This window comes from Rhinatrema bivittatum, chromosome 4, assembly GCF_901001135.1.
Source record: "Rhinatrema bivittatum chromosome 4, aRhiBiv1.1, whole genome shotgun sequence".
Lineage (NCBI taxonomy): Eukaryota > Metazoa > Chordata > Amphibia > Gymnophiona > Rhinatrematidae > Rhinatrema > Rhinatrema bivittatum.
In genome coordinates, this window is record NC_042618.1 from 178,451,072 (window position 1) to 178,595,250 (window position 144,179).

Here is a 144,179-nt window from a genome sequence, read left to right on the forward strand (position 1 = left end):
AGCCTGGTTGAAGAAGAGAAGAACCACAAAGAGATTGGACTTTGCCTTCTCTGTATTTGTCGTACGTCCTGTTTTCCTTTTTAGGTCCTAAAGAGTTCTCCATGACCAGGAACTAAGTTTAGAACTTTGATAGGACTTTATTACAAGATAATGACCTGTCCTGCCAATGTGAGTTTGAAGACCACAAAAGACAGCAAAAGTTGGCTGTCTCTTGGAAGGAACTAAGGACTCTGAGTCTGAGGTTACTGTTTGAAGAAAAATTAAAAAAAAATCTACAAAAAAAAATTGCAAAATTTAAAAATAATGGTGTTCCTTGGATTTATTTTAAAACCAGTGTCTAAGACTGGTTTTTATTTTTTTCTATGTAGAATCCTTGTCTTCTTTCTGTGTAGGATCCACCTATCCTAATAATTTTATTTGCCTTACAGTTGTGAAGATCCTCTGGTCTCCATTCTGATGCTGCGTGGAAAAGTGTTCTAATTTGTTTACTTCCACATACTTTGTGGGAGTCAGTACCCAGAACAATGGAGGGCTATGATTCCCTAACTCAAGGAAACACAGGGGCCAATCTGAGAAGAAGGGAGATACCTCAGGGTACTTTTTGAGGAGATGAGAAAGATAATGTGCTGTAGGTTGGAGTTTTGTAATGTTGTTCTTTGAAATAAGCAGGCACTGGGCAGGCATGCCAGGGGGACCAGTGCACCTCCCTTTTGGTCCCTTCATAAGCTAGTTACCTGGTATAAGGCATAGGTTCCAGGTGAGTGTGCCCATGACCCTGTGGGGTTACCAGCTAATTCCGAAGTATATTGTGCTGAAGAGGAGAGTTGGTGATGACCAACTGGAAAAATTTCTCCCCCTAGGAGAGCAACACAAGTGGTCGAAGGTGTTTACAGAGGTGTTAAAAGAAAAGGAATGGAGAGTAATGGAAGTGTTTAATGTTTTCTAAAGAAATGTCTATAATACTGTTTTGTGTATATAATGTGGAAAAATATATTATGTCAAAGGTCTGTGCTGGACACAGACTCCATCTAGGTTTAGAGCTCCCCCAGGTGGTCATTATTGGTAATGTCATCAATTTTCCATTTATTGTTAAATGTGAAGTCCAGGCCTAATATTTTCTGTGCCAAATATCCTGTCCTAGAATGTCTTTTGTAGACAGAAAAGATCCCCTAGGTCTCCACTACTATTTGATCCTCGCTGGAGCCATGGGTTAGGATTTAGGAAGGAGAAGGGGCAGACCATTCCCGACAAGAACCTCCAGCAAGACTGCTTGGATTGCTTAGCCAGGTCTGCAAGAAAGCAGACAGAACAGGAAATCAGTGTGGGAGTTTTCATTTAGTCTTGAAGAGTAAAGAGTGTGCTGTTTGGAGTTTCTCCATTCTCCAGCATTAGGCCCCATAGAAGGGGTTGTCTCAAAAAAAAAAAAAAAAAGGGAGAGTGCAGTAGAGTCTTTTATTTCCGTGTGGATCCTGATCTTGCCTCTGGGAGGATTTTTTTTTCCCCTTGCCTGGAGGAGACCAGGGAGAAGAGCAGTGTTTCCCTGCCTGCATTACAAGGAGGACCAGCAGTGTTTTGCCAGCAGAGGAGAGAGGAACATTTCTGGAGAAGATTTAGTTCCTGTTTTCTTTTGGAAGGAACCTTTACTCACCATTCCTGCCCAGGGGGAAGGAGCAGAAGACGGTATTTGTGCATTTGGGACTCTCTACCAGAGAAGTCCCTGGAGGCAGAGGAGAGACGGGAGACCCATTAACCCCACTAGGGATCTGGTGTCCACCACCTGGGGGTAAAGGCTTTCTCCTAGAGCCTTGCCATCTTCAGGGGCACTCACACAGATGACTGGGACTGAGACTGCTTTTTTCACACCTGGATTTGGAAGATTTCATAAGATTCCTGTGATTATTTTTCAAAACTATGGCTGCAGTAATGACTTTTGTTAGGAATGACCCATATGAGTGACCTCGGTCAGAGACAGAGGGTGAGAAGAAGTCAGAAAACAATGACTATAGCTGAGAGCGAAAGGCAGGGAGAGGGTGTAATCAAGGCCCTTGCTTACACCTAGGGCAGTGGATTTTTAGCCCCACCCTGATCGGGAAAACCCCTGTCACAAGATAAAAAGATTGGTGCTTGCTGAACCGGAACTGAGCCCTGGGCCTGAGTGTGTCTTCTGCACAGATTCAGTCAGGTGCAACAAATTCTGAGGCTGCATCATCATCACTATTATTATTATTATTTCTGGCAAGCTTCTTCTTGAGATACCTTTTGCCCCCACATCCACCAGCTGGAAACAGCCAAGGAAAAGACAACATGGAGCAAAATGAAGACAGCTACGGAGGGCACTTTCTATTAGTGATCCTTATTGGATCAAGCATAGTTTACAAAGGTCAACTTGCAGAAGCCCCTGTGAGCCTTGCAGAGTTGACAAACTGGCTCCTACGGTTTGGGATATGTGCAGTATTCGCTTTAGGCCTTTGCTCTGTAGAATGATACAGGGAAGCAAATCTCTGAAGATGGTGCTCATTAACCCCTCACTCAGGCCAAGAAAAAAAAATATCACAAACCAAATATCTCCAGATGTTCAGTCTTTAAGAACAGTGGCCATAGTGATTTGGAGGGAGACACTGATTTTCAGTTGAGCATTTGCATTTGACACTGCTATTCACTTGATGGGTTTTCAGTTTAGGAGGGAGCTTCTTTTTATTGGCTCATCATACGAATAATCAAAAGATGCTATAATACTTAACCTTCTTTCCGCGTTCACGTAGGTCGCCTGTTCCAGATGTGACCACGAGGCTGCAGGAAGGATGCTTTTATTCTAGAGACTATAGGAAGGTGGGACTTCCCCCAGTACAGCTCAATATTTAGCAGTTAAACAAGGCTATTTCCAAGATGAAGAGAGGCTTTGCATGGAATAAAAATAGAAAGTCAGTTAACCGCTTAACCCACCTCTGAGTTTGGAATTGAAAAGAAACATGTTTTTGAGGTGCTTGCTTTATTAGAAATGAAAAGAGGTGAACTGCCAGTGCGGTTCCGGTTCCGATTCAAAATCTTAAAATTTTTATCGTCCGGTTCGATTTTTTTTTGTTATTGGCTGCGCCCGATCCGATGGCGCCATCTAGTGCTCCTACCATGTGACAGGGGCCGGCCAATGGCACGGATTCCCTGTCACATGGTAAGGGCAAAGGGCCATCGGCAGCATTTTTATTAGTGGCAGCCGATGGCCCGAGAGTGAAAGATTGCTCCCTGCGCCCCCACTGGACCATCAGGTAATTTTATAAGGTGTTGGGGGGGGGGGGGGGGTCGGGAGGGTTTTTTTTTATCGGGCCATCGGCACCATTTTTTTTAGTGGCAGCCAAAATGGCTCGAATGGCCCGAGAGCGGGAGATCGTGCCGGGACCCCCCCACTGGACCACCAGGTAATTTAAAACATTTTGGGGGGTTCGGGAGGGTGGGTGGGTTTTAGGGGTTGTTTTGGTGTGCCGGTTTTCCCGCCGTCCCCCTCCCCCGATTTTTCACGATAAATCAGGGGAATTTCTATTGTATTGTGACTCTAACGATTTTTGACGATTTAAAAAATATCTGACGATTTTTTTAAATCGTCAAAAAACGATTCACATCCCTAGTAAGCAGTAATGACATAAAATGCTAGTTCTGCATCCTTCTGGACTGCTAAACCATATGCAAAATCCAAAGTGATAGTTGCGCTCCTCAGCCACCATGTTATCGGATGAAAACACCAATGCCCCCAGGAGCATGCAAGTGTAATTCCCATTGGCTTTGTCATTATTGGTATAGGAACTAACAATGGCATGGTACTTATTCAATGTATAGTCATGGCCATGGAAGCAGCCATATTGAGGGTATGGCACATGCTCAGGACATACAAATTACAGGGGGACGATGGCTTATGGTTCTCTAAGGGGCAGGGCTACTTCAATCCTGTTGAGACTAAGACGGTGGAGGCAGCAGGCCTACGAGCAGATGGTTGCATGACTTGGGCTGTAACTGCTTTCATTCTAAATCCAGCCAGCCAAAGCACAGACATAACATGGCCAGTTGCACTTTGGAGTAGAAAAGAATTTGATTTTGAATTGAAATCAAGAGAACCATAAGTAATAAAACAAGGTCTGAGAGATGAAAAGGGAGGGTTTGCATATTTTGTTTTGACTGATAAATATTCACAGAGAAAAGCTGTATTTTGTTTGCATTCAGTTTGAAGATCATTCTGTTTTTTTGGAATGCTATATGCCAGTGGATCTAAGGGCACATTTTTTGCTATGTAAGACTGAAATACGTTTTACTTTACTTTGCTTAAGCATGCAGGCCCAGCCCCTGTTATTGAGCCCAGAATCATCCTTGCTTACTCAACTAGTAAAGGAGTAGAACTTTTGCCTTGCAGCAAAACCAAAATGTAGACAAGAAACATAACATTGTAGTGTAAAAAAGAAAAATCTGTTAAAGGAACCAACATTCAGTCCATCAGAAACACAAATGGTTAAAAAGAATGGTCTGTTTACAAAATGTAAGGCTTCTTTGCAGCATACCTACACTTTTCAAATGCAATGGGCTCTTATTAAAAAAAAAAAAATTAGTCTCTGTGATACTGGACCAACATATTTGCATGTTGTGTTATAACAATGGAATGTTAATTTCTGGTGAATAAAGAAGTAATTTCCGAAGACATCTTCACAGAGAAAACAGTGCTTACTGCTTTATCCACACAAATTGCTTACTATAAAATATAAAAGGACAGAGTATGAATGGTAATATGGCGAAAACATCAAAGTTGTCAGTAATGCAAGCTGGGAAAGGGTAAGACCTCTCTGAACGGTGGTACCCCGGTCCTCGCGATCATTCACCACAAATGGGGCTTTTTTTTTTGTTGCTTTAATCACTGGTTGTAGTTCTCTTCAGGGACTATGACTGTTTTTGATTGACATGTTTTTTAAATGCAATTGGAAGAAAAGCAATTCTTGAAAATTTCATTCAGAGAGGCCTTACCCTTTCCCAGCTTACTGTCACCCACATTAGTATCGCTCACTTTGCATTACTGACAACTTTGACGTTTTCATCATATTACCGTTGTCCTTTTACTTGAGTAGTGCTTGCATTACTAGGACAGCATACAGGAATTTTATCTTGTTGAGATTACAATAACATTTCCCATCCGGCGTGCAGGTAAACGTTTGCACATAGGTCCTGTATGCAAATAAGTTTACCTAGAATGAGCGGAGATGTCCTGGGGTTGGGATTTAGGAGGGAGGTTGCACTTAACTGCATACTTTTTGATTTTCAAGTGTGTGCATGCAAATTTCCTCAAAAGCTTCCTGCACATAAATTAGCAGGTGTAGCTGCGTGCAGATAGTTTTGGCGAAATCATTTTCAGAACGAACATGAGTGCATAAGTTCACTTTAAAAACTGGTGTAACTTAAAACACATATTTGCTGACTTTTAAGGTGAATTTTAAAAGCCAGGCACGTGCCAAAATCGGGAGATGTGAGCGCATTTGGCATTTGTGCATATCCACCCGATTTTATAAGACGCCAGTATGCATACACAAGTGTCGGCACATGCACGTCTCGTATCGGCCAGGCTGTTACAAAATTCCCCCCCCCATAATTCCCGCAGGTGTCGAGTTTTGTGCAGACAGCCTGAGTAATCAGCTGTTTTCCACAGTAAAGACAGTGATGACAGCAGTCTGCAGGGGGGAAGCCACAAGCGTGTAGTTGGCTTTCACGTTGCCACTTTTGGTTCTCTGCGGCAACTCTATGGCCTGCCACAGCTTTCCATTAAATAACCAATATCGTAGCCGCATCAAGAAGTACCATTCATGTAACCCTTATGACTAGTAAATGATTTATGAGCTTAAATGTGTTTCTCTGATAATCTGTGTGACTGCATCAAGGAGACATTTCATGTTTCCTGCATGTGATTCCTCTGAAACTTACATGGAGATAAAAGCTGAATACTGGTATTTGATAGCTGTAGAAAGGATGCACCCCAGCTTATAGAATTTGATGTTTTTTACCACCATGAAGTAAAAGGTGTGCAAAAAATTTAATTTTAAGCAGAAAAGGAAGTAAGGGCAGGCCAGAGATTAGAATTCGAGTAACCCAATAAACCTCAGTCCAGATATCATGAATGGAAGCCCTGCAGCTCGATTTTTACATCTTTTTATGGCATTTTCTTATTCCAGCACAACTGTTTTCTAGGGGTGTGCACAGATAAAACGTTCAGCTCATTTTGTTTCTTTTTCCCCCCTCTTTTGTTTTTTTTTTTTAGGTTTTCGTATGTTTTTTTTAAATTTTGTGTTTAGTACGCACTTAGGCCGATGCAATACCGTGCGCTGGCTGCAGGGCACAGCACTACACACGATTGGATGTGTGTTTTGGATGCACGTCCATAACCCCCAATGCAAAACGGGGGTTATGGACCTGACAGCACCTGACTGATATCATCAGGTACTGACAGCCATGATCCTTCATTCTTAAAACAGGAAGGCATGAGTGAAGGGATTGCGGCAGTGACAGAGGAGTGAGTGAAGCATGGAGGGGGAGTGAGAGGGGGTCGTGGCAGCACCAGGATATGATGGCCACCTGCAGTGAGTGGAGAGATTGTGGGGGGAGCATGAATACTGACTTAGTGAGGAGGTATGAGAGGGGAAACAAGACTGCTGCGTGCAGAGGAGACTGGGGAGCAAGATTTCTGGAAAGCAGAGAGTCTGGGAGGGGAAAAGGAGCTGGAGAGCAAGACTGCTGGGGAGTGGAGGGTCTGGGATGAAAGAAGGATCTGACGAGCAAGATTGCTGGAGAGTAGGGGGTCAGGGTGGGGGAGAGGGGGCCGGGGCCTGGGGAGCAAGACCGCTGGGGAGTGGGGGGTCTGGAAGGAGCAAGACTATTGGAGAGTGTGGGATCTGAGGAGGAGAGGAGCAAGACCGCTGAGGAGTGGAGGCCTAAGGGCTGAGGGGAGCAAGACTGCTGGGGAGAGCGGGAGGGAAGAGGGGCTGGGAGCAAGACTGCTGGAGAGTGGGGGTCTTGGAGGGGAGAGGGGAGCAAGACTGCTGGAGAGTGTGGGATCTGAGAGGAGAGGGGGCTGGGGAGTAGGACTGCTGAAGAATGGGGTCGAGGGGAGGGGAGGGGCTGGGAAGCAATACTGCTGGTCTGGGAGGGGAGAGGAGAGTAAAACTGCTGGGGAGTGTGGGATTTCAAATGGGAGAGGGAGCTGGGGATAAAGACTGCTGGGGAGAGGGGAGGGGAGAGGGGAGCAAGACTCCAGGGGAGTGGGGATCTGGGAGGGAAGATGGGGTTGGGGAGCAAGTCTGCTGGGGTATATGGGATCTAAGAGGGGAGAGGGGCTTGAGAGCAAGACAGCTGGGGAGTGGGGGGTCTGGGAGGGGGAGAGGGGGAGAAAGGGAGAAGGGATCAAGACTGCTGGGGAGTGAAGGTCTGGGAGGGGAGAGGGGAGCAAGAGTGTTGGGGAGTTTGGGGTCAGAGAGAGGGCTTGGGACTAAAAGTTCTGGGGAGTGGGGAATGGGATGGGAGAGGGGCCATGGGAGCAAGACTGCTGGGGAGTTGAGGGTCTGAGAGGGGAGATAGGGCTGGGGAACAAGACTGCTGGGGACTGAGGAGCAAGACTGCTGGAGTAGGGGTGTATGAGAGCCAGAGAACGTTTGTGTTTGAGTGTGTGTATATGTGTGAGAGAGAGAGAGGAGAGAGAGCCAGAGAGCTTGTGTTTGTGTGTGTATGCAGGTGAGATCCAGAGAGCCTGTGTGTGTGTGTGTGTGTGTGTGTGTGTATGAGAGCCAGAAAACCTGTGTGTGAGGGAGATAGAGGTTATGTGTGTGTGAGATACAGCCTGTGTGTGTATGTAAGAGAGAGAGAGGGTATGTATGAGAGTCTCTGTGTGAAAATATGCATGTTAGACACCGCTCTGTGTGTGTACTAATGTGTGTGTGTGTGTGTGTGTGTGTGTGTGAGAGAGAGAGAGAGAGAGAAAGGGGATATGTGTGTGAGAGAGAAAGGGGGTATGTATGAAAGAGAAAGAGAGGGAGGGTGTACTGTATGTGTGTGCGAGAGAGTATGAGAGAAAGCATGTATGTGAGAGAGAGGGGTTAAAGTTTGTGTGGCCCCCCTTCTCCCACTCCATGACAATCTCAGGGTGACTGAAAATAAAAAAATAGCCAAGAAATGGAGAACAGGAGATTTATTAATCCTTATTAGTTTCATAATTGAATTTTATTTGATATGTCTGCTGTTTTGAAATATTATATTAGTGTTTTGGAAAATATATAAACATTTTCATGAGATTTTAATTATTGGATGCTCTATTCATTAGCTGCTTTCAAATATTTATTCTTTTATTAGTATGATTTTACTATGATTGATGTTTTATTTTTTTTTAATGTTCTTGATTTTCTTGTTTGTTGGTCTTTCTGTGTTCTGTTTGTGTGACCAAGATAAGGGGCTCTGCTAGTGTATAGTTTCTGTGTAGGGCTCTATAGTTCTGTTTTCAATAGGAGATATATTGGTCTTCTAGTACCTGTTGTAATATTTGCAATGCTGCTGTTTCCTGGGTAGGGTTGCTTCTATTTGAGTCCTGGGGGGTGTTAGTGCTGAAGGAAACAGGATAAAACACAAGCATTGTCAAGTTAGGTGTAAAACATTGATAAGACAGGCAAAGAGAGAATTTGAATTGAAGATGGCCATAGAGGCAAAAACTCATAATAAAACCTTTTTTAAATATATCCAAAGCCAGAAACCTGTGTGGGAGACGGTTGGACCATTAGATGAAAGAGGGGGTTAAAGGGGCTCTTAGGGAAGATAAGGCCATTGCAGAAAGACTAAATGAATTCTTTGCTTCTGAGTTTGCTAATGAGGATGTTGGGGAGATACCAGTTCCGGAGATGGTTTTCAGGGATGATGAGTCAGACAAACTGAACAAAATCACTGTGATCCTGGAAGATGTAGTAGGCCAGATTGACAAACTAAAGAGTAGCAAATCACCTGGACCGGATGGTATGTATCCTAGGGTACTGAAGGAACTCAAAAATGAAATTTCTGATCTATTAGTTAAAATTTGTAACCTATCATTAAAATCATCCATTGTACCTGAAGACTGGAGGGTCGCCAATGTAACCCCAATATTTAAAAAAAGCTCCAGGGGTGATCCGGGTAACTATAGACCAGTGAGCCTGACTTCAGTGCCGGGAAAAATAGTGGAAACTATTCTCAAGATCAAAATCGTAGAGCATATAGAAATACATGGTTTAATGGAACACAGTCAACATGGATTTACCCAAGGGAAGTCTTGCCTAACAAATCTGCTTCATTTTTTTGAAGGGGTTAATAAATATGTGGATAAAGGTGAACCGGTAAATGTAGTGTATTTGGATTTTCAGAAGGCGTTTGACAAAGTCCCTCATGAGAGGCTTCTAAGAAAACTAAAATGTCATGGGATAGAAGGCGATGTCCTTTCATGGATTACAAACTGGTTAAAAGACAGGAAACAGAGAGTAAGATTAAATGCTCAATTTTCTCAGTGGAAAAGGGTAAACAGCAGAGTGCTTCAGGGATCTGTACTTGGACCGGTGCTTTTCAATATATATATAAATGATCTGGAAAGGAATACGACGAGTGAGGTTATCAAATTTGCGGATGATACAAAATTATTCAGAGTAGTTAACTCACAAGCGGATTGTGATACATTACAGGAGGACCTTGCAAGACTGGAAGATTGGGCATCCAAATGGCAGATGAAATTTAATGTGGACAAGTGCAAGGTGTTACATATAGGGAAAAATAACCCTTGCTGTAGTTACACGATGTTAGGTTACATTTTAGGAGCTACCACCCAGGAAAAAGATCTAGGCATCATAGTGGATAATACTTTAAAATCGTCAGCTCAGTGTGCTGCAGCAGTCAAAAAAGCAAACAGAATGTTAGGAATTATTAGGAAGGGAATGGTTAATAAAACGGAAAATGTCATAATGCTTCTATATCGCTCCATGGTGAGACCGCAGCTGGAATACGGTGTACAATTCTGGTCGCCACATCTCAAAAAAGGTTCTTGTGGCCTGGATTGGCTACTGTTGGAAACAGGATGCAGGTCTTGATGGACCCTTGGTCTGACCCAGTATGGCATGTCTTATGTTCTTATATATATACATACACACACATGCATACATGAAGAGTTGTCACTAGGCAACCACACTGCCAAAGGGGCCGATACAATACAGTACGCTCAGCCGAGTGCACTGTATAACCCACAGTCGGGCGCGAGTTGAATAGGCTCTAATCAATCCCCTAATGCAATAAGGGGATTAACGCCTATTCAATGTGCGTCCAATGCAAATGCATGTGAATGAGTCTATTAGGCATCCATTCCAATGCAAAAAAAAAAAAAAATGTGCATCTCAAACACATTTAGTGATCAGCTATTAATGCCTGCCTGCTTTTTCCTGCAGGCAGATTTTGTCTGGTACGTAACACGTGTAGCCTTGTAAATACGATCTATGCATGCGGTTTCCCCTCCCAACTCCCCCCCCCCCCCCCCCAACACCAAAAAACTGTGCTCTCGAGAACAGCTCCTCTGAAAGTGGCTACAATTACCCATTAGAAGCGAAACGGCACGTGCATTTCTACCCAGGCTGAGCCGGGCAATTTTCAGACAGGAGACTCTGTGCACATTCATCCCTTTTCATGAGCCTCAGATTGCTTTGAAAATCGTTTTGTATGAAGGGAGATTTCGAAAGCATTTTTACCCCGGCACAAAGGCGCGATTGAAAATGCGGCTAAAAATGCAGGTGGTGCTTCCATAGTGCATGTGCTTTTAGCATCATTTAAAACGTGGCGCACCTGTGTGCGTGTTTAGGTCAGGCTGCAAAAATAAATAGCACGTGGATGTGCGATTTCAAAGTGGGGGGGGGGGAGGGTGGAAGCACCAGCTGCAAAGTTTGCGGATGCTTTCAGGGTACGGGCTTTGCACATTGCTCAGACATTTTCACGGGGAAACAATGCAGGTTGCCCCCCATTGAGAAACTGGTGCAATGTGCCTGGGCTGAAATAGCACACGTACTTTGCACAAGTCAAGCTATTGAACATATCTTAAATGCCTAGAAAATATATAACGCAAAGTCAAAGGAACAACCGACCTTTTTGCTAGAGCATCAGCTCACAAAACTATTTTCAGCTTAACAGTTGGCTTCCTATAACGCTAAATACAGCTACAATCAGTAGGTGGCATTGGACCAAAGTGGCTTAAGGACTATGAGGTGTTCTTACTGAGGAAGGTGCTCTTTGCAGCCAGAGCACAGTTGGCAACTGACTTCAGATCTTGGAACCAGCCCTGGGTTTTTAATCGCCCTGCTTTAAGTGCTTGCATTGGCAGAAGTCCCGGGATGCCTGAAGAAGGGAGGTTACCAAACCTGGACTGGCTCACAGCATCCCTCGTGGCTGGGATGTTTTTTGGGAGCACTGCCCAGAAGCACTGCACCCACATGCATCCATAACTCTTAACACTTTCAGCGTGAATAAAATGTTGGTCGGCTTCTGTAAAACGATCCACGAGTTACAGGGTGAAACTTGCAACCAGCCTCAAAGCGCATTTTTTAAACTAAATTTAACAAATGGGATGCAAAGCTTGTTAGTGGCTTTACTGGAGAATAAGTACAAGCCATGCAAACATTAAACTGTAGGTGTTAACCACCAGTGACACTAGCTATGGAAGCCAATTATTATCCAATACCATAACTTACGGTGATGAAGGTGCAAACACTACACTAGATTTATAACAACTCAAATGAGTTTTTTCTTTCTTCCATCAGTTTAACTTACTTGTAGCCACAGTTTACAGAAGGACCTACAACCCCTCAATTGTCAGATAAACAAGATAGGTCAAGTAAACTAAATATCAAAATGCATTGATAAATCATATCAAATAACTAAAACTCTTTGATGGATTTTTAAGTAGTAATATAGTAGAGAGGCAGTAGCCCACCTCAAATACAATTAGCTAGAAAAAGATCAACAGGAAGTATGATAATACCTTCCTGTGTCTAATGCATGTTTAACCATTGCAAAATTTCAAGACTACAGTAGTTCCCATAACTAAATTCATCAATAAATTTGGCAAACCAATTCTATAAATCTTTGAAATATTTTCAGGTTGCATTTTGGGGCCTGGCCTGAGGAAGAGTCCCAAATACTTGCAACCTCCAAAATCCACAAACTATGGAAAGGTATCATCTTTTAAACCTATTAAAGTGGAGGCATATATAGAAAGCTCAGTGATAGGATAACAATGGTATCAAGAAATTGCCCAATTAAATAGTCAAAGAATGGCTATCCTGTATGCTTTTACCAGGCAATGCCATAATGACTCTAATATGCAATCAGGCAATCATTTACCAAAGGTGTTCAAATATCCATTTATTTTTTACTGCACATAAAAAAGTAGAAAGTATGTACTTGGCTTATAACACAATGCTATATGTGCAACATGGAATTTTAAAACCCAGAAACACTCTCTGATGCTGTTGCTGCTTGCTGGTATAGAAAAAAAACGGGACACAGTGGTGAAATCCCGCAAATATGACCTTTTCTTTGTCGGGCTACTGGTTCTTTTTCTTCAGCTCAGATTCATGGGCTGATCAGAAGGGAAGAGGCTGGGTAATCAGGAAGCGGGGCTGAGGATGGAAGTGACGTCACACCCAGATCCATGTTAAAGTTTGTCAAGTCAGTGTCCTGTACCACATCATACTTCCTTTTCACTAGTTCTGTTATTGGTGGTGGGGGAGCTCGGGGGTTGTGGTCTAGCAGTTTTTTCCTGATCCTTTTGGGTTTCTAGCTCAATCAGAACTGGGCTCCAGTGAGCTAAAATGCCAAGAGCAACTGCAACATCCAAGGTTTTTCCCCTTCATTTTTGAGTTATCACTCCCCGACCACACATACACACCTTTTACAAGGGGGCCACACTTCAGAGACTGCAGAGCAATTTTCAACGCGGTACAGTATCCGGAAACCCAAGTTAAGACAGGCTAACCTGCAAGGCCCAGGAATGACACTTAGTTGCTTGAAAATAAAAACCTTCATACACTATGGGGCAGATTTTCAAAGGCCACGCGCATAACATACGCACGTAACCTGAGAAAATCTGCCCCTGCGCGTGCCAAGCCTATTTTGCATAGGCTCGGTGGTGCACACAAGCCCCAGAATGCGCATATGTCCTGGGGCTTGCAAAAAGGGATGGTTCGGGGGCGTGGCCGGGGCGTGACGGCGGTTCAGGTGCATGGCTGGGTGTGGCGGCGGTCCAAGACCGGTATGGGGAGGGGTCGAGTGCTCCTGCACAGCAGTCTGGGCGGGGGCATGGCGTGCCAGCAGCCTGCAGGCGCGCGCATCTTACGCCTGCCTCGGGCAGGCGTAACTTTTGGAGTAAAGGTAGGGGGGGGATTTAGTTAGGGATGGGGGAGGTTAGATAGGGGAAGGGAGGGGAAGGTGGGGGGGGCTGGAAATAAGTTCACTCCAAGGCCGCTCCGATTTCGGAGAGGCCTTGGAAGGAACGGGGAAAGCCATCGGGGCTCCCCTCGGGCTCGGCATGTGCACCCCCTTGCACGTGCTGACCCCGGATTTTATAACATGCGTGCAGCAGCGCACGCATGTTATAAAATCAGGCGTAGATTTGTTCGCGCCAACAAATCTACGCCCGCGCATAAGTTTAAAAATCTGGCCCTATGGGTTGAGATCCAAAACAATAAGTAGTTTTCTAAAAGACAAAAGTTTAAAGGCAAATTTTAAAAGCCCTGCATGCACCAAAACCAGGAGATACGCGCACAAGTCGGACTGGCAGACAGCGAGCAGATTTTAAAAGCCTCCCGAGGGCATGTGTATCTCCCACTGTGCACACAAGGAAAAAAAGTTTGGAAAAAGGGGCGAGGCGTGGGCATGGTCTGGGTTGGGTGGGAGCGTGTTGAGGAAAGGCCAAGAGATGTGCTCATAATTACTTACACACACAGGCGAACACTGGGGTCCCCTGCCACGTAACTTTACTACTGCTATGGATGGCGTGTAAGTAATAAAACAAAAAAAATCTAGGCTAGTCAGCGAGGTTTTAAGGGTTGGGGCTAACAGGGGGAAAGGGAGGCTATTAAATTAGGGGGGGGGGGGGGGGTTAGGAAGTCCTATCCCTTAACTGGGTAAACTGGGAACGAACTGGGAAAACTGGTAATGGCGTCGGCACGCGTCCCTTATAAAATTCCCCTACTTATGCGGTAGAAGCGGCATTTGCGCGCTCAAGCACGCGTTCATTTAAAATTGTGCGCTCGTGTACATGCATCCAGGCTACTTTATAACATGCACGTCTATACACTCGCATATTATAAAATGGATACGTCTCTGGGCACGAGCCAGCAAATGTGCACACATGAGCGCCAGCAGTAAAGTTACCGTCCCTGCATTATGTAAAGTTTTAAAAAATCCAGGAAAAAAAAATGTACCTATTAGTTTATTACATTTAACAATTTATTACATTTGATTCTCTGCCTTTCATCTGTGCTCTCAGGGTGGATTACAAAAAAATGGCACAAAAGTTAAAACCAACCACAACCACACAATCCCCTGACCTCTCATAACAACACTTTCCATCCACACATCGACACCCTACATAAATATGATAATAAATAAAATATCACCCCCTTCCCACCCCATGCTAAACCTATACCTCTTTGACTTCAATTCCTTGGTCATAGATACCAGGATCTGCACCAAATTATATCTTCTCAACTTACTTCAATACTTGAGCAATACTCTGGGGACCTCTCCTATTTCTCCAAAAGATGTTTTCTCTCTCAAAAATCTCCTTGAAGCCAGGAAAATCCACTTCTCGCACTCAAGCATCACACTTCCTGGTTGGTGACCCAGTCTTTTGGACGAACTCCTCTATTCCTTAGACCTTGGAATGAATAGGAAACCCTCCTGAGCTGAGATGCAACAGACCCACTTGGAGAAAAGAGGCAAATCCCCCTCTCCTTTCCTGGAGCCCAGAGTAACACAGTCTTCTTCTGTCTCTCCTCAGCTCCTTTGTCAACAACTCCCTTTAGTGACTCACCGAGGCGTCCATATTGCCTGCAAGAACTGACCCACCCTTTGGGGGATGGACCCTCAACATCATTCAATCTAGCCAATAGGCCTGCTTCAACCTCCTATTGCTGGAAACTTACTTTGTGTACTATAGCAAAGTCTAGACAGTCTTACATTTGTTCTTATAAACCACCAACTAGTCCAGCCTCCATAGCTGAGTATGCATGCACCCTAAAAAGTGAATTTTCAAAATGTTATGTGTATAAAAATTAGAGTATACATGCGTTAAGTAACCTCTACCTGCAAATTCCATATTTTATAAAAGTCCAAAATATGCACATATTTTCACTGTCACACACACATATATGTGTATAAAATGGGGGCAGTCCAGGGGCGTTCCCAGGCAGTGCCAACAGTCACACAAGTAAGTTGCTATTTTGAAAGGCACATGCATACATTTTCTAACTTATTCAGTATTTTTGCACCTGCTAATCATCTGTTGTAGTGTTTGTTGTGTAGTACTGACTGGATGGGAGGTCTGGGTAAACTGGGTTGGTCTTGATGACTTGGAGAAGGACTGGGCAAACTGGTGGACTAATTGGTAAAACTGGTAATTTCACTCATGTGCGTATGTTTTAAAATACACCAGCTTTCGCGCATAAATCAAGATTTATACAAATAAATCCTACTTTATTTTTGTATGTAAAATATACGCACATATTAGGGATGTGAATCATTTTAGGACGATTAAAATTATCGTCCGATAATTTTAATATCGTCTTAAACCGTTATGGAACACAATACAATACAGATTCTAACGATTTATCGTTATAAATCGTTAGAATCGTGAGCCGGCACACTAAAACCCCCTAAAACCCACCCCCGCCCCTTTAAATTAAATCCCCCCCCCCCCCGAACCCCCCCCCCCAAATAACTTAAATAACCTGCGGGTCCAGCGGCGGTCCGGAACGGCAGCGGTCCGGAACGGGCTCCTGCTCTGAATCTTGTCGTCTTCAGCCGGCGCCATTTTCCAAAATGGCGCCGAAAAATGGCGGCAGCCATAGACGAAAAAGATTGGACGGCAGGAGGTCCTTCCGGACCCCCGCTGGACTTTTGGCAAGTCTCGTGGGGGTCAGGAGGCCCCCCACAAGCTGGCCAAAAGTTCCTGGAGGTCCAGCGGGGGTCAGGGAGCGATTTCCCGCCGCGAATCGTTTTCGTACGGAAAATGGCGCCGGCAGGAGATCGACTGCAGGAGGTCGTTCAGCGAGGGTTCCGGCGCCTCGCTGAACGACCTCCTGCAGTCGATCTCCTACCGGCGCCATTTTCCGTACGGAAAATGGCGCCGGCCATACGCGTATGGCCGGCGCCATTTTCCGTACGAAAACGATTCGCGGCGGGAAATCGCTCCCTGACCCCCGCTGGACCTCCAGGAACTTTTGGCCAGCATGTGGGGGGCCTCCTGACCCCCACGAGACTTGCCAAAAGTCCAGCGGGGGTCCGGAAGGACCTCCTGCCGTCCAATCTTTTTCGTCTATGGCCGCCGCCATTTTTCGGCGCCATTTTGGAAAATGGCGCAGGCTGAAGACGACAAGATTCAGAGCAGGAGCCCGTTCCGGACCGCTGCCGTTCCGGACCGCCGCTGGACCCGCAGGTTATTTAAGTTATTTGGGGGGGGGGTTCGGGAGGGTGGGGGATTTAATTTAAAGGGTCGGGGGTGGGTTTTAGGGGGTTTTAATGTGCCGGTTTTTCGATTTTTCGATTTTTCACGATTTTTAACGATTTTTCACGATATTTTACCCCCCCAAACGGCAACAATACGATTCCCTCCCCCTCCCAGCCGAAATCGATCGTTAAGACGATCGAGGACACGATTCACATCCCTAGCACATATAGGATTTAAAAACCCCTGCGCGTGTAAATCCTTCCAGATTTACGCGCGCCGGAGCGCCTATTTTGCATAGGCCGCCGGCGCGCACAGAGCCCCGGGACGCACGTAAGTCCCAGGGCTTCCTGTCGGGGGTGGTGGCGGGGGCGTGGGTGGGGGCGTGGCGGGATGACGCGGCGTTTAGGGGGCGGGGCGCAGCGTTTCGGGGGCGGTGACGTGGGTGTGGTTTCGGCCCGGGGCGTTCCGGGGCGTGGCCGCGGCCTCCGGAACAGCCCCCGGGACCAGACCACGGAGCGGGGCAGCCGGCCTACGTGCGCAAAGTTAATGGGGGGGTGGGTTAGGTAGGGGAAGGGAGGGCGAAGGAAAGTTCCCTCCGAGGCCGCTCCGAAATCGGAGCGGCCTCGGAGGGAACAGGCAGCGCGCGCTGGGCTCGGCACGCGCAGGTTGCACAAATGTGCACCCCCTTGCGTGTGCCGACCCCGGATTTTATAAGATACGCGTGGCTATGCGCATATCTTATGAAATCCAGCGTACTTTTGTTCGCACCTGTTGCGCGAACAAAAGTACGCGCTCGCGCAAGTATTTAAAATCTGCCCCATATTTTTTAAATAGGTGGGTAAAGTAAGCACATTCAAGGCATTGGAATACATGGTTTCAAAGCATTGCATGTATTCATGTGTAAGCTTACATACACATATGTTATGGGATAAACATATGCATATTTTATAATATACACATATGTGATACATGCATGTTATAACTAGAGATGTGTTTCATTTTTTGTTGTTTTTTTTTTCATTTCGTGGTTCAGTTCGGGTCCCCCATGGGTTATTTCATTTTTTCCGTGGTTTGCGCTTTATTTTTTTCGTGGTTCCCAAATTTCGTATTAATGCACGCTAACGGGAGTTAGTGCGCATTAACCATAGTGTGTACTAACATTTTAAAGTCAGTAAGTGGTAACTCCCGTTAGCGTGCACTAACACAAAATACGAATTTTTCTGAAATTTTGGAAAAATTTCTTTTGTTTTTGAGTGCTCCCGAACCATGATGAATTAAACAATTTTGTTGAAATTGTCTAATTCGTTTAAAATGAATGTACATCTCTATAAAATACTATGGTAAAACTATGCACGGGCAGTGTATTTAAACATCACCAATGAGCAATGGCTAGAGACAACCTTCATCTTCCCCTTTATGTTAGGAATATTGCACTTGCATCATGCTTTGCCCTGGCTGGCTGAAGGAACCCAGGAATTAAACCCAAGTTTTCCGCAAGATGGCTTACAGCACTGCAATTGAGCTACTGGGCCAGCTCACTGCTGTTGTTATACATTGGTAATAATTGGATCCCTTAATCTTTTCTTATTTATTTATTTAAAATCAACTTCTAGCCTGTTACTTCCAAAGTTCATAGTGGGTTTCAGGAGAAAATACACAATAAAATATTTGACATAATAAACATAGTCATAGTTTCGAATTCTGATGACAAAATAGCATGGCATAACTTTACATAATTTTAGTTAATACACATCTTCCCACTACAAGGGCCCAAGGTGAATTATAATAGTCAAGGAGCAAATAAAACATTTCATAACTACATCATAAATCAATCAAAACAGCAAAAATGTTAAAGTAAGTACATCACATAAAACAATCAAAAACCAGAAAATAGGATCACATTACAATTATTAATTAGTCAGCCAAAACTAAGATCATCAATCAATATTCAAAAGCACAACTAGTAAATACAATAATTAAAAAAATATAGGATGTAAAATCTCAACATAAAAATGCTGAATGTATTTCCAGAAGACTTTAGATTTGGATTTTGAATTGATTTACTTACCTTTCCAAATGAGTGCTGAAGGCGAGCTACAATTCAGGTGCAATAGTTATTTCCCTGCCCCACAGGATATTAACAAAAAGCATTTCAAGATCTCATTTGGCTATAAAACTGCTATATAAATCCAAACTGTCATCATGCTTTTAAATTTTTATTATTAGTATTATTATTATTAACAAAAATAAGCTTATGATAGGCTTTAGAAAGTGCATCTGTCATTGATATATTTTTATAACATGGAAAAATACATAATTTTAAAAAAATCCACCAACATTGGATTTCAAATATTATAAGTATATGACCAGGTAGCATGAGTTTGTTCCGCATAATTAGTAGCTTTTTAATAGGCATTAGGACGATGGAAGAGCAGAATATGGACGCAGAAGCATGCTGGGTTTCACTAATAATTCTGGAACCTCTCTAGGAGATGGGATGCTGGCCTAGATGGACCATTAGTCTGGCCCAGCTTGGCACTTCTTATGTTCTTATAGAAATATTTTTTTAAACATCTTCTTCATGTATCTGGTGGCACACCCTTCCCTCTGCTAAGGATTCGTGTATCTAATGGTCACTCCCTTGATTTATTCTGACCGCACGTTTGGTTAGGCAGATGAGATGCTATGGCTCGTTCCTTTCCATAACATGCAGTTATAGGTTCATTTGCATTTTATTGTATTTTTTCAAAGCAAAGAAAGAAAAAAGAATAGCAACATTCATGCCTTGAAACTGTGCAGTATTCTTCTGCTTTCAAGAGTCAAATGAATAGTAATGCTCCATTTTTTTAAATATACTTTACAATAGAAGAAAGCAGGGTTATACGATCATCATGTGTGTTTGTGTGCTTGTGTCCCTTTCCTCCCAACTCACGTGTGGGCCACAGGTTGGGCCCATCCCACTCACGGCTGAAGACTAAAGAGACCCAGTGGGGCCATGTGTGGACCCCAATCTGCCCATGGCCCAAGTAAAAGAGGATAGGCAGAGCCCAAAGAGCTGCAGGTGAAGCCCATCCAGCTCACAGAAGAAGATGGAGAGACCCAGGATCAGGAGCAAAAGAGGCAGTGTTTGTATTTGGGAAGGGAGGCGAGAGGGTGTGTGTGAGTGAAAGTGCATGTATGTATATGTGTGAATTTGTAAATGAGAGAGGAAATGTGTGCGTGAGAGAGGGGCTTGTGTCTGTGCGTGTGTGTGAGAGAGGGGGAGTCTGTGTGAGAGAATAAGGGTATGTGAGGGAGAGAGGGTGAGAGAGTGTTCATGTGTGTGTGGTAGAGTGTGCATTTGTGGGACAGCTTGTGTGTGTGTGTGTGTGTGTGTGTGTGTCCCTCTTTCCTACCCCTTCAGCTAATCCATGACAATCTCAGAGCATGTAGAAATCTAACGTTCTCAGGTGCAAACAGTGGATGATTTTTTTTTATCCTTGTTAGTTTTAATCATTGTGTGTTATTTGATGTGTCTGCTGTTTTTCAATATTTTTTTGGGCATTGGAACATTTTTTAGGAGTTTTTAAATTACTGGATGCCATTCTGTTAGCTATTTTGAAATATTATTTTTAATAGTTTGGTTTTACTATTATTTATATTTGATATTGCTTCATTTTATGGTTTAATATGTTATGAAAAATGACAATGTTTCTGTTTTTCCTTTATTGTGCTGCATACAAAATCTAGTGTTATGGTTTCCAGTTTTTGTCTGCACATTTTTAATTTATGCTGTCGTTATTCTGTTTTTGGCAAGGATTGGTCTGTGTGTCATCAAGGTGAGAGATTCTGTTAGCATCTAGTTTCTGTGTAGGGATCTATAGCAGTTAGGATTCTAATGTTTTCCTAATAGGAGGTATATTGGTGTCTTTTTTGCCTTTTAGCAGGGTTTTCTGGTTGACATACTAGGAGGTCCATATTCAACTGCAGTGTGGCTCAGCTAGTTAGCTCAATAAACTTATCTGACTACCTTAGCCTATATATACTGTGGTGTGACTGCGTCATTAAATATATCCAGTTATCTTAAAATTAGCCAGATAAGTTTATCTGGCTAACTTTAGGACAGTTCTTCAGGCCAACCAGAGTTAGCTGGATAAGTTATCCAGCTATCTCAACTCCTCACGGTTATGCCCTCTGAACTGCTAGTTATAAGGCCCTTCTAGTAGTTAGGTATTTATTTCTCTTTAGGAGGCCCACCTTGTAACTCAAGGTGAGGTTTAAATAGTAGTGTAGGGGTTAGGAGCCATTTTGACATGCAGAGTGAGATCTATGAACAGAATAGTGCACTCTTGTGAAGATTTGATGTCCTTCGGAGTGAGGAAACTCACACAACGATGAGATTTGTACAATGTTCTCTCTACCTAGCTTGATGTTACCTCTAAGTTATCCAGTTAAATCCTTTTGAATACAGATCTCAATATTTACATGCACAGCTATACAGTGTAAGTAGTATTTTTACCTCCGAAAACTGTACTTTGAATGTCCTTTTTCATGTAAAATATGTTATTATAAATGCATAATTTTTACTTGTGTGTGGGGAGGGGTGGGCTAGGAGAGGAGGTTGAGGTTAGAACCAATGGGGGAGGGGGTGGCAAGGCTGAAGGTTTGCCTAGGGTGCCTAATACCCTTGCACTGGCCCTAGCAGCAGTGCTTCATTATGAGTGCACTCAGTCATTAACAAGGATGAATGAAGGCAGATTGCAGCTTAATATACCATTTGCTGCTCTGAATGTGCTTTGCACCCATCCCAGTCCCCGGAATAAACTGGAACATTCCTCTTTCTACTGATCAGCATCTTTGACTGACTGACAGATCCCAAGGCCAACATGTGCTCACTACATTCTGATAGGATAGATCTACTCCTGGTGCTCCTCTAAAGTTAAATGTGAACAAAGCTCCTATTTAAAGCCTCCCTTTCTATTTGGGAGAGGTCAGCTTGTTTCTGGTGGGTTGACTACTGGTGGTCATATTTTTTTTGGTACATAGTTGGTTTGCAAGGTGCTATCCCAACAGTTTTTTTTTATTTCATGAAACATCTGTCATGCAGTCATTCCAGAAAACAAAACAAGAAAACAATATCTAGCCCTTGTACAGAACGCTTGAGTTCTTCGCTGTCCAAAAAAAAATCACTATTTCACTTTCTTGCCACAAGGTGGAGCACTGATGATCAAATATATTTTATGTAGCTTGCAGTTGAGACCAAACTCCTCTTCCAGGGTATATTTTTCTTAAACCCTTTATCTCAGCATTGAGGTCTAAAGACAAGCCAAGCAATATTTTTTTCTAAGCTGTCTATGAGCCAAAACACTGCTTATATCAGATCTCTAAATACATTGTCTTTTTTTTTTTTTTTTTATTGCCGTCTATGCTGCATTTGCATAAACTCGGGGACACATACAGTGGTTCATATCTAGGTCAGGCAGTGTTGTGACTGCTGCATGATTACTACAAGTGAACCTCCCTCTGCCCATGGTGACCTGGTTTCTACCGAAGGGATCGCTGCATCAGAGAATTCCTGTGTGGCGCCCTGCAGTGTGATCTCCGTCACATTGTAAACATGTCCTAAAACCTTGCAAATGCTTTCCAGTGGCTTTCAAGCTCAGCGTGCACGAAAATTCTGTTGTGCTAAACAGATCCTGGAGCTTGACAGGTTATTTTAATGGCCACATGGCATCGCATCTGGTGAGGCCTTTCATGAGCTTCACATTTTTTGGCTAACAAGGGATGTGTGTTAATCAGTCCCAGCACAGCAAGGGTGTCAGCAGAGGATAAATTCAGGTGATTATTAGGGATGTACAGCCCAAAAATGTTTGCTTCGGCTTGTTTTTTTTGTTTTGCTGGTGGGGGCAGGGGGCGGTCTGTTTATCAGTTCAGTTCATTGTCTTTTTCGGTTTGTTTCTCAAACTAAAATAAAAACACCATGAAACTAAAAAGAAACCTCAAAACAAAATGCAACCAAACCAGGCCTTTCTAAGACTCTTCAAGCTCCTTCCCACACTCAAGACATCCCCTGCGCCCAGGCCTATCCAGCTGGGCTTTGCTGGGTCCAGCCAGGACCTCCCCAGGCCCCTCTGCCCTCCTGCCTGTTAGAAAATGTAGTCTGGGGCCTAGGTCTACCTAGCTGGGCCTCCCTTGGCCCATTGCACTCCACTGAAAACATGGTTCACATCCAGGAACAGCCCTCCTTAGTACTCACTTAGCCCCCTTGCTGTGGGTCCGCATTTAAAAGGATAAAAAGAGTAGGGGCAAGCACATTGCCCCCGTCCCACACCCAGATCTTTAAAAATGCCACCAGTCGCACTTGAGACGGATGCTTGCTGACGTGATGAATGCGCATCCCTGGAGATCATCTGAGCGCTCCAGTTCATAGGGAGCAGTCTGAGCTAATTCTAGTTTTATCCCTGCCACGTCTGGGACTGACACCTAGATTTTTCCCCTCCCCCCCCCCCCCCTTACCCTACATGCTTCTTGCACCTCCACTTACTCCCAGCCTCCAACCCACTCACCGGATCTGTTCCGAAAACTGTGGGACTTTCCCCTGGGTTGGTCCCGTCTCCTTTTTTGAAAAAGAGAACCAACACCGGAGGAGAGGAGGAGGCTGCTTCCCCTACTCACTCGCTGAAATTCCTTTGCTCGGAGTAAGGGCCGCTCGGCTGCTGCTGTTGCTGCTGTAGTTCCATGAGAGCAGTGGGAGCCCTTGGCAGCCCCTGCGACAGAAAAGGGATGGTGGTCACTGCACAGGAAGGGAGGTGAGTGAGGGGTAGGACTGGAGGTGCACAGATCAAGAAGACTGGAAACACATATGGTGGGGGAGGGTGGGGGTGAGGGGAAGAAGGGCATGAAAGCAAGCGGAGAGAGGCAGAGTGGAAACATGAGAAGGGGGGGAGGGGGGGAAGAAAGGTGATCAGTGGTGATTGCTGGAAATTATATTAACAGTTTAAAGGTGCTGCCGGCAGTCAGGCTGCCTTAATTAAAAAAACCCATCTAGGCCAGCAAATGCAAACTGATGCCCTCTTGTGCAAAGTCTGCTGGTACTTTATACCTGGTTTGAAAGGAAAAGAAAGCACATCCTTTCCCTTTGAAACTTGCCATGGGTTCAAAATACACAGGGACTTTGCACCTCTTTTTGTGTGTGGATACATTTTGTAAGGCAAATGACACATTTAGATCTGAAAATACAATCCATAGGCATTCATTTTCTGGCCCTGCCCAAAGCCCCTTCCCAGAAACGCCTCCCCTAATTGTAGATAATAGTCACCCACATTGTGTGCAAAGTGCATGTACTATTAGGTAGATTGAGGGGAGGGTAATTTTCACCTGGGTCCATTTACACAGGCAAATTGCTATTTATCTGCATAAATGGGTTTTCGAATTGTCCTCCCACTGTGACTGATAAGCTTTAGCTAATCGGCTCCATATCTGCCCCGAGTTCAAATTCCATTCTAGGCAAAGGGTTTGAATTAGCCCGAGTTTGAACACTCACCAGCAGCAGCAGCCACCTATCATCAGGCCTCCCACCATGGCTACTGCCCAGTCAGGCACCTCTCATAGGCATTCACAGTTCAGCAACCTTTAAAAAATAATACAAGTTAAAATATCAGAAGTAAATCTCTCATCATTTGTAGCTCTGCTAAAAGGTCTGAATGCTCATGAGATTCAATCATGGGCTAATTCAGCCCCTTTTCATATCTGTGGCCATTGGGTCTAGTATTTGCACACTTATTTTGTGTAATCTCGTTGCATAGTTAAGTTATAACCCTTCCTTCAACCTATTTGCTTCTGCCAGAGCTGAAAAGTTAGTGTCAGTCATTGCAGAAAAGAACTGGTTTCCCAATCCAGTCAAGCTAACCACTGTCTTCCTCATCCAGCCCTTGAGATTCAAAACAAAAGAACTTTTTTTTTTTTTTTTTAAAGTTATAAATAGCGGTTTCCACTAAGTGCAGCCTACAACCACTTTGTTTTCTATTATGTCCATCAAAAATAGCCAAAGAGAGGCTCCCCACTTGCATTGCACCTGTTCCCTGTCCCTGTGCCCCTCACGCAGGGTTACTGGAAAAGATTACTTTTTTCAATGCTGCACAGATATTGTGGAAAACGGCCTCCCGCATGCTGCAATAAACAGAGAATTAAATTATGTTCCACATCTGAAAATTCTTCATAGAAAACATGCACTAAAATGATAGATGATAATATGGCATGAAATGCTAGCCAGTTAATAGATGCCTGTGGGTGGGACTTGCTTGGGACTGGAAAAATGTCTGTGCATAGAAAATGTCTGTGCTTGCTTATTTGTTTCCATGGGCCACAACCTAATCTTTCTTTCAAAGCAACATTTTAATTTCGGGTAGAAAAGAGTTTCCCTGCCTTTATAGCCGCTATTAATCTGGAACACTGTGTTTATCTTGTTCATTTTATTACCTCTTAGGATTTATAGGACATAACCCTAGACCCAGAGACAGCTTCCTTGCCCTTATTATTGCTAAAGTAGATATTCGGTGGGAATGTCCATTCATTCTATTCGCTGTTGCCGATTTGTGCTCGTAAAAATTGTGTGCGCATAAAATCGGATTTTATGCATTTTATAAGCGCAGGCTTTGATGTACTGTGCATAAAATGTAAATTTACATGCAGAAACTTCCAAAAACAAATGGATTGAATGGGTATTTTGTAACAAAAAAATGGGACATTTTTGTTTGAAATGAAAATGAATTGCTCAAAAAACATTTTATCCCATGTACACCCTTAATATTCAGCAGGCCAGTGAGAGGAAATGTTACCCAGGTAACTTTACCTGAATATTCAGCAACATGTAACTGGATAAGTCTGCCACAGAATGATTTTACACTGAGGAGGTAATTTTCAAAAGAGTTGTGTGTTGCGCGTCCCGGCCGCACTGTGCCACGACCGGGCCTGCTCACCTCGGGCTCTCCTCCACGGGCTCCGTTCCGTCCTCCCTAGCGGCAGCAGCCAGCTCTCGGCGTCCCAGTGCCTGCCCCAAATGCCTCTGACACAGGCCTCTCAGTGAAGCTCCCGCAGGGGCTCCGCGTCCTCGGCCCCGCCCCTAAAGTGCGAGCGCAGCCGGCGCTCCCTCATTTAAAGGGCCCAGGGCGGGAACCTCGTGCCGGATGCCTCCCGATGACGTCACCTAAGCACCAGATATAAGGCGAGGGCCTTCTCTCAGTTCCTCACCTTGGCAAACGGGTCGTCACACTTGTGTGAAGTTGGTGCCGTCCTGTGTTCCTGCATTCCTTGATCCTGTGCTTGTTCCAGTGTTCCTGCGTTCCCTTGGTCCTCCCTGTGTCCCAGCGTCTGTTCCTGATTCCTGTTCCACGTTCCACTACACAGGTTGTACCTTCTTGGATTGATACAGGTACTGACTTCGGCTTGCCTCTGACCACACTTGGACTGATACACGGTACTGATCTCTGCTTGCCTCTGACCACGTTTGGACCGCTGCCTGGAACTGACCCCTGCTTGCCTCTGACCACGTTTGGTCCGCTGCCTGGAACTGACCTCAGTTTGCCACTGACCACGCTCGGACTGACACCTGGAACTGACCTCAGTTTGCCACTGACCATGCTTGGACTGATACCTGGAACTGACCCTTGCTTTGGCTGACCATCCTCGGACAGATACTCTGGTTTTGACCCTTGCGCTCCATTCGGACACTCTCTTTGCTTCTCCTGTGACTGCCTGCTCTGACATTGCCCGCGGCTTCTACAAGCTAGGCCACTAGGCGTTGCCTATCCTGCCCGGAGGACCTTCAGTCCCTGTCTCATTGCAGTGGTCTCCGGTACACTCTGTTCCGGTCTAGCTCATCTGTTCTCCACTAGCCGCACACCTTTGCTCTTGGTGGGCACACCTCTCCGCAACCTCTCCGGGAGACCCTCAGAGGCCCACCTAAGCCTAGGTGGTCCAGGAATCCAAGGGCTCAACCCAAGGAACCCCCGGACTATTATTGGTGAAGCTCCAGCTAGCCTCTGTCTTCTTGTGTGCTCCGCCTCCTGGCGGCAGGTGCCCTCTGGGAACCCCCAGATGGCCATACCAATCCTGCGTCAGGCCAAGGGTCCACCTCCAGCGCAACATTATGAACATAAATGTGCATACTATCTTAGCAATTTTCAAAAGTCATTTATTCGAATAATGTGCACTTACGCAGCTAAATCTATGAACCATTCAACGGTATATATTGTAGCAATTTTCAAAAGCCCGCTTACTCGTGTCAAGTGCATTTACATGTGTAAAACACCATTTAAAGCATGTAAATGCTTTTGAAAATCAGGCCCATAGTGAGCAGATGCTTTCCTACGGGCAGTGCTGGGGAGGGATTTGCACTTACATACTTACTTTTGCATTTTCCAAAATGTCCATGTAATTCCTCCCTACAAGACTATGTACCCACATTAATAGGTGGAATTGTGTGAGGGTAGCTTTGGTGGGATAATTTTCAAAGGAAAAGTCTGTGCATGCTCACCCTTTGAGAACTGGTTTAAAATCTGCTGGTAATTGCCTCTAAAATTATGTGAGCCTTTACAGAATTGTCCCGTATTCATATCAGACAGCAATGTGTTACACTCATCTATCCCCAATACTGGGGAAAGACACAGAAATAAAGTTGTGTTCTTGCTGTGTTAGTCCACTTGAACGCACAGAAATAGGAGGATTCAACAAACAAGTTGTGAGTAATACCTTTTATTGGCTTAATAAATTCAGCGGATCTGTGACTAGATATTGAGAGCTATGGTTCCTTCACCAGGTCGATGAGAAAGCCTTCCCGGTCAGAACCTTTCATTTGAAGGTATTTAAAAAAAAAAAAAAAATGGAAATTACAAAACACATCCCCAAGCGTCATAATCAAAACAATAACATTGATAGCGCAATTCAGCACTGGCAGCAGCCACAATTCAACTATAAGTAAATAAAAGAAGTAAATGATGCAGACTAGGCGGGCCTTATGCAACTTACGTGCTATCACGTCTTCTGTTTCCATGTTTCTAAGGAAATGACCCGAGGGAGGGTACCAGAAATTAAGTCAGGTCTGCGGGGACACTCTATGTAGACAATTGGGAAGACTGGAGGTGCCAATAGGCCCTTAGCTTCTAGCAACTGCTACACTGTTATGTTGGCCACATTCATTTACATGGGAATGCCTGTAGTGTTTACTGTGTACTCGGGATATGCTCCCGTCAGTAAGCCACAATTTTTACAGCTGCTATTTCAAGGCGACCTTCTGACTCCAAACATTCTGCAGGGCAGAGGCTGTAGAGGGTAAGAAAATGTATCAATAAGAGCTTATCAGAATCAAAGGATTACGTGTCATAATCTTCTTTAACCTTTTTTATGTAGTTTACAATTCTCTTTTTTTATTTCCTTTGTACAAAAATAAACTGTGTTGTAGCTAGCAACTATGCATGCAGTTATTTTGCCTTTATCCAAGTGCATTTCCAAGTTTAACTAAAATTAATTTTTTTAAAAGCCTTTTTTCAAATGTCAGAATAATGAAAGCCTGACCCAGACCATAGTCTTATTTTGTAATGGGTTATTAGGCCTGTGACTCCTTTAACCTTCAGCTTAGGGACACAAGAGCTTGGTGATAAGATGTTTCTTGAACAGGCTGGTTGCTAAATGCTGCTATATTTTCTGTTTCTTCAATATTGCTGGTGACAGCAACAGTGTCAAATGACCTAGCTGCAGCCTGCAATTCACTGTTCCCTGCCCCTTGGTCCAGTGGGTCTTCATCTTTGCCATATGCTTGCTCATTGAGGTCCAGCTGCTTGGCACTGCAGAAGGGAGTATAGAACTCGGTCACCTCTTCAAACTCAATGCAGTAGACTTTATAGTATTTTTTCTTCACCTGTAGGATTTCATTAAACCTGTAACCCCACAGAATTTCTTGAGGCATATATGAGCTTCTAGATTGGTGTGATGTTCCAGTGGAGTCACCGGTATAGACAAACGTAACTAAAATCTCAAAGTTCTGCATGGCCAGTGCTTTCCTGTCCAGCTCATACAGTGGACTTTCACGGTTTATTTCATGTGCAACAGTCACCGGAGTCACCAGGATGATGTGCTCATTGGTTAATTTGAGGTCCTTGTACTCCATTGTAATTCTTTTTACCGTATCATTCTTGTAACGAAGAAGCTGAGCTCTCACAGTTCCTTCTACCATGTGATTTGGTCTAAAATCACCAATGCGCCACATAAGACAAAGTTTCCTGTCTCTCATGCCTACAGTGGCAAAATAACTGAAGCGTATGGTCTGCGCTCTCTTTCTAGCTTTCGCCATTTTGGCCAGTGCAGCACCAATTATGAAAGTGTCTATGATACAGCTTAAGACTGATTGGAGTGTAACCATGATTATGGCCATGGAGCATTCCTCTGTCACACACCGATTGCCGTAGCCAATGGTGGTTTGTGTTTCAAGAGAGAAGAGAAATGCTCCAGTGAAGGAATGGACATTGTCAATGCAGGGTGTCATTTCTAGATCAGTTAGGTCACCATGCTGTAGTGCTATAATCCAGAATATAAGACCAAAGAGCAACCACGAAAGAATGTATGACAGAGAAAATATAACAAACATGTGCCGCCACTTGATGTCCACAAGAGTGGTAAAGATGTCAGCCACGTAGCTCTCCCATGCTCCAGATATATGCTTGAAATACACATTGCAACTGCCATCTTTTTGAAGAAATCTGTACCGGGCTCTCCTTTTAGATACTATGCTGTCATTGTGTGGATTTCGGTTCCAATTTCTGTTTTCTTTCATGTTCCCTTGTCTGGAATCGTTGCTATTCTGATGCATGTTGATGGTAGGCATTCAGAAACACAGGACAGGATGCAATATTAATGCGCATCTGGTAGTGGGGTCTCTTTTCTTGCTTTGCTCCAAACCTTAAAAAAAAAACAAAAAACCCAATAAAGAAAACCATGAATTTATTTTAAGTAGACTTTACTTTGACTGTTGGGTAATGTGAAGGTCTTTCATGAAATAATGGTATAAACACAAAGTACTGCCCTGCTGATCTCTTCTGCATTAGAAAATGTCATTATTTCACCTTCATAATAAAAAAGAAAACGCCATCAGATTTTCAGATTCAAGTTGAGCATCTTGTGCATAAAGTCAGCATAAACGCAGTAAAACTTATCTTCATGATACTTGAAGGGGGCTCCTGCCCCCTACTTCTTTCACTTAATGTTGTTTCCTATTCAATCCCTTTTCCTCTACAGCCCCTAATAACCTATCCCCCATAACTCTAACTATATTCTGACATGCCCTCCTTCAATTTACCCATCTAAAGTAAATAGTTTGTAAACATTCTAGAATCTAAGGGGTAGATTTTAAGAGGTACGCGAGCGCGTCCATGTGCGCACGCTACCCGGCACGCACGCATGGACAGGCGATTTTATAACATGTGTGCATGTTATAAAATTGGGGTCGGCGCACGCAAGGGGGTGCACAATTGTGCACCTTGCATGCGCCAAGCTGCATTGCCTTCCCCGTTCCCCGTCCCCCGTTCTGAAATACGAGCGGCCTCGGAGGGAACTTCCCTACCCCCCCCAACCCCACCTTCCCTTCCCCTACCTCCCCCCCCCTTTCCCCCCTACCTTTTTGTGTTTTTTTCTTGTTTCAAAACTTACTTCAGCCCTGGCAAATGGGCACTGTCGGAGGCCTCTGACCCCCACCCCTGCCCCGCCCCCAGATTGCCCCTTTAGTAAAGCCCTGGGACTTAGACACATCCTGAGGCTTTATGCGCATCGCCAGGCCTTTTGAAAATTCAGCCCTAACTGTATTCAGATTATAATCTGACTTGAGATCTTCCTGGTTCAAGATGCAATTGTGTATAAATAAATATCTGTCCAATTAGATATTAAGGGCCTGATTTACACCCTTAAAATTGGGTTTTCACTCGTGTAAGTGTACTTTACCCATTAAGGGGTCTTTTGAAAATTTCTACAATATATGCCATTGAATTGTCCCTAGGATATTCATGTGTAAGTGCACTTTACGCATTTAAATGGCTTTTTAAAATTGCTACGATAGGAAGTTACATTTACATGTGTAATTCCTTTGAAAATTACCTCCTAACTGGCAGATTTTAAAAGTGCTATGCACACCAAAGCCAGAAGATAGAGGCGTGACTTGGCCCAGGATTCTAAAAACTGTGCAAGCATTGCGCGTATCTACTGGTCCACGCACAAATCAAAAAGTTCCAAAAAGGGGCGGGGCATTGGTAGGGTCTGGCAGGGCATGGGCGGGGCACGGCTGGGCCAAGTCTATAAAATGAAGTCTGCGCATAATTACTAACGCGCACAAGCGTGAGCCAGGATCCCCTGCCGTGTAACTTTACTTCCGCTATGGACAGCGTGTAAGCAATAAAATAACAAAAACTAGGCTAGTCAGCAGGGTTTTAAAGGTCGGGGCTAGCAGGGTAAAAGGGAAGCAAGTTAGCTAGGGAATTTAGGAGGTCCTCTCCTTTACTGGGGCAAACTGGGAACAAACTGGGGGAAACAGGTAATTGTGTCAGTATATGTATCCACTAAAATCCCCCCCACTTACATGCTAGAGGCGGCATTTGTGCGCGTCAATATAAAGTCATGTGCACACGTACGCACGCATAGCAAATTTTATAACATGCGCACGTATACGCGCATATACACACGTATGTTATAAAATCGCAGCGCATGTGTGCACAGGTGTGCGGGTCTTAAAATTCACCTCTATTTAGTCACTAGCTGGCTTGAAAAGCTAGCCAGTGGTGTGGCCGCAACACTGAATTATACCTGACTATGTTAAAGACAGCCGATAACTAGTCGGTTGAAACAGTGCATAACTGACTTTTAGGCTGCTTGCATTCTTTAAAATTTCCAAGGCTTATTCGAGAACTATGCAGGTGAAATCATGGGTTAAGTGGGTACAACGTCTGAATTTGCCTGTGAATTTTAAGCTGGCTAAAACTCTGTATTTACGTTCATAACGCGGGTGTTTTTTAAATACAATAAAAAGAGGTGTTCCCAGAGGGGATAACTCGGTAGGCGGAAAAACTACTCATGCACATTTAATTGTAAAGATGGGCGTTTGTATTCTATGCTCCTAAAGGAGATGATTTACAGTTTGCACATATTTTTATCCATACAGCCATCCGCTCTTCAAACACAAACTAGGGGGTCAATTTTGTAATGTTGCACATACGCTAGCCAGCAAATATTTTCAAAGCCCACTTACATGCATAAATCTGCTTTGAAAATTATCACTTCAAAACTATGCGCACAAAATGACCCCACTTTGATGCACATAGCTTTGCAGAGAGAATTTATATTGCATTCTTTAAATCAAAAAAAGGTTCTCATGGAAATCCCAACTCTGCCCAGACTGCACTCCCTGGAATGCCTCGCCCCTATTTTTCTCTTTTATGCCCTACTGTCCTTCAGTCCTAATTAAAGTCTAGTTATGTGAGGTCCAAACTCAGATGCGTTGTCAGACAACTTTCCCAGTTACCCAAACAAAACCCTTAAACGGATTATTGCCCTTCCTTTCTAACTAGCTAAATTTTACAAAGTAAGTCTGGTCATACCATTGAGGATGACTAAAATTAACCGAATATGTTTAGCCAGGAAACTTTGACTTGTTCAGCTATATTCAATGGACTTAAGCCAGAATGCTTTCTTACTGAATATACCATGTCAAGTTACCTGATTAACTTTAACTGAGTAACTTTACATCCACCAGGCTCACTAAATATAGACCTCGATATATCTCTTTTAAAATGCTTATTAAATCCTGCAGTAACAATAATAAGACACAACCTTGGTTTCACTGCTATCTGTACAATTTCTCCCCAGAGAAGAAAGCTATAGAAAGAAACATAGAAATATAGAAAAACGACAGAAGAAAAAGATGATACAGCCAGTCTAATCAGCCCATCCACAGAACTGCTCAGCTCTAACATTCTTTTATAGTTATGCTTTCATCTCTGTGAATCTCTGAGGTAAAATTTGGGATTTTTCTCTGGCGGATCTGGGGAAAATCCACAATGATTCTGAGAGATCTGAAGCAAATCTGAAAAATCGAAGTCAGCTCTTCATGTGTTTAATATCGATTTAACTTCAGAGTTTGACTTTTCCTTTGGCTAAACGCTATGCTGGCTCAAGAGTTGCTGATACTTCTCAGTGTTTGTGGTAGGGATGATATGATTTCTAAGTAAAGTATTGCAATATATCAAAATGTAACTTTTATTTTCAGGACTGGCATTTTCTTGGTTTTTTATATATTTTTTAATTTTTTTTTGTTTTTTGCCTTTTTTGTTAGATCAGATAGCAATGACAATTGAATTCCTTCTAAAGCAGCCTGGCGAGGTAGAACATGACTTGTGTGGAGAGCTTTGGACACATCTTGCAAAATTTTCTTAATGAGTATCATTGTTTTAAATCTGTTTAATAAATGAACTTGAAGTTGAGGTACTCTTTGGGATGGCATGGTTAAAAGTTAAAAACTAATATGCTGTCAGATGATTAAGACTGTGGCACACACCTGCATATTGAGACCTTGGTCATATAAGATGCAGCTGTTTGTTTTATGAGGCAATGTTCTTTTTAGTTTGAATCTAGTCTTCATATATACCTATAATTTTCTGGATAATCTATTTCTCTTTCTTCTGAATAAGATGACCACAAGGCCATATTGTACAGTACGTTCTCTTCTTAGTACATTTCTCTGTGTTGATTTACATGCATTTCTGTAGGCAAAACAAATATCTCAAGCAATTAAGTCAAAAACAAGCTTTGCATGGGCAGGTCTTTGGTTTGGGTATATGATTCTTCTGGGATTAAGATTTTTAATCCTCAGTGAAGAGAAAGAAGATATAAAATGCCAGTATGAAAGTGTTTCTATTAAAGCAGGCAAAACCAAATAGCAGTGAGCATGAGCGACAGTCACAGGAATGTAAAAGTCATGCAATGAGGCAGTAATTTGCACTTAAACAATGAACAGAAAAAACACAGTGAAATTTAATGACTCTAAGTGAAACCAGACCTTAAAATAATTGGACATAACCAATAGAAGTCAACGGTAAAACCAACAGAAGACCATTTCATTTGACAGTTCATTACTTTTTTATGTTGGGGAATCCGAGGGTTCCTGATGCAGTTTGATGAGTTGTTTTCAAATAATCTGGTAACCCTATCTCATGGCATGAGATTAGAGGGGGCCTTTTTATAACCTCGTTGATGCCATCGATGTACAGTTCAGCTGGGAGAGGCCAACCAGACACATCTGTCTTGGACCTAAAGATAAGTCCACGATATGATGAATGCAAGCAAAACTTTGTGGAGAACACACCGCAGACCTGCCAACTCTTCCACAATAGGCAGGAGTCTTCCATTTCAGGAACCCATCTCCCACTCTGCCACACAACTGCAGGAAACTCCCGCCCAGCTAGGACTCAAATGGCAGCCACTGTTATTTAAAATGCAAAGGGGCGAGGCCTGTCTCGTTGCTGCTGCCGGCACTGTGAGTAAATTTCTAATCTCACTGACTCAACAACAGGAAGTGCCATCAGCAAGAGTTGAAGTTTGCTCACAGTGCTGGCGGCTGGCATGGGACAGGCTCCTGCTGTTAGTTGCTGCAGTGGAGCAATAGTGGGGGAACTGATGCTGGGGAAGAGTGGGGCAATGGCAGGGGAGGGGAGAGGAAGCAGACGCATAAGAGACAGGGACCAGACGGTGGGGAAGAAGGAGGAATAAAGAGAGGGGAAGGCGGTAGCGGTAAGGAGCAGGAGGGAGATGCTGGGGAAGGATGTGTGTGTGTATGGGGGGGGGGAACATATACTGGGGAAATGGAGGGCAAGAGGCAGTGGGATGAATGCTATAGAAAGAGAAATGGAGGATTGGTGGAGGCAAGGGATAACAAAGGGAAATGATACGTTATAGGAATGAAGTAGAGGGACGGGAGACAAAGAACAGAAGGCTATGAGAGTGAGAACAATTAAAGAAGGGGTAGGTGGAGGAAGCAGCAGAAGATGCTGAAGAACAGAAAAGGGGAAGATACTGGAGGGAAGAGAGGTAGATGGGGCAGAGAGGGAGAAATATGGAGAACTGGTGGAGGCAAGGGGTAAGAAACGAGGAGGATGGTAAGGGATGAAATGGAGGCAGAGGGATTGGAAGACAAAGAAAAGGAATGGAAGTTCAGGAAAGAGGAAAATGGAGAGGAAAGCTGGGTGACGGAGCTGAAGAATGTGAACAAAACGCAAGGGCATGAGAAATGGCAATGAAGGGAAGAGAAATGTTAGGTGAGAAGAGAAATGGGAAGGGAAGGCAGAGCGTACCGGGGATCAGACCTAGAATGGAGGGAGAAAGGACTCGTGATGGGGGAGGGGGAAGGACAGATGATGGGAAAAGAGATAAGGAGGACCCTGGATTTGTTGGAGGGAAGGAATGCAGAGAGAAACTGGAGGAGGAAGAGAATGAGAATTGAAGGAGAAAAAAGAAGAGGAACGGAGAAAGGAAAGCCTGCAGGAAGAGACAAGGGAAGAAAGGAAAGAAGTAAAAGAAAAAATAGAAAGAGACAACGGAGGAATAGAAAAGAAAAGAGAAGGGTATCAGAAAGAATAAGGAGCCAGAGATGAAACTAAGAGAAGGCAGAGAACAAGCAGAGATACGAGGACAGAAATCAAATTGCAGACACACAGGTTAGACAATTGTGTGTATTTTAATTTCAAAGATCTCCTGCCTTTATTTTCCTGTTCTAGGTAGCAAGTCTAAAGACCAGGGGCTCAGAAAAATAGGGGAAACTGCTAGTATCTGTCTTCATTCATCCCTGTTTGGAACCGGTTTAAAGAAGGATTTTTTCAGAAAGGGGGGGGGTTGGTGGAAGAAGAAGAGCCCATGCTGCGTAGCGCTATTCCAGGCCGTGCCAGATGCTGAAAATCTCCCTCTTAAAAAATGTTCCTCCTTGGTAACTCTGACACTATGGAACTTCTGCCCAGTTCTTCAGCTTAGTGTTCCCACACACAAAAATCCCCCCGGCACATTTTTGCCACACAGTTCGCTTGCACAGTTTGTTCGGTGGATTTTTCCCCCCCTTCCAGACGTTTCAGGAAACCCCTACTCGACAGACACACTCTTTCAGGATTGTGCAGTCGAGTAGCTGCTGCCGCATTAGTCCACTTAAATGCATGAAAACAAAGATCAGCAGACAAAGAAATATAAACTCATATCTTTTCAATGGACTCGCGTCCTATAGTTTGGGGATAGGTCTGCGACATCACGTATAAATCAGGCAGCAAAATTCCACACGTAAGCTGCATCAGTTTTCAAGGCAGATTTAGAAGTCCTCTTTGAAAATCATCCCAGCAAATCTGTTCACAACAACTTACACTTGCTAAGATGTCTTGCTAAGATGTCCTGTGAGAAGTTAAGCCCATACTTTTGAAAATCCCCACAGTATGTGCGTGAATGCAAACCCATCCCCAGTTCTGTCCCGGGAACGCCTCTGCACTCGAACAGCACGCGTGCGCATAAATTCACCCATGTATTGGGCAGCCAGCTTTGTCGAAGTCCATTTCTGCGTGTAGCAAGCTCTTTTTACCCTTGGAAACGCCTTTGAAAATTACCCTCCCTGCAAATAGGTTCATGCAAGCACGTGGACCTTGCATGTCTTTTCAAGCGCGATTTTCTCGTGTCCTGCTTTTTACCTGAGATTTCAATCCAGCCCCTACCACTTTTTACATTTTTGGTATGAGCAAAAACTTGTTAGCATCAAAATAGTTGCAGCTCTATACCTCACCATCTCCTTTATGTCCAAAAAAATAAAAAAAGGATGTGCTTTCATTTGAAACAAAACAGGAAAACAACATTTCAACAAAATGTCCTGTCTTGTTCCATTTCATTTACAAAATGAAACCAGCGCTCCAAAATTTAAAAATTAAAAATAAAAGTCTTTCCCCACCTGCCATCCTTGGATCTCTTTGCAACAAAATGATGCTGGTCATTTTTAAATACCAAATCAGAAAGAATAATCCCCAGGAGTACCTGGGGATTATTCCTGTCCATTTGGATTGATAAGAGTTCATGGGTCTGGGGGTTTGGGAAAGGTCTGGAGGAGCGGATTCCGTTTTTAAATTTTGGGGTGCTAACACTGAGCACTTTTTGGCAGGGGGAGGGGGACCCTGGCCCCTGAGCTTAGCTTAGCTTTTTGCTTTGTGTAGCTACTGTCCCACTAGCACTCCGGGACAGGGGCTACCTACTGTAGTAGGGCATAGAGCGGGGATTTCCAAACTATGGCACAAGGGTTGGATGTGGGCCTTGGCTGAATTTCATCTAGCCCCCGGCAGCAATGGCAGAAAGAGCTTGAAGCAGCAGTGATGACAGCAGGAATTTGAAATGAGCATGAGCGGAGCATGCCGCTGCATGGCCACCACTGATTGGCTGCATTGTGCATTGATGGTGTTGGCGCTGCTTGTGCAAGTGAAGAGAAGGAGAGAGGCTGCAGAATAGCCATAAGGAGTTTCCAGCTGCTGTGGATGGTGGTATTGTGCCGTGGGTTCTGCAGAGCTGCCAGAGAAAGCCAGATAAGGATCGTGGTTCCTGAGGTTTCCAACCATGGCACCATCTCTTCAGAACCATGGGAAAGGTGGCTTGGACATCATTCCCTCATGATGCAGGCTTTGAAGGTGCAGAGTACCAAAATCCTTATTATTATAATCCAGACACCAAGTCCAAGTGTCTCTCTCTGGATTATGGTCTCCAGAAGGGAATTGTTTTGCTCATACCATGAGTTTGGCATGTTGCAAGAGAAGCGTGAGAAGGGGAAAAGGGAAAAAGAATGAGTGAAAGGGATGAGAAAGGGAAAGGAAGCAGAGGAGTAAGAGTGCATGAGGGTGTATAAGAGTGTACAGCACACACACATGAACACATCCCGCTATCTATTCACCTTCCATGCCCCCTACTTCTCTAGGTGGGCAAAGGTGGGAGGGGTTGTGGCAGTGGGCAAGGATGCTGGGAGTATTGCAAGGTTACCAACTTTGGTGAAATCTAGAAATATTATTATTGACCCTATCCACCATAACTTACACCCATGGAGACCCTGTCCTTTGCCTCCCACCTTCCACAGCATTTCAAATAACAGAAAGGGTCATACACAGTTTCCTCCACCCCCCACCAAACCCTTCTTAGCAAACAACTCTGAGGGGCTTCCATCTCCTTTGCTCCCCTACCTTGCCTCAGAAAAATCTCTCAGGAGGACCACCCTTACCCCATCCCGGCTCTCCCGGTGATTTGAAATGTCCTATGTGGCCTTTCTCTTAAAACGTTTGGAGACCCTTGGCTTAGAGGCTCACTTGGGAGTGCTGGGGCCAAGGTTTGACCCATTGTCCCTTTAACATGACTTTTAAAAGCCCGGCACACACCCAAATTAAGGGATGTGCGAAGAAGTTGTGCTTGCGGCGCGCTATCCGTATTTTTAAAAAGCGCCCATATGCGTATGTAAATGCCGCAGCATGCACATTTTAAAAATTTCCAAAAGGGGTGGGGTGTGGGTAGGGCATGGGCATTTTGGGGCCTGGCCGAGAGATGTGCGCATAACTACTGTTATGCTTTAGTATGGATGAACCCTGGGCCGAGGTGAGAGATGACTCCGCCCACAGGGAGGAACCCTGTGGGTCTCACCGTCGGTAGGCGCGGTCTCAGAGGCTTAAGACACTCCTGTAAGAGAGACTTTATTATAGAGAAGAAAGAGCAGAACCCATGGAGCGGGGAACTGCAGTCAAAGAATAGTTCAGGAGCAGATCCCGTGGAGCGGGTACTGCAGTTGAAATAACAGTTCTTGATAAAGGGTACACCCAATGTGATATCTCAGATGTAGATATCCGGTAGTGGACTGCAGAGCAGGGTACGCCAGGCAGCCTTCTCAGTAGTGAAGCAATTACCTCAGATGTGCAGATCCGGTAGTGGCCCGCAGCACGGGGTATGCCAAGGATGACTGTACAAAGGTGGTGATGCTGAGGTAGTCAGAGGTCTGGAAGCTCAGAAGGTTCTGATGAAGTCGAGGCAGTAATCTACAGTGCAGGGTATGGTGAAGTGAATCCTGCTGAGGAGGACGCGGTAGTGGCCCGAGGCATGGGGTACACTGCACGTAATCCCGCAAGGCTTGGTAGAGTAGAAGTACTCACAAGATGTGGTTCCAGAGGAAGTCTTGAGGAGTAGAACAAACAGGAGTTCACTACTGAGAAGGCCTCCAAGGAGCGGATAGCCTAGGAACGCGGAAGAGCCACCGAGGAGCGGGTACTCAGAGTGTTCACACAGCAAGCCAGGAACTGGAACTGGAAGTCCAATGAAGAGGATTCAGCAACGAGGAAACTCCTTGCTAACTCGTCTAAGCGTAGGGCCAGTCAGCTTAAATACAGCGAGGCGGTGACGTCATGCGGAGGGGACGCTCCCAAGGTTCCCGCCCTGACGTTATTAAAGATGACCCGTGTGCGTTGGGTAACTCCAGGAACAAGATGGCGGTCGACTTCGCCCACGCCTTCCCGGGAATGCCAGGGAGGTCAGCGTTCCCTGGTGGAGGCCGCCACTCTTCCCAGAAGTGATGGTGCAGCGAAAAAAAGAGATGAGCATGAGAGGTCACAGCTGTCTGCGACCGATGGGCGCAACAACTACTTGCGCACCCTGGTGTCACCGAGGTCCCCTGCCATGGATGGTGTGTAGGTTTTTACAGGAGTCCTTTCTGGAAAAAAATCAGAATGCATCTTGGCCATTAAAAATTGCACATAGAAGGCTCTGTCACTGGTGCTTGCCTCGCCTAGAATGTTGAATGAGCTCATAGGTCTTCAGGCCTCTGGGTGGAGAGTCCTTTTGCCCCAAAGGGAATCCATCTAATATCTATCACATTGCAAGTAAATACAGGACAAGCCTTCTGGCAGGTTGTTGAAAGAGAGAAACCTCTTCAAAAATAAAGTTCCTGTTGGGGCAGAGAGGCCTCAGCAGAGAGTGGAAAAACTACATCCTCACTGCTCTGAATTTAAATCAAAATGACTCCACAGATTATTACTTAAAATGGTTGGGCTAAACATAGTCAGGCAAATAAACACAGCCCTCCAGGTTGGCAGAGGGATGGAAGGCTCACTAATATGTAGGCTCTAAGCAGGGTCCTAGGGCCATCTAGTGCCTAACCCAAGGAGTTCCTACACATTTTTTTTTAATTTGTCCTTCTGTCTGAAACTAGGTTGGATTCAATTCGTTGGGAGAACATTTCAGTGCGTGTGTATGTGTGTGTGTGATGAGTGGGGCTGACTGGACTATGTGTGTGTGAATGTGTGTGTGTGTATCATTGGGGCTGATGGGCTGACTGGGGAAGTGTGTCAATGGGGCTAATTGTTGCTTACTAGGAGGGCAATGTCACTGGAGCTGACTACAATTCACTGAGGGGGTGTGAGTGAAAGTGAAGTGACATTCAATATAAACATGGATACTCAGGCTGCAACATGGTTTTATGGTTGCAATGTAAACCGGAGTGATAATTAACTCTGTTATTTGAACTTCGGTATAGAAAAGTTATAAATAAATAAATAAATAACATTTGAGGATGGAGAGAGAACAGAGGAGGAGGAGGAGGAGGACACCCCTAGAAAGAATGTCCAGGACCAGAGCACAGTGTTTGATCTGTCTGAGGAGCAAATCTTAACACAGATTCAGGTTCAATAAGGAAACCATTCCATACTATTCTTATGCCAGCACTAAGAGCAAGACCTGCGCCCTTCCACCCAGAGAGGCCACGCCTTGCTAGTTCACATCAAGATCACCACAGCCCTGTCAATTTTTGCCATCAGCACCTTGCAGACAACTCTAGGGATCACTGCTGGAATACGTCAGTCAGCTACCTCCACATACTGTATATAGATCAGTTTTTAGCTGAATTTCTCAGGAAAACAGTAACACATCAGTATGTAGCTTTCCCTCAGTTCAGACAGTAACAAGACCTGATTTCAAGTTTCTCCTCTGTTCTGGGGGCTATCAATTGCATTCACATCTCTACAAGGGCACCTGCAGACAACAAGGCCCACCTTCTGCAACTGTAAAGGTTTTTCACTTCCTCAATATGCAAGTGCTCGGCAATGCCAAGAGGATCATCAGCGCCCAGGTTTCCAGGATCTCATCATAAGACCTACATCCTTTCACAGTCAGGATTTCATGACTGCTTCCAGGAAGGTCTCCTCACTGGGGGGTTGGCTTCTTGATAGGTACAGTATGCTACTCTCACTACAAACACACACAGTAGGTCAAGCCTGCTCTTTTCTCTCTTCTGTCTCTAAATAGTCTTACTGCTTTGGCCCAGGATGGCCACTACCACCTCTATCAGGAGACAGATTTACTACCTACCAGCTACGGATATCTCACTCTGCGCTTGGAGGATATCCAGTCAAAGCCTGGCTCATGATTTCACTGGCACACCCTCGGAAGGCAGCAGATGTCCTCTACAATAGGATTCACCAGTAGACCAGGGACCTTGGCCTACACAAAACTAGTTTCTCCTGCCTGAATAGATTAGGGGGATATCTTCTCTACAACCCATCAAAGTCGGTGACATCTTTCTAGCTTGCTGCATGCTTTATAACCAGGCCATAAGCCAAGGTCTGTCTCCTCCACAGGGACAAGGAGGAGAAGGAGAAGGCATATAACCTGAGTGAAGAGGAATTACAGGACTTATATTGCCAGACTCACCAGCAGTCTGTAGAGGAAAGAAACATTTTGATACAATGAAATTTTCAAAGGTGAAGGTGTATTTATTTACAACAGTAAGTTACTTCTAGGCATGCCAAAAAACCTATGCTTTCCTGGGACATTCTCTCCTTTAGTAGGGTGGCTCTGTTCCCTTGGACTTCCCAAGGATTCTGGTCCCTTGGGCAGTCCAAAGGCTTCTGTGCAGTGGTGTGCGGTCACTACTCACAGTGAATTCGGAGGCCACAGACACAGAAGGGAGTAGCAGTGGGTGATAGCTGTGAGAGCTCCCAAGGTCAGATGGGATCCTGAGAGCTGGTGTTTGAGGTGCCAGAATATGAAGGCCTGGCTGCACTGGTGTGTCTCATCTTCAGATCGCATACAAGCTAAGGTCATCCCTACATCAGCAGATGAGGATGTTTCCAGCTGTGTCATCAGAAGGGGGACTCTTCCTCAGAGGCTGTTGTTGGAGGTGGCATCCTTGGAGGTGTTGTAGCTATAGGAGGATGCGGTGACATCAAAGATGGTGTTGGACACAAAGGAGGAGCTTTCCACTGGGCTGCTGGAATGTTAGCTGGCAGAGGAAAAACCTTGGTTGTGATGAAGCAAATGCAGGGGGCGGCAGTATCCAGAGGCCCTGTGGCTGCCAGGGAGCATTCTATTCTGGCTGCGGCTGGCATGGCGGCATCCACTGAAGCATCTCCCTCCAGACAAATGTATGGACTGAAATTCCTCCCATAGCATCAGTCCAAAACCTTGCATCTCCTGTCTTACACTCTGCAGCTATCCCTGCACCACTTTCCTAAGAGCCTGTATATCCTGTCTTATGCCTACAAGTAGATCTGCCATTCTATCATTTTGGCACATCATGTGACTAGAGTGCAAAGCAGCTCTTAAAGAAAAGCTTGCCTCTTCCCTTTTTGCTTTCCCCTCATCAACATTGTGTCCCAAGACAACAGAAGTAGGTTGTACAGTATAGGTGAGCAAGAGCTTGTTCTGCAACAAAGCCTGGGTGTGTTCCTCATCTCCTGCCACATCCCCTCATGCTCCTCTGAGGCCAGTACAGACTCTGCAGTTCCTTCCTTTTCTGACTCGCTTTCTCTCTTTGGATTGGGTGGTAGCACTACTGCATGCCACTTAGGCCTTTCCACCTCACTGGGTCCAAGTCCATTAGCGTAATGTATCATCTCCTTCATAAACTGTCACAACTGACCATCTGGTCTTCTTCTTTCTCACCCACTAGACTTTCCTTAAAGCCATGGAGAACAGCTACATGGTCCCCACTCTGCTGCCTCCTCCTAGTCTAGCAGTCCCTAGGATGCCAATGCTAATATTATGTACTTTAAAAAAAAATAAAACTACAAGTTTGAACAGAAAGATGAGTGACAGCAAGATGTTGCTCATGACTGCAGGCCCTATCTGCTTTTTTGACCATCGACTATTTGTATATATACATAAATGACTTATAAGAACTGAATTAACAGCGCTAGGTTAGTAGAATATCTTAAACATCAGCAGATTCCAAGGGGACTCAGGATCAATAAAGAGCCAAATGTATATTGCAAACACCCTGATATCTTGGAAAAATGGTCCACTATTTTAAACAAGTGCTCTATGGACCTGATGTTATTGATAGTGGAACAAGTGGGCAAGATGATTTCTGAGTTACATGAGCAATCACCGCTCTTGTTGATACCATCAAAAAAGATTCTGTAGTGGAGACATTTGACACTACATTTAGTGACTTTTAACAGTCGAAGGAAAAGTTTTGTGCAGATTTAAAAGTGTTTAAAGTCAAAACATTCCAGAGATGAAGCGGACTATAAACGAGGTCCGATTTATGCATGGCTAGCTGATTTGAAACCTCAGAAGAAGATCTCCTTTGATCTGCCATTGGACAGAACATCCAGAAGGAATGAGGATGTGGCAATTGACACCCCTTCTTTTTTAGGACAGCCCACCACATCGAAACAGACCCCTACGAGGATGGCGGCACTACAACCAAAACCAAGATCTCACGTGGCATCGTCCTCAGACGTGATCTCAGACACCAACAACTTAGCAACTTTGAATTCATCTATGGGTCAGAGGAGCCCTTCCATCATCATTAACCTTTCAAAAATTTCACTCACTCCTACATAGGGAAAAGTTCTTGGTCGGGGTATATCGTTCGTCCTTACACAGAGGCATGACACGTTCATGTTTAGATATGATTTCTTCAACTCCAAAGAAAAACCTACTTTGAAAAATATCCATCATATTCCTTTAACTTATCCATTGTGAAAAATCCATCTAATTGGATCCCTCCTGGGCCCATGCACCCGATGTTGTACACTTTCCAACAAAAAGTCTTGAGTGATATTACAAAAATTGAGAAACAGAAAACAAAAAATTACTTTAACATCTCGAGGGCAGAAAATAAGGTGCTTATTGAACTGCAACAGAATATAAGAACATGCCATACTGGGTCAGACCAAGCGTCCATCAAGCCCAGCATCCTGTTTACAACAGTGGCCAATCCAGGCCATAAGAACCTGGCAAGTACCCAAAACCTAAGTCTATTCCATGTTACCATTGCTAGCATGAGAATATTGTCATAAAGCTGGCAGATAAGGGCGGGGCTATTGTTGTGATGAACTGTGATGAATATGAAATATGCCAAATGGAGAATGGACATTTTTACCAAGCCCTTGATGAAGACCCTACATTTCAAATTCAAAACCTAATACGTGCATTGTGCAGCGAGGATTTGAGGCTGGATTCCTTACAGAAAAAGAGGGAATCTTTCTTATTAAGGAACATCCCAGGGTCCCTGTAATCTATGTTCAACCTAAAATACATAAAAGATTTCAGAATCCAGACCTATCAGCTCAGCAAGGGCTCCCTATTGGAACCCCTTTGTATTTTTCTGGATCGACTTTTGAAGCCCACTGTGCCTGCAACTAAATATTATGTTAAAGATGGCTTGCACATGCTGGGCTTCTTGAATACTATACAAATCGATGGCAACTTCTTGTTAGTTACTTTTGATATTGAATCGCTTTATACAGTTATCCCACAGGATGAGGCGCTCCCAGAGGGGAAGAATGTTTTAGAACAACACCCCTTACCACAAAGGATCATGGAACTTGTGCAAATGGCTCTTAAAAAGAATTATTTTGCTTTTAAGGGTCAGTTCTTCTTACAGATACAAGGAACGGCTATGGGGGCCGCCATGGCCTCTCACATTGCCAACATTTATGTCACTGCCTTTGAAACCCAATACATCTACAAAAGCACTTAGTCTACAGCTTGTATGTTGTAAATGTTACATAGACGATGTTTTCTAGGGGTGTGCATTTGTTTGCAACGTATTGACAACCCGCAACATATAGGGCCATATTTGTTGTGTCGCGAAACGTATCGCGATTCCCACGAATACAACGAATCGTCACCAAATTATTCGGTCGTCTAAAGGAGCGAATTTAAACAAAACCCCCACCCTCCTGATCCCCCCCCCTCCCAAGACTTGCCAAAAGTCCCTGATAGTCCAGCGGGGGTCCGGGAGCGATCTCCTGCACTCAAGCCGTCGTCTGCCGGTATTCAAAATGGTGCCGATAGCCTTTGCCCTTACTATGTCACAGGGGCTACCGGTGCCACTGGTCAGCCCCTGTCACATGTAGGAGCACGAGATAGTGCTGGCCATCCATTGCTCCTACCATGTGACAAGGGCCGACCAATGGCACCGGTAGCCCCTGTGATATAGTAAAGGCAAAGGCTATCAGTGACATTTTGAATACTGGCAGCCGACGGCGAGAGTGCAGTAGATGGCTCCCGGACCCCCGCTGGACCACCAGGGAGTTTTGGCAAGTCTTGGGGGGGGTCAGGAGGGTGGGGGGTTGTAGTTAATTTAATTTTAGCTGGGAAACGAATAAGAATGGAACGCATGAATGGATCGGGGGCCCCCCCCTTGCCGAAAGCAACGTATCTGCCCCCCGACGAATACGAATACCGAATGTAATGTATGCGGTCCCTCTGCACACCCCTAATGTTTTCGTCATCTGGAAATGCACCGTGGATTCACTTTTGCAATTCCAACAGTGGTTAAATGATTACAGTGTCCACTTGAATTTCACTTTGAATTTTTCGCCTAACCAGATTGCATTTCTGGATATTTTGATCATCAAGGATGGCTCTGGATTAAGAACTACTATATAAAGAAAACCAATGAGAGAAACAACTTGCTATCATTTCACAGTTTCTACCTGACTGCATTTAAGCAAAATCTTCCCATGGGACAGTTTCTGAGGATAAATTGATTTTGTTCTGAAACACAGGAGCACAAACAAGCCAAAGTGATGGCCACCAGGTTTTCAGACAGAGGATACCCCTTTGGTATGGTTAAGAGAGCTTATCATAGAGCACCCTTCAATAATCAAGAATTATTGTTGGTACTGGCCAAACGAGAAATCAATGACCAAACGTGTGTCTTAAGACACTCTGTGTCTATGTCTAGAGTTTGTAATGTTATCCGCTGATACTGGCTGATTCTCAACAATTTTTTATGCATTCAAGCAGCTGTGTGGGTTGCCTTTTCAAGAGGACGTAACATTAAGGACTAGATGGTACATTTAACTTCACCACTTGATACCTCGCTTATCTTGGAAACAGAACCAGTGACATGAAATCAATGTGCGATTTGCGAAATGCAAAATGATCACGGATACATTATGACTACAAGTGAGAAAATAGTGAGGGTTTCTCATGTCTGACCTGTAATCTAAAATTTGTGGTTTACTTTCTTCAATGCCCATGAGGTTTGCGGTATGTGGGGAAAACTACGAGGTCCCTCTGCACACGCCTGTTGGAGCACAAAAGTTGCCTCAACATCAAAAAATTATAGGCGCCAATTGTTTTGCATTTTCTGGAGAAATTAAACACTTTTAACGATATAACTTGGTCAATTTTAGAGCAAGTCGCAAGTGATTGGAGGGGTGGGAATCAGACTAAAATTTTATTGAGAGATGAACTACAGCATGAATGCTGATATTGCGTGGAGACAATTGTTTTGTCAATTTTTTTGACAGCTGTCAAATAAGTTACATGAATGATGCAATTACGTTCCAAACCCAATTTAAAATGTCAAACCACAGCTGCACAGTACAGTTTTTTCAAAAACCTTAGAAGTACCTTAGAAGTAATAAATAGCAGGTGAATATGGAATTTTGATAATCGGTAGTTATATGTTTAACAGCGATGTGTTGTCATTTTAATTATATATGTATAGTTACAAATATTACAATAGATATTATATGCAATAACCATACATGTCTTTCTTATAAAGACTGCTCACCTTGTCACCCTTGAGAGCATGAGTTGTTCAGCTCACCAACCCCTGTCACGTCAGCTTCTGTTATGATACTCAGGACCATCCATTCTCTTTGGGTGAAGGTTATCTGACTGGCAAAACCCTCTGCTCTCATTTTGACCTGTGTCTCCTTGACCTTGCATCTAAAGTACCACCACTAGTGACTGAGGTCTTGCACACTTCTGTTACTATAGAAGACAGCATATTTTCTCCCAGGCCTGTGCCTTTCTGTAGGGAGTGGGACTCACTTTCCAGGACTCCTTCTCAATCAGAATGTTCTGGACCTACATGACCTCCCTGACAAGAAGATCCACCTCCCATGGCTGGAAGTTAGGCTTCTTAAGCAGTGGTCCCTTTTTTCAGGCAAGGTGCAGATAGGAATTTAAGCTATGAGACATGTCTTTATACAATCCACTTTTGTGTGTGTAAAGGCAGTATAATGAAATGTATAAAGGAGCAGGTTTTATGCACATACAATTTGTGCATGTACTTTTATAAAATAGATAGCTTTATTTAGCATAGAATCTTTACACATGTACAGTGCCTTTATAAACAAGTATTATATGCATATTATTTTCTTACATACATGTGTGTACATGTGTATAGAGTTGGCCTATAAGCTAAATATTGCCTTTTCCTCTCTTTTATTGGCCTTAGCTCTTCATGTCTATAGCTGGTATTTAATCAGAGAGGGTGGTGAGACCCTTCAATCACCACAAAATACTCTTGTTACTGTATGGGTTTATCTATTAGAAGACATCTGAGTGTTTGTTTTTAGAGGGTCTCCTTTGTTGTATCTACCCTACAAACTCCATTTAATGTAATTTATGTCTGGATGGAAAGCAGCTGGGGAAACTCATAGTTCTTCTGAGCTTTCTTCAGGTGATTTTACTCAAACTCTGAAGGGCTGCTTTATGTGGGTTCTTCTCCTTTATAAGGGCTGCAGGTGGATAAAAGGACAAGGTAATGTTTACCTCTAAGAGCCTCTGATTGTTCACAGATAGAAGCTATAACAAGAAAGCCTTCAAATACTCCTTTTGCCTACAAGTATGGTATAGACAGGGGCCCAGTGGGAACCTCTAGACTGATCTCTGTTGGCATAAGGAACTCCAGAGATGTTAGTGTTGGCAAGGTGATGAAGAGATCTCCATCTGGAAGCCAAGATTCTTGTGGTGATTAGCTGGCTCCTACCTGGGTGGAGAGCTGGTATAAGCACAGAAAAGATGAGGATTGGGCCTACAGGTTGGTCTTCATCACCACTGAGTAAGACTAAATGTGTGCCCTGTTACTTTCAGTGCTATAACGAACAGCTGTGGTGATGGGTCTGAAGACAGCCCCAGTGAGCCCATGTGTGAGGATGCACCATGTGCAAGCTTTTCACAGGCCCATGTGCAAAACTGCATGCAGGGTGCAAATGCAGTTTTGCACCCTGCATACATGAGGTTTTGCACATCCTCCCTGGTTGTTAACATTTTCTTTATTTGTTTTGGACCTCCTAGTTCCCTTGATGTACTTACAGCTTGGGGGGTAGGAGGCTCTATAACTGAACTCTCTGTAGAGGCCCTGCCAGCCTCCCCAATGATGTGGTTGTTCCTCTTCACTCCCTGGATGGGGAACACCAGCTCCTCATTGGCCACATCCCTGGGGATGTAATTCAGCTCTCTTGCTGAGGGGGGGGGGGGGGGGGGAATAACCTGCTCTAGCAAAACCAGAAGTGCATGCATATGCATGAAAAAGTATGCATATGTTAAAGTTTCCAAGTACGTGCATTTTAAAACCTGCATGGAGGGGTCCACACAAGTTCTAAAATACGATATCAATTCTTCGTGCACTGTTATACACAAGCATATGGGGCCACATGGAGATGAATGAAAGTTATCCTCTAAGGGTTTTCTTTTTCCACTATCCACAGTCTAGGGTAGATTTTATAAAAGTACGCCCGCGCAAACAAAAGTACGCTGGATTTTAATAGATACGTGCATAGCCGCGCATATCCTTTAAAATCAGGGGTCAGCGCGCGCAAGGCTGCCCAAAATCGGCAGCCTGTGCGCGCCAAGCCACGCAGCCTGCCTCCGTTCCCTTCGAGGCCGCTCCAAAATCGGAGCGGTCTCAGAGGGAACTTTCCTTCCACCCCCCTGCACCTTCCCCTCCCTTCCACTACCTAACCCACCCCCCCAGCCCTATCTAAACCCCCGTACCTTTGTTTAAAAGTTACGCGCGCCGGCCAGATGGCTGGCACGATTCCCCGGCCAACCGGCTGGCGTGCGATTCCCCGTACCGGGAGCTGTTTTGGAGGCCTCGGCCACGCCCCCAGGCCGGAACCACGCCCGCGGCCCTGCCCCCAAATGACGCGTCGCCGTGACACGCCCCGACACGCTCCCCCAGTAAAGCCCCGTGACTTACGCTCGTCCCGGGGCTTGCGCGCACCGCCAAGCCTATGCAAGATAGGCTCAGCGCGTGCAGGGGGGGGTTTGGAGTAGGTTTTCAGGGGTTACGCATGTAATCTACGCGCGTAACCCTTTGAAAACACTGGGCAACAATGAAAGTGTTCCTGACCTAAAAAGGTCCTACTCTGTAGTATCTTGATGTGCTGAACACGAATATGACCATGAAAAGTTTTTATTGGCTCTCGTTTTGAAGATATTTAATATAGTTCACTTTCTATGTTTAGTCATGTAAATTTATCCAGTAGGACTGTAAATAAGCCTAGAATGATGTAATATTGCATCATATTGCACAATACCATCATGCACACATCATCCAGAGTTTATTACATCATTTTCTGATGCAATGCAGTTCTACTGCCATGCTGCTGCTGAGTAAGCTGACGTCAGCAGTGTACTATATGAAGTCCAGTCAGAAAGGGTGAGCATTTGAAATATTCATGCTGGCTGACTACTGCTGGGCACTCCGCAGAGATGCTCCTGAACAGGTGTACAAGAGACAAGCAAAGAAATCTAAGTCGTAGTCTATGACTTCATTTTTCAAACGGTATTAACCGTAGGGCTCCTACTATTGTCATACAATTCAAGATGTAATTATATTATTGTATATTACAAAAAAACTAGAGCCAATTTTGCATTTTCACAGTCACATTCGTGTTTAGCACATGGAAATGTATAAGAATTGACTAATTTCATTTCCGTAACATGACTTTTGTGAAAATTTGTTGCCCAGTGAAATCTACCCCTCTATGAGGTACTCTTTGGAACAAAACAAAACAATTAAAGCATACAATCAAAAAAATTATTAACACTCTGACCCTATACTCAAAGAGGTCCATATTCAAAGCTATTTAGATGGATAACTCACAAGTTATCCATCTAAAAAGCTAGTTTTTGAATATTCCCCTTGCTTTTGCAGCTGAAAGTTAGCCAAATAAGTCATTAACCGGATAAGATTCAGCTGACTTGTCAGGATCTGAGTAAGGTGCAAACACAGAAGCCAAGCTGTCACTGTAGTTTTAATGAAGAAGAACAAAAATTAACATAACATGCATTCCTGACTTACAGCTTTCAGGAGAGCAACCAAATAACTACGAATATTTCCCTTACCGGGCAACAAGGTGTGAGATCCGCGCAGCCCAGGAATTCAGCACAGCCCTTTTCAGACTTAGCATTATGCAAGGATGAAAAAAAAAATGGTTGTCGAGTCTCAGTGCATGGAGGCCCTGCAAGTTCAGGAGAGAGGGAGCTGCCAGAACGTAGTGACATCATTGTAAGCATGCCACGGCTTAGCCATGCGTGTCTTTCGGTGGGCCAGGGTGAGAAGCTGCTTGTGCTGTGGCAGACCCGGGGAGGGGGAGCGCTCCCACTAGTGCATAACTGGAAATGGGAGCTGCCACTCTCAGGCCTCAGGAGTTCCTGTTGCTGCTGGATCCTTACACAGGAAGAGAGATCATCAGGGGAAAAGAAGTGGTGAAGGGAGGGGAATGGGCAAAGAGGCCAGAGGAAGTGAGGAGGAGGAATCAAAACATGAAGAAACAAAAAAGTTGAGCAAACTAGGAAAATACAAAAATAGAGAGAAAAATAGGAATAATTAGTAAAAATAGTAAAAAAAAAAAAAAAAGAAAGAAAGTTGGGTTGGGCAAGATTGGATGGAGTTTTTCTCCACTCCTAAAATATTTTGGCTGGCCCTTCCCATTTTGGTGTGTGGCTTGTGAGTCCGAGTATAGTATGGCGTTTGTGCCTCTACGTTTGATTTGGTGTGCTTTGGTCAATGTGTGTGGTTTACGTCTCTGTGTGATGTGGTCTGCCTGCCCGTGTCTCCCTCTGTATATGGGTTTGGTGTTTCTGCCTGTGTTGCTCTTTCTGGGTGTGTTCCGTCTGTCTTCTGACAGGGGATGCTGTGTCTATGTTTTTCTGTCTAACAGGGTCATTCATCAAGCTTTGATAGGCCGTTATCACGCGCGTTACAGCCCTAATGCACGCGATAACTACCCTATCAGGATGTTAGGATTTAAATGAGGGAAATGGGAGGGGTTAGCGCAGGGTTAGAAAAATTTTGATCCTGGTACCGCTGCGGGAGATAATGTTTTAGGTATTATCGCTGGCTAGTAGCGCCGGAAATAACACCACCGTTCCCACTGGCGGTATGGGGGGGAGACAGCGTACGCCGCGGCTGCAACAGCGATGGGAGAAAACGCACCACCGCAATGTGGTCGGGTGCACACTATCGCCCCCCATGCCCCTTTTCTGGCCGTGGCTCATCATTCCGGACCGGAATGATGAATCTAAGCCAGAGTGTGGTATTTCTGTGTTTCTGCCTGTCTTGGTGCTGGGTTTCTGTTTCTGTTTCTCTGTGGGATGTCTGTGTCTGGGTTTGGGTATAAGAACATAAGAACATAAGAAATTGCCATGCTGGGTCAGACCAAGGGTCCATCAAGCCCAGCATCCTGTTTCCAACAGAGGCCAAAAACCAGGCCACAAGAACCTGGCAATTACCCAAACACTAATTGCATCAGTAGCAGTAGGGTATGAGGTATCTGTTCCTCTTGATTTCAGTTTGGTTAGGGGATGTCTGCCTCTCTGTGCCCATGTGTGTGTGTGTATGTGTGAGCTTATTCCTTTCAGCAACTTGAAGAGAAACAAAAGGGGGCTTTGACCCACTGGTTGGCAATATGGCTGCCTGGTGAATACCCTTCACATATATTTGTGTGTGTGTGTGTATCTGTTTGTATAGATAGATAGCTATATCAACCCATCTTGTTGAGCCCCAATCAATTGTATGAATGGAAGGGAGGGCCACAGCTCAAAATGTTTGCTCACCCCTGCAACAGGGGGACGTTATGCAAGCAGAGAACTCTCTGCTGACTAGAGCTTAAGACAGGTGTGTTACAAGGGTGAGTCTATCTTTGGGCCAATGATTCTCCGAATGGGTATAACCCAATCCACAATACTTGGCAATGAACAGCACTACGGTTTCCCCAACTTTTCACCACCTCCATGGCTTAATCAAAAAGGCTTCAGCTTGTTGCTCCCACAACTGGTGGTTCAAGACCCACTGGTCCTCACAGTAATCCTCCCCACCCCTTCAAGGGAGACCTCTGGGCACCTATATGGACTACCCTATGGGATTCAAACATAACTTTTTACCATATCAGTAATGTTATTCCCAAATTTCAATTTAAAAGCAGATAAAAATTAGAATTAGTGGGAGTTTTTATTTTTTTTCAGTTTAGGCTTTGGCGGCCAAACCATGAGGGGTATGATAGCAGCCCTGCTGTCCGTATGGCACAGATGAAGTGAGGTGAGGTTGACTTCAAAAGGGTCAATGCTGATTCAGTGTCTGTACATTTCAAGTCCCCTTGAGGTATTGGTCAGACGAGTCTCATAAAGGCTCCAACTAGAAGCTCTCCTTCTCAATGTCTTTTTCTCCCTTCCAACTGGCGTAGCTCTCTGGCAGCGGCCCTTCTTATTTTAAGGATGAAAGCTCCTCCTGCAAATATGGGGCCCTGAGGGTTGTCTGCTGGTGTCCCGGCCTCTGCTGCACTCTTCTCGGGCTCTGAACGCAGCCCCTCTTGGAGGTCTTGAGTTACGGGCCAAGAAGTCTTTTTGGATGTAATGGACTGCTCCATCCATTTGGGTTATGGCAGGAGGGATTACGGCATCTATTTTGTCTGTCTTTGAGACAAGAGGCCTCACTACATCCCCTGTTTCCATAATGCAGGCCTTTCGGATCTGTTCCATTAATTCAGATCTTCTGAAAGGATACGTTTGCCAGGCCTTCACCACTTAGGATTGCCCCGCATAAGCAATCCACTCTATTCTGTCTCCTGGTCCGTTACTTCCAGGGTGCCCCCAATCTCACATGTCCTTGGTGGCTCAGGATCCCTCCACTCTGGGTAACATGTTACTTCACGGGGCGACATTGCAGTGGGGAGCACTGAGCCATAAAGTGTCCCACACCCCCATGCCACAGTCAGCGGGAGAGAGGCCATGGTTGCAGTTTTCGAACTACACCCCCTGAACCGGGACCCCAATATGGGGCAGTGGAGATTGACATAGGCTCCTGAATGTCTTGTTCATTGACCACTAGGGAAAAATTTAGGAGAGGGTGGCCTGACCATCCCAGGGCCCATCTTTTTTTTCCCCCTTGACGTTCACCCAGACATGTGTCTATCCAGTGCCTTTCATTTCCTCTTTTAGGCCCAAGCTGAATTGTTGCTACAAAGGTTTCTCGCTCCATCCCACATCTGCTTGTATTTGGCAGAAGGAGGCAACATAGGAGAGGGGATAGAGACTTGTCCTTGTTGCGGACATGTCAAGCTTCTCTCCACAGTTTGTTTATTGTTGTGGGTCAGAGAACATATTTTTAAGTTCCTGGAGAAATGTGTTCCAAGTAATACTGGGTAAAGCTTGCAGAAGCTTGCAGAAACCCTCAGTAGCTCCCCCTATTCCTATCAAATCGTTGGGGAGACAAGGGGCTGGGGCAGGATAATTTCTTTTTATTGCAGCCTCTAATTGTTGGAACCTCTGCTCACAGAGTGATGCAATAACTTGCACCTTAGGAGCCTATGCGCTGAATTTCAGGGCACAGCTTCAGCGCACAGGTTCAATATTATTTTTTAACTCCCAATGGAATAAGCTAATGCTATGGAAATGCACCTACCTGGAAACTTTTGAGTTCTGCTCACCCTGAGATTTCTCTAGATTAGCGGGGGAGGGAAGGAGGGGGGCAGGTACAGCCACACAGCACACTTTCGCTCTTCCCTCCCCCAACAAAACAGCAGGCATTCTTTCTTTCTTCATTTTTTAATTTTCTTTAATGCAAGGAAGTAAAGTGTTATGACTTTTTATTTTTTACTGATCGTATGTTGTAATGTTTTTAATTACGTATGTCTATTTCTTGTAAACTGCTTGGACCTATTCATCTTGTATAGGCAGGAAATAAAAGATCTTAAATAAATAAAATAAATCAATGCTGGAAACTTTACCTCTGACCAGGAGTAAAATTTCCGGCGTTACTAAAATGCAGGTTAGGCCAGGGCACCTCTCTGCATAGGGGAAGTACTGGTTAATGCCCTCATTTGCACGGGATTTCCATGCGAGGGCACTAAGCAGGACTCACATTTTTGAACGCATATGTTGTGAGCATAAAACTCCTTGTTGCATCAGCACTTAAAGCTTATGCTTACAAAATGTGCGTTCAAGTGCTGGTAACGCTGTGCATCCGACTGAACGAACTGTTCTGCATTGGCCTGAGAGTGTGTGTGCAGTCTCTAGCTGCCTGCATTTCTATTGCCGTAACTAGGCCATTTCTTCATGTGTCTGCACCTGCTGTAGCAGGTACTGAATCTGTTATTGTTGGCTCCCTTAGAGTAGTCATTGCCAAAAATCATGTGGAAACAACTTTATTTAAATTTTAAACAGCATTGGTCCTTTTCTTGTAGCAATTAAGGTAGAGTTCCCTGGATCAGCAAAAAAAGCAAGATTCAGGGCGTGGTCCATGCCTTGTAGCTTTACTGACTGCAGCTAACAAATAAATATATATAAACAAAAAAAAACCCACAAAAAAACACCTCCATCTAGCTCAGCAGAACTCTTGCTAAGTGAAATTATTTACTCCTTTTGTCTCAGTCAAGAATAGGTCCTTTAGCCTTTGTGAAAAATGGCAAAGAATTCAGCAGGCAGAATCAGTCAACGCAAAGAGAGGGGGGAAAAGAAAGCTGTTGGACCTCCAGGCTAAGCTGGCACAATCTGTCAGGGTCTGAGTAAGGTGGGAACACACAGAGTAGCCTCGCTTTCACTGTAGCTTTAATGGAGAAGAGCAAGCCTCAACATAACACGTATCCTGACTTATGAAGAAAATAACCAAGAGCATTTCCCTTACCGGGCAAGCAAGGCGTGAAATCCCAGCAGCTCAGGCACCCTCAGCGCAGCCCTTTCCAGCCCCAGCCTCGTGTGACAGAGAGAGACGTTGGGAACTCTCTGCTGCCTAGAGCTTGAAAACAGGTGTGTTACAAGGGTGGGTCTATCTTTGGCCCAGTAATCCAGCCCACAATATCTGGCAATCAACAGCACTATTGTTTTCCCAACTTTCCACCGCCCTTCTGGCTTACCTTGGATGCTGCTCCCAGTAACCGGCACTTGAGGACCCACTGGCTAGAGATGTGAATCGGAACTGAAATCCGACCCGATTCTGGTTCCGATTCACATCTATAGAGATGTGAATCGGAACTGAAATCAGAACCGATTCTGGTTCCGATTCACATCTCTACCACTGGCCCCCTCAGACGAATAAAAAGAGAGCACATTGAGGGCGTTCCAGGGCTTGGATGAGTTCATGCAATAACTTATCCAAACAAATCCGATATTTGGATTTAGCCAGTTAAGTTACTTGGCTAACTCAAGTTGCACCTGAGAGCAGGCCTAAAGTTTTGAACGCGTTTGAAAAAAATTTGCTTAGCCTAGAGCAGGCGGGACAGGGGAGAAGCAGCACAGGTTCTTTATATTTTTCAGGAGATGGAAGGGATATGGAGGGGAGGGTGCAGGCTCAGCCAAACATTTGGAGCACAGGTGAGAGGGGAGGATTGTGATAGGGGATGGGGGATGTGATAGGAATTTGGTGGTGGGAGGCTGCAGGTTCAGTCACACGGCGCCAAACATTTGGAGCTCAGGGGGAGAGGTGTGGCTTTGATAGGTCACTAGGCCTGCAAGGTTTTTCTTTTCTTTCTTTTTTTTTTTTTAGAAGCCTGCAACTTGCCACTTAACCGGCTATATGCTTTTGAATATAACCAGTTAAGGCTAAAGTTATCCGACTAATTGTAGCCAGATAACTTTATATCTAACTAGCAATATTCAACAATAACTGGTTAGGTTTAAAGTTATCCAGCTAAAATTAGCCAGATAACTTCAGTTGGGCATATTCAGTGGGACATTTATCCCACTGAATATCCCAGATCACTTATCCAGCTAACATTAGCCAGAGAGGTTATCCGCTTTCTAGGTATTTGAATACTGGCCTCAAATTGTCTTGATTTTTCTTGCTGTTTCACATATCTCTTCTTAAGAACATAAGAACATAAGAAAATGCCATACTGGGTCCATCAAGCCAGCATCCTGTTTCCAACAGTGGCCAATCCAGGCCATAAGAACCTGGCAAGTACCCAAACACTAAGTCTATTCCATGTAACCGTTGCTAATGGCAGTGGCTATTCTCTAAGTGAACTTAATAGCAGGTAATGGACTTCTCCTCCAAGAACTTATCCAATCCTTTTTTAAACACAGCTATACTAACTGCACTAACCACATCCTCTGGCAACAAATTCCAGAGTTTAATTGTGCGTTGAGTAAAAAAGAACTTTCTCTGATTAGTTTTAAATGTGCCCCATGCTAACTTCATGGAGTGCCCCCTTCTTGCTGCCTATTGGTCAGTGTCCCGTGAGTTACCTTTTTTTCCCTGCTGTGCAGGCCAGTACATAAAGAATTCTTTGTCATACATGGCCATGAAATTTAGTTATACAAAAGGGGCAGGCATACCACCGCACTCCTTTACCTATCCCTCAAATAAGTTTGATATGCCTTCATATTCAGGCTAAATTTAAAATGAACGTGTGTGCACCCATACACGTATCGGCGAGCAAGCAGAGAAATGCTTGAATTTCAAATCATGCACGCACTTGCCCCTGCATGATTTAAAATATGCACTTTAAATCATACGGGCGCGAAAATATGCTCCCAATTTTACGGGTGGCCTACATACTCGTGTATGTGGACAATTTTGAACGAGCAACACTTTTAAAACCAACCCCAAAGAATTGGGAGTGAATGTTTGAACTCTAGTGGAAAACATTTGAGAGAAATTTAAATAAAGACACACAGAAGTCCATATTCAGCAAGCAGGGCTGGTGCAAGAGTATTTGTCGCCCTAGGTGAACCTTCGGTCATGCATCCTCCCCTCCCCAATTTCATTATTGGTGGCAGTGCACAGCATAGTATCCTACTGGAGGCAGTGACTCCAGCACAATGTTCCCTTCTTTGGCAGTATTAGATGTGGCACAGCGTCCCTCTGTGCCTCACACTAACAGGATTTTGCTGCCCCCCAAATTTTGACGCTCTAGGCAACCACCTAGTTTGCATAATGGAAGCACTGGCCCTGTCAGCAAGCCAGAGAGTAGCAAAGTTATCTGGATTAAGTTAGACGCAGAACTTTTCACAGATATTCAGTGAGACTGAACTCAATAAGACTACCACTGAATATAAACAGATACATTTATGACAGATATTTTCCAACCGTTCACGTTATGTTAGCCAGAGAGTGCTCAATGGGGCTGATTTAATAAGGGGTGCTAATGTTAGCACAGGTTTTTACTCCTGTTTTAGTGTGCATTTTTCTGCAGTAATTTAATTCTGGTTTGTTACAGGGTTTTGACGCCAAAAAAAATGCACAGGAGTAAAAACCAGCGCTAAAAATTAGCATGGCTATATGCAAATCCTATGTAAATAAGGCATTAGCTATTCCTCAGCAATGCAGGGAGATGTGTTAAAGGTCAAACAGCTTAAAGCACATTTTCTTAATGTTGGAAATTTTACTCCTGAGTCAGCTCAGGAGTAAAACTTAATTCACATTTCTGGTGGCCATATGTGCCCAGTGTGGTAGTGTCTAACTGCTTCTACCAGACTCAGAATAATGTTGGCCACCAGAAATGTGAATTTACTCCACTTCGGACCCAGGAGTTTAATTTCCAGTGAAAGCTCTAAGTACGGGCACCTACAGCTGAATAGTACACTGGCATTGTGCATCCTGATTTTAGTGTACTGTTTAACTGTCGATACCCACCGCAGAGAGAACACTCTTGCATACAAGGCCATTTTGTCAAGGAATGGCCAGTACAATTAAAGCATAAACTCTATGGGGAGGACACCTAAAACTGAACAGGATGCCAAAATTAGATGTAAAACACCAAAGTGCATACTGTTCAGCTGAAGGTGCCTGCCCAGGAGAGCTTATGCTTTGATTTTTCTTGCCTTGCCTTGCCAAATTGGCATTGCATGTGAGATAGGTGCTGTGTATCCCAACTTGTGGGCATATTCTCAAATGCAAGACTATTTTGACAAGGAATGGCAAGTAAAATAAAAGAATAAGCTCCCTGCAGAAGGCACCTACAGCTAGATAAACAAAGCAAAGACTGTCTGGATGGGCACAAGAAGCTGAACAGTACAAACTTTAGCACTGTGTGCACGTATTGTTCAGTTGTTCAAGAAAACAAAGAAAACCTGTGACTGGTGCCTGTCTCAGACAGCATTGTCTGCTGTTGTGCCTAGTATGGTACTCCACCTCAGACCAAGGAAGGACTTACATTTCCACTGTAAGTTCATTTGGGCTGAAACCTACAAATGAACAATGTGTAAGCTCTCTGGGGCGAGCACCCATAGCTGAACAGTACTCCAGAGTTGGGATGCACAAAACAAAAGTAACTGTCGCACAGCTTATGTTTTGTTCAGCTGTGGGTGAAAGCCCTAGAGAGCTTACACTGGAAATGTAACTTTTTTAATTTGAGGTGGAATAAAGTGACATTTCTGGTGGCAATATTTATTCTACTGCTAAGCCCATGTGGTAGAAACAGCTAGACACTAACCACATAAGAAATTGCCAAACTGGGTCAGATTAAGGATCCATCAAGCCCATCATCCTGTTTCCAACAGTGGCCAATCCAGGCTACAAGTACCTGGCAAGTACCCAAACACTAAGTAAATCCCATGCTACTGATGCCAGTAATATCAGTGGCTATTCTCTAAGACAACTTGATTAATAGCAGTTAATGGACTTCTCCTCCATGAACTTATCCAAACCTTTTTTAAATCCAGCTACACTAACTGTCCTAACCACATCCTCTGGCAATAAATTCCAGAGCTTTATTGTGCGCTGAGTGAAAAAGAATTTTCTCTGATTCATTTTAAATGTGCTACTTGCTAACTTCATGGAGTGCCCCCTAGTCCTTTTATTATCTGAAAGAGTAAATAACCAATTCACATTTACCCATTCTAGACCTCTCATGATTTTACAGATTTCTATCATATCCCCCCTCAGCCATCTCTTCTCTAAGCTGAACAGCCCTAACCACTTTAGCCTTTCCTCAAAGGGAAGCTGTTCATCCCCTTTATCATTTGGTTGCCTTTCTCTGTACCTTCTCCATTGCAACTATATCTTTTCTGAGATGCAGTGACCAGAATTATACACAGTACTCAAGGTCCAGTCTCACCATGGAATGATACAGAGGCATTATGACATTTTCCGTTTTATTCACCATTCCCTTCGTAATATTTATTTATTTATTTGAAACTTTTTATATACCGACAACCGTTTGCACATCGTATCGGTTTACAGATAACTTAGAACTATGATAGTGTAACTATCATTTAGGCAAGGCCTTTACAGGGAACAGTTAACAGTTTTACAAAAGAACAAGGTAGTTTAATAATGGTATATATATTATATAAATTATGAAAGTACAGAGTAAACGGGATATTGGTTATAGCAAATAATATAAAATACTATGTACAAGGTTGAGTTAGCAGGATTAGAGGGGGTACCAAGATAAGGCATGGGGGAAGGGGAGGGAGGAAGGAGGATTCAAAATGGGAGGATCCATGAAGGCATGGGGGGAGGGGGAGGGAGGATTCAACATTATACAACAGTTTTCCAACAGGATAAATTGGATCTTGCAGGTCAGACATTGGCAATTGTTAGCCGTTGTTCAGTAAAAAATACAGCAGATGTTTAATGAATAGTCACAGAGTTGGGGTAGAGATGGACGGAAAGGCTTGTAGGAATAGCTACAGCTGCAGCTGTCAAAAAAGCTTCCTGTTTGCTTTTTTGACAGCTGCAGCACACTGAGCTAACGATTTCAAAGAATTATCCACTATGACGCCTAGATATTTTTCCTGGGAGGTAGCTCCTAATATGGAACCTAACATTGTGTAACTACAGCATGGGTTATTTTTCCTATATGCATTGCCTTGCACTTTTCCACATTAACTTTCATCTGCCATTTGGATGCCCAATATTCCAGTCTCGCAAGGTCCTCCTGCAATTTATCACAATTCGCTTGTGATATAACTACTCTGAATAATTTTGTATCATCTGCAAATTTGATTCCCTCACTCATCGTTTTCCTATCCAGATCCATGAGGCACTACACTGTTTACCCTTTTCCACTGAGAAAATTGTCCATTTAATCCTACTCTCTGTTTCCTGTCTTTCAATCAGTTTGTAATCCAGAAAAGGACATTGCTTCCTAACACATGACTTTTTAGTTTCCTTAGAAGCCTCTAATGAGGGACTTCTAAAAATCCAAATACACTACATCTACTGGCTCACCTTTACCCACAGGTTTAACCCCTTCAAAAAACTGAAGCAGATTTGTGAGGCAAGACTTGCCTTGGGTAAATCCATGCTGTGTTCCATTAAACTATGTCTTTCTATATGTTCTGTGATTTTGATCTTTAGAATAGTTTCCACTGTTTTTCCCAGCACTAAAGTCAGGCTCACTGGCCTATAGATTCCTGTATCGCCCATGGAGCCCTTTTAAAATATTGGGTTTACATTGGCCACCCTCCAGTCTTCAGGTACAATGGATAGTTTTAATGATAGGTTATAAATTTTAACTAATAGATATGAAATTTCATTTTTTTGTTCCTTCAGAACCCTGAGGTGCATACCATCCAGACCAGGTGATTTGCCACTCTTTAGCTTGTCAATCTGGCCTACTATATCTTCCAGATTCACAGTGATTTGATTTAGTTCATCTGAATCATCACCTTTGAAAACCATCTCTGGAACTGGTATTTCCCCAGCATCCTCATTAGTAAACACAGAAACAAATAATTCATTTAGTCTTTCTGCAATAGCCTTATCTTCCCTAAGAGCCTCTTTAACTCCTCAGTCATCTAATGGTCTAACCGACTCCCTCACAGGTTTCTTGCTTTGGATATATTTTTAAAAGTTTTTATTATGAGTTTTTGCCTTTATCGCCAACTTCATTTCAAATTCTCTCTTAGCCTGCCTTACCAATGTTTTACACTTAACTTAACAATACTTATGCTTTTTTCTGTTTTCTTCAGATGGATCCTTCTTCCAATTTTTTGAAGGATTTTTTTTGGATAAAACAGCCTGTTTCACCTCACCTTTTAATCATGCCGGTGATCATTTTGCCTTCCTCCCACCTTTCTTAATGCATGGAATACATCTGGACTGCGTTTCTAAAATTGTATTTTTAAACAATGTCCTTGCCTGTTGTACACTTTAACCTTTGCAGCTGCACCTTTCAGGTTTTTTTCTATTTTCCTCATTTTATCACAGCAATAGAATATCATGGCTACCAGAAATGTGAGATAACTTTTAATCTACTGCAGGTCAGGGAGTTAACCTCAAAATCCACACTTATGTTAAAGTGTTTTAAACAGGAATAAGGAGGTAATTGCTTGAAGATGGAAATAATGTAACCAAAATGGCCTTGCATGCAAGATTGTGCCCAAGTTGGCATGTCCAATGCCAATCTCGCATGCAAGGCCATTTGGGTAAGGCATGCCAAGAGAAATCAAAGGGTAAACTCTCTGGAATGTGTAACTACGGCCATTAGGGATGCACTGCACCAAAGTGCATACTGATTGGCTACAGGCATCCTCCCTAGAGAACTTATCCTTTGATTTCCCTTGGCATGTCCTGCCCAAATGTCCTTACAAGTGAGATTGTGCTCAAGTCAGGATAACTAGTGCCTATCTTGCATAAAAGTCATTTTGGTAACACTCCTTCCAACTTCAAGCTCATACCTTCTTACTCCTATTTTATAGCACTTTCTGAAGGTGTAGATTTTTCAGGTTAACTCACATTTTAGCATGCTTTTTCTACTCCTGCTCAATTTGCATGCAATTAGCTTACTGCATCCCACAGGGACCCATGTTGCTAACGCCTGTGTTAAGTAAAACCTGCGCTAACATTTAAGTCTGATTTTAGCTTGGGTTTTTTTACATCAGCCCCTATATCTGCGTTCACCAGCTAACGCAGAGGTGAGAAATTCCAGTTCTGGAGAGCCACAAACAGGTCTGTTTTTCGGATAGATTTGCTTACGGTGGAGACATTGCACACAAAAAAATGCCTCATGCATATTCATTGTGGATGGATATCCTGAAAACCCGATCTGTCTGGGGCACTCCAGGATGGGGAGTTGGCTAACCCTGGATTATTTAGTCCTGCCCCAGAACACCTCCAGCGATACCTCTTTTTGGTGGATAAACTCTGTGGGGCCGATGCAATTAGACACGCAGCCACATCCCTGTGCACCCCGATTCAATATGTAAATGAAAGGCAGCGTAAAAATGGGCCTGCTATGGGAGAATGTGCATGTCTGGCGCTCAAAAGAGGTTATTGCATCCGGCGCCCACAACTGCAATAGGTGCTCAACACGAGTGACTGTTTCGATCACGCTTGCTTTGGTTAATTTGCCGAGGTGCCGATTTCACTGCTGCAGTTTATTATATCAGGCTGCAATTGCTACAGGCGTCTAAATTGTGTAGTCATAAGAAATGTACCCTTCTTTCCTGATCAGGTCGTATACATAAGTGCGTCCTCTGTTAATCAGATCAATTATATTCCAACCCAGAGGAACTCGGCTACATTTAATGCCAAACAATAATTTTATATATGCTTTTATTTCACAATCTTATCAAAAATACATTTTAACAAAAAGTGCCAAGTGCAATAAACAGTACCCACATTAAAATATTCCCATCATACTTGCATACATACCACACATACCATCACACATCACACACCATACTATTAAAAAAACATCATATACATCAGCAATGTTAATGATACAACTTATAACCCCCCGATATTGTAACACATTGTACTTCAACAAATTCACTCGTTATACAGAGGAGACTCAGTCTCTACAACTTGTTAACATAATTTTTTCTTCTAAATTGAACAATGGTTTCCAGTGTTATACCGGATACAAAGTATCTACCATGTGTCACTAAATGATAACATAATATATTGTTTCAATGTAATACCCAATGCTACAATGTAATACAATGTTTCAATGTAATACATTGATGTAATACATTGATGTAATACAATGTAATACATTGAAACAATGTTTCAATGTAATACCCAATGCTCCAATGCCCAGGGCATTGGAGCATTGGGTATTACATTGTATAAATTGAAACAATATATTATGTTATCATTTGGTGACACATGGTAGATACTTTGTATCCGGTATAACACTGGAAACCATTGTTCAATTTAGAAGAAAAAATTATGTTAACAAGTTGTAGAGACTGAGTCTCCTCTGTATAACGAGTGAATTTGTTGAAGTACAATGTGTTACAATATCGGGGGGTTATAACTTGTATCATTAACATTGCTGATGTATATGATGTTTTTTTAATAGTATGGTGTGTGATGTGTGATGGTATGTGTGGTATGTATGCAAGTATGATGGGAATATTTTAATGTGGGTACTGTTTATTGCACTTGGCACTTTTTGTTAAAATGTATTTTTGATAAGCCCTTCTTTCCTGAGCCAGTCAATATACATTTATCTTTCACCACTGCAAGCAGTGAATTCAAGAGCTGGGATAATACTAAGGAGGAGGAGGACACATTTATCGCAACACAGAGGACCATATGTTGTAATGTTTCTCATAAGCCCTTGACTGCGAGTTGATTTTACTCCACGTCTGGGCGGTAATAATGTTCTCATCTCCATGGAATTTGCCTGCGTTGGGCTCTATCAGGTTTGGACTCGCTAATCTCCTTGCTGCACCGGGTGCTGGTCTGGCGCGTCCAAAACGTGTGCCCAACTGCCTGTAAACCTGTGGACTAGGCTGGACGTACTTTATTGCATCGGCACCTGTGCATGTAATGAGTAACCTGCATAAAATGTATGCAGTCAGTGGGGGGACATTATCAAACCTCAGCCTTCACCATGTTAGCTTCAAAAAGTACCTGGACAAAGACTTTGAATATCCACCTCCATGGAAACACTTAACATAGCACATAATTAAAAAACCTTTTTTGGAGGGAAGGGGGGAGGGCTGGGCAGTTTCTTTTTGCTACTTTTCATCTTTCAGCGTTCATCCCCAGTTTTTATTCCCTCAGCCTCATCCCTCTGTGACCCCTGGCATCACAGTTGTAGTTCTAGGAGGGTATTACAGAACGCAGGTCCCTGCAGGCCCCAGTATACATGAACCCTGAATACCACCCGTAGGTGTCACTTTTATGCCATCACTGGGGTTCCCTCCTCCCAGGTCTTTAAAAATAAATCTCTTTAAAATAAGTATATAAATAACTTTTTGTTGAATAGATCCTCTGATGTGTTAGTAAAGTCAGTGGTACACATACCAAGGGGAAGATAACATATAACATATAAAAAAAAGGTGCAATACATAAAAGTGAATAATTAATATATAGACAGAAAAGAAAGAAAGAATAACAAATAAATGCATTTGAGTAATATAAAAAAATAAGATCAGGCACAAAAAATATAGAAAAAACTGTTTCACAAAATATGTGCCTCTTCCTTTTCCTAGATCTATAGATGGTCTACTAACTTTGTCTCTTTTTGAATATAAGCAGCCAGAGAATATCTGACTATGTTCCTTTGATACCTGGTAGAAGCATTGCTAACACTTGAAAGCCACTGATATGGCATGAAATCCTGCTTCCCATACAATGGTGAACAGAAAGGGAGATTTACCACTGACTGCTGCATTCCCTTAACCAAAAGCTTTTGGCCATACTGTATTTATGTGAAAACAAAACTCTGATACCAAACAGATTCAAATTATGTCATGCAACAAATTAGGAAAATCTGAAAAATAAACTAAAATAAATTGCTGAACAGGTTGACTTCCTTTCATTTATTTTTGGGATCCCAGCAGTTTCTTCTAACGATCTGAAGTCGGCGGAACAATGTGACAAGGCGATAGCTAAAGCCAGAAGAATGCTGGGCTGCATAGAGAGAGGAATATCGAGTAAGAAAAGGGAAGTGATTATCCCCTTGTACAGGTCCTTGGTGAGGCCTCACCTGGAGTACTGTGCTCAGTTCTGGAGACCATATCTCCAAAGGGATAGAGACAGGATGGAGGCGGTCCAGAGAAGAGCGACCAAAAAGGTGGAGGGTCTTCATCGAATGACTTATGAGGAGAGATTGAAGAATCTAAACATGTACACCCTGGAGGAAAGGAGGAGCAGAGGTGATATGATACAGACTTTCGATACTTGAAAGGTTTTAATGATCCATAGATAACGACAAACCTTTTCCGTTGGAAAAAAATCAGCAGAACCAGAGGTCATGATTTAAAACTCCAGGGAGGAAGACTCAGAACTAATGTCAGGAAGTATTTCTTCACGGAGAGGGTGGTGGATGCCTGGAACGCCCTTCCGGAGGAAGTTGTGAAGACCAGAACTGTGAAGGACTTCAAAGGGGCATGGGATAAACATTGTGGATCCATAAAGTCTAGAGGATGCGAAGGAAGAGAGGGTGGCTCGCGGGAATGACGGCTACTACCTGGAGACAATACCCTTATTCAATAAATATACATACGGTTAATGTGACTCCAACATTGCTCTAAGCTACAACGGCAAGAGGAAATGTGGAAAAAAGGATTTGTTTTCACAAAATAAGTGGAGACTAGCTTGCTTGTTACGCCGGTTACTACCCCAAACCAAATAAGCCTGATACTTCACTTTCAATGCATATCCAGCATAGCTCTCTGCTTCAATGGCAGGGGAGAAAGTCTGATACTTCACGCATATCCAGCATAGCTCTCTGCTTCAATGGCAGGGGAGAAAGTCTGATACTTCACTTTCAGTGCATATCCAGCACAGCTCTCTGCTGTAATGGCAGGGGGGAATGAAGTAAAGTGGATCCATATACAGACAATAACCAACAAGGTCCAAATTACATAGTCTGGGTAAACAAATAAGCATAGATATTAGAGATGTGAATCGTGTCCTCGATCGTCTTAACGATCGATTTCGGCTGGGAGGGGGAGGGAATCGTATTGTTGCCGTTTGGGTGTGTAAACTATCGTGAAAAATCGTTAAAATCGTGAGCCAGCACACTAAACCCCCCCCTAAAACCCACCCCGACCCTTTAAATTAAATCCCCCACCCTCCCGAACCCCCCCCCAAATGCTTTAAATTACCTGGGGATCCGGCGGTGGTCTAGAACGGCGGCGGTCCGGAACGGCCCCCCTCAATAGAATCGTGTTGTCTTCAGCCGGCGCCATTTTTCAAATCGACTGCAGGAGGTCATTCAGCGGCGGTCCGGAACCCCCGCTGAACGACCTCCTGCAGTCGATCTCCTGCCGGCGCCATTTTCCGTACGAAAACGATTCACGGCAAGAAATCGCTCCCGGAACCCCGCTGGACTCCCAGGAAAATTTTGGCCAGCTTGGGGGGGCCTCCTGACCCCCAGAAGACTTGCCAAAAGTCCAGTGGGGGTCCGGAACGACCTCCTGCGTCGAATCGTTTTTGTCTATGGCCGCCGCCATTTTGCGGCGGCCATTTTGAAAAATGGCGCCGGCTGAAGACAACACGATTCTATTGAGGGGGCCGTTCCGGACCGCCGCCGTTCTGGACCACCGCCGGATCCCCAGGTAATTTAAAGCATTGGGGGGGGGGGGGGTTCGGGAGGGTGGGGGATTTAATTTAAAGGGTCGGGGGTGGGTTTTAGTGTGCCGGTTTTCCTGCCCTCCCCCTTCCCCCGATTTACGATTTTTTAACGATAAATCGGGGGAATTGGTATTGTATCGTGGCCCTAATGATTTTTTGACGATTTAAAATATATCGGACGATATTTTAAATCGTCAAAAAACGATTCACATCCCTAATATTTCACTTAGATGCAGTTCCAACACTGCTCTCTACACTAATGGTGGGGGTGGAAGGGAAATAGAACCAAAAGGTTATAAAGGGCCAAGAGTAACAGAAGTATGAGAGAGAGAAAAAAAAGTGTGAAAGCTTGCTGGGCAGACTGGATGGGCCATTTGGTCTTCTTCTGCCGTCATTTCTATGTTTCATGCTCAGTTGTTGAAACTGGGGTTAGGATCTGGTGTCATGAACCTTCATGCACGGTTACCTGGCGTTCATATTCCCCTATAATATATCCCCTCCCAGTTTACTGTAACCTAGTCTTCAGTCAGGGGCCATGCACCTGGGCACGTTCTGGAACCCTGCCGTCATGCGCTTAAATCTGGCTACTAGGTGCCGCCCCTGCATGATGACTGGGATTCCTCGGTGGCTATGAGTGCTGCCTTCGCAACATCCCCAGTGAGACTGAGGTCCAGTGAGAGAATTGAGCTCAGGCCTTCCACTGAGGCATCGGGCCGGCCCTGACCTTTTTGAGTTAGTGCGCAAAGGAATGAACTCTTTGTATAGAATAAGGTGTTACCCAAATAAGTGGCCTTCTCTTTCAGGGTTATTAATCAAATTGCATTATGGAATTTTTGCATGCGTTAACGCGTTTTCGCATGTGAAAACAGCTTAACGTATGCAAAAATGCCTTAACGCATGCAATAAGCATCATAATGCGATGCAAATTTTTAAAAAGGGAGGGATTAGGGAGGAGTCCAGAGCAGGATTTCTGAAAAAATGGGCTGGCTTCACAATGTGCAAAGCCATAACGCACAATATCGCACAGTTTTCATGCCAAAAATAACTACACCTTTTCAATTGCATTTAAGCTTTGCAATATACCCATAATGCAATTTGTGATATTTTGCAAATTCCATTATGGGGGGGAGAGGGAGAGGGAGGAGAGAGACAGAGAGAGAGAGAGAGACAGACTCTGGGGGTAGCATCATAGTAAGCAGTTATTTTATTTATGCTACTATAGGAGGCCCGCTGAATAACACGAGGTGAGTTTTACGTAGTAGTGTAGGGGTTAGGGGCCACTTTTACACATAGAGTGAGATGTATGAACAGAACAGTACATTTTTGTGAAGATTTGATGTCCTTCGGATGAGATTTGTACAATGTTCTCTCACCCTAGCTTCACAAGAGCGACTGTTCTGTTCGTACGTTTCACTCTGCATGTAAAAGTGGCCCCTAATCCCTACACTACTACCTAAACCTCACCTCGAGTTACTAGGTGGGCCACCTATAGTAGCATAAATAGCTGCTTACTATCAGGCCGATACAGAAAAACACGCGGGAGAGAGGGCGAGCGCCCGCTCTCCCGGCGCGCGCACAGGCCACTCTCCTGGGCACGCGATTCAGGAGGGTGGCCCATGCAAATTAGGGCCTGCGGTAAAAGGAGGCACTAGTGTCCTGTCTTTTTTGACAGGAGCGGCAGCTGTCAGGGGGTTTGACAGCCGACGCTCAATTTTGCCGGCGTCGGTTCTCAAACCCGCTGACAGTCACAGGTTCGGAAAACGGACGCTGGCAAAATTGAGCATCCGTCTTCCAACCTGTGGGCCGTGGGCCGAGTTTTAATTTAATTTTTTTTAAATTTTTACTTTTTTTTTACTTTTGGGGCCTCCGTCTTAATATCGCTATGATATTAAGTCGGAGGGTGTACAGAAAAGCAGTTTTTTCTGCTTTTCTGTACACTTCCCCGGCGCCGGCAGAAATTATCGCCAGCCTTTGGGCAGGCGTTAATTTCTGAAAATAAAATGTGCGACTTGGCTGCACATTTTACTTTCTGTATCGTGCGACACGAACTAATAGGCTCATCAACATGCATCGGCATGTTGCCGGCGCTATTAGTTTCGGGGGGGGGGGGGGGGGTTGGATGCGCGCTTTCAACGCACTATTGCCCCTTACTGATTAAGGGATAATAGCGAAAACGTGCGTCCAAACCTGGGCTAACAGTGGGCTGACAGTGCACTCCACCGGAGCGCACTGTACTGTATTGGCCTGTATGATGCTAACCCCAGAGTCTCTCTCTCTCTCTCTGTCTCTCTCTGTCTCTCCCTCTCCTCCCCACAGTGCATAAAGTTAACACACTTTGCAGTAATACCTATGCGAAATGCTAACATTGTGATAATTAGGAAATTACCATAAAACATGCCCCTTTTTCTACCACATGCAATATTTACAGTAATTTCATAAATCTAGTCCTTTATTTGCTGTAGATCATGTAGACACCAGTAAAAATGAAAATATCATACGACTTGTTCCTCAAAACTATTTGTTAGAATTATACGCAAAGAAGGAGGAAGAGAACTAGGGATTGACTTTTATTTGAAAAATATTTCATTTGTTTTTCTTTCATTTTCAAAATATGGTGGCCTCCCCCTCAGCCTCACTCCCCAACTTCTTACCCCATCTGTGGGTATAAGAGGCAGGAACAATTCCTACCGTAGTTGCTTCTACCTCGGCTGGCACCATCTTGTTGTATGAAGGTAGATACAGCAGCCTGAATACCAGCTGGGCCATTCTGAAATAGAGACCCAGTGGGGCAGGCACGACTGGGGATCATTTCTGCTTCTTAGAACGGCAAATGAGTTAAGTATTTTGGGAGGGGGGAGGGTCCAGGAGAGTCTGGGATGCACTATGGGGGGCTTTGGTGACAGGAGCAGGGAGGACCCAACATTTTTTCATTTTGCATTGTATTTCAGGGTTGACATTTTTTTGTTTCTTTTTAAATAGACATAGCAACAAATTAAACTAACAAAATGAAAAACAAGTTCAGTGTACACCCATGGAAAAAAAAACATGTGCAAATTACACACCACACTGATATCAAGGTTAGGTGTTATCACGTTTCCCAGGAAATGGACATTTTTTTACCTAGTTATTTGTGAAGTGCTCCTGTGATTAAGCCAATGCATATGAAATGAGTCTGTTAATGCATCTACCAAGAAATTTGGCATGTTGATACACAAATAGATGGATAAATGCCGAGATGTTAACTTAGAGGAAGCATTAATCAAGAGGTTTCTGTAGGTTATGATCAAAAATTGACTTTCTAAATTCAGAAACTACAGTAACACCTGGACTAATGCAACATTAGATTAACGACCTTTGTGCATATCAACATGCACAATTTCTTAGTAGGTGTTTTATCAGACTCATTCTGTATGCACTGGCCTAATCACAGGAGCACTCCACAAATAAACTGTGGGAAAAAATGTTCGTTTCCTGTGAAGCACAATAACACCTAATCTTGCTATCGGTGAGCTTTGCATATCATCCCCCCCCATCATGGACAATTCTAACAGATAGTTTTGAGGAATAGGACATATGACATATTTATTTTTACTGCTATCTAACCCCTAGATTCATCAAAATGCTATAAATATAGCAGAAATAGTGCCTGAGATTAAAAAAAAAATGGGCATGATTAGGACAATTTCCTGTCTACTGCATCGACAATTTCCGCAAAGTGCGATATGGTATCACAGTGCTGGTTTATGTATATTCCAGCTGCTTTTTTTTTTGGGGGGGGGGGGGGAGAGAGAGAGAGAGCACCGTAATAGGGAGACTAGGACTCTCTCTATATATAGCACTGTAGATGGGCACATTCAACAGTCAGAGGAATTAACTGCAAAATTGCAGTTACTGAAGAATTTCTATCATTTGAATCGATGAAAAGTATCTAGCTAGAGACTGCATTGTACAAACCAACTCCTCTTGTTGTAGCTTTCATTGAATCAAATGATATAATATGGGCAGCCAGGACTGACACTTCTGCCCAAGCCCGCCCCTTTACAACCAATAATTCACAGACACTGATTTGGGAGTCAACAGGCCGCAGCTTTATTAAACACCCCAGAGCCCGAGCCAGGCAAATATACATCTTGAATTCCCATTTCTCCCATCCGCCACAAGTCAGCAAGATGGGCAACCCAGGCTATCCCAGCCTGAAAACATGTAAACCCAGGCTGTCCCAGCCTGCATGAAGCGCCGCCCCTTTCTCACATCCCCACGACTCCCGCCACCATCGAGCAAGGAGCCGAATAAACCGCCCCCTGCCGCCATCCAGCAAGGAGTTGAATAAATTGACCCCCGCCACCATTCAGCAAGGAGCCGTACCAGCCACAACTGCACCCAGTTGTTTGGCTATGGACCACTGACCTGCCCCCATTCAGGTCTGCCACCAGTTACCACAACATAACCCCCCACCAATCGGCTCGGGCTACCCGCCACAGGCGCAGGTGAAATTACCTGTGACCCCCAAAGATGCGGCCAGGACTCCCCCAGAGAATGCATTCCACAGCCTCCTGCAGTGAATTCAAGAACAAATCCATGCCAATAAAGGAAAGATGCACCCCATCTCCCCAGAAGAAGCCAGGCACTAGTTCCCAAGACCAATCGTGCCGGATATGGAAATCCCCGATCGAAGTCAGCCATGAACCAATCTGCTGACTGGCCTTAGCACGACAAGGATGCCAGATCTTTTGTTTGATCACTGCAGGACGCAGAATATCGGACCAACAGATAACAGTGGATGGCAGCAGGAAAGAAGCACACCTCAGGTCCCCACATACCATGTCAATGAACCGCCGGCCCGACATCTTCCCCCTATCATTTCCCCCAAGGTGAATGATCAAAATGTCCGGAGGACTAAGACAAGCCACCCCCCGCCGCAAACACCCCAACAATTCCCCCCAACGCATCCCCCTTCGCCCAACCAACAAAAGGACACCCCACGCCCCCCCCCCCAAGTCAAGATTTGTCCCGTACGGACGCTCCTGAGCATGTGAAAAGGCCCAAGCCATGTAGGAGTGTCCCACAATCCACACGATGAGCTCACGAGGGGCCACACCTGCAAAGAGAGACATGTTAATATCATGTGCGCTTACGGAGACCCCTTACGCACATACCTAGTGAAAGCATCAGACTTCCACCGACCGATCCACTGAATCACGCCGCCCGATAGACCTGACAGTGGCGCAGAGGTCGCTGCCCCAATCCGAAATGAGTGAGTCCCAAATCTTGCAGAGTCCAGCCCTAACATGGCCAAGCAAGCCCTCAACACTGCCTCAAATTGATACTTCGTCAACGGCTTCAAGTCCTGGTGAACCAGAAAATGAACACCCCCCACAGGTCAAGTCTGCCCATATGCAATGCTGTTCGCTACGGGACAAGTACGCAGACCCAACACAGAATGAAGCACTACAGAAGACCCTCTGCCCAATTGATCAGTCTTGGATCTATGAATAAATAAAACAACTGACTCTGCACATATCCGCACGTGCTTAAATAAAAGCCCGGATGCATTGGACCCCTTGGTCGCCCGCGCCACCAACTCACTCACACGAAAAGCCCCGAAAAACGCCCAAATGAAGGCCAACTGGAACAGACAACACTCAAACTCATTGTCGCAAATATCCGACAACACATCCCACAATTGACCCAGAATATCCTGCGTAATAGGCAGGCGTCTGTCGCGTACCTGGGGAGCACCGCGCACCCAACCCTCCAGCAACCGTCGGATCAAAAACCTCCCTACCGGGAACCCCCAACCATGCGCTCTCGTAAAGAAGGAGAACCCAGCTAAATGCCTGTAAACTGCCGACCTAGAAGCGCCCAACCCCCTAGACGTCTCCACGAACCTCACCAGTAACTCATCGGAGACCGGACCCCAATGCCAACCCTGACTAGCCAAGAAGGACACCACCTTAAGAGCGGACTTCACATAGCAGTTCCAGGTGGACAGAGCTAACGATGACCGGAGCAGCATCCACTCTTCCGGGTGCCGAAGCTCCAAAGGAAAGACGGCACAGACGCTCCCTGCAGATCCGCTTCTGGTGCGAGCTCCCGGAACAAGGTCCACTTGCAACGAGAAAGAGAATCGGCAATAGAGTTAGCTATGCCCGGGACATGTCTGGCCCAGACCGTGATGTTCAATCACATACAACGCAGCACCAATTCACGCAGCAGGTCCGAAACCAAGATACACTTACAAGCCCGCCTGTTAATCACCTCTACCACCCCCAGATTATCGCACCAGAAGACCACTTTTTTGTCCCACAATCTCACACCCCAAAGAACAATGGACACCACTATCGGAAACAGTTCCAAGAAAGAAATATTCCTGGTAACACCCGACTCCTGCCAATCCCCCGGCCAAACATCTGCACACCAGGATCCCCGAAAATAGGTGCCAAAACCCGCCGACCCGGCCGCATCAGTATAGAGCTCGACGTCGTGGTTAGATACCGCCGCACCTTGCCACAGTGAACAGCCATTGAAATCAACAAAGAAACGGTCCCATATCAACAAGTCTTCCCGCAGCTGCCGCGTAATTCGAATCCTATGGCCGCTTTTGCACAAACCAGACATACTATGGCTCAACCAACGGATGAACACCCGAGCCATAGGGATCACCCGACTTGCAAAGTTGAGACTCCCCACTAACGACTGCATCTGACGCAGTGTCCACCTCTTAGCCCGCACAGCCCGGGACACCAGATCCCGTAATGCTACCACCTTGGAAGTTGGCAGACGCGAGGTCATCATGACCGAGTCCAACTCGATGCCCAGAAAGGCCAAACAAGTACAAGGGCCCTCAGTCTTGCCCTCAGCTAAAGGAATCCCAAATTCCGCCGCAGTTTCCTGGAAACACTGCAACAACTGGGAACACGTCATCAAAGACGCCTCCCCCACAAACAGGAAATCGTCCAGGTAATGAACAAGAGTAGCTATCTCGGCCTGCTCTGCCACCACCCAATGGACAAAGGAGCTGAAGGCTTCAAAATAGGCTCACACGATGGAACAACCCATTGGCAGGCACCTATCAAAATAGAATTCTTCCTGAAATCAAAAACCCAACAATGGAAAACATTCGGGATGGATCGGGAGAAGCTGGAAGGCAGACTCGATGTCCACCTTAGCCATCAAAGCCCCCACGCCACAACGACGAACCATAGCTACCGCTGCCTCGAAGGATACGTACCACACCGAACAGAGATCCTGTGGGATGTGATCATTAACGGACATACCCTCTGGGAAGGAAAGATTGTGAATCAGCCGGAACTTACCCGGCTCCTTCTTCGGTACTACAGCCAAAGGGGGGAAAACCATGCCATCCATCGGAGGGGCCGGGAAAGGACCCCCAATCCACCCCAAAGCAATCTCACTTTGCAACTTGGCCAAGACCACGTGAGCCAGTTTATGAACTGACGGACAATTGTTACCTCCACCCACCCCCACCGGACCCGCAAAGGGGATAGGAAAACCCTGTTCAAAACCTACTCGTAACAAATTAGCATCAGCCACTTTCGGGTACCTATCCAACCAGGACCACATGGCGTCCAGGCAGACAGGGGTAGGAGCCACACTCGAAACATCACTTAGGAGGGTTCTTAGGAACGACTCCCCCCCCCCCCCCGACCCCACCACCCAATCGCTTGGGACACTTGGTTGCAGGGTGCCCTTGTCCGCACCCGGAGCATGCATGCTGGAACTTGCAATCGGGAAAACTGCATCCCACCGATTGTACTTCCAGCACACATCGGGGAAGGCAACCCCTGCTTGACTGCTGCCCCCGGAGGTGGCCCCAGACTGAAAGGACCGCACACCGGAAACACTAGCGAACCTACCCGCATCTGCGGATGAAGAAAACCCTGCCTTGGAACCCATCTGGGTCAACCACAACCCGACATCCCTAGTCCCCCAAGCCATGTGCTTGTTTTCCTCCATTAAGTCGCGAAATCGCTCATCATAATTGAGCCACGACCATCCCTCGTACACACGACTGGCGTCCAAAATGGCATCAGCATAAGCGATCATGATGACCCACCACACTGGCCAGCCGAAGGAAACAGTGGATCCAATTCAACATGTTACGCGCCACTCGGCGATCTCCCCCCTGCGGCCTATCACCCCCCCCCCCCCCCCCCGCCAGCTTTTCTTCGCCTTCCTCCTGCCCCGGCGGCCCTCAAGCAGCAGGAAGATATCTATGTATTTTTGCTGCCTAATCTTCCGCCGAAGGGATCTCGGAACATCCTCCCACAGCTCTGATAAGCTGATGAGAGCAGGAGTCCCCCTTTTCAGGGCCTGTCCAGACACCCCCCTCCCTGAGTACCAACGCCCCACACCGAAATGTTGGAGGATGCCGACGAGGAAGAGGAAGAAGAAGCGGAAGAGCTGGAGCGGGATCATTTCTTCTTACGCCGGGAACGCTCACATTTCTTAGAAGCCACAGCACTAACATCCACAGGCGCCCCAACTACAACCGGAGAAGCAGTGGTCACATCACTCAAGCTGACGCTCGTCACTGTGACACCCACGCCAGACTCATGTAACTCACCAATTTGACTGCTGGTACCACTGGATTCAATCGAAGCTGCAGCCTCGGAACCCGATGCATGCTGCCCACTGGTAGGACCACTCACGCTGACCGGCACTCTCACAGGACCGGGCACGCTGGCAGGCGCAGAGAAGGGATCATTGCGCCACTCTTCCTATCACGAAGGACCCGGCCCATCGTCCAGTCCGCCAGCCGGAGGAATCTGCGGATACAGATTAGAAGCAGCAGCCATAGGCCCAGCCGACCCAGTGCCACCCGGACTCGCCCGAGGGCCCTCAAAGAAGTAAGGACAACCCCGGGGACCATCACCCGAAGAGACCGGGGCCTGCATACCCCTCCAAGGACCCGAATTAACGCCCCAAGGGGGGACTGAAGGAGCAGGAAACCACCCAGATGGACAGCCGTACCAAGACGACGAAGGGACCCCAAACCACGTAGGGTAAAAGGAGCCACAACCATCCCCAGGGCCCCAACCCTGTGGTGTGCCCTTGCTGGCGGACTACCAGTCAGTGGCTGATCTCGAAACTGGACTAAGGCCCTGGGCCCCAGAAGGACCTGCCCCGGAGAAACAAGAGGGGGCCCAACCAGAAGAACCAGCAGGAGGGTATCGGATATTGGCCCCGCCGACATCTAACCCCGGAACTGGACTCGCAACCGAAGCCCCAGGAGCCCCTACCCTGGGAAAACTGGAGGCCGTCTATCCAGGAGGCCCAACAGGGGGGGCCTGACTACTGGCACCAGCCCCCTCCGCCCCAGAAAAGCCCGCAACCAGGCTCTGCATGGGAACAAGCCCAGCACAGGGATCAGGCACAGGAGAAGGCAGAACAGCCTCATCCCCCGCAACTCTGCCTGTTGCAGCACCAGACAGCTCCATGTGCACAGGCACCGGAGCTGCCGGCTGCTGGCAAGGATCACAAGGGGAAGGAGAAGGGGCGGGAGCATGCAAAACGCCCCTGCTAGAGCCCCCCTTACTGCCCGGCAGTGCAGTCGCACCCCTCTGCGCCCGGGAACGAGAGGCCCACCCCTTAGCGGCGCCCACGCCAGCACTCACCGCCGGGCTGACCGCCTCCGCCCTCAAATCGCCGCCGTGCACATCAGGCTCCGCACCCTCCAACACGTCTGATGCCATTGCCGCTTCCTCAGATGCCATCACGCTCACGATTCGCCGCCAACGTGCCGCCACTGGAACCGCCTCCGCCGCACCTGCTCGTGAAAAAACCGCAGAAAAAGAAAAACAAACGCCCCTCCCTTTTTTTTTTTTTTGCCGACGGAACCGTGATGCAGCGCCAGAGGGATTCACCTAATCCCTCAACAGGCTCTTCCCCCCCCCCCCCCCCCCACTTCGCTAAGCCCTCAGGAGCCAATCAGCTCCCTCCACGATGTGGTTCAAAGAACCACCAAATCCCAGTGCAGCAAACTGCACGTGGGCCCGGGTGACTGTCCAGTCACCTAGAGGCTCCCCTCCCCCAGCACGGTGGCGGCCAGGCTTGCATCAGCGAGCCTGGTGCCATATTATCCTGGCCGGGCAGGCATGAAGCCTGCCCGACCTCTCAGAAATTCTTCAGTGACTGCAAATTTGCAGTTAGTTCCTCTGACTGTGTAAGTAGCAGCAGCCCCCAAACCAACCCTGAGTTGAATGTGCCCATCTACAGTGCTAGATATGGAGAGCGTCCTATTCTCCATATTAAAGTGCTCTCTCCTCTCTCTCTTTTGCGCGCACAACAAAAACATTGTAGTTATTCTGCAGTAGAAAACCCCAATTTGCATTAATTCCTCCCACTTACAAATCAAATTTTAAGTTTGCATGCTAACTTGTGTTGTGATAAATATTGCATGCATTTTGATGAATGACCCTGTTAGCAGGATAAGGGGATCATTTTCTATAGCTTTCGCCCGCGAAAAGGGACTTTTTGCGTGCGATAGTTAGATCGGAGCAGAGTCGGGGGGGAGGCGGCACCGGAAGGGGAGGAGTCGAGGCAGCACCGGGGCGGACACAGCGAAGACATCGCTGACGGCGAAAAGGTAAGGCCCCTTATCGCCGCCAGTAACGCACCCAATAGCGCCACCTTTCACGGTGGCGCTATTGGTTTGCGAAAGCCAGCAGCAATTGCACCACGGTGGTGCGATCGCTGCTGGCTTCTGCAGGCCTGCCCCCCCCCTTCTCCCCCCCTGCCCCCGGTACCGTGCGATTCACTAAGGCCTGCGATTTTAGAAAATCCAGGCCCAAGTCTTAAACAGTGTTACTTAGCTGGATAATTAGCATTTTTTTGAAATGTTTCTGTCTTTTGTCTCTACTTAGCCACATAAGTCAAAACTTATCCAGCTGTGTTGAAAATACATGCCTTGTATTTTTAGATATGCGAACATGTGTATTTGCGCCCTCAATATAAAATATATGTGCATATATGTGTGTGTCTGTATGGCTGCATATATGAGCGCAGACATGCTTGGTTTAAAGTTATCCTCCCTGGTTTTAAGTCTCATGGGCCACATGTTTGGCTATGTGATACATTTAAGATGAGATCTAGGTTTTGGAGAAGAACATTTTACAGAATAGGCTCAGAAAGCCTTTTTCAGTTTTGACGTGGCACCACAAAGACTTTCATTTTCTGAAACATCAGAAAGGACAAAGTTTTCCTGGAAGAAAATGCATGAGCATAAATTTCTGAAAAAAACAACAACACAAAACCCAAGAATGGGAACTAGAGAGCTAAATTTAAGCTTCTGGTAAAAGCTATTATGATTAAATAATAATAAAGTCTTACTTTGAAATATTTTGTTTAAGACTGACGTTTGATGCTAGAGAAACAAATGTGATCGGAGATCTGGAAAACAACTTAACGTTCTAGGGGTTCAATTCTGCTTACTGCGTACCACAAACGTCCCGATATTTTTCCTTGCCTGATATCGTAAAAGCAAGTTCATAAAGAGAGGGAAAAGGATTGCAGAAACACTGTAATAATATATGATCCACGCGTGCAGAGCAGCAGCCCAGGACGTCCACACTGGTCCATGCAGAATAACTTGGACTAGAGACGGACCCTTTCCTAGTGTGACGCTGTGTGTGCGTGCTTGCGTGCGTGTGTCTGTGAAAGCCAAGCGACTTGTTTGGAGTCTGGAAGGAATGCATGTAGCGTGCGTGCTGCTGGAATGGCATCAGAGAGGGAGTCGGCTCAGTCATGTCAGAGCTGAGAGACGGCATGTTTGAGAAGCCTTGTGCTTTCATGACTGGGTGGGGGAGCAGCATGGGAAGTGAAAGTTAGTGAAAACAGTTTCAATGGGTGGGTTTTTGTTTTTTTTTCTTTTCTTTTCTTCCCTAGTCATAAAAAAAAAAAAAGAAGAAGAAAAGTCAGTGCTGAAACTTTTAAAGCTTCTTCTGTGTGCCACCTTAATGTTATATGTTGCAAAACAGGTTTAAGCAAAGAGTATGAAATAATTACTGGATTATTAACTATTTCATGTCTACGAGAGGAATGCATGGATATTGGCTTCTCAGTGGTGGTAGCACATGTTGTCATAAGGCCATACATTGAGCTGCCAATGGTGCCTATATGGCAGATGCAGCAATGAAGCCTATATAAAACACAGCCCCATAGATATATTTACATATGATATGTAACTTATATTAAGGGTCTGTGCAAGCTCCATCAACAAAGCCATACCTTTGGCAACCTATCATATTCTACTGAGAAATGTAAAAAAAACTCTGTGATGATATTGAAACAATAAAAAGCTGCATATCAGAGGCACGGAGAATTTGTAGCAGCAGTAGCTGAGTTATCACTTCTCTCCTTCCCTGTCCCCCCTCATGTACTGGGAACGTAAAGATTAATGGCAGGATTCAATTATATTCTTTTTCTTAACACACTTATCAGGTATATTCATTAGTCTAGCACAGTCACCACGCTACTTTACTCAGCCTGTATACTTTTGGCACACTGGACTTGCCTTGGGAAAATAATGTCTGTTTTATCTGGAAGCTGCACACATTAACTGCAAACCTGTGCGAGTAGAACCCCAAGGGCACTGTTCTTTGGGAGCAGCACTGTCCACCGTTAGTTTTCAAGTTAAGGTGCACCACAGAGTGGCTGGAAAATACCAAGTGAAAGCTGAAGGTTGTCGAGGCATCAGCTGCTGCCCTTGCTTCTTACTAGCAGGTACTTGCTAACGAACCCGAGTGTGCACAAGACAAAGGAATAATTAACAGAAAAGTTGCACCCTTTCTCTCTCTCTCTTTTTTTTAATTTATTTTATTAAAAGTGAGCATTTCAAAAATACCAAAAAATCAAATATTAGCTTTCTTCAGAGTTCCCAGAATTGGATACGTTGTGCTGAAATCCTTCTCAAGGCTTGCACAATGCGTGCTGACATCCGCCTTTCTCTCCCAATGTACCAGTTTGTGGCATTGCATTTAAGGTGCACAAGGAAGTGGCTGAAATTTTGCCTTATCATTGCCCCACATCCTTCAGTGGTATGATCCTAATCGAGAAGTGCCAGCAGACCTCCTTACTGAGAAAGTAGCGGTTGCCTGGAATAGCTCAGAAGCAGAGTGGTGGAAACCAAGATGGTGACAGAATTCAAGTACGTTTAGGAGAGAGACAGAGAGCCAAGGGTGACAGGTGGATAATGACGACTGGAAATTAAATAGGGTCTGTGGTCTCCCAGTAGGCAGGGGACAGATGATGGGGCAAGAGGTCCTCATCTTCCAACCGCTGCTATGTAACTGTGTTATCTATACTTCCCTTGCTCTCTTGGAGTTGCAGATATCCTGCTTCTTAGAGGCATCCATGTTTGAGCTGCACATAAGTCAGTGGATCACTGCTTCATCCCATGACTACAACAACAGTTCTTACATGTGTGTCCAGAGCATGCCTGCTTCAAAGCTTAAGTCCTGTTCAATGCTTTCTGCAAACGAGTAGAATAAGGAGAAGAACCTCCCTAATGGTATGTTATGCACTTTGAGCTTTGGTTTTATCAATATCTTTTTTAGATTCATTTTTGGATATTTGTTAATGCCCAGTCTCAGCACATTTTTGATGCTTTTTCTTTAGAGGTTACATAAGCCGCTTTCCCAGAGCTGTTACCTCACAGCAAAGAAGGGGTTTTGACCATCTCTCTGAGATCTCCTTTTGGACTGAGTACACAAGCAAATCTCTGACCTGTAGATCTTTCCTCGCTAGACTGAAAGGGACAGGGATTCATGTCCAGTTCTAACCCTTTGGTGCAGCATGAGGATGGGATTTCTTTGTTCCTGATGATGCAATTATGCACTTCTAAGGGGCCGATGCAATATGACATGTGCACAAATACCTCTCCTGGGCATCTGATGCAGTATTACATTGAACCACCATGCTAAAAAAAAGACGTGCCTGGGGATCAATTGTGTTTATCGACAGCCAATTTCATTACTGGCAGACGGCCGGTTATGAAAACCGAGGCTGAGTTTACTGGCATCGGTCTTCATAACTCGGCGATCTGCCAAGTTATTTTCTTTTATTTCTTTTTACTTTAAAAAAGAAGTATAGACAAGCAGTTTTTTCTGCTTTTCTGTACTTCTTTTCAATGTGCTCAGCTATTGACGCCTGCTCCAGGCAGGCGTTAATATCTGAGCGATAAATGTGCGTCTGAGATGCACAGTTGTCTTTTTGCATTTGGAGTGAATGAGTAATAGCCTCATTTACATGCATTTGCATGTGATGAGCGCTAGCTCATTCACTCCGCGTCGGACGCGTCCAACAGCGGGTTAAACAGTGCGCTCGGCTGCTCGCACTGTGTTGCATCAGCCCCAGTATGACAACGCCAGCTCCAGGGCTGGCGTTAAATTTGCTGCATTAGGGGTACATGAGCCAAGTGGCAATTTTCCGCAATGGGGGGTAAAAGCTAATAGCCTCATCTACAGGGCATTTACGTGTGATGAGCGCTATTAGCTACGCGTGAGTTTGGGCATGCATTTTGGATGCGCTAATCCTCTTATTGCATTGTGGATTAGCCTAGCACGTCCAAAACATGTGTCCAATAGCTCGTTAAGCTGTGCTCTAGGCTGAACGCACTTTATTGCATCGGACCCTAAGATCTGCAGGTACCGGTGGAGCAGGCAATATTTCTTTCAGTGACATATGCTCTAGGTGTAATGATTTTTTTTTAAGGTTTTTTTTCTGCTTTGAGTTTGATGTGACTACAAGGGACATTCACCCTTTGGTTTTCCTTTCTTTGTACTGCAGTAGATTTACCTATATTTAAATATAAGTCACTTATATTTTCTGGCAATGTCTTCTTTTGCTCCTTCTATCCTGACTGAGTAAGGGAGTATTAGATCCTAGAAGCTAGCTGAGAAATGTGTTAAGTTGGTCCAATTTTAGTCTTTTTATTGGACTAATAAAAATAGTTTACCTTTATTTCTGTGTATTCAAGAGAATTAATCACATGGCCACAGGGGGTGGGCCACAGGTGCCATGGCCCAACCAAAATCTGGCCTTTCCTGAAGAATTGCTACAGTTGATCCAGGGCTGAATCAGCAAAGCGATAACTGCTCAGCAGCGGGAGGAGGAGAGTGGCAGTGCATTGGGCTACCTCCTCCACCTTTGCAGCTCTGGCTTCAGCTGCTGCTGCTGTGACCTGCAGGGGACTCTCTACAGCCACAAAGTCCCTGGTGGTCCAGTGGGGGTCCGGGAGCGATCTCCTGCACTCGGGCCGTCGGCTGCCAGTAATCAAAATGGCGCCAATAACCTTTGCCCTTACTATGTCACAGGGGCTACTGGTGCCATTGGTCAGCCCCTGTCACATGGTAGGAGCACAAGATGGTGCCGATGGCCATGTGACAGGGGCTGACCAATGGCACCAGTAGCCCCTGTGACATAGTAGGTCAAAGGCTATCGGCGCCATTTTGAATACCGGTACCGAGGGTGTGAGTGCAGGAGATGGCTCCCGGACCCCCTGCTGGACCACCAGGGAGTTTTGGTAAGTCTTGGGGGGGTCAGGAGGGTGGGGGGTTTGTTTAAATTGGATCCTTTAGGCGGCCAAATAATTCAGCGAAGATTCATTGTATTCGTGGAGAATCGTGATACGTTTCGATTCCCCACAAATACAACGAATATGGTCTTATACGTTGTGGAGTGCCAATTCGTAGGGAACGAATGCACACCCCTACTGTCCCCTTGAGTGCAGTCTTTTAACATGGACTGGCTGGGGCCTTTGGGTTGACAGCACATATTTATGCTGATATTAGCTCTAGCATTAGAGATGTACTGTAGCTATTGGGGTGCCACTTCAGCTTTCTATGTTCTTTGTTGTAGTCATGATGTTGCCAAAAGGATAAGATGCTAAGGCTGTATATGTAATGATGCCATTTCACACAATGTGTGAACAGGTGTACACAGAATGTGCACTTCACTTAATTTACAATGTTTTGTGCTATTTGCTCTCTTGTCCTTGCAGAATGTGATTACCAAAGACATAGACTTTCTTTCAAACAGTAGACTACATGTGTTCACTAATAAAGTGGTCACTGGTTGGAAAAATACACTTCCTCGTTGGATCCTTTCATTGTGTCATTTTTGTGTTAACAGTTCACTAGATACAAAGACTTGGTGATTAAGGTGAATAAAGTTTTGAATGGAATGAGTGTTCAATGGAATTTCGCTTAGGTTAGAATGTCCTGCTTTTAATCCAGATATTCCAGCACGGATCCTAGCACCATGCACCCATCTGTTCCTACAAGATATAGAGGAATGTTCATTTCTCACTTTGTTTTTTTAGCCTCCGTCCTCATTAACTTCCACAATCAGGCCCCAAAGTGCAGCAGGTCACACTTAGTGCTTGTCAGCTGCCAATGTAAATCCTTGCACATGGCATCTCTGAAAACAAATATGTGGACATTAAAGAACTTCCTTCCTTAGACACAAGCAAAAGAAATGTTACAGCAAGTGGCTGGGTTGTATTTATTTTTTGTTAGAGATATGAGCCTGCTTGAAACAGTGCTAATTAGAGATATGCATTCGTTTTTGCTGAATTGGAAAATTTCAACAAAATTGTCCAATTCGGCATGTTTCGGGGAGCCCGAAAAACGATCAGGATTTTCCCGTTTTTTTTCGCGAGAATTTGTTTTTTAGATTAGTGTGCACTAACGGGAGTTAGCGCGCGCTAACAAAAACTAACAAAAAGTAACAAAATCTAACGGTTTTTGTTAGCGCGCGCTAACAGGGAGTTAGCGCGCACTAACCCCAAAAACGATTTTTTGCGAAAAAAAAAACCCGAACCACAAAAAAATGACATATCCCGTGGCTGGCAAAAAACGAAGAATGACACAAACTCGAAAAACAATTCACATCTCTAGTGCTAATATCATAAAATGTCAGCAGTTACCAATGATCCATTCCCCACCACCACTCCCCTAATTGGGTGCTGATCACTGCCTCATCTGTCTGCCGGCATACCACTGCTCCTTCTACTACAACTGCTGCTCCCTTGCAACTGACTGCTTGGCTCTCTCTCTCTCTCTCTTTTATCTGAATCCTCAGTCATATGGCACAGTTGGAAGGGAAGGGGGGAAATGTAGTAGCCCGGTAGGCAGGTCTGGATTTCCCATTAGGCATAGCAGACACATGCCAATGGGTGCCTGTGCCACGCCAGTTACCATGGGTTAAAAGTGGCTAGCAGGGCCTTTGCACATAAAAGGGTTTGAAAATTACCCTGTGAAAAATTACCCAGGGGGTTGTGCATGAAAGGAAATGCAAATGAGGTGCCTATTCTTCCTTGGGTGATTATTTAAGAGTGTAAATCACTTTTCTGATAAATAGTAAATACTCCTTCCTCAGATTACTGTTCCACTTTTTATTTTTGAATAGGCCCTATCTAGACTTTGGATTTTAGATTTTGGATTTTTAGCCTACCTTTCCAAATGATGCTTAAGGAACTTACAGCATTATTTGAATTCAGGAAGAATAGGTCCCTGCCCAAAAGAGCTTACAGTCTAAGTGGGTACTTGAAGCAACAGAAGTTATCTGCCTTTAGAAATATAGAACATGGGGAGAGAGAGATAGGAGCAAAGTAATATAATTTGTGTACATATTTGCTCCTCCTACAAAATATATTCAGCTTTTTATGTATTTTTAGTGATTTCTTTTATATTTTTTTCATTTATAAATTGTTAAACAGACAAAAAGATTTTAACTGATGTGTCTACTAGAGATGTGAGAATTTCTTCAAAATAAGGGGCCTATTTTCTAAAGTGCATTAGGCACTTAAGTAAATAGTCCCCTAATTTTGACACATAATTTAATAAACCTGAAAGAAGTTAGAAGGTTCATTGAATCAGGACAATGAAATTCTGTGTGGTAAATTTGTAAAATAAATATGCCTCTGATTTTTTTTTTAAAGTCCAAAGTGGATTTCATGGACTTGACAGATCCACCTTTGAGTTTAAAAAAAAAATCCAAATTGAATATATCAAATCTTAGAGAAATTTCTTCAGAATTTTTCTCACATCCCCTGGAAAAAAATCTTCAGCGGATTTCCCCAGATGAATTTAGGAAAATCTGAAAAATCTGTCCAGCTCCAGCCAACTAAAATTGACCTGGTTCTAGTTTAACCTCAATATTTTCATATGTCTCAGTCTGCCATAATACCTTGAATTATATTATCTGTAAACCTGAAACAGACATTTCCTTCAATATAACAGTTCTGCTCCATTGAAATAAACTGAAATTAAATGGCATTCCAGGAAGAAAACATTCCCTGTACCAGGAAGTTCAGCAGAAGGTTTCTTGTCAGGTCAGCTTTCTTAAGTTTGATATTAGGTCAAACTGTCCTAACTTAACCTTTTTTGTTTCTAAGGCTAATGGAACAGGAGGAAGTGAAGTCATCAAGAGTAGCCTTGTGTGACCTGCATAAATATTAGTACTTTAGAACATGACCATAGATTGCACCATTCTGGTACACTGCAATGTAAATATTATAATTATTGTATGATGGAAACATCATATTATACTAAAAGTATATATACTTTTAATTTTAAGCACAGGAAAAACCTTTATACCAAATGCAATATGTGATGTATTCTTGGGGCGAAGTCAAGCTAAGAACAAATGCTTGTCATGTTTGCATTACTTCTTGGTACAGGAAATCTTACCACAAATAGGGTAAAGATAGAGTGGGAAATTAACCAGTCTTTTATAATAACAGAGAAAACAAGCAGACCGAGGATGTCTCCAGGCAGCCAGAGGAAAGCAAAGCTGAAACTTTATCCTACATTCCTCCAAAATGGGCGATATTATCATTATAACAGCTCATTGGAGAACATGTGCAGTCATTTGAAGGGTGCGATGACCTGGCTCTATAACTTATATTTGAACTCTGGAATACTTCAGTGGCAAAGAGAATACAGTCATAACTGCACGTGAATCTTACAGGCTTATAAGAGGCCTCATTCTATGCAACCTTAGGGGGTCATTTTCAAAAGGGATCGCACGTGAAAAGGGACTTTTCGCGTGCGATACCTAAATCGGGGCGGGTTCTGGGCGGCGTCTGCACCGGAAGGGGAGGAGTCGGGGAAGCATCGGGCCGGACGCCACGAACACATAGCTGACGGCGAAAAGGTAAGGGCCCTTTTCGCCGCCAGTTTCACACCCAATAGCACCACCTTTTATGATGGCACTATTGGGTGCGAAAGCCGACCGCGATCGCACCGCGGAGGTGCAATCGTTGCCAGTTTTCGCAGGCCCATCCCCCACTTCGCCACCCCGCCCCCCATTACTGCCGGATTTTCTAAGGTCTGCCTTAGTTAAAGATGCTCCTTCTGTCTCAATTAATTCCACCTATTACCTACCTGGCTTCGTTTTCCCTATTGTGAACGCAAATGTTTTCTCAAAGCCTCCTATTTGTTTTTTGTCACTAAGGCCTGGATTTTCTAAGGTCTGCGACCTTAGAAAATCCAGCGATAATGGGGGGGGGGGGGGGGGGGGGGGGGCTGGGTGGCGAAAGCCAGAAGCGAGCGCACTCCGTGTTGCTATCGCTGCCAGCTTTCGCACCCAATAGCGCCATCGTAAACAGTGCTATTGGGTGCGAAACTGGCGGCAAAAAGGGCCCTTAACTTTTCGCCATCAGCGACGTCTTTGCGGTGTCCGCCCTGACTCCTCCCTTTCTGGTGCGGACGCTGCCCAGAACCCGTTTGAAAATGACTCCCTAAGTCTTATCTGGTCATCTTGCCTGGGACTGTGTCTTATGTGTGTTTCTGTACAGCACTGCCTATATCTGGTAACGCTGCACAAAGAATAATAAACACTCACACTTCTTTAGACTCTTTTGTTTCAAATGCACCCTGTGCATTGGTTGCTATTTTAAAAAAGTGCTTCATGAGTAAAAAGGCTTTTGAAACGTACCCTCTATAATTCTTGCAGCAGACTTGTAGGTAATCTGAAGTTGTCATTTTGGCACGCCAAGTTTTAGAACTGGCGGGGTCCCATTTTAATGCCATTACGCTCCCTTCAAACGATGGGAACATGTCAGTTCCGGATGGTGAATTAATATCCGGAATTTGGAACTTTATATGGATACGGTGAATTAACTGTAATCTTTTGAATAACTGTTGGATATATTATGCATCTCCATTTAATGTTTGGGTTATGCAGATGGTAATTTTGAATTCTGATGATTATAACGGACGGCTAGTGGTACACGAGACTGGTTGGCGAATTTTGCCGCAGTGTGACATCTTGATCCGGTGAAGAAATTTATTGGAGACATTTAGGAATACCCGGTGGGGTGGAAATTATCTTGTGGAAATTCAATATGAAGATTTATTGAGTTTGAACGACTGGAGAAGTCACATTGTTGAGAGGAATAGTATGATCAACCTTATTCCATTGGATTTTCTTCCCTCTATTGAAGATATTTTGACGAATTCTGTATGTTGAGGCCGTCCCTGAGGAAGCCCTCAAGATAAGGGGGTGAAACAAAGATCTTTGTAGGACTAATGGACTTATACATTTGTTTTCTAAATTTCTAAATATTCTTCATGAATTAGTTATAATATTGTTTAAAACATTTCTGAAATTGTAATGAGTTTGAAGTATAAACATGATTTTATGTGTAATGTGTGTGTGTGAGGGTGTGTGTGTGTGTTAGAGAGATTTTAATTGTTTAGATAGGTGTTCAATATGCGACAGTAAAAATAAATGTGAAAAAATTATTACAAAACATTTCTTCTTCTTGTGTGTATTTACGTATCAGCTTCTTAAAAGGCAGGAGCCTCTCCCAATTTTCCTGTCATTTTTCTCATCTTCATCATATTCTGCTTTCTTTTTTTTGGAAAATATTCGCTTGCCTTTCCCGGCCTCCCACTTCCCCCATGTACCTGCATGCTCCAGGAAGAGATGCAGATCTGTTGCCTTTCCCCATGGGATTGTGCCAGAGACAATCTCTAATTACAAGGAGGCACCGACAAGCTGCCGGTCAGCAGGCATGAGCTTGAATGGAAAGTTTCTTTCCATTAAAAAAAAAAAAACCAAACAACAAAATTAAAACCCAAACTATTCTTAGAACATAAAAGTGAGCTGAAATTCTTTTTCCCTTCTGATAATTAGAAAATCCAAGATTAATTTGAAAATATGGTCTGTGCTTTTGCTAAAGCAAGCCTTGTTTTGGCAGTACAGTTGAGCATTCGATTAAACATTGGTTATGCTCTGCCAGGTGGAGTCTTTCATGCTCTTTGACTTTAGATTTGAAGCGTTCGACAGATTCGACACCCCTGAAAAGATAACATTTTCACTCTCAACATTTTCACTCTCAAAGATGCAAGCATTTTCCAACTTGGGCGATGAGTCCTCTGCTACATTAATTCATGCCTCCTTCCCACTTTGATCAGATAACAGCCATTTTGACAGTTCAGATTTGCTGTGGTTAACTTCCAGCTTTCCATCATTAAACAGATAAGTAAATTCTCTAAATACTCTCTCTCTCTCTCTCTGCAGAACAGTAGAAATGAACTGGCCACAGCTGGCTGCCACTGGTTTACATTCCAAGGGGAAGTAATAAGGAATCACCTTTAGGTGCTTTTTTTCCCCACCCTATGTCTAACATGGCAACCACATATAGGGGTAGAAAACCTACCCCTGCGTGCGCCGAGCCTATCTTGCATAGGCTCGGCGGCACGCACAAGCCCCGGGACGCACGTATGTCCCGGGGCGGTCCGGGGGCATGGCCTGAGACTCCAGGCACAGCGGCCATTTGCTGCTGTGCCCAGGATTGCGGGCCGGCCATTGGCCGGCGTGAGTAAGTTATGCTGGGAGGCAGGCGTAACTTCTTCAACAAAGGTAAGGCGGGGTTCTAGGTAGGGCTGGGGGGCGGGTTAGGTAGAGGAAGGTGCGGGGGGTGGAAGAAAAGTTCCTTCGAGGCTGCTCTGATTTCAGAGCGGCCTTGGAGGGAGGTGTGCCCGCATGCAGGTTTTATTTATTTTATTTATTTATTTATTTAAAAACTTTTTTTATACCGGCATTCGTAGGACACATCATGTCGGTTTACAAAAAACTGAGAAGGAAAGGAAATTACAATGAACAGGGGAGGGGGTAACTGGGTGAATACACAAGTATAAGAGAGTATAGTTAAAAGCAGCGATACAACTATTTGCATTCGATTAGGATTAGATATGCAAATGAACTAATATACACTGTTACATGGCATGTGCATTTGATACATTTAGCATATGGAACTTATTTACAGTGCAACATGGCATGTGCACTTGATATACAGGGATGGTTGCGGGGTGGGGGGTCAGGGGGAGGGTTCTGTGGTGGTTGATGAGGATAAGGTAAGAGGATATAGGGTAGGGTGGGATTGAGGTGAATCAGGAAAAAATCTGTTAGGATTGGGTGGAATTAGGGTATGCTTGTTTAAAGAGCCATGTCTTGATTCCTTTTTTGAAATGGCTCAGGGACGGTTCTAAGCGGAGATTGACGGGTAGGGAGTTCCAGAGGGTAGGGCCCGCAATGGAGAAGGCTCTATCCCTAGTGGCGGTGAGGTGCCCAATTTTAAGTGAGGGGGTTTGGAGAGTGCCCGCAAGAGAGTTTCTAGTGGGGCGGTTAGCTTGACGGAATTGTGGCATGTCTTCAAGCCAGGGTGAATTGTTGTTGTGTAGTGTGTTGTGGAGAATGGTAAGTGTTTTATATTGGGAACGGAAGGTGATGGGGAGCCAATGGAGGTCTTGGAGTATGGGAGTGATGTGGTCAGTTTTTCTAGTGTTTGTTAAAATTCTTGCCATGGCATTTTGGAGGATTTGGAGTGGTTTAATGGTAGAGGAAGGGAGTCCTAAGAGGAGGGAGTTGCAGTAGTCGAGTTTGGTAAGTATGGTGGTTTGCATAACCGTGCGGAAGTCATGGGCGTGGAGAAGGGGCTTCAGTTTTTTGAGGATTTGTAGTTTGTAGAAGCCCCCTTTCAGAAGAGATTTAATGTGAGATTTGAAGCAGAGTTGATTGTCTAGGGTTACTCCTAAATCTCTGACACTAGGAGGTAGTGTGTGAGATTGTGAGGCGTTGAGGATCATTTGGTGGATTGAGTTGGGGGGTTGGTTAGCTAGGATGAGGATTTTGGTTTTCGAGGTGTTAAGTGCGAGATGGAGATTGGAGAGGAGAGAATTAATGGATGTCAAGCATGTTTCCCAGTATTGTAGGGTTTCGCTGATGGATTTTTGAATTGGAATAAGTATTTGTACGTCGTCAGTATTTGTATTAAAATCTGTTCCATTGTGTCTAGTTCAAGAGGTACAAATATGGGGGGTTATTTATCAAAATGTGATAAGGCATTTGTTAAGCCCTGTTAATGCATGCAATAGCACCATATTGTATGGTGCAAATTCAGGGAGAGAGAGAGAGAGAGAGGGGGTAGGGGGTGTAGGGGGTTAGGGGCCTCGTTGACATTCTACGTCACACCTACGAACAGAACAGTGGTCTCATGAAGATTTGATGACCTTTGGAGTGAGGAAACTCACTCCAAGATGAGATTTGGGCAAGTCCATCAAGCTAGGTTGAGAGAACACTGCCCAAATCTCATCTTGGAGTGAGTTTCCTCACTCCAAAGGTCATCAAATCTTCACAAGAGACCACTGTTCTGTTCGTAGGTGTGACGTAGAATGTCAAAGTGGCCCCTAACACCCTACACTCTTATCTAAACCCCACCTCGAGATACTAGGTGGGCCTACCATAGGGATACAAATACCTACTTATGGGCTATGATGTTACAGCCAGTCTCTCTCTCTCTCTCTCTCTCTCTCTCTCTCTCTCTCTCTCTCTCTCTCTCTCTCTCTCTCTCTCTCTCTCTCTCTCTCTCTCTCTCTCCCTCCCTCCTTGCAGGAAAATTATTTTTTCATGGCTCTTGCTAAATTTACCTCATAGATTACTGTCTGTGATTGAGAGATAAAGTAAAACCCAATAAATAAAATATGCTGTGTCAAGGTCCACGGGGTTGTTTACAGTTATCCCTGTTTTTCTCAGTGTGTGGTCCCTCAAGGATAAACTTTAGTACTCTCAGGCTAATGGTCACCCCAGCATTGCCACACAATGTTCACCAAGAATTTCTTGTAAATTGCTAAATCGATGCAAATTTTTTTGTTGCCAATTCTTCAAGCTCAGCACCGCCTTCTAAGTTCCAAATCACTTAAGTAGCCCAATTCAATAAGAATCAATGAGGGGAAAGGATTAATTAAAGAAAACATGACATAATTAATATTTGGATGGGAAGTACTTGCCTACTTATAGGGGACAAGGTTGAGATACAGTGGATGCTCGTGGGGTTTCTCTTTGAAAATGCAGGGCCTAATTGCACCATGCATATGGCTAGGGGTAGAGTCCTTAGCTTGCCTTAAACCACATGCATGGGAATTTTAGCCAGCTTCCCCTCCCACTGTTCCAGACCTGCTCCGATTCAGCATGAGTAGCACGCTGCCGCTTTAACCTGCAGAAGGGGGCGGGCAATATTCAGCAGGACTTTTTACATGCAGAAACAGCTGTCCCCCCTCCACCCCCCCAGCAAAAAAAAAAAAAGAAAAAAGCTTTGAAAATTACCCTCATGTCACAGAGACTACTGCAGAAGCAAAGAAAGATTCGCAACAAAGGGTCATGTTATGAGGCTGAAAGGAGGCAGACTGAGGAAATATCGCTTTGCAGAAAGGGTGCTGGATGCATGAAGTGGCCTCCTAATTGAAGAGATGGAGGCAAAAACAGTGTCAATATTCAAGAAAGCCTGGGATAAGCACAGAATATCCCAAGCTTCAGGAAAGGGAAGGTAAAATGCCAGAGATCAAGTAGGATCTGTGATATTGCAGCAGGGTGAGGACTGTAGGTTAGAGAGTTGGGGGCACAGGCTCAGCCTGTTAAAGGTACCTCAACTATTTTCAACTTTACATCACATTGATGATACGAGCTATCTTACAGAAAGCAACTAACGCTTTTTGTCAAGAGTCTGCAATTAAATATTTTTGGTTTTATTTATTTTCCATGGTTTGCTTTTTTTCATTTTGTTTATGGTTTATTTCATTTTATTTGGTTTATTAGAAATGTAATAAATCAAGCAAAATGAAAAACCAAACAAAACATAAGGGCCAGGGTTCTCCCTCCCTGCCATAAAAAAAAAAAACCCAGCACCAGTGTCGCAAAATAAAAATCTGAAGGGTGCCCAACACAGATACATTTTACCCCATCCAAGGGTCTGTAAAAATCCCCCAATTTTATGTGCGTAAATAGCTGCTGTAAAATAGCCCAGGGCTCAATGCATGTAAAAGTATGTGCGTAATCTAATTCTATACATGCATTTACATGCACTGGCTGGTTTAGTTTAATTTATTAAAAATGTATATACCACATATATCATAACATATCAAAGCGGTTCACAATTAAAACATACAAAATAAAACTAACAGTTACAAATAAAAATATAGTTCAGTAAACAAACAATGTACAAACTAGAGATGTGAATCGTGTCCTCGATCGTCTTAACGATCGATTTCGGCTGGGAGGGGGAGGGAATCGTATTGTTGCCGTTTGGGTGTGTAAACTATCGTGAAAATCGTTAAAATCGTGAGCCGACACACTAAAACCCCCTAAAACCCACCCCCGACCCTTTAAATTAAATCCCCCACCCTCCCGAACCCCCCCCCCCAAATGCTTTAAATAACCTGGGGATCCAGCGGTGGTCCAGAACGGCGGCGGTCCGGAACGGCCCCCTCAATTGAATCCTGTTGTCTTCAGCCGGCGCCATTTTGCAAAATGGCCGCCGCAAAATGGCGGCGGCCATAGACAAAAACGATTCGACGCAGGAGGTCGTTCCGGACCCCCGCTGGACTTTATGGCCGGCGCCATTTTCCGTACGGAAAACGATTCGCGGCAAGAAATCGCATCCTGAACCCCGCTGGACTCCCAGGAACTTTTGGCCAGCTTGGGGGGGCCTCCTGACCCCCACAAGACTTGCCAAAAGTCCAGCGGGGGTCCGGAACGACCTCCTGCGTCGAATCATTTTTGTCTATGGCCGCCGCCATTTTGCGGCGGCCATTTTGCAAAATGGCGCCGGCTGACGACAACAGGATTCAATTGAGGGGGCTGTTCCGGACCGCCACCGTTCTGGACCACCGCTGGATCCCCAGGTTATTTAAAGCATTTGGGGGGGGGGGTTCGGGAGGGTGGGGGATTTAATTTAAAGGGTCGGGGGTGGGTTTTAGGGGGTTTTAGTGTGCCGGTTTTCCTGCCCTCCCCCTTCCCCCGATTTACGATTTTTTAACGATAAATCGGGGGAATTGGTATTGTATCGTGGCCCTAACGATTTTTGACGATTTAAAATATATCGGACGATATTTTAAATCGTCAAAAAACGATTCACATCCCTAGTACAAACCCTTCTTATGGTTCAACATAGGCCTTCTTAAAAAAGTAAGTTTTCAAGACCCTTTTAAACGATTTTACAGAAGGTTTGGTTCTATTTTCATCTGGGAGGGAATTCCAAAATATATCGGTCCTGCTATGAAAAAAAGGCATGATCTCTGGTGATGTTAAGATGTGTTAGCCTGATAGATGGCACTTCAAGAAGATTTTTATGTGCAGAGCTTAGGGACCTGAGAGGGCAATAACCTTTTAGGATGGATCTTACCCAGCTGCGATGGTCTAAAATAGGTTAAAAATTATCAGGGCAATCTTGTACATAATTCGCCATTTTATGGGGAACCAATTAAACTCAGCCAGAACTAGTGTAATATGACTCCTCATTCTGTCATGAGAGAGAATTTGTGCTGCGGCATTCTGAACCAATTGTAGTGGACGTAATGAACTATAAGGAAGTCCAACATAAAGACCATTGCAATAGTCTAGAGACATTGCAGGGGCACAGTCAGGGCAAAGTTGAGACCATATATGTGCATATATGGTTGTGCGGAGATCTATGACTATTTTATAACCTGCATGTATGAGGTGCAGGCAGATTATAAAATATGTATGTCTACCCCCAAACATACATACATATGTTTGGTTCCGGAAAGTGTACTTTTCCTGCCTATTTTAAAAACATACACGCGTATATTTTACACATGAAAAAAAATTGTGTAAAACCCTGTTTATGCACAGAATACATTTTAAAACATGTGCATGGAATTGAAATCACCAGTTTGCCAAAACCTCAGTCAGTTCACCCAGTCCTTCTCCAGGCCAATGAGACCATCCTAGTTCATCACTCTGAACTCCTTCCAGTTCACCCACACCTCCCACCCAACCAATGGTAAACAATAGACAAGTCTGATATCGATTACACAAGATAATTAGCAGGCGTAACTAACACAAATACATTGACAATAGCATGAGCATAAGTTTCTTATAAAATAGAAACTTGTCTGCAAAGCTCTCAGACCCATTCCAGAATGCTTCTTTTTTTGAGTAAATGTACATGAAAAACCAAAAATACATGTGGGCTTTTGATGTTTTCAAAATAGCATGTACGTAAGTACAAGCCATTTATGCATGGATATGCAAATGTTATAATCCAAAATGTTTTGAGAATTCAATTATTTATTTATATATTTATTTAATCCTATTTATAAATCACTTTACAGATTAAACATTGCCCTTTAAAATTCATCCCATACTTTTCTATTTAAAAAGTATGCATTAAACTTAACTCATGCGAGCTATACCCTCTATAGACCAGGTGTTACTGTGTGCTGGTGAGTTTGTGCATGTACCAACTCAGACTAATCCCCCAGACTGCGAAGACTGCTCCTAAATTCGAAATCGGCCTCTTCAAATCTAGTCAATTGCAAATCTGTCTAGTCTAAACCCCCTAGGGCTACTAGACTCCAATGCCTCCCCCTCATAGAATTCATTGCCAAAACATTAACACCGACTCCTCAGCTATTATCATGGGGGATTTTAACCTCCATGTCGACGCAACTCTGCTATCCCCTAACTGTGAAGCTATTCTGCCTTCCCTCAAGGCCATTGGGTTTAAGCAAATCATCAACGGCCCCACCCACAAAACAGGCCACACCTTAGATCTCATCTTCATAAACTCCTGCCTAACTCACACCTCTCCCCCCACCTGTACCCATGTCCCTTGGTCTGACCACTCAATGATCACCACCGACCTCATGGTAAGAGAAAAACTGACATTCCCCCCCCCCCTCCCAAAACCACCATTCACTTTCGAAAACCCTGCTCCATGCATGACCTCAGTTCCCTCCTATCTAAAGAACTACACAACTTAGATTATTCAAACGCAGACTCAGCCATCTCCTCCTGGTTCAACATCATGAACTCAGTAGCCAACAAGATCTGCCCCTTAACAGCTAAAGAAATCAATCCTGCCCTCAAGAATAAAAAACCTTGGTTTTCACCTGAACTAAGGAAACTAAAACAAGAGCTAAGACATAAAGAACATAAGTGGCGTAAAGACCCCTCCCCAAACTCACTGACTGCCTACAAAACATCTATGCACAGCTACAGGACTACCATACTTCATACAAAAAGAGACCTCCACGCACACAAAATACACAACTTTCACTATGATGCGAAGGCCCTGTTCTCGTATGTTTCAGATCTTACAAAATCCATCCCTCCCCCTCTATCCCCGATAACCAAGCCCAAACTAAGTCTAACGAACTTGCAATCTTCTTCCAGAATAAAATCTCCAACCTCTTAGCCCTTCTCACCTCCACTAACACCTCCCCCATACCCCCTTACACTGCCAACCTCAACCAGAGAGCCAATTCTGATTCCTTCGAACACACTTCATCCCTTGAAATCAAATCTATCCTCAAGAAGATGAAACCCTCATTCCATCCCTCTGGCCCCATCCCGACAAACTTACTGCTCACCATTCCTAACACCATTTCCAAACCCCTGGCCAAAATTATAAACTGCTCCCTGTCTCAAGGAATAGTCCCCAACTCTCTGAAACTTGCCACCCTCAAACCCCTACTGAAGAAGCCAAACCTTGATCCAGGAGACCCCTCTAACTTCTGCCCCATATCCAACCTGCCATTTATCGCCAAAGTCATGGAGAGACTTGTCAACTCCCAACTCTCTGACTATCTAGACAAACAACATTCTCTACCCTGCGCAGTTCGGCTTCCGCAAATTCCTAAACACAGAATCCTTTCTTATCTCTCTCTCGGATACCCTTCTCATAGGATTAGATAAAGGACAACCTTACCTACTGGCACTTTTGAATATTTCATCTGCATTTGATACCATGAACCACTCCACCCTCCTAAACTGCCTCTCAGACATAGGAACAGTCCTCAGATGGTTTGAGTCATTCCTCAGCAATAGATACTACAAGGTCAGAATAAGCAATAAGGATCCCCCTCCATCAGTTCTACCCTTGGAGTACCTCAAGGCTCCTCCATCTCCCCAACCCTCTTTAATATCTATCTCTTACCCCTCTGCCAGTTCCTCACTAATCTAAATCTAACTCATTTCATTTATGCCGATGATGTGCAGATCTTGATTCCCATAACAGACTCCCTCCCAAAAACCCTCAAGTTCTGGGACAGCTGCCTTGACTCCATCAACCTCCTCCTCTCCAGTCTCAATCTTGTCCTCAACACGGCCAAGACTGAACTACTTCTCATTTCCTCGGACCACAATAACCTTTCCCTCCCTGACCCTGCTCCCGCCACAGCTGCTCATGCAAGAGACCTAGGCGTAGTACTGGATAACAGACTAAACTTAAAAAAACATTTTAACAACACGACAAAGGACTGCTTCTTCAAATTACAAATTCTGAAAAAACTTAAACCACTCCTCCACTTCTATGACGTCTGGACAGTCCTCCAAGTTACCCTTTTCTCTAAAATCGACTACTGTAATTCACTCTTTCTAGGCCTCCCTGCAACTACCACAAAACCACTGCAGATGCTCCAGAATGCCCTGCCAGAATCCTAACCAATTCCAGCCAAGGAGACCACATCACACCCATCCTCAAGAATCTCTATTGGCTCCCTATCAGCTATAGACTCCTTCATAAATCTCTCACTATCATCCACAAAACTATCCACAATCAGCACTCGCTTGAGCTAAAAATCCTGCTACGACTCCACACCTCAAAAAGACCAATTAGAACGGCTTATAAAGGAACCCTACACGTTCCCCCTCCCAAATCCATTCTTCACACCTCCACCAGGGAACGTGCCATCTCTGCAGCTGGGCCATCCCTTTGGAACACCCTGCTTCCTGACCTATGCCAGGAACACTGCCCACTGACCTTTAAAAAAAAACTAAAGACATGGCTTTTCAAACAAGTCTATCCATAACCATTTAAGTTGCAACGTTATATTCCTCATTCTATATTCTATATATTGTGCTCCACATGTTTATTTTGTATATTCTATTATTATAGCATATATTGTGTTCCTCATATTTATTTTGTTGTGATTCCATATATTTATACTGTCACTTAACTGTTCCTTTCTCCATACTCTCTTCCAACCTCCAAGTTCCAGTAACCCCGTTCATTGTAACTTACTTTCCTCCCTTAACTCTATCATTAGCTCTCCAGCTATGATCACTGTTAATGGTAATTCCTCATGTGTGATGTAAACCGACGTGATATGACATGTGTCATGAATATCGGTATAGAAAATAAATAAATAAATAAATAAATAAATTTACATAGGAATTTTCAAAGCAAATGTATGCATATAAGGTTGCTTTGAAAATGTGTGGTAAAGTCTGCATATAAAAGGTACACATAGGACTCTTATTTACAAAATTATAAAATTCCCCTCCCTAAGCATGCTCATTGAAAAAAATTCTCCTCGGAGCACTTTAGCTTGCAGAAAACTACGTAATACAATGCTTCAGCTTGCTGAGGCTGCGCATTAGTGAGATTTAGGATTGCTTATTAAGATTAAGATTTTTGTCTCTTTCTTGCCTTTTACATTCACTAGCCATTCACTAGCCAGTTGTCATGCAGAAAGATTTTTGATTTTTTTTTTTTGTGGGAATCTAGATACAAGGAAGCTGGGGTGTGCATAGAGAATTCAGATTCTCACAACTGAAGATGAACATAGTATCCATGCAGTCTCAAGTCCCAGTGCTTGGATGCTTCTGCCCAAATGTTAACCTGTGGATCAGCCCCTGCAGGAGGCTGTGAGATACAGGAAGAAGAAAGTGGTCTGTTTCCTCCTTGCTCCTGGACCCTATTGAGAGGAAGAAAGGGCTCAGGATAGGCGCTATCCTTTCAGTACCACAAATTAGAGCAGAGTGATAAAAATGATGTTCTGTTCACTGCCTCACCCCACTGGAGACCTCGTTTCTTTTTTTCTAAATATGTTTTGAAGGCTGGAGAAATCAGAATTATGTAGCACAACTCTAAATTGACCCAATAAAGTATCTTGTACTTAAGAACCAGAGAATGATCTTGGAAATGCTGAAAATACTTTCAAATAAGATGTTGGTCAACAGTTTTGTTTTCTTCTGCATTACTTAGATGCTTATTCTAAGCTTTCCCCTAAATTTTGCAGGGATTTGTGTGGATTTCTGTGTATATTTTTTCATTGCAACATCTTGATGTTCTTCTAAAGTATGAAGTGCAGATGAATTAAAAAGAAACGGACCGCAGTTAGTACCATCAGGTCTTGGTAGCGTAGAGCCTTGCCTGTACCATCAAACTCATGTGAGTTTGATGGTGCAGAACATAGAAAGGGAAGCCAATAAGTTAAAATGGAAATCTTGTGGAGGACAAGCTGAAAGACAGAGGCTTAAGGTAAAAGGATAAGAACTGTGGCAGAGGGTAGGACTTTGGAAAAAAAGGCTGTAGAGCCACAGAAGAAACAGAAAGTCCAACTCTGTCATATGCAAGATAAAAACAGTGCAATCAAAAATAAAGAATCTGACCAGCAAGGAATGTAAACAGTTTAGAATTATTTTGTGAGGAGAAGCAGTAGTATAAAGAGAAAAATTAGTAGCTAGGAAACCTCTCCAGTTGGAGTTTTCCAAGGTTGGCAGATACTGGAGTGTGGCCAGTGGTTTTGTACATCTGTAGCCTGATGTACCTGTGCGATTGTAAAACAGGATACATTAGGGATGTGCCCTTGTTTCAAACAAAATGGAAAAGTTTAACAAAGTTTCTTATTTAATTTCAATTTGTTTTCAAAATGAAACAAGAAAAACAAACAAAAGTTTGTTCCTTTTCATTTCTTTCATTAAAAAACATAAAGGCTGCCAGTTTGCCACAAAAAAAACAAACAAACAAAACAGACAAGAAAATCCTCCCTCTGGTTCCCCAAGCATCTCTTGGTTCCTGCTAAGGAATCTTCATGGGCAGGAGCAATCCCCACTGGTTTCTGCCCTACTGGTGCTGTCATTACAAATGGCATCAGCAGCTGAGGCTGATGCCATTGTTAATCTTTATTGAATAAGACCCTAGGTAGTGTAATTTGGAAGTATGAATTAATTATGACTACTACCAAATATTTATGTAGCATCGCAAGGTTTATCCAGCATTATCATTAGATGCATGGTTGAAAGTTTACATTAATGTGTTTATTTGGACATTGGGAGTACAATTTTCCAAAGCATATCCATGGCTTAAACAGTATTTTACCTGCAGAAATGGGCATTTTTAAAACTGCACGCCCAATATGCAAGTCAATTTATGTGCATATTGGGTGTCTAGTTCAACTGGACTGAGGGGAGGTGTTCCTGTGAGCAGAGCTGGAGAGGAGTTTGCGTTTGCATGCATACTTTTGGATTTTAGAAAGTAAGTTCCTACATTTTTCCCCAAAATTTCAGCAACATTTTATCAGATGTAATTGTAAAAATGTAGATTTGATGGGATAATTTTCAAAGCGAACGAACATGCATAAGTCTACTTTAAAACCGGGGTAAATTATGCACATTTTTGCCAGCTAATTTATGTGCAATGTTACAAAATTATCCTCTCATTGTAGGTTTTGGCAATTTTAGTCTTAATGGATTTCCAACAATCTATTGTATCTACAAGTGTCCATGGCAGAGTTAAGTAACTCTAATGACCATTTAGTATTGCAAAATTATTATTACAAGCTTGTTATGAATTTCTGGAATTATCAAAAAAGTAAAGATGTAAAATATAAATTTGATCACTCTCCTTATCTAATTATAGAGTGACACAAAGTGAACGTTCAAAGGCTTATGTGCATAAAAATTAGCAAAGTTATAACCATAGAATGTTGTAACACTTATTACAACATTCTATGGTTATAACTTTGCTTCTCTTTGCCTGCATTAGATACTTACCAGTGAAAAGTACTACGTTTGATTTTCATGCCAGAATGGTGTTCATTGTTCCAGACTTTCAAAGCCTGAATTCCACCATATATAATCTTGTCATCTATTACAGTGAATTCTGTGAGGATAACTTTCAAACAACTCCATGTGGCAGCATATGCATGTGCATAGATCTACAATAGTATTTTATAATCCATGCATATCACGTGTAATTGAAATTACCAGTTCATCAATAACTCCACCAGTTTGCCCAATCCTTCCCCAGGTCATTGAGAGCTTCCTGGTTCTTCAGCCTGAGCTCACCCCAGTTCATCCAGACCTCCCACTCATCCAATAATACATCAAAAAACAAGTCTGATAAAGATAATTAGTGGGTATAAAATTACATGAGTAAGTTGCCAAATATAACTGTTGGCCCTGCCCTGGAATGCCACTAGACTGCCCCCTTTTTTACATGCATATATGTGTGCTTGAAAAGTAAAGTACGTGCATACTTTTGTCTTTTCTAAAATAGCAATTTCATGAGTACAGGATACTTCCACATATTTATGCTAATTTTTATGCACATAAGCCTTTGAACGTTCACTTTGTGTCACCATTTTAGTTTCTGGCTCATGCAATATGAAGTTTTGTTGGTTTATGACTGGAAATTTGATTTTGGAAATCAAACAATGCCAAATATCTAAAAGTGTAAGTTATCAAGTTTGAAGCTTATCCAATGGTGCTCATAACATGAATGCAGATGTCATATACAGAGAAATCTATCTTTATCTAATGTTCCTGTTTTCCATTGCCAAAGTTCCTAAGCTTGGCAATATTGCTTACAATGGTTAAAGTGATAGCTATGTCCGTTGGTAAAAAGACAGATGAGAAATTATTGGAAAAAAAGTCTTTTAAGACACTAAATCCATTCTTGCATTCAAAATCCATTGTCCAGCTTTAAAAATCATATAAAAAGTCACATAGAACCCTAATGGGTATAGGCATTGCTAATCAGTTTTGGTAAAGCACCCTCAAGGGTGGATTTTTAAAGGGTTACGCGCATAATATACGCACGTAACCCTTTAAAACACTCCTGCGCACAAGCCGGGACGCGCATATGTCCCGGGGCTAGAAAAAATGGGCAGGGCGTGGACGGGGCGTGGGCGGGGCATGGGCATGGTCAGAGGGCTCCGAAGGCCCTCTAGGCTGGGGGATCGCACGCCGGCACTCGGCCGGCGCGCACAACCTACGCCTGCCCAGAGGTTGCGTGCTCAAATCTATGCCCGCGCGTAGATTTGAAAATCTGGCCCTCAGTGTATACTGCTCATTTAAGAAGGAATCTCTTCATGCCAATAGGCAAGCCCCTACACTACCAAGACCTGATGGTGCCAACTGGGGTCTGTTCCTTTTTAGTTCATCTGGATTTTATATTTATGTGAATACCAACATGTTATGGAGAAAAAAGTGTACAGAATCAACATAAATCACTGCAAAATCTATGGCAAAGCACAGGGTAAGCATGGAAGTAAACAGAAAAAAACACACTGGCCAAAATTTTATTTGAAAAATATTTTCAGCATTTCCAAAATCATTCCTTGTACACTAAAACAAGAGGAGAGGCTTAAATAGTCACTGCCTCCAAAACCTTAGATGAGAGACGAAGGATTAAGGAAATCAGGGTGAGGATGACTATGGAGAAGTCAGACTGACTTGCTCAAAGTGAAGCACTGAGCGGAGGAACTGGAAAGATGGTCAACTCCAGTCCTGGAGGACCTCAAAGAGGCTCATTTTTCAGAGGGATAAATATATGCAAATACATGATCTTTGAATATTATTCTGAAAAAGAGATCTGCTAGTAGCCTTCCAGGACAGGAGCTGGGCATCCCAGCTCTCTTTTCAAGGATACACTGGGAGGCTTCCGTGCATCACAAATTCAATTGACTTATTTTACCTTTGAAAATAGACACATTTGTGTGTCTATTTTTTCTGCAAATGGACCCAATCTCAGCTGTTTGATATATAACTATGCATAAGATACAAGGGAAGGTAATTTGCTCAGTGCAATAAAAGCCTAGGGCAAGAAAAATCGTTCTTCTTCAAGGAGACAAACTTCCCGCTGAAAGCGTCCTGCCTTTTCACACAGCATCTTCCACTGGTTTCTCCAGGCCATGAGTAATGTCTGGCTAGCATCAGTGAATCAGGAGGCTTCCAAATTCACTGAGACCTGCAAAGATTTGAGGAACTGCAAAAGAAATCCTTCAGCACCGTGCTCAGTCATTGAGGTAAAAGAGGGGCTCCCCCTACCCTAAATAATAAACATTGCATTATTCTGTAGATTGCATGCACCAGACTGCTCATTTTCCCTTCATGTATTTCCTCATACTTCCTTCGGCTCAAGGAAGGAAATAGCATTCCTTCCTTGATCCCGAGCGTGGAGGGCAAATGCCCTCCACGTTCGGGATCAAGTTCAAGATCCCTCCACGCTCGGGATCAAGTTTGCCCTGCACGCTCGGGATCAAGTTCAAGATCCCTCTGAGGCCCTTCAGGTATTAAGACTTTGCAGTTGTCTTCCACCAAGCCCAGCATTCACAGCAGGATGGTCTCCATTTGTCAGCCTGTGTTTTTTTAATGATAGAACAAAGGACTGACAAGATTTTAGCCATTCAGTCTACCCATGAATTAGAGAATCACCTCCCACAACTCCCCTATTGCATGAATCTTTAAGGGTAATTTGATAACAGCTTTCCTAATTTAAGTGGCACAAACATGTGTAAGTTATGCTAATTTTCAAAGAGAACTTGTGTGCATAAGCCTGCTTTGAAAATTATCCCACCAAATGTAACCACACACAGTTACACCTGCTATTGAATCTGCAGAAAAGGTTTGGGGAAACTTTACACATTTATGAGTACAATTTCATAGAACGTATGGGGCAGATTTTAATAGATACACGCACGCATCCATGTGCGCGCGCTACCCACATGGACATGCGATTTTATAACATGCGCGTGCAGGTGTGCATGTTATAAAATCGGGGGTCGGCGCGCACAAGGGGAGTGCACAATTGCGTACCTTGCACGCGCCGAGCCGCACTGCCTTCCCCGTTCCCTCCCAGGCCGCTCCAAAATCCCAGCGGCCTCGGAGGGAACTTCCCTACCCCCCCCCCCCCCACCCCACCTTCCCTTCCTTTCCCCTACCTCCCCTGCCCTTCCCCCCCCCTACCTTTTTCTTCTTTTTTCTTTTAAGACTTACTTCAGCCCCGCCCCCTGGACTTCCCCGCCCCTTTTTGCAAGCCCCGGGACTTACACGCATCCCGGGGCTATAAGCGATTCGCTGGGCCTTTTGAAAAAATAGGCCCAGCACGCTTAACCTTTTGAAATCCGCCCCATGTGCGTAAAATTATTAGCATATGTGTGCGCAGGTAGCTTGTATTTACGCGCATGCTATTTTAAAAAAAATCAAAAGTGCAGGGGTATTTTCGGTTTCATGCATACATTTATCTATTCCTGATGCCTTTCAACTAGCTTGATCACTCCATTCTTATACTTCACTTTCAATGCATATCCAGCATAGTTCTCTGCTTCAACAGCAGGGGAAAAGAAAAACTGTTACTTCACACATCCAGCAGAGCTCTCTGCTTAAACGGCAGGGGAGAAGAAAAAAGGGTTTGCACTCACAAAGCGGGGAGTAGCTGGCTTGTTACGGCGGTTACTACCCCAAACCAAATGTACCTGATACTTCACTCTCGAAGCATATCCAGCATGGCTCTCTGCTTCAACGGCATGGGAGAAAGACTGATACATCACGAATTTCCAGCATAGCTCTCTGCTTTAACGGCAGGGGAAAAGAAAAACTGATACTTCACGCTAGAGATGTGAATCGTTTTCCATATCGTCTTAACGATAGAAATCGTGTGGCAGGAGAAGAAAATCGTGTTTGGCACGATTATTTCGTTGAAAAATCGTTAAAAATCGTTTTTTCCAATTAGTGCGCACTAACTCGAGTTAGTGCGCACTAACTCAAAATGATACAAATAGACACTTTCCAGGTCACTGAAGGTCAGTTAGGAATGAATATGTGTTCCTATTGGCTGGCAGCCCTCTTATCTATTGATGTTACCAAAGTTACCACTGAGGTGATGGTGGGGGGGATGGGAAATGGAACTGGAAACTCATGAACACCAACAGAAAATGAAACAAAGTGTTCACACTTCCCAGGTCAGTAAAGGTCACTTAGGAATGAATATGTATTCCTATTGGCTGGCTGTGCTCTTATCTATTGATGTTACCAAGGTTACCACTGAGGTAATGGTTGGGGGGATGTGAAATGGAAACAGTTGGAAGCTTGACATGTGATGATCAGCACTCACAAGACTAGAACTTCTTTGTTTATTATTTTTGTTAGCAGACACGTGCATGTTGAATTTGCCAATCACTGTGCATTTTAGAAAGGTGGTCCTGGCTGGAACTGTACACAGTTCAAATATATGTAATTGATTGTTGGTAAGTGTATTTTTTAAGTAGCCACACTGGCACAAGTATGTTTACTTTTCCTCCTACTTAACTCACTAGCTCAGCTTTGTAAGAAGGGCTTCTCTGCTTGAGTGAGGGTCAGGCAGCTCCCCCCTGTCTGTGAAGCCAGCCTCTCACTAGTAATGCAGGGAGGGAGCTGTCTCAGACTTCACCATCCTCCCCCCCCCCCCCTCACCCACACACCATTCACTAGCTGGGACATGGGGGAAGTCAGGAGTGAGGGTCAGGCAGCTCCCCCCTGTCTGTGAAGCCAGCCTCTCACTAGTAATGCAGGGAGGGAGCTGTCTCAGACTTCACCATCCTCCTCCCCCCCCCCCCCTCACCCACACACCATTCACTAGCTGGGACATGGGGGAAGTCAGGAGTGAGGGTCAGGCAGCTCCCCCCTGTCTGTGAAGCCAGCCTCTCACTAGTAATGCAGGGAGGGAGCTGTCTCAGACTTCACCATCCTCCCCCCCCCCCCCCTCACCCACACACCATTCACTAGCTGGGACATGGGGGAAGTCAGGAGTGAGGGTCAGGCAGCTCCCCCCTGTCTGTGAAGCCAGCCTCTCACTAGTAATGCAGGGAGGGAGCTGTCTCAGACTTCACCATCCTCCTCCCCCCCCCCCCTCACCCACACATCATTCACTAGCTGGGACATGGGGGAAGTCAGGAGTGAGGGTCAGGCAGCTCCCCCCTGTCTGTGAAGCCAGCCTCTCACTAGTAATGCAGGGAGGGAGCTGTCTCAGACTTCACCATCCTCCCCCCCCCCCTCACCCACACACCATTCACTAGCTGGGACATGGGGGAAGTCAGGAGTGAGGGTCAGGCAGCTCCCCCCTGTCTGTGAAGCCAGCCTCTCACTAGTAATGCAGGGAGGGAGCTGTCTCAGACTTCACCATCCTCCTCCCCCCCCCCCCCCCACCCACACACCATTCACTAGCTGGGACATGGGGGAAGTCAGGAGTGAGGGTCAGGCAGCTCCCCCCTGTCTGTGAAGCCAGCCTCTCACTAGTAATGCAGGGAGGGAGCTGTCTCAGACTTCACCATCCTCCCCCCCCCCCCTCACCCACACACCATTCACTAGCTGGGACATGGGGGAAGTCAGGAGTGAGGGTCAGGCAGCTCCCCCCTGTCTGTGAAGCCAGCCTCTCACTAGTAATGCAGGGAGGGAGCTGTCTCAGACTTCACCATCCTCCCCCCCCCCCTCACCCACACACCATTCACTAGCTGGGACATGGGGGAAGTCAGGAGTGAGGGTCGGGCAGCTCCCCCCTGTCTGTGAAGCCAGCCTCTCACTAGTAATGCAGGGAGGGAGCTGTCTCAGACTGGTATCAGGGTTAGGGCACTGTGTGCAGGAAGATCACAACACTCCTGGTATTAATAGGGATAGGGCACTGTAAGAGATGACTGTAGTAGATTGAATAAAGATCTGATGTTTCTGCTCTCCTCACACCAAACAAAAACAACACACAAGCAGAGAAGCCCTTCTTACAAAGCTGAGCTAGTGAGTTAAGTAGGAGGAAAAGTAAACATACTTGTGCCAGTGTGGCTACTTAAAAATACACTTACCAACAATCAATTACATATATTTGAACTGTGTACAGTTCCAGCCAGGACCACCTTTCTAAAATGCACAGTGATTGGCAAATTCAACATGCACTAGCATTTCAGGTGCCTGCTAACAAAAATAATAAACAAACAAGTTCTAGTCACGTGAGTGCTGATCATTACATTACTTTTTTTGTCAAGCTTCCAACTGTTTCCATTTCACATCCCCCCAACCATTACCTCAGTGTTAGCCTTGGTAACATCAATAGATAAGAGCACAGCCAGCCAATAGGAATACATACATACATATTCATTTCTAAGTGACCTTTACTGACCTGGGAAGTGTGAACACTTTGTTTCATTTTCTGTTGGTGTTCGTTAGTTTCCAGTTCCATTTCCCATCCCCCCAACCATCACCTCAGTGGTAACCTTGGTAACATCAATAGATAAGAGGGCAGCCAGCCAATAGGAACACATATTCATTCCTAACTGACCTTCAGTGACCTGGAAATTGTTTATTTGTATCATTTTCAGTTAGTGCGCACTAAATCGAGTTAGTGCACACTAACGGGGAGTTAGTGCGCACTAACTCGATTTAGTGCGCACTAACACGATTTAACGATTTTTAACGATAAATCGTTAGAATTTCTATTGTATCGTGTTCTATAACGATTTAAGACGATATTAACATTATCGGACGATAATTTTAATCGTTGAAAAACGATTCACATCCCTACTTCACGCATATCCAGCATAACTTCAACGGCAGGGGAGAAAAAAAAAGGATTCACACTCACAAAGCGGGGAGTAGCTGGCTTGTTACGGCGGTTACTACCCCAAACCAAATGTGCCTGATACTTCACTTTCGATGCATATCCAGCATAGCTCTCTGCTTCAACGGCAGGGGAGAAGAAAAAAAAACTGATACCTCACGCATATCCAGCATAGCTCCCTGCTTCAACGGCAGGGGAGAAGATAAACAACCAATAAGGGCTGTATAACATAATCTGGGTAAAAACAAATAAGCATGGGTGTAGCTTGCTTATTGCGGCGGTTACTACCCCTACTACCTCTAACTAATCAAGCTAGATATTTCACTTGGATGCAGCTCCATCACCGCTCTCTGCATTAATGGCGGGGGTGGAAGGGAATTAGAACCAAGAGCTAAGAGAAACAGATAAGTGTGAGAGAAGGGGTGGGGGAAGCTTGCTGGGCAGACTGGATGGGCCGTTTGGTCTTCTTCTGCTGTCATTTCTATGTTTCTATGTTTCTATGTTTCTATATCTGTGCAAAAAGGCAGCGGTCAAGGGCAGGGCATCCCAAAGCCAATAGAGTTTTCAGGATATCCACAATGAATATGCATGAGATAAATTTATATATACTGAGCATCCATGGTATGCAAATTTATCTCATGCATATTCATTGTGGATATCCTGAAAACCTGACTGGCTGAGGGGTCACTAGGACAGGTTTGGGAAGTTGTGGTATAGGGTTGTTCCAGTATAGGGTGAAGAGGAATATGTGTAAGTTGCTATTTTATAAGAGACAGTCTTGGTGAACTGGAGATGGAGTGGGTAAACTGGCCAAGGTATCAGCAAACTGGTGTTTTCAAGTAAGCGCGTATATTTTAAAATATACCAACTTCTGCATGTAAATCAGGGTTTTCCATTTACAAGTTATATTTTATTTGTACATACAATATACATGCATATGTTTATAAAATACAGAATGCACACGCTTTCATTGCACTGCAAACATTTTGTGCATATACATGCATGTATGTTGAGGGCAGATATACGCAGATTTTAAACCTGCGTGGACCAATACACCAGATTATAAAATACTATAGTAGATCTTGGTGCACCTATATAAATGAATATATGGGGCTGTGCGGAGTTGTTTGAAAGTTATGCTTATAGTTTTGAAAATGCAAAAGTATGGGATTTAAGTCTAAGCTCCTTCCTAACCCTATCCCTGGTAATGTCTCTCATCAGTCCAAGTAAACTTACATGCAATTATTAGAGAAATAAGCTCGCAGATCTTGTATTCACTTAAAAACAGGGTGGCAGAAAAAAAAAAGCAAGGAAAAGTTTTAATAAAAATAGAAAAAACTTAACAGAAAATTTGACAGTGAAAAGTTTCCTTAATTTGTGTGAGTTAATATAATAAAACCAGGTGTTGCAATACTTGTGTGCATCTTGCATTAAATATACATTTCCAGGATTCTTAGCGTTGCCATGGAGTGTACTGCATCTAAGGAACTGTTTGTTTGTTCACTTTCTGTTCTAATAAGGAGGACAATTTTATAACAGTCCATGTAAATTATGCATTGACAACGTGCATAAGTTACACCAGGTTTAAAGCAAACATATGCGTCTGAGTTTGCTTTGAAAATTTTCCCTAAAAACACACGCAGACTAACCAGCACATTTTACTTATAACTGCACTTTGGAGGGCATAACTTGTGCAGGTTAATTTAATAAAGTTGCGTTGTTTTGTAAAATCCAGAGTGTGCGCATAAATCCCATCTCTGTCCCCAGTTCACCAATTTTTTTGTATGTATTAATGTGTTCATATACTTTTATCCACCCAACCTCTGTGCAATGTTATAACGAACCTTTTGAAGATAGTTTTCAAAGGAGTTATGCATGTAAATGTAACATACTATCATAGCAATTTTCAAAAGCCATTTATGCTCTTAAAAAGTGCATTTATACATATAAAACCCAGGTTTAAAGGCCTGCGAGTGCATCCATGTGCACGCAGTTCCCGGTGCGCGCACATGGACGTGCCAATTTTGTAACATGAGTGTCGGCAGGCATGTTATAAAATACGTTTCCCATGCGTACATATGCATCAGATTTTAATGTCCGCGCACGCGTGTACGGGCAGCTGGTCTCCTCCACGCAGAGGGGGGAAATTTTAAAAGGCAATGCATAGCGACGCGAGTAGTGCTTCCCCAGTTCCCTCTCAGTCTGCTCCAATTAAGGAGTGGACTGGGAGAGAACTTCCCTATACCCCTACCTAACCTTTCTACCCTTTCCCCTCTCCTGTCCTCCCTGACCCCTAACCTCTTCCTAGCTACTTTCGTTTTCCTACCCTTTCCGCTCTCCTCGACCCCTAAGCCCTAACTCCTTCCTTGCTAATTACAATATTTTTGTTTCATTAGTAACATCCGCGTGCCAGCAGCCGGCCAGTACACGCTTCCCCGGGACAGCGGCTAATGGCATTGTCCTGGCCCATCCCTTTTCAAGGGTTAAGTGCATGGCTGGGCCGGTTCTAAAATGTGCCCGCAAGGCCCAGCCGTGAGCGAAACCCCCATTTTTTAACACACACAGCCCTTTTAAAATCGAGCCTTAAATGTGTAAATCCTTTTGCAAATTACCCCCTTTATGTGCAGAAATCTGCATTTTATGCATGTATATAACTTTGAAAATTTCCCACTTAAAGTTTGTCATTCCAGCTGCGGAAGCAGACTCGTTTTCCTCTGCTTGCAAATAATTACATAGAAGAATGGGAGTCAGAGGGGAGGCAAAATATATACAGCAGCAGCAGCAGAATCAGAGGTATCAAATGTGCTAACTCTGCATCGCTGACTTTCAAACAAAGACCTATAAGAGCTGCAGCAAATTAATTCAGCAGAGACTAGATAAATCATCCTTGTTTGCTTTTAAAATAGTAACTCTCATGGAGAACACAACTTCGGAAAAGTGAGGGTCGAGCTCAGCAGGCAGAGAGCCTGGGAAATAGAAAGGCTTGCTTTTTTTTTTTTTTATTCATAGTCACATAGTAATGACGGCAGATAAAGACCAAATGGTGCATCCCGTCTGCCCAGCAGATTGCTCAGTGCAGGTTACCCCCATGCCTTCTGTTAGGAGCAGTATCTGCCACCCTGGGAAGTTACCCCCAGGCTTTCTGTGTTTTCAACTACGTATTCATCTGTGCTCCAAGCACAGTTTTCTTCTTATTACTTCATTGTACCTAACATGTAAGCAAATACAGATTTTGAAGGAGAATGTACAGCACATGCAAAGATTGCGAAAGGGGCCTTCATATTAACCATTTTTGCATATTTAGTATATCAGATATGTGCATGTATCTTAGCCACATCCTTAAAGACCAGCCCTCTTTAAATTACTAGTTGTGCATGGAGATCCTTGCTGATAAACAGAAGAGTTTGTTTTGGAGAAGGACAAACTTCAGACTCTCTTTCCTTCCTTATCAGCATCGCTGTCCTTGCTTAGAGTGGCCTATTTTGAAGATGATAGTGCAAAATCTAGCAAGCAACAGCAGTAATATCTTCTCTAGGATTAAATACTGGTCTTTGTTGGATACTCTTCCAGGCACATGCAAAAGTAAACAGAGAAACATTCAGGTTTTATCAAATTTATAGGGAACAAAAAAAAATATCTGTGACTCTTACCGTAACTCATTCTTCTGCACCCGGAGCAGTTTTAAAGGCTGTGTATCCTCAATTGGGCAATCGTATAAGTACTTGCTGGGTTAATAATCAAAAAAGGAAAAGTTATAATAGAGGAATCTGAGTTAAACATTTACTCCAATTTATTTTGCAGCTTAACCCCAACGATCTGGTTAGGTAGTCAGTGGCATCCTGTTAAACAGGTGAGTCAGTCAGCTGCAAAATGTAGTGTCATGGCGAGGATGAAAACAGCAGCATTGCACGGAACTTGAACAATGCTAAGGCTTCATTCTGTTATCAAGACTCCAGAGAAAAGGTGTCAGTCGTCAGAGCTGAATGGTTTTCAGATCTGCAAAAAAAAAAAAAAAGGGACATTTTCAAAGAACTACAAGAGTGTAGGTTTTTGTTTCTACAACCATAGCAGGAGAAACATACCTGGCTAGTTCTGCATTTCTTCTAGTGCTCATCAAAGAGAAAGACTAGGTTAGGTTCGGGCATGTGGTAAATGCTAGTGTGCTGGAAACAGAAGCTGCAGAACTTTGTTTGCCAGTAAACCACCAGCAGCTTCTTTTTAGAATTTCACTCATAGGGGCAACCTGATATGCTGAGGAGGAATAATCCTTCAGTATAACAGGATTTACCAGTCTCGGACGTCAGAAGGATGTGCAAAGAATGGGATGTTCATATGATGGTCGGACACACAACCGGGTATTTGGGAGGGTATTATTTTGGCAGGGAGGAGCAGGTTTCAGTTTTGTGTTCTTACTACTTCCAGATTCACCACTTACCTTGATGGGCTTGAAGTCAGGTGAAGTTCAGGGGTTTGATTCTTAAATATGATCCTAATTCCATCTGGTGGTGTCACTAAGGTAATGTATTCAGCACTGGGGTTCTGTAAGCCTTGAGAAAATCCAAAAGGAACCCCTTGCTCTGCTTCATTCCCCCGCCCTCCCCCCCCCCCCCCATTCTTTGGGGGATGGGAGGACACTCCAGGAACAGGTTGAATTTTATTCATGGCCTAAACCTATTACAAGTTAAAATTCTAAGTGATATGTGATTCTGTGGTACTTTTCTTGTTCCCAAGACAGGTTGTCAGCATATCCCAAAATCAGGAAGAGTCTGGGAAGCACGGACTGATGTGAGAGCGCAGTGCCAGTGCGCCTTCTTTTCTATAAGGATGAGATTTTTCCTTTAAATGCACATTTGGGAGCCCTTTCCCACCTCTCATAAACTCGTTTTCTTTCTTCCTTTCCTTCAGTAATCCTTCGCTCATTCAGAATGCTGTGCCATTGAATACTGTCGTAAATAAAAACCACTTATTCCTGCGTGGTTTACACTAGCATTTGAAATCAGCTATTTCACAAAAGAACACATACTTGGAATTATTGTCTTTGTATTGTATTTTTTCCATACATAGCAAGGGATTATCACATATAAGCCTCAGCTTTTCTTTTGCATGCTTCTTGTTGTTTATTCAAGCAGATGGAAAATATGATGATAGGCATTTGTTTCTAGGGGTCAATCAGTGCAACATGTGTACTGGTGCGTTTAAATGATTCTCTAAGTTATGCAAAAAAAAAAAAAAAGAGAGAGAGAAGCAGAGCCAAAAGGGGCACAGCATGATGTACCCGCACTTCTCCATGACCATCATACCTTGACCTCAGCTCTTGTGCATTCTCTCGGGTGTGTGTGGGGTATGTTAGGAGTGTGTGGGGAAGCACTGCTGGCTGGGTGGTGTCATTCAGAGGTCTGCAGTAGTTCAGACAGGAGGGTTCTCATGTCCCCTCCTGCTGGTGAAGATCAGGAATGGTAAGACAGCATTCTGGAGGATGGAAAGGAGCTCAGGGGTGGGGACTACTTGTTAGGTTTAAGCCTGATTTCATGGGGGGGGGGTCGAGGCTTATTTGTGTGTGTGTGTGTGGGGGGGGTGTCTTTGATGTTTAAGAGGTTCGGGGCCTTGTTGGTGGGTGGGAGGAGGGAAGGTTTCAGCTTTCACAGGGGAATCAGTGTTGATGGGAGGCTGAGGAGATGAAATGCCTCATGCTAACTGGCCCTTTCACTTCAGACCAATTAGGACAGGTAATTTCAAGATGGAGTGTGCACAAAAAATTAAATGTCTGTTCCAGGGCAGCTGTTAACTTTTAGGCCTTAGCAAGCACATGCAAAATAGCACGTGAAAGACAGTATACCATGCTATTTTGTATATAAACCTGCTTACATGCAATGCTGCATAATTTTCAAGTGGATACATGTCAATAGTAGCAAATACGAACTAAGCTGTCAGGGGAAAAAATAACATGCACACTTAAAGGTGAATATTCAAGATATTACATGCACAAAAATTATCATATAAATCTTAAGTAGCCTCTAGTCTGTACTCTGTATTTTACAAAAGTAAAAAATACATCTTTTAACTTTTGTGCACACATATACGCATGTAAAAAAGGGGTGGTCGGGATCCAAGACAGCTGCCCACTGAGTGTTGGGAATCAGAGGTCCCTTCCTCATTTTTGTCCTTAATATCTCTTGTAGCTTTTACCTTGTTTTTTTTCCAATGGGCAAGAGGAAGGGTAAGGCTCGTGCCTATCTGAGTGCTTTGGAATTGGCAACCACAACCAGGCCAATGGATACCATCTCCTCCCCCTCGAGGGCCCTGTATCTCTCTCCAGAAGCAGGTCATTGGAGATTGAACCTGTTGCAGGCACACTCATTCTACTCCAAAACCTTGAGGCATCACTCACCCTGGAGCAGCGTAGAACACCACTAAGAACATAAGAACATAAGAAATTGCCATACTGGGTCAGACCAAGTGTTTTGGTTTTGAGGTGTTGGAGTAGATTCTTGGGTACTGTGGTGATGACCACGCCCACGGGGAGGAGCCCCTTGAGGAGCCGCAGTACTAGGCTAGACTCGAGACACGCAAACACAGAGATTTGTCTTTTATTATACAGCTTGAAGATACCACCAGAGGTGGCAGTAGTGAGGTGATCCAGTAGTAGCAGTCCAGGGACCCTCGGCAGAGAGGACCCGTCTCACAATGGTATAGGGAATTCCGGTTGCAGGTTCCCAGTGCAGAGCTGTAGATGAGAAAGACTGAATAAGATAGATTACTCACTAAGTTGGTAGCTGTATAGATGTAGATCGCAGCAGGCAGTAGAAATTGAATTACAGGCACCGAGGCAGGGAGCTCAGGCCCTCGAGGAGCGAGTACCTGGTATCCCAGATAGGCACCTGAAAGAAAGTAAAGGGACCTCGAGGAGCGGGTACCCAGGTTAGATGAAATACCCCGAAGGGCAGAGAGAGCTTCCAGCGGCAGCACGGAAGCGGCAGAGTAGCTCAGACTGGAGGCAAATCCAATCCTTGCTAACTTGATTTGTTAGCAAACGAAGGGCAGGCTAAATACCCGGATGGCGTGACGTCACTCGAGGGGGACGCCCCCAAGGTTCCTGCCATGACGTGGATAAAGACGTGGGTGGTGTGCGCGCGCACCCTAGGAGGCCCTCAGGAGAAACATGGCAGATAGCCTTGCCATAGCCATTCCGGGGACGCCGGAGAGAGCGGCAAGCAGATGCAGCGGTAGCCATCTTCCCAAGGCTAGCGGGGAGAGCAGAGAGAAAGGTGAGCCACAGAGATCGAAGCTGTCTGAGACTAACGGACGCAACACCAAGGGTCCATCAAGCCCAGCATCCTGTTTCCAACAGTGGCCAATCCAGGCAACAAGTACCTGACAAGTACCCAAAAACTAAGTATATCCTATGCTACTGATTCTAGTAATAGCAGTGGCTATTTTCTAAGTCAACTTGATAAATAGCAGGTAATGGACTTCTCCTCCAAGAATTTATCCAAACCTTTTTTAAACCCAGCTACACTAACTGCACTGACCACATCCTCTGGCAACAAATTCCAGAGTTTAATTGCATATTGAGTGAAAAAGAATGTTCTCTGATTAGTTTTAAATGTGCTACATGCTAGGGATGTGCATTCGTCCAGGATGAATTAAGCAATTTCAACAAAATTGTCTAATTCGTCCTGGAGAAGGTACAGAGAAGGGCTACCAAAATGATAAGGGGAATGGAACAGCTCCCCTATGAGGAAAGACTAAAGAGGTTAGGACTTTTCAACTTGGAGAAGAGACGGCTAAGGGGGGATATGATAGAGATGTTTAAAATCATGAGAGGTCTAGAACGGGTAGATGTGAATCGGTTATTTACTCTTTTGGATAGTAGAAAGACTAGGGGGCACTCCATGAAGTTAGCATGGGGCACATTTAAAACTAATCAGAGAAAGTTCTTTTTTACTCATTGCACAATTAAACTCTGGAATTTGTTGCCAGAGGATGTGGTTAGTGCAGTTAGTATATCTGTGTTTAAAAAAGGATTGGATAAGTTCTTGGAGGAGAAGCCCATTACCTGCTATTAAGTTCACATGGGGTGGATTTTAAAAGGCCCGCGCGCCGGTGCGCCTATTTTGCATAGGCTGCCGGCGCGCATAAAGCCCCGGGATGCGCGTAAGTCCCGGGGCTTTCGAAAAGGGGAGGGAGGGGGCATGCCGCGGCATTTCGGGGGCGGGCCCGGGGGCGTGGTGCCGGCCCGGGGGCGTGGTCGAGGCCTCCGGACCAGCCCCCGGGACCAGAGGACGGAGCGGGGCTGCCGGTCGACAGGCATAACTTTGCCGACAAAGGTAAGGGGGGGGTTTAGATAGGGCCGGGGGGGTGGGTTAGGTAGGGGAAGGGAGGGGAAGGTGGGGGGAGGGCGAAGGAAAGTTCCCTCCCAGGCCGCTCCGAAATCGGAGCGGCCTGGGAGGGAACAGAGGCAGGCTGCGCAGCTCAGCGCGCGCAGGCTGCCGATTTTGCGCAGCCTTGCGCATGCCGACCCCGGATTTTATAAGATACGCGCGGCTACGCACGTATCTTATAAAATCCAGCGTACTTTTGTTCGCGCCTGCTGCGCGAACAAAAGTACGCGCTCACGCAAGTATTTAAAATCTGCCCCTTAGAGAATAGCCACTGCCATTAGCAATGGTAACATGGAATAGACTTAGTTTTTGGGTACTTGCCAGGTTCTTATGGCCTGAATTGGCCACTGTTGGAAACAGAATGCTGGGCTTGATGGTCCCTTGTGTCATCAAGGTTTCATCGATTGCACTTGAAACCTTGATGACACATTCCGCAGTAACATATTTCCTATTTGTGTTTTGACGAAACAAACTGAATGAATGATCTTCACAATTGGTGCTACATGGCATTACCATATGGTCAAAGTAGAGGTTTATGATTAAACAGGTTTTAGTCGATGCACACAATTTGAGATATAGGCCCTGCAGGCGTACAAAAAATCCTGCCAACATTGATTGCCCCTGAGGCAGCTCTCGACTAAAGAGTGAAACTCGGCCAGAGTCAGGCAAATTCAATAAAGGGCTTTTTCCATTATCCGATTCTCATTTTCTTTACTGATGAAGCCATATCTTCAGCAACTTTTATTTTGACTTTAGCATTAGACTCTGGCCGGGATTATATCTTAAACCTTTTTTTCCGTAATAAAGAAGCTTTATTTCATGATCTCAAAGTTCATATTTTTCCTGATATCTCTAGATCAACTCAGGTTAAAAGGAAAAGATTTCTGCTATTACAACCTGGAGTTTTACAAATTGGTGCTTGTTTTGGGGTGAATTTTCCCTGTAAATGTATTGCAAAATTCCACAAGAAAACATATATTTTTTGATCCCACTCAGTTGTTTCTTTTTCTTAATGATAGACAACATCAAGGGGGCAGCCCCGAAATCTTTCTTCCTGAAGCCATCTCCTTTCCAACTATTTAAACTCTAGTCAACTAGTAAGACCCCTCCCCCACCCATTGAGCAGCCATTTAATTTTTTGGTATATAAAGATGTTCTTTATTTTTCTTTCTGTTTATGTGATGATCATTCCCCTTCAATTAGTGGGGGTTTGATATATGTTTACTTTATTGTAATTGCTTATTTCCATTTTTCCATTCCTCACTATATATTTTCCAAGTTTGTTACTTGTATTTTGTTTGAAAATGATAAATAAATACATAAACGGGGCGGTCTAAGGGCATTCCCAAATGGGGCCAACACTTGTGCACGTAAAATGCTATTATAAAAGATACATGCGTATATTTTTCCAATTTACGCGTGTATTTTTACACCAGCTAATTATCTGGCATAAGTGATATTAAATATATGTATTGTGTAGTATTGATTGGGTAAGAGGTCTGGATAAATTGGGGCAGAGGGGGGTTTCAAGCTGAAGAGCCAAGAAGGTCTCAGTGACCTAGAGAAGGACTGGGCGAACTGGTGAACTTAATGGTAAACTGGATAATTTCATTTATGTGTGCATGTTTTAAAATTGACCAACTTATGCTCATAAATCGGGTCTTACATGAATAAGTCCTATTTTACTTTCACGCACAGGCGTGTATATTTTTTACATAGTTAGGAAAGTTGTATGTGTTCAATGCATTGATATACATGGTTTCAGTGGATTGCATATATTCACACATGTATGCTGCAGGGTAAATATATGCATATTTTATAAAACACAAATATATCGTATACGTGAGTTATAAAATACTTTCGTAAAAATAAGCGTGGTCATATACATGTGTATATTCCGCCGAGTGCCACTGTTGAAAGTTATCCTTCCTGCCTGTTTTCATAGCATGCTGTATTTTTTTGTGGATACTAATGTAACATTTGCCTGTCGCGGGGTCATCCCGCAACCAGCAGCACTCACCTGGGAATGCCGACAGCCTTCACTGTGCCTGAATGCCGCCATAACGCTGCTGACACTACCGGACCGTGGGCCCCTAGGTGCGTGTGTGTGGCGCCTTTTTAGGAGCCCAAGGCAGGAAACGAGGCTGCCGGCATGCATCTGTGACATCAAGCGGCAAGGTATAAAGGGCCTAGCTGTGCTCCCTTCCTCACCTCAGCAACATGTTCTCCTGCTTACCAGAGTATGTGCTGTTCCAGCTCCAGCCTTGTTCCTGTGCTTCTTTTCCAGCCTGCCTTGCCTTGTCCAATCTGTCCTGCTCCATCTTGCCTCCAGCTGTGCCATATTCCCACCCTTCGTTTGTCTTCTTTGGCACTAACATCTGCTATGGACCTGGACTACTCTTCTGCCTGCTACCTGCCTCTGACCTCTGCTATGGAGCCGGACTACTCTTCTGCCCGCCACTTGCTACTGACCTCTGTTTTGAACCCTACTTGCTGCCTGCCTCGACCTCCAGTCTGACTCTGGTTACTGCCTGACCACTGCCTGCCCTGACCTTGGCCCAGTCCTGCACTCTCCCTTCCTGATTGCCCTATGGGATTCTTGCCTAAATCTTGCAGGCCTGTGGAACCCAAAAGCTCAACCCAAGGAGAAAGAGGTTGGTATAGGTGAAGATCCAGCCTTGGCCCAGCTCAGTGCGTGTCCCATCAGCTGTCAACATGGGCCTAGTAGTTTCGTCTACTAGGCTGCATCAACCACACCACAGCACAAGGGTTCACTATCACCACAGCTGAATGGTCTTAATTTGCACGCCAAAATTTAGAGGACAAATTTAAGTTTATGCATGTAAATATACATTTGTAAATTAGCTGTCTGAAAAGTTTCCTCCTGCAATATGGCTAAAAGTCTGTGGAAGGTTTCCACACCATATTCACTTTTAGCCTCCTTCAGAGGAGACATTCCAGGGGAAGTTTGGGGGAAGAAAATAATGAAGGAAGCTTGCATTTTGAAAACTACCCACAATGAAAGCAGGTGCAATCGTCTACACGCACTTTGCACCTGCAGCAACTTATAAAGTGAAAGTACACGCATGCTTTCTCTTTGAAAATTGGTACAAAGTCCCTGGGTAAAGAAAACCTGTGGCCTTTGCCCCAATTAGGTCAGTTTGAAAATTGTCCCCTGAGAGGAACCTCTGAGGACAAAACAGTTCTTTGCATACAGAAATGACCCTTTACAAAACTGCCTGCCCGACTTGTCTGTCACGTTTGCCCCTAAGTTAACCCAGGCTGAGAGGAGGAATCCCCAGGGCGGAGATTAGAGAGGAGTTAGCACTTAGGTGTATGCTTTTGGATTTTCAAAATTAGGCATGCAGCCTAGCAGGTATAATTGTCTGTGGTAGTGTCAGTGGGATAATTTTCAAGAGGAAATATATGCTCTTACGCTCACATGCACACCTTCCCTTTATAAGCTGATGTAGGTTAGGAACATTTTTTCCATCAAATTTATGTATGCTATTACAAAATTACCCCAAAAAGGGTTGTTTTGTAACAACCCACATGCGTTATGCCTTGCCAAACTGCATAAGTTCTGCTGGTTTTCAAAGTGAACTTAAGTGCATAAGTTCACTTTGAAAATAATCTGAAATATTGGGGTAGATTTTTAAAAAATGTGCATTCGCGTACTTTTGTTGGTGCACCAGTCGCAAACAAAAGTACGCTGGATTTTAGTAGATACGCGTGTAGCCGCGCGTATCTGCTAAAATCTAGGATCGGCGCGCGCAAGGCTGCCGATTTTGGGCAGCCGGCGCGCGCCGAGCCGTGCAGCCTGCCTCCGTTCCCTCCGAGGCCGCTCTGAAATTGGAGCGGTCTCGGAGGGAACTCTCTTTCGCCCTCCCCTCACCTTCCCTTCCCTTCCTCTACCTAACCCACCCCCCGGCCCTATCTAAACCCCCCCCCTACCTTTGTTCAGGGAGACGTAAATCCACTCGCGCCAGCGGGCCGCTGGCACGCCGAGACGCGACCCGGGGGTGGTTCCGGAGGGCGCGGCCACGCCCCCGGACCGCCCCAGGCCGAAACCACGCCCCCGGGCCCGCCCCGAAATGCCGCGTCCCGCTCCCGAAACGCCGCGTCCCGCCCCCGAAATGCCACGTCGATTGGCCACGCCCCTGACACGCCCCCGACAAAAAACCCCGGGACTTACGCGAGTCCCGGGGCTCTGCGCGCGCCGGCAGGCCTATGGAAAATAGGCGCGCCAGCGAGCAAGGCCCTGCTCGCGTAAATCCGGGCGGATTTACGCGAGCAGGGCTTTTAAAATCCGCCCCATTGTGCGCAAACTCACCTGTACACAGTTACACCTGCTCTTTGTAGTACGTGATCTGTGCGGGTTAATTCACGAGCCTGCTTGTTAAAATCAACAGCATGCATGAAAGTCAAAGCTCTGCTCCATCTCGCCCTCAGAATACCTATTTTTTTTGTATGCCTAAAATTATGCACCAACTCAAGCTATAATGGTAACTTTTAAACAGATGCCTGTATGCTGGCTCATGCTAATGGACACGGCCATTTTATACCATATGTGCATATATGTGCACATGGCATAACATAGGCTGTTTGTATGTACATATGTGCACAATTTTATATGGGCGCATGCATGTGCGTGCAAATGCCACCTCTACTGTCTAAAGTGCGGGGATTTTGAGAGACACGCACGCCGATGCAATTACCACTTTCCCCAGTTCGTTCCCAGTTGGCCCAGGTAAAAGATCGTACTTCCTACCCCCTATTTAAATAGTCTCCCTTTTACCCTGTTAAAACCCTGTGACTAGCCTAGATTTTTTTATATTATAACTTACACACACCATCCATAGCAGAAGTAACGTTACACAATAAAGGACCCTGACATGCACTTGTGTACAAAAGTATTTAGGCACAGATTTCATTAAAAAAGAACCCTAAAACGCCCATGCCCTGCCCCTTTTTTAAGAAAAAATTTTGTACACATGCCAGAAAATACACACGTACTCGTGCACTTTTTAAAATTTGTCGCGCTGCATGTGGGCACGACTTCTGCACACGTCTCCCAGCCTTGGTGTGCGTAGGGCTTTTAAAAGTCACCTTTATGTGCCTACCTTTATGCACACAAACCCCCTACAGTTTTACAAGGAGCTATTTAGGGGCATATACCCATGTCTTATGAATATAACTTCCTGGAAGCCCAACTTTCAAACCTATCCACGAAACAGCATTTTGTGCACGTAAGTGGGCACGCAGAGATTAATCTAGTAGGTTATAAACTGCAGTGGGAGCTTTAAAGTTTATAAAATACCGTGAATTGCTGTTCCAAAAGTATGCACATGAGTTTCGTTTGACATGTATATTTCCAATGAAAGAAAATGTCTACTTTCTCTACCCAGTTTTTAAAAATACATGCGTGTATTTTACATGCAAAATAATTATGACACTGTGCAAAAAAAACCCACCCAGAATTAAACATGGAGGCAGGTATTTCATAAAGCGTGCCCGAGTACTTGGAATCAACAGTTCACTGATACCTTCACCAGGGTATCCAGTCCTTCGCCAATTCAACTAGGCACTTTAGCCTGACCTCCACCAGCTCACCCAGACCTTCCAACCAAAACCTGGAGATAATAAATAGACAGGTCCTTGTGAAGTCACTTAGCAGGTATAAAAATGTATGAATACGTTTGGTACTGTACCGGGTAGATTTTTAAAGAAGCACGCACGCATCCATGTGTGTTCGCTACCTGGCGCGCGCACATGGACGTGCCAATTTTATACAGTGTGTGCGCCGGCGCGCGCATGTTATAAAATCATTAGGCCGCACGCACACATGCACGCCGGATTCTGTAATCTGCGCGTACGTGTGCAGGCGGTGCTAACAAGGGGGAGGGGGGTAGAATTCTTCAAATTTCGCACGGCGACGCATCCCAGCCTTCCCCCTACCCCCTACCTAACCTCCCTTCCCCTGCCCCTCTCCTCCCCATCCCCTAAATCTAACCTACCTGGACCAGCAGCAACTTGCGTGCGCCAGTCGACTGCCGGCACGCGCTTCCCCGGCACAGCGCCCCTCCTCGTCCCACCAGACCGTCCCTCCCTGCCCCCTAGACCACCTCCTTTACAGACCCCGGCACTCAATCGCGTACTGCGGTTTACGCATGTGGCTGGGCCTGTTTTAAAACTAGCCCGGCACGCATAAGGCCCAGCCTCGCACGTAAACCCCGGGATTTATGCGCGAGGCTGAATTAAAATCTACCCGTATATCTCTTACAAAATAGCGCCAACCATGTGTACTTCTAAATCCTGCCCTGGAAAGCTCCTACACTGCCCTTTTTTCCCCAGTTTAATGTATGCATGAAATAAAAAATATGCACATACTCTCAATGTTTATAAAATAGCATGTAGCCCCATTCTAGGCTTTTGCCACTTCCTGTTGCTCCTTCTATCGAACGTATGACCTGCTGCACCGACCACATGCAAACTACAGGTTGGGAGGGGGACTGCATATGCTTAAGATGTACTGTTGCTGGATGGCCACTTGCCCTTCTTCCATTCCATGCACCAGCCTGCTCCAAAACTACAACTCCATCTTCACAATATCTCACTTCACTCACTGATCTTCATGCAGGCAACTTCTGATTGAGAAACCTGTGACTTTGCTGATCTCCTCCACCCAAATGAAGGCAACACTCTGAAGATGATTTTTTCTTGTAACCTCCATTGAACCTCCGCTGCTTACAGTAGGCATTCTCCACTCTGGTCACCAGTACCGCTCACCACACGCTTTCCAAAGCTGAATTCCATGAGGACAAGGTCGTGCTCCCTCCTTTTATGGTGATCCGCTCCTTATGCACTTGCCTTGTTGATGAGATTGGTTACCAACATACCCATAGCACCACACCCTGCTGACATCTTCCACCATGCTGGCCAGGAAGGGCATCTTCTGCTTCCTCCTGGCAGGCTTCTGACCCACACAGATGCAGAACATCCTTTTTTTTCTAGTGTGAAATTCTTTGCTAGAGTTCCATTAAGAAGCGGCCATCTTTCCTTCATTTTCTATTAGAGCTAAACCTTCCATGGTATAAAAAATAACGCACACAACCAAAATACAAAAAAACACTCCAAATCTGTCCTACCTCCTTCTAATCTTGCCTCTATGCACCGAGGGCTCAACCTGCAGGGAACGGGGCTGGTATAGGTGAAACCCTAGACCCAGTCCTTGTAAGAGTTAGTTCACCTTCTGTCAGCATGGGTTTAGTGGATTTGTCCACTAGGCTGCATCAACCACACCACAGCCCAATGTGTTTGTGTGAGAGAGCATGTGATAATGAGAGTCTGTGTGTGTGAGACCGCATTTGGAGAGTCTGTGAGTGTATGTTTATGTGAGAGTGAGACAACATGTGAGAATGAATGCCTGAGTATGTTTGAGGGAGGAAGTGAAGAAGACAAGTGGAGAGAGAAGAAACAAAGAAAAAATAGAGACCCTGTAAAAGGAATTGGGAAAAGACAAAGAAAGAGAATGTGGAAAAAAAATCCTGGGATCATCCAATTAGAAAAATAAGATCAGGCAATAAGGGTAAAAAAAATTATTATGATTGTTTAGTGAGTGGCATATGTTATCTTTAGGAATGTACATTACATATTTATAATTTGTTCATTTTTAAGTATTCCATTGTGCAGAGTCTGTTCTCAGGCTTTCCATTTTATTTTTGTCTGCTTGTTTCTGTTTCTAATTTATAGTCCCTTATTCTGTATTAGGTAAGCATTTGTCTGGTGTTCTGCATGTGTAACTGAGGTGCATTATGTCTGCTGGCATGCACTTTTTCTGTACAGTTTTATAGCTATACGGCTTGATCTGTTAACCCCAGTAGCTTGTGTTTTCTAGGACATGGTATAATATTTGCATTGCTGCAGTGCCATTGATAAGGCTGCTGCTGTTTGAGTCCTGAGATAGTGCTGGTATGGTATGGCAAAGTTCTAGGTGTCTTTTTCTTTTTTGCAGGGGTTTATGTTATTTCTCAAAGTGTTTGGCAGTGAAAGGTTTGAAGTTTGAAATTAGTGTGTGTGTGTATATGTGTGTATATGTGTGTAGAAGAGGATAACTGAATGAGTGTATATGTGAGTGAAAGTCTGGGGAGTGAATGATAGAAGTGAGAGTGAGTGTGTGTTTGTGTGTTTATGAGAATGAACATGTCCTGTGTATGTGAGAAAGAGTACAAGAGTGAATATGCGAGTGTGTTAGTGTGTGTGTATATGTGAGAAAGTTTGTGTGCGTACTGGTACCAAATCCAATGATCCCTCTAAGGACTGGGTTGCTGTTACCATAAAATTGAAAGGCTTTTTGCATTAAAGTAGGGCTCACAGGGTAATGAAATAAAAAATTTCTGCTCATGAGCAAAACATTTTGCACATAGCAACCAAATCCTTAGAGGGAACATTGCCCACCAGCCCATAGGCAGGCAACTCCTACTCCCTACATCCTGGAGGTCCATCTCCTTTTCAAATCCAAAACTCAGTAGATAGGGCCCACCTCAAAATTTACTACTAGACTAAATACTCAATTCCGATATTACCTATATACCTATACCATGTATGTTTGTAAACTACAGTATATATACCATAAACTCTATAAATAATCCTGTATAAATAATCAATTTATAAATATTTTCCATTTATATATTATCTATTCGTTACAGTTAATCTTAAATGCTTTACTGAATTTTCTATTATACGTGTATTTAATGTTATTAAAGTTCTATAGTTCTATGTTTCATGTAAAGGACCTGCCCCCAGTGGCACCCTATTTGTTTTATGTAAACTGGTACAATGTGCAAATGGCTATCGGTAAATAAAAATGTTAAAAAAATAAATTTCCTTAACAGACTCCAGATTTCATACTCTTCTAGGCCACTCCCCAAAACTATTTCCCCTATCTCTCTTCAGGGAAAACCCACATCAGATCCTCCATGGTAAATTCACACTGAACATCTCAGCTAACACAATTCAACCCAATTCCAGCACTATACTGAAAGCCTTTGTGTAGCTGTTTGACACTACTACACAATCATTAAACATTTCCCCTTGTAAAAATCCAGATCACTTACACCCCCAGGTCTCCCCTACCCAAAGTTCCTCAAACATGGGGGGGGGGGGGGGGGGTTACTAATGGTGATGATCCCATCCCAAGCATATAACTGTGTACTTATGCTCATAAATGCTATTTTTATGCATAGAACCCCTTTGAAAATTACCTCTTAAGGGCATGGGCACCATAGTAACTTAGCAGATATTGGTGGGTAAGGACCATTTAGCCTACCACCTAGTCTGCCTACAAATATTTCAAAGCTTTGCTGCTGTTTCATGTTTGTTGATTTTTCCTCCTCTTTTTGATAGCTTGGTCAAGTCATACCATCGCTCTAGGCACATTAGTATTTGCCTCCTTTCCTTTTGGCCCTAAGGAGGGTAATTTTCAAAGGGACATCTGTGGGTTAAACAGCATTTCATGCAAAGAAATGTCCTTTTACAGAATTTTCCACACAATAGGTGGGTTATTCACTCATGTCATGTCATGTCATGTCACCCTAAAGAGTCAGTACAAAGCCTAGGAGTTCAACTTGACCAAAACCTCACAATGTAACCCCACATTTCAGAAGTAGAAAGGTCCTCCTTCATGTATCTGCATCAGATCTGCAAAAAATATATACTTCCCTTGATAAACAGAATCTTGCTACTGTAATTCGTGAGTTAATACCAGCCGATTCGATTACTGCAATTCCCTATACAACAGCATCTCATAATTCAGTTTGAAGTGCCTTTAGCTCCTACTAAGTACTAATGTGAGAATTTTGGTAGGTGCAAAAGCAACTCATCATATCAAGCCTATTCTACATCATCTTCACTGGTTGCCAGTAGAAAGCTTTTGCTTTATCTTCAAATGCATGAATAAACAGGCTCCTGAATATTCCTCTCAACTTTATACACCCTCAAGGGAACTCTGGTCCACCAATTTTGTTCTTTTTCCTCTCCTCCACTGACCACCGTTAGATTGTCCTGCACTAGACTCCACACTTTCAGCTGTTATGCACCAAAAATTGCCTGCAGCCATGCTACCTTAAATTCAGGAAAAAGGCTAAGGCATAGCTTTTCAATCAGGCCTTCCTCTAAGACCCATATCTTCAGCCCAACTTCCTGAACCCCTGGAGAGGGACTGCGGTATGCACAACAGGGACACAACTGGGTCCTGGAGCTGTTCACAAATGGGTTTTCCTCTGCTGGATCCCAATGACTGAAGCTGCTCTAGTGCCTCCGTCCATTTAAGTTTATTGTGATCTGGCCATGAGACCAACTTTGGGAAAAGGCAGACTATCAAATATTCATAAATGAATAAATAATATTTATACATAGGTTTACCCAGACTGAGCAGAGGCGTTCCTGGGGATAGCATTGAGGAGGGATTTGGACATGCATGTAGATGTTTTGGATTTTGAAAAGTACAGTATATGCATAAATTTTCAAGAAAGTTTTGGGTGGGACATTTAAGCAGGTATATCTTGTTCCGGTAGATTAAATGGGATAATTTTCCAAGAGAACGTACGCGCCTAAAGTCCACTTCAAAAATTGTAACCTATAGCCATATGCTTTCATTAGAAATGAAAACATTACATTTTTTTTTCTTACATTTGCTTTTATTTGTCAAACAAAATGGAAAAAATTAAATTTCATTTCTTTTAATTCTGCCTCCCCCCCCCCCCCACCCCCGCCCCTGCCATCTCATACACCGTCTGTAGGCTCTGAAGACTTTTCAAGCGTAGGCACGATCTCCAGTTACTGCAATTGTAGAAAATGGCTCCAGGTGACCAGGGGCCAGCACCATGATGGATAATTACTGTACAGTAAAATGCTGCCAGCCAACCCGAGGCTATTATATATATGGCAATTATCCATGATGGCACCAGCCTTGGGTCAAACAGCCACATTTTCTACAATTACATCTGCAGGGCAGGAGCAAGGGGAAATCACTCCTACTCCTGAAGATTCTTCAAAGTTTATGGATGGGATGTCATGGGGGAGTGAACGGGAGTGATGCAGGGAGGGTCCAGGAAGGGGTTTTTTTGTGGTGATTTCACATGCACATAGGAGGAGCAGGCCATCCTGACATTTATTTGTTTTTTTTCTTTAATTTTATTTGTTTGGGGGGGGGGGGGGGTTGTCATCTTGTTTTAAACAGTCTTGTTATAAACATCACAAATCCATGATTACAAGCAATACCAAAAAATATCCTAGGGAAGGCTTTAAGGGATATACATTCGATTTTCAGGTATGTGTGAGGCAAGAGGGCTGACCTAGTGTCTTTGATTCCTAAGAAGTGATCCAAAATGTTGCTGCTACAAAACTTTGTTACAGATACCTTGCTCCTGGTTAGTCTCATGATGTGATAATTGCCCATTCTAGGGTATGGATGCATGGTCACATAATTGCAAGAAGTAAGAATGTGCAGGAGATAAATTTTCATTTCAGGTCATTTTATTAATTTTGGGGAGGTTCAGGATTTGTTTTGTTTATTGTTTAGTTTGATTCAGTTTTGTTTGCTGAACCAAAAAACAAAAACAAAAAAAAACCCTCACCCACATACTCTCCTGCAGCCCTCCCCAAACCTCACCCTAAACCCTATTTATCCCATCCAAGGTATCCAAGATAGAAAGGGGAATGAACAAGAGCCAATCACTCCTGCCCCGCTGGTTCCAATTTAAAAATGGAGTTGATCTGAAGGCTGACTGGCACCAAGTTATTTTACAGACTGAGGTCTATACAGCCATACAACACATGGCTATACAACAAAATGGTGCTGGCCTCATGGTCTGCTATTGCCCTTTGCAAAATGGGATCCAATAAGGCAGGAGCAACTGGAGATCACTCCTACCTCATTTCAACTTCTTGTAATTCACAAAAGGGGTCACATGGGTTCATGGGCGAGGTTTAATTTTTTTTTTTTATTTCTGCTGCACTCAGGGGAGAGGAAGAGGGTTGGTGGCAGGAGACCAGGCCAGGGCTGCAATCTGGAGAGAAAAGTAAATCCTAACAAATTACATTGGGGTTTTCTTTTTGAAATTTTGAAATGGCACATAACTTCTAGTAGAGCCATCAAGTCAGCTGCCATCACAGGGGTTGGAGACATCATAAAGACATTCTGACACCTTCCAAGCCAAAACACCATTAGACATGAAATAATTTTTTTTTTTTTTTCAAAAACACAAAATAATTATAGTTCATTATTTGCAGGGTTTATTTTATTTTTTTATTTATTTTCAGTTTTGATGGAGTCGGTTTTCCTTCACTGCTGTCCAATTTTATTACTCTTGATTTATGGAAACTTTTCCTGCTATAAAATCGGAATAAACCTTTACCTACTAGGCCATTCTTACATATCAGTTACCCATTATTTAACCACATTTTATTTTAGAGCGCAGAAAATGAAAACATTTAGACATACTATAACAGACTCTTTTTCTTTTTTTTTTTTTTTTTTGCCTCCTGTCCCATGAAATCAAATGCCTACCAATGTTATTTTCCATGGTAGCTATGAACTTTCCTACCTTGGGAACCTTAGATTCACAAGTACAAAAGGAATTAGTATTATGAAAGGAAGCCCAGAAAGGGATTTCTTAATTTTCCATTCGGTTAGCTTCTGAGGTTTTTCTTTCAGATCGGGTGCTTGTCAAATCTTGGCATTTACAGCCCCCTCTATGCATCGTTCTGCTTTGTCTGCTCCGGCAAACTGCTGCTTAGCCTTCCTTGATTTGATGGGAAACTTGACTGCTTTTTGACATTGAAATGGTAGAAGGCAGAACCCAAGTACACAGCTGGGAACAGAACTGAAGCATATCCTTCAAGTCTTCCTTTTAGGAAGAAAAAGGTGAAGCAAGTTAAACATGAATTATATTTACATTGGAGTCACTCTTTTTGTCGCTTACTTCAAGCACACCACACTTTTATGCACGTTGATTTATTTTTTTATTTTTGTGGGACTTTGGATGTTTGGGGGATTAATGAAAATGCCTCAGTCCCTGTGTTCAAGTCCCTGTTGCCTACAGAAGTCTGTTTTATGTGGGTGGACTGATTAAATATTTTCCATATTAAAAAAAAAAAATCTATAAAATATATGCAATTTCCAAAGACTTCAATTTAAGTAGCAGGGAACTTCTTTTTATGTCATTCATCTGGATGTTGAAACAAATAAACAACATTGTAGCCATTCTTTCTGGTTTTGATTTCTTCACAGAAAAACAATAGACATTTGAAAAAAATGTTAAGGCTCCTCCCACTTGGCCACGCCCAATACAGAATGAATGAGAGTTCCACTGTGTTATTTAGCCCAGCCAAGAAGAAGGGTGTGTTCCCTCCGAAAAGAGGAGAATTACAAGTGAGGTGCCGCAGGGATCAGTCCTTGGGCCAGTTTTTGGGCTTTTTATAAACATTTTCATAGGCAACATTGTGGAACAAATGAACTGAAAATTTAATTTTTTCCATTTTGTTTGACAAATAAAAGCAAATGTAAGAAAAAAAAATGTAAATCTTTCATTTCTAAAGAAAGCATGTCACTATAGGTTACAACAATTTTTGAAGTGGACTTTAGGCACGTAAGTTCTCTTGGAAAATTATCCCATTTAATCTACCGGAACAAGATATACCTGCTTAAATGTCCAACCCAAACTTTTCTTGAAAATGTATGCATATACTGTACTTTTCAAAATCCAAAATGTCTACATGCATGTCCAAATCCCTCCTCAATGCTATCCCCAGGAACGCCTCTGCTCAGTCTGGGTAAACTTATGCATAAATATTATTTATTCATTTATGAATATTTGATAGTCCGCCTTTTTCCAAAGTTGGTCTCATGGCAGATCACAATAAACTTAAATGGACAGAGGCACTAGAGCAGCTTCAGTCATTGGGATCCAGCAGAGGAACACCCATTTGTGAACAGCTCCAGGACCCAGTTGTGTCCCTGTTGTGCATACCGCAGTCCCTCTCCAGGGGTTCAGGAAGTTGGGCTGAAGATGTGGGTCTTAGAGGAAGGCCTGATTGAAAATCTATGCCTTAGCTTTTTTCCTTTGTCTTTTTGCAGATAATACCAAAATCTGAAATTGAGTAGATACCCAGAAAGGTGTGGAAAACATGAGGGCTGTAGCAAGGCTTGAGGAATAGCCTAATGTCTGCAGTCATACATTTTTACTGCATAGAAAGAATAGAGGGGTCAAATTCTTCTAAGCACTAAATAAGAGCAGGATCTGAGGTTAATTGTATCTGATAATCTCAAAATGGCCAAACAGGTGGATGAGGTGAAAGCAAAAGCCAGATGGATGCTTGAGTGCATAGGGTAGGGAATGGTCAGTGGAAAAAAGGAGCTGATATTGCCCCCTATAAGATCTTGGTTAGGACCTCATTTGGAAGGCTTTTCTAAAATTCTGGAGACACATCTTCAAAAAGACCTGAACTGGATAAAGTAGATCCAGAGGGTGACAACTAAAACGGTCAGTGGTCTTCATTCTAAAGCATATAGGGGCAGACAAAGATCTAAACATGTATACCCTAGAAGAAAGGAGGACTAGTAAAGTATGCTTGAGATAAGTTTGCATATACCTGGTCTCCAATGCATGCAGTTTTACCTCATCCATATTCATGGTGGATATCCTGAAAATCTGACTGGCTGTGGGTACCCAGTGCAGGTTTGGGAACCTCTACTCTAGAATGAAAATGTATCAAAAGATACGTATGAGAAAGGCTTTGGACATAATAGTTAGAGATGTGAATCGGAACCGGAATCGGTTCGGATTCCAGTTCCGATTCACATCGTGGTTTTTTTTTTTCGTCCTGCACGATCGCGGTTTTGTTTATCGGCTATGCTCGAGCCGATAAATAAAAAACCCACCCCGACCCTTTAAAACTAATCCCTTAGCTTCCCCCACCCTCCCAACCCCCCCAAAAACATTTTACAGGTACCTGGTGGTCCAGTGGGGGTCCCGGGAGTGATCTCCCGCTCTCGGGCCGTCGGCTGCCACTAATAAAAATGGCGCCGATGGCCTTTGCCCTTACCATGTGACAGGGTATCCGTGCCATTGGCTGGCCCCTGTCACATGGAGGGAGCACTGGATGGCCGGCGCCATCTTTAAATCTAGAGAGGAGGCGCGGCCTTGCACCTAAAGATGGTGGCGGCCATCTTGCATTTCCTTCACGGAGGAAAGACTGCTTGATGCCATGAGGGAGAAGCAGGGACAGCTCTCCACCCGGCATCCATCCCGGGGACCCATGCCAGAGCAACGGGCATAGACTCAGCAGCTTCCCTAGAAGCTGCCGTGGTGGGTCGTCGCCGCGGGTAAGGTAGGAGGCCTCGGCCGTGGCCGTCCACGGGCGCAGAACACAACAGCACCCCCCCTCTTTAGGGAGCCTCCCCGGAGGCCTGGGCTTAGACGGATGGTCTCTGTGGAATTGCTCAAGCAAGCTCCGGCGTGTATTATGGCCAACGGCTCCCAGGTGTTTTCTTTGGGGCCGAACCCCTCCCCGGCTAACAGGTACTCCCATTTCTTTCTATGCTTCCATACGTCCAATATCTCCCGGACTTGATAGGTGAGGTCGTCCTCGGAGGCAATGGGTTGGGGAGTTGGAGGCATACTGGATGTAGTGTCTGCTTTTGACACTATTTCCTATGAGAAATTATTAGAGAGATTAAGGATGCTTGGGATAGGAAGGATTGTCCTATAAAGGTTAAGTTTGGTCTTTCTTGGAAAATAGGAGCCAACAGGTGATCTTTGGAGGGCAAGAATGAGAATAGGATGATATGTTTACATGGGTGCCGAAAGGCTCAGCCCTCTCGGCTTCTCTTTTTAATGTTTGTTGTTGTTTTTTTACAGTCCTTGGGAGAGTAAATGAGAAGTCTTGGAATAATATATAAATTATATGCAGATGATGTGCACTTTTTTATTCCTTGCACACACCCAGGAGTATTCCCTGAACAATGTTTTTAAAAATATTACAAGGCCATTAAGGAGTGGTTTGCTACCAATCGCTTATTATTAAATGAAAATAAGACTAGGATTTTATGGTTAGGACAATCAAGCCAACTGAGGGATTTAGGAATCAATATAGAACAGCAGAACATTCATATGCTTGAGGGAGTAAGAAGTCTAGGGGTTATAATAGATGGGGAAACTTTTCCTTAGAAATCATATTAGGAATGTGACAAATGCTGATAAATTATATGTACTGAAGTCATTGTGAAATTATTTGGAGCCAGTTGATTTCCAATTAGTACCGTTACCTGAATTTTCAAAGCCCAGCTCAGGCCAAAACTGGTAGCAACACGAGTATGTCCGGCTTGCACGCCCCGAACGGATTTTAAAAGCCGCCCGTGTACACGCATCGGTCCCGGTACACGCACAAATAAGAAGTAACAAAAAGGGGTGGGGCATGGGCGTGGTATGGACAAGACATGGGTGTTCCAGGAGTTTAACAGGAAATTCGCGCATAAGTATTTTCGCACACAAGCGCACGCATAACGTTACTACTGTTATGGGTGGCATAAAAATATAAAAAATCTAGGACAGTCAGTGGGGTTTTAAAGGTTGGTGCTAACAGAGTAAAAGGAATGCTGTTTAACTAAGGGGGTTAGGAAGTCCTATCCTTTTTCTGAGTGAACTCAGAACAAACTGGGGAAACTGGTAATTGCGTCAGTGTGCGTGTCTACTAAAATCCCCCCACTTACGTGTTAGAAGAGGCATTTGCGCACATATGTGCACGTCCATTTAAAATTATATACACACGTACATACATACAGCCTATTTTATACCATATATGTGTGTATATTACAAAATGGCCACATCCTTTGGTGCGAGCCGGCATACATACATACAAAGTTACCGTCCCTATGTGGGATTGTCTGCTAAAAGCACTGCAATTAGTGATGAATGCAGTGATTAGAATGATCTTTAAATTATAGTGAGTCATGAGCATAAGACCCTATATGAAAGAACTTCACTAGCTACCACAAGGGGCTCAATTTAAGATGTTGACCTTAGTACATAAGATGGTATATGATGAAGTTTTTTGTTTATCTGGAAGAGTCTTTGAATATATGCTGAATCGCTTGTTGCATTCACAAACACAAAAGCTATTGGTTGTCCCTACAAGTAAGGCTTTTAAATTGTAGTATATATACGTTCTAAGGCATTTTCAATCACAGGACCAGGACAGTGAATGAGATTCCCCTTGAATTAAGTCTTGAACAAGATTATAAAACTTTTGTAAATAGTTGAAAACTTATTTGTTTATGCAGGCATATTACAAGGGTTAACCTATGCAGTGGTAGCTGAGGAAGTGCGGGTGCACTGTATGTTTGTAGAAGAGTTTTCATGTTGTTTTAAAGTATGAGAATATATTGTATGATTTTATATATTTTAATATGTATATACATTTTTGGTATCCACATTGAACAATGAAGGATTTTGTGGGCTACAAGAATTTAAATTAAATAAATAGATAAATACATAAATAAATAAATATCTTGCACCTGTGTGCCGTTCAGCTTGGAGAAGAGATGGCTGAGGGGGGATATGATAGAGGTCTTTAAGATCATGAGAGGTCTTGAACGAATAGATGTGAATCGGTTATTTTCACTTTCAGAAAAAAGGAGGACTAGGAGGCATTCCATGAAGTTAGCAAGTAGCACATTTAAGACTAACTGGAGAAAATTCTTTTTCACTCAACGCACAATTAAGCTCTGGAATTTGTTGCCAGAGGATGTTGTTAGTGCAGTTAGTGTAGCTGTGTTCAAAAATGGTTTGGATAAGTTCTTGGAGAGGTCAATTAACTGCTATTAATCAAGTTTACTTAGGGAATAGCCACTGCTATTATTTGCATCAGTAGCATGGGATCTTCTTGGTGTTTGGGTAATTGCCAGGTTCTTGTGGCCTGGTTTGGCCTCTTGGAAACAGGATGCTGGGCTTGATGGACCCTTGGTCTGACCCAGCATGGCAATTTCTTATGTTCTTATGTTCTTACCCTGTCTGATGACTTCAAGCTCTATGCAGATCACATCCAGCTTCTCATTCATGCCTGAACCAACTGGTCTGACATGAATAGGATAATAGGAATTTGTCTTCCAACTGTCAAACAATGGCTACACTACAACAAACTTTCCCTGAACGCCTCTATATCAGAGTTTATCCTTGTTCACTGACCTTATGCCAAATGTCTAGCATCTAGTGTGACATTTGAGAATGATTCCTTTCCGTTGCTTCCATATATAAATAGCTTAGGAGTATGGATTGACCCTGGATTAACTTTTAAGCATCACATTAAATCTGTGATTCATTCTGGGGTTTTTTCAAATTGTGCATCCTAACTAGCCAGAGATTCCTTAATGAACATGAAGATTTCTGTACTATAGTACAGGCGTCAATCCTGCTGTTACTTGATTATTGTAATGCCATATATGTAGGCTTACTAGATTCTACCTTAAAACCTTTACAATTACTACAGAATGCTGTAGCAAGACTAATTGCTGGCTTTAATTGACGTCAGCATGTACTGACGGAACAGCATTGGCTTACTATCAAATGCAAAATATAATACAAAATATGTGTGATGACTCATAAGATGATCATTGTAAATGCCTCCCCTTGAGTAAATGCTCTCTTGAGAGTATATCAACCAACTAGATCCTTGGGATTGTCACAGAGATATTTACTTGATGTTCCAACAGTGAAACAGGTTTGACTGGTAGATACCAGAGAAAATGCCTTCTGTGTAGCCACATCAACATTATGGAACTCTTTACTTGAAGTATTTCGGCATTCAGAGTGCCTAAAAACATTCAAAACATTACTTAAGAATACATTAATTAGGATAGTCTTTACATAAGGAAAGATTTTGATCGCATGGCATTTCAGGACTCTTGTATTATTCATATACTGCTGCAATGATCATGAAGTATATGTGAATAAGAGCAATGTTGGTGTTTTAATGTGATATTTTAACCCTGTAATTCAAGCATGATGGTTTTGAATTTTTTTGTTTATAGTTTTATTATTTATTGTATGATTATTTTTTTATCATTACACACTTACCTCTGAGCGATTTTGCTTAAATCAGGAAAGTGATCTATAAATTTCATTAATTAAACAAATATTTTATGTATGTAACAGTTGCACATCATCTCGTACTTTGAGGTGATTAATAAGTCTGGTGGTACTGCACACCGCTATCACCAAGCCACCAGACTGAGCATGGGGTTTGTATTTTCATACACAGAATGCTGTGGTAACAGGGTGATTGGGATAAAATATGTTGGGACTATGGAAAGTTGTTTTGTTTTTGTTTTTTTACCAGAGAAGGTTTGATTAGATATTCAGGAAGCCAGATTTAAGAAAGGTGTAAAATCAGGATACATTTAAAAAAAGAGCAAAAAGGCTGCAAGTTAGTTTCCTTGCAAATTTATGAAACAGGGCATCATTTGCACCTAAGGGTTCAATTTAAGAATCATGTATGTGAGTGCATAAAAAGGCCATGAAGTATGTCAAGCACTTTTTAACCATTATACAAAAGTCAAGAGGTTAATCTGGCAGTAGAAATGTAAAGCAGAATAAAGAGTGAAATGTTATGGAATCTTGTTGATTTGTATGTTTAAACATTTTTATTAAATGTAAATTAAATCGGTATCACTCAGTATACATTTGGTTCTTATGTACACCAAGCAAAAGTACACATTAAATCAATTTTTCAATATTCTCAGAAACAAAAAGAAAACAAAACACATGAAATCACAAGAACAATGTCAAGGAAGTCGGAATCCTGTTGTTTTTATAATTACATTAACACCTGGTCCTCCTCACTTATTCCTCCTGTGTTGCTTTCAGTTTTCCTCACTCAGTGGTTTTGCCTCTCAGTGACATCTGCCAATCTCTGTTATGTTTCTATGTTTCCACGCCCCGGAAACATAGAAACCCCGGATAGAGTCCTTAGACTCTATCCGGGGCGTTGTCAGCCCCGGATAGAGTCTAAGGACTCACGCTTTAGACCTAGCAGGCAACGGCTCAACATCCACCGATAAAATATCGCCAGAGGACCATTTCCCTGATGAAAGGTCCTGGAACGGACCTGAAACATGGCTACGTCGGTGACCATTGAAACCGCCAGATAAGTCGGGGTGTTGAATGAGCTTATTTCATAAGCCACTAGAGACTGCCTATTATGCCTATCTAGGTTGTTTTATAAGCGTTTCAACAGTTCCACCTATACCCTTCGTTGGGATTATTTAAAAGGCTGCTGGAAGTGTCAATTCGAACACAGTTCACTGTGAGAGTGATTTCAGTCACTTTGATTAGCAAAACAAATATTTTATATACACACACAAAAAAAACTTTTTTTGAAACAATTTTCACTTAATGTTCACACATGTTGATGGTACATACTGGATGGAGGAGGTCCATTTATGATTATATTTCACAATCATACTACCCTGGTGGGGATTTATGACAATTGTATATGAAACGTTCCTCTCCTTCCATAAAACTTTTTCTGGCAATACTTATTAATATTTGCGAACCATATTACTCTTTTTTGAGATTTGAAATTCAATAGAGCGAAGGGACAAATTTATTGTGAAGGATTTATTTTGTGGTTTTTCATGTTTCTATGTTTAACACAGATTGCAAATGAATTTAACATTCCAAATATTTGCAAATAAGTTACTCAGTTCCAACTTTTTTATGACCTTAGCAATGTGCAGTTTGTCCAAAGTCCAGCACCTATCATTTGCGTAGCTTTGTAGAGTCATGTGCAAGAAAGGGCTGAATCAATCTAATCGTTTGATGAAGCCCTTCCTGGCCCATAAATTGCTTTTTTGTGAGAGACAGGTAGCAGCTCTGGGGCTTGCACCAGGTCCTACTTGTTCCAAGGTATATTATTAAGTGCAAAGGGAGATTAGCTTTATAGCTATGCACATCTGGGTAAAATCTGCGCATACTTTTTGGGGTGAATTTTAAAAGCCCAGCACATGCCATAGCCGGGAGATACACGCAGAAGTCGGGCTGGCGAGTGCCACGCGGATTTTATAAGCTGCCTGTGTGCGCGCTATCTCCTGGTACACGCACAAACATTTTTTTCGAAGAAAGGGACAGGGCTTGGGCGGGGCATGGGCAGAAAAATGGATGTCCCGGGACTTTAACATGAAATGTGCGTGTAACTATTTACACCGGGTCCCCTGCTGTTTAACTTTACTTCTTCTATGGAAGGCGTGTAAGTCCTAAAACAAAAAAAAACTAGGCTAAAAAGCAGGGTTTTTAAGGGTAGGGCCTAACAGGGTAAATGGGAAGCTAATTAACAAGGGGTGTTAGGAAGTCCTATCTTTTATCTGAGCGAACTGGGAAACTGGTAATTGCACACATCTACTAAAATCCCCATATTTATGCAGTAGAGGCGGCATTTGCGCACACATGCGTGCGGCCATATAAAATTGTGTGTACATGTATGCGTGCACAGCCTATTTTATACCATGCATGCATATACACATGTATGTTATAATATGGCTGCGTCCTTTGGTGCAAACTGCCATATGCACATACATATGCACCCAGACTTTATCCAGAATTTTCAAAGCAAATTTATGCACTTTGAAAATTAATGGGGAACTGGCTCGTTGCCATACATATGCACCCAGACTTTATCCAGAATTTTCAAAGCAAATTTATGCACTTTGAAAATTAATGGGGAACTGGCTCGGTGCATGCACAGATTAACTCGCATGAAGTTATACCGCCTCTTTGGAGTGCGCAATGTGTGCAGGTCAGAACTTAACACACGTACCTTTTTAAAACCAAAAAGTATGCATGAAAGCTCCAAATCCACTCCCAATACTGACTCCAGGACACATATCAGTTTGCATAAAAGTATGCACATAACCAAGTTATGCATGTTCTTTTACATGCACGGAGCCCCAAGCTATTTTCTTCATGTGAAAAACACAGTTTTATGTGCATGAATGGCTTTGAAAATTCATCCCATAATGAATAATTTTTGAAACTTTGTTGGTAGTTGCAAAGTTTGTGGGGACTGTTACTTACAGTCTTTGTACCAGTTCTCAAAGGGAAAGCATATATGTATTTTATTTTCTCTTTGAAAATTGTATGGTGAAAAAGTACTTGCAGAGATTTGCACTTGTTTATTCTGCAGCTCATTTTCCCTGGAAAAAAAAAAAAAGCATGGTTTTGAAAATGCAAAACTACACGCATTAAGGTCAATATTCAGCGCCACTTAGCCGGAGAAGTTCAGATTTATTTGGTTAAGTGGCAGCATCTGAATATCCAGCCACATTCAGCAAGCACTATTTAGGCAGATAATTATTTATCTGGCTACGTTGTTATCCAGTAAGTGGTGGGTAGAATGGGGACATTCTGTGGAGAAGCAACTTATCTGCTAACTAAAAGTTGTCTGGATATCCCAGGTTAAATTAGCCAGATATGTTTATCTGGCTAACTTTCCTAGCAGGCTATCTTTTGAATATCTATCTCCTTGTTGCCTCTCCTGACCTAACCCTGTCTACTTTTACTGTGGATAACAGTACCTGCATTGTTGATCCTCATCCATACTTTTACTTGCCTATGTGGACAGTTTTCAGACAGCATACAGGTAAATGGCATATGAACATTGACTTCATAGCAATGTATGACTTATTTGAAGATCCACCTGATTCAACACATATTTCAGACTTTTACCAGCTCAGCTAGAGAAATCCATTGGTTTGTTTTTTTTCCTCCTAAAAAATCTGGAAAAAATCTAAAGTAGGTCTGCCAATTCGAGAAAATCTGACTCAGATTTCAGCATATCCACAAGCAATCCAGAGTGGATATGTTAATTAATGAAAATTCACAGGCTCTTTGATTTATGAGATGGTTTATGCTAAATCATATTTATGTTATATCATAAAAGAAGCAGAACCTTTGCTTTTGAGGCCTGTTGTGGTAGTGAGGCCTCCCACTTTCTATCTCAGGAAAAATAAAGTTGTGTGTTTGCCATGGTAGCCCACTTAGTGTCGCATTCGCGGCTCTCAGAAAGCACCCACCGAGCCGCGCTACACCCCGACGCTGGGCTTTTCAGTTCTTTATCGCGCGGCAGGACGCCGCCACAACTGCTGCATCCCCGTGGTTTCTCTAGTCGCGCGCACGCCCTACAATCCAACCTTTAAAGTGCCCGCAGTGGGAAAAGGCTGTGGCCCCCGAAGATGATGTCACCAGCCTGGGTCCTATTTAAGGACCTTACCAACAGCCTGTCTTTGTCTCAGCAAAGTAGTGTATGTTGCTATTCATTCTGTTCCTGTCTTTGCCTCAGCTTGATCCTGCCTGTTCCAGTCTTCGTCCCTACCTGTTCCTGCCTGCCTGCCCATCTGCCTCTGCCTATCCATCCCTCTTCTCTTCTTTGGAACAACCCATGGTTTAACCTTCACCTGGATTCTGGATACACTTAATTGCTGTCTACCATGGACCTTTGTCTGGAATTTGGATGTGCTTGTCCACTGCCTGCCCCGACCTTTGCCTGGACCCTTGACATGCCTGACCGATGCCCGTCTACAACTCTAACCTGGTCTTGGTCCACACCTCCAGTCATCAACCAGAAAACTCTCACTTAAGTCCTGCCGGCCCAAAGGCTCAAACTGAGGGGAATGTGGGCTGGTAAATATCAAACACCTGACCGGTCTCTGCTTCGCCTGAGTCCGCCTGCCGACAGTGAGAACCTGCAGGGAGGAGCCCTGTAGACAGAGTCAATCTTGTCTCGGCCCAAGGGTTCACAGACACCACACTTAGATTTGTGGAAATAAAGGTCAGCGAGCAAGTTGTAAGCTAGATTTTTTTTTACTGAACTAATACATTTGTGAGTAGCTTGTGAGTGCTGTGCTCCCTTCACCAGGTCAGTGCGAACGGAAACATAGCTCTTGAATGCTAGCCACAAACATATTCCATTATCTAGCCCATCCGCCCACCCCCCTGCCTCCCCCTTCCCTATCCCCTGCCCCTCCCTTCCCTTTAGATTCATTCCTCTGCCCCCCCCCCTCCATCTCAGGTCCCAGCCCTCTTACCTCCCCCCCCTTAAAATGTCTCCCTCCCCTCCCATCTTAATCACCTCAAGTTTCCACCATCCCTCACTCCTGAACACTGCATTATCGTACCCGATCCCTGCTCTTACTGTACATATTGTATTATTTTCGCCCTGTGTTACCATAGTATTATTTTGACTTGTGTTATCTTTTGTATTATTTTCACCCCTGTTACCATTTTTTCCTCCCTGTATGTACTCCTTGCCCTTTCAATCGTCTCCTCTCCTCTACTTCCAAGTTACTATACACCATGTTCCTTGTAATGCATTAAGTTCTTTGTAAACCGATATGATGTACCTACGAATACCGGTATAAAAAAAGCCTTTAAATAAACAAACAAATAAATAAATAAATGTGTCCAGTAAAAGGTCTACCACTTGTTTGTTTTTAACTTTATTTCATCTCTTTCAGGTTAGTATTAAAACAAAATTTCATTATGTTGACACTGTACTGAAAGTGTTTATAATGATTTACAGCTTTTTCTTTTTGGTTTTCTGTTTGTTAATTTCTGTTTGCCAAACAATTATAATGTTTTACAAACTTTGGCCATGTGGTTTAAAAAAAAAAAAAACCCAAAACTTTGATATTGCTGACAACCGATGTTAGATTGTTGTGATTTCTCAGCTTCACCCTGTCTATTATGTACTATGCACAAACTAACTGAAACATGAAGGGAATATCATAGCCAAAGTTCCTTTTAATTATAGCTGTGATTTAACTGATCAACCCACACAACAGATTACCATTTTAGTAACTTTCGTGCCTTGTTCTTGATTGATGAGGAGAATGAATATTCTGGAAATAAAAAGGCAGTTGTTTTTTTTTAATACGCATGTAGCCCTTGTTCTGATGGTGACCTGGAACACAGAGGTGCACAGAGTCTTGGAGATCACTCCTCTCTCACTGTCCCCACAGCCCCAGGATGTCGGGTTCTTTCCGACAGGGAGAGGAATATTCCTCTAAGGCCCAAGATGAAGTGGTGACTCTCTTTTTTTTTTCTCTCCTGGGAGGTCTCTCTTACTTCAGTTAGGATGAATAAGAGGGCCGACAACATACTCTGGACTCTCAGGATGGGCATCCGAACAAAACTTTACTGCGGCAATTTCTTCATAAAAAACTTGTGGCACTACACACATCAGTTCTGGACACAATCGATTGTTTGCACTGTCCTTCAACTTTCCTTATCAGTGCAAGTGTCCCTCAGCAGTTGGGTCAGAGAAGGTCTCACCCTTCCAGGATTTGGAAAAGCAAGTCTTCCCAGAATGGTCAAGGGTATCCTAAGTTGGGTGGGAAAAAAAACCCTTCCAAAAGCACTGGCAAACAAATAGGGCTTCCATACACACAACTCCAACTTGAACCTCTTCTCCCCAGGGAAAAGCCTCAGGATGGGGTCTCCCAAATTGTTCAAAAAGGTCTTACCTACTATTCTCTTTTTTCCAGATGACTCATGGACCAAAGGTCCAGGCAGCAAGGAACCATCAGCTCTTCTAATTTTCCCTACTTTAGGGAAGGATGGGTGGCCAAAAAAATCTTCCTTCCAGATCCTCAAAACAAATTCTTCACTCAAATGTCCAAAACCTGGAATCTTCTTGCAGCCGTTCACCACCAGCTACCAACTTCAGACTGGAGCCAGGCCTGGTGCCACTGGGGTGCAAACCATGCAATTCCACAGGGCAGAACACCCGGTGGGGCAGTGTCGGGAGCAGAGAGAGGCCTGCGTTGCTGCTGGTAGAAGCAATCCCACAGTAGCGGAAGAAGAGGAGGCCCATATTGCTGCCTGTGGACCTGATCCCACTGGCAGCAGAAGAAGGAGGCCCATGGTGCCGCCGGTGGGATCGGGTCCACCAGCAGCAGAAGAAGGAGACCCATGGTGCCACCGGTGAGATCAGGTCCACCGGCAGCAGAAGAAGGAGACCCATGGTGCCACCGGTGAGATCAGGTCCACCGGCAGCAGAAGAAGGAGACCCATGTTGCCACCGGTGGGATCGGGTCCATTGGCAGCAGAAGCAGGAGGCCAGAGCACAGTAAGTCCATCCTTCAGCTCCTCCTCCGGTGCTGGCTCTGCAGTATTGAACACTCATGGTGCTAGATCTTCCTGTATTCTCGTAAGATGAGAATATAGGAAGTGCTAGGACCACGAGTGTTGAATTACCACAGCTAGCACAGGAAGAGGAGCTGCAGAATGGCTTTTCTCCACAAAGCGGAGGAGGAATGACCCATGGACCCTGACTGCCTGGTCTGTATATGTGAATGGGAAACTGCATGGGATGGGTATGTGAATGCGAACCTGCCTGGGGTGTGTGTGTGTGTGTCTGTGTGCATGCATGTATGTGAGCCTTCCTGGGATAAGCAGGATGTGTGTGTGTGTGTGTGTGAAAATGGGAGCCTGCCTGTGATTTGTGCGGATGTGAATAGGAGCCTACCTGGGGTGAGTTTGTGTAAATGGGAGCTTGTCTGGTGTGTGTGTGTGTGAGAGAGAGAGAGAGAGAGAGAAACAGAGAGAGAGAGAAAATGAGGGGTAGGGGTGCAGGTGGATTCCACCCTGCCAGCAACTGAAATGAAGATGAGGGCCTGGGTCTGCTGGTAGATCCCAACCAAAGGAGCTGGAGACATCTGTGGGTTTGTCTGCGAGAGCACATATGTGTGTATGAGTTTGTGTGTGTGTGTGTATATATAAGAAAGGGAGGAGAAAGTTTGTGCATCCCACTCCCACTACTCCACGACAATCCCAGGGTGACTGGAAATCAAAAGTTCCCAGATATGGAGAGGGTGAATTTTTAAAATCCTTTTTCGTTTTATTTTTAAGGTGTTATTTGCTGTGTTTGCAGTTTTGAAATATTTTATCGGTGTTCAGGACATTTTAAAAAACTTGTATATGAGTTTTTAATTATTTGAACTTTTATTCATCAACTTTTAAAAAAATATTATTATTAGTTTGTTTTTAGTATTATGATTATGTATTTATTTTATTTCTTGATTTTATTGTTTGATGTTTGAAGAATGGTGATGGTTCTGTTTTTCATTGTTGCACTGCATAGAGTGTCTGGCTTCTTGCGGTTTCCAGTTCAGTTTTTGTCTGTGCATTTGTATTTCTACTTTATAGTTGATTGATTCTGTATTTGGTGAGGGTCTGTTTATGTTCTGCATGTATGACTGAGATGAGGCATTTTCCCAATAGGAAGTGTATTCGGGCTTTTAGAGGTTCAAGCCCACACCCAACACACATCACAATAGGCCTAATACCATATGGGATCCAAGTGTCTTTTTTGCAGGGATTTCTGGTTGGCATCACAGCAGTGCATGTAAATATAATGTAAGTGATATTTGTACCTCAGAATGCTGTACTTTGATATTTTTCATGTAAAATATAAATGCATAACTCTTAACTGAGTGAGTGGAATGGGGGGGGGGGGGGGGGGGCACGTGCAAGGCTATAAGATTTGCCTGGGGCACCTAATACCCTTGCACCAGCCATTGGTACGGGAGGGGGGGATGTCAGGTTTAAAGTTTGTATCACTGAAGGGAGTTGGACTTTTTTGGGTGGGCTCAGGGCAGGGGGGGGGGGGGGGTGGGGCAAGCACAGCAATTGTTCGCTCAGGCCAGCAAAAAAAGCTAGCACCGGCTCTGGCTGGAGCAGGCAGAGTCTTCCCAGAGTCTTAGCCAACCCAGAAAGGGACTTCCCTATAATCCCTTCCCAAGCCAAGAACAAAGGCTCTGAAAAATCTCCAAAACTCAGAAAAAAATGTTACGAGCGTGCGTGGGCGCGGTCGTCTCGGGCAGGTGGTGAGCCCTTGGGCCACGGCAGGACCCCAGGAGGAGCCCAAGGCCACACCGTGGGAGGTGAGCTGAGCAGGCATGGTGAGCCAGGCAGGCAGGAACAGAAGCAGGGAGTCCGACCCTCAGCCGGACCTGCATGCCCATGGTAGCCAACACGGGGAAGTTGACTAATGAACGGTCCTCCGACTGTTCCCGGCCCTTTCGGACCTGCCGCAGGGAACGGCAATGGGCAGCAGGCCGGACAGAGGTGAGGGCAGACAGAGTCCTTAAACGGAAGACATCAGACGGGGCAGAAGCAGGCTGAAGCAAGACGAAGACATCAGGACAAGGGCTGAAGCGAGACACAGGAAAGGTCCAGGCGAGCAGGAACTCCGATGCTGGGATACTCACATCCGAAGCCCCCTCGGCTGGCAGAAGCTCAAGAGCCCGTGGGACGAATCCCTCCTGTTGGCCACTCCAGGGCCCAACAGGACAGAAGGCTCAGGAACCAGGTCAAGGCAGAGACAGGTAGACATCCGGACAAGGGCTGAAGCAGACACTGAAGACAAGGCTGGACGGGAACATTGCACTGTCCATCAGGGCGCCCCTACTCAGCCCACCCGTGGGACTGAGTCGCGGACCACCCTGTCCCAGACGCGCCCTACACAGCCTAGGAAGGCTGGTCGCGGACCACGCTGAGAAGGAGGGCGCGGGGAAGACCCAGGCGAACAGGAACTCCGATGCTGGGATACTCACATCCGAAGCCCTTTCGGCTGGCAGGAACAGGAGCA

The 144,179-nt window shown here is 44.1% G+C and overlaps 1 protein-coding gene across 5 annotated transcripts; it reads right to left on the bottom strand.

Annotated features, from left to right (window-relative positions):
- Nucleotides 1-27,447: 27,447 nt before the first annotated feature.
- KCNJ16 (potassium voltage-gated channel subfamily J member 16) lies at nucleotides 27,448-110,813 on the bottom strand. 5 transcript variants are annotated; one of them, XM_029599283.1, is made up of 3 exons: nucleotides 110,748-110,769; nucleotides 33,878-34,051; nucleotides 27,448-29,662 (listed from the first exon to the last, which is right to left on the bottom strand). In XM_029599283.1, the coding sequence occupies exon 3, from the start codon at nucleotides 29,586-29,588 to the stop codon at nucleotides 28,338-28,340; it is 1,251 nt and encodes a 416-aa protein (XP_029455143.1). In that variant the 5' UTR covers nucleotides 29,589-29,662; nucleotides 33,878-34,051; nucleotides 110,748-110,769; the 3' UTR covers nucleotides 27,448-28,337. The 5 variants fall into 5 exon arrangements, with proteins under 5 accessions (XP_029455143.1, XP_029455141.1, XP_029455142.1 ...); XM_029599281.1 differs by lacking the exon at nucleotides 110,748-110,769 and adding an exon at nucleotides 75,544-76,813; XM_029599282.1 differs by lacking the exon at nucleotides 33,878-34,051 and having other exon boundaries at nucleotides 110,748-110,813.
- Between the last annotated feature and the right edge of the window lie 33,366 nt (nucleotides 110,814-144,179).

Excerpts from the sequence above, each read along its gene's own strand:
- KCNJ16 (XM_029599282.1), bottom strand. The coding sequence starts at position 29,588 with ATGCCTACCATCAACATGCATCAGAATAGCAACGATTCCAGACAAGGG.